The sequence below is a fragment of the Tursiops truncatus genome, chromosome 18, assembly GCF_011762595.2.
Source record: "Tursiops truncatus isolate mTurTru1 chromosome 18, mTurTru1.mat.Y, whole genome shotgun sequence".
NCBI lineage: Eukaryota > Metazoa > Chordata > Mammalia > Artiodactyla > Delphinidae > Tursiops > Tursiops truncatus.
In genome coordinates this window covers 14,878,185-15,020,822 of record NC_047051.1, presented here as the reverse complement: position 1 = coordinate 15,020,822, position 142,638 = coordinate 14,878,185, and the positions used below count along the sequence as shown (strand labels likewise).

At 46.0% G+C, this 142,638-nt stretch overlaps 1 long non-coding RNA gene across 1 annotated transcript; it reads left to right on the top strand.

The window, feature by feature from the left end:
* Positions 1 to 20,975: 20,975 nt before the first annotated feature.
* LOC141276980 (uncharacterized) lies at positions 20,976 to 84,926 on the top strand. The gene is made up of 3 exons (XR_012327470.1): positions 20,976 to 21,108; positions 49,153 to 49,249; positions 84,868 to 84,926. It is a non-coding gene; the product is annotated as an uncharacterized lncRNA (long non-coding RNA).
* Positions 84,927 to 142,638: the final 57,712 nt, after the last annotated feature.

Below are 142,638 nucleotides of genomic sequence, written 5' to 3'. Positions count from 1 at the left end.
TGCCTCGAGGTTACAAAATCAAAACACTAAGGACCGCCCATCACAAACAGCCAATCAGGCTTTATGCTGTAGCCAATCAGATAATTCCCTTGCTTTGCTTCCACTTTTTCTCTGTAAAAGTCTCTCCCCAGCTCCCAACCACTTCCGGTCTGGCCCTGCCCACTTCAAGTAGATTTGCCCAAATAAACTCTTAAGATTTTTTTTTTTTTTTTTTGCGGTACGCGGGCCTTTCACTGTTGTGGCCTCTCCCGTTGCGGAGCAGAGGCTCCGGACGCGCAGGCTCAGCAGCCATGGCTCACGGGCCCAGCCGCTCCGCGGCATGTGGGATCTTCCCGGACCGGGGCACGAACCCGTGTCCCCTGCATCGGCAGGCGGACTCTCAACCACTGCGCCACCAGGGAAGCCCAACTCTTAAGATTTTTAATTTGCCTCAGTTTGTCTCTTAACACTACCCTAACCCAAGTTATCTTTACCTCCTGCCTGGTTTGTTTGATGGTCTCTTACTTGGTCACCCTTGTTCCCCAGAAGGAGCTTTTATTTTATTTTATTTATTTTATTCTGTGGCCATGTGCTGCGCGGCGTGTGGGATCCTAGTTCGCCAACCAGGGATGGAACCCACACCCCCTGCAGTGGAAGCGGGAAGTCTTAACCACTGGACCGCCAGGGGAGTCCCAAGAACGGGCTTTTAAATGTGTCAGATCATGTTAGCCCTGTTCACTTAAAACACACACGCACTCTGTCTCTCTGTCTCTCTGCCCCAGACCTCTCGCCTGAGCCTCAGAGCCCCGGCGACCTGGGCCATGCTGGCCTCCCTGTCTGAGCCCCCTTTCGTCCTCTTCCCGTTCCCTGTGCTCGGGCCCCTCTGGTCTTTCAGCTCCTCGAGGACCACGCTCTCCCTGGCTCTGGAGATCTGCCCTTGCTGTACCTCTCTCTGCCGCGCCTGGCCGCCAGGTCGGCTTCTGGTTTTTCAGCACAGAGATGGAAGCATTGGGCAGAGCCCACCCCGAGCCCTTTGAGGGGGCTGCAGACCACCCCTGCCTCCTGTCTCGTCTCCCAGTATCTTGGGTCTCGGGAGAAAAGCCGAAGGGAAGGCTCAGACGCATTCGATCTGCTCCTTCACCCTCCCAATTTCATCTGCCTCTTCAGACCCACGATTTTTTGTCTGGTTCTGAATTGGCTTGGGAGAATCAGTCTGTCTCACAAAGACGTCCAAGTGTAATATTTTTGGTGAAGCGTAAGTGTTCTCTTCAGGGAAGCTGCCTTTAGGCTTTGCGCTGTTGGTGCTGGGATTACTGGGCTGGTGGGGTCTTTATGAGCTGCACGTGGCCTTGTGATCAACCCTCCCTCCCTCCGAGGTGAGCAGGCTACTGATTTAGTTCCATTTGGAAAACCGATTCAAAATCCTCATTATGAATGCGAGGCTGGCCTCTGACTCAGAGTAGACTTCTCACAGTCTCTTTTCTGGGTTTCAGAAAGATATGGAAAAGCTCCTGAACCCTGGAAGGGGCCCTTGATGACACCTAGCCTAGTGCCTATAATTTCTTCTATAAGTATGTAAAAAAAAGGGGCTTCCTGCTTGACAGGTATGAGGCCCAGTGAGGTGGGTCGACCTGCCCAAGGTCATCAGCTTTCCTTGGGCTTCGGCCAAGTAGCGTCTTCACCTACTGTTAGAACTCAGCTCTCCGGAAGGATGAGGGTCCAGCCTGTCCAGGAGCCATGGGCCCTGCATCAGGGCCGGATCCCCCAGGGCAGGGCAGCCAGAAGCACTACCCGGGAGAGAGGGAGAAAGAGGACGGGAGAGGACCAGAGCAGGGAGAGAGGGGAGAGGGATGCTAGCAGGAAGGGCGTGGAGGTAGAGGTGGGAGAGAGCCGGGGAGAGGGGCTCAGGAACGTGAATTTCCCATCTGCAGGCACAGTCTGCCTTTGAATGGCAAACACTTTGGCAGGAGTCTGTCTGCTGAAGATCCAAGATAGTAGCTGCCCGCCTCTTAGCATTTTAGAGCAAGTTCCTTCACTCTCTTATCTTCTTAATTTCACAGCAAACAATGGGCTATTGACTGAGCTTTCAGAGCTGTGGGTGTTCTCAGAGGGAGGCCGGCCAGAACACTGACATCTCCAGCTTTTGCTCCAACTCCCAAATCGGGCTCCATCTATCAGAAATATGAAACCCCGGAGCCTCCCTCCTCCTTACTTCTTTACCTTAAGGCACAGGCAGCTGGGGAAGAGAACCTTGGGCGCAGGGTGTGTGCGCGTGTGTGTGCGCACATGCATGCCTGTGTGCACGTGCGTGCCTGTCGGTGTGAGTGGCTGTGTGTGCGTGAGTTTGTGTGTGTTTGCAGTGAGGGTGTGTGAATGGAGGACAAGGTGCGTCTACCTGGTCAGTGATGTCAGCGCTTCCCACACACACCTTTCCTAGGGCAGGACTGCGCCGAGGTGAAGCGGTGTGGGCTGCAAAATGAGAAAGCTTATCAAGTCTTTTCTTGGAGGGGCAAGATGAAGCTCCAGGGTCCTTTTCTTCCCACGTCAGGAGAGCCAAGAAATGGGCTCCCAAAGCTTTTGCGCCCGTGTGCACATGGACCCTTGGCAAGGACACCGACCTCAGCAGTCTGGGATGTCTGCCCTCCAGGTGCGCGCAGGAGTTAGCATAGTGCCCGGCTCTTTGATAGGAGCCAGCTGAGAAAGGGTGTCCTGGGACCGCTTCAGAGAAGGATCTTCAACCTTGGCTGGACAGCTCAGCTTTTGCTTCTGACAGGGTTCAGGACACACTCCCCCCGAGTATGGCACCTTGGCACATGGAACGCTACCAGCTGAAGGAACATGAGAAATGGCATGTGCACGAAGACCTTCCCCCGAAGCAGGTCGTCAAACCCTCATGTGACAGGTGCCGTCCCAGTACCTGGAGGAAAGGCACATCCTTATCTTCAAAGAAGACCACGCGGGGACACAGAGGAATTTGAACGAACACGTCTTGCGCGGTTTCCTCCTTGCGCAGTTTATCCGTTTTGCTCTTATCTTTCCAGGACTCGCCACTCTTCAGCAAGCAGGCACAAAAACACCCAGGTTGAACCATTTCCTTGGGTCTTCATTTCCGTATGAAAGCTCCCGTGTCACATAGAACTTGTACTGAATACACTTGTATGCTTTTCTCTTGTAATCTGTCTTTTGTTACAGGGGTTCCAGTTAAGAACTAAAAGGGTAGAGGACTGCCTCCCCAGCTCCAATTTCCCTCCTGGGTGAGTCCCTCTCCTTGGAGATAAGACTGTTGGCAATAATCTCAACTTGCAGTAGAATATCCTACGTGGGCCCCAAAGATCGAACAGTTTAACTGTTAAGCTTCCTTGCCCCTGTTCCCCTGACATTGGCTATCCTGAGGTGAAATATGGGAGTCCACTGAAGGCTTTTATTCCTGCATGGTTATGGGAGGACAGAAGTGTTTGTTTCGCTGGGTTTTCAATTCGGACACAAAAAGGCAAGCTAGATCGCTGAGTCACTGCCACCATTTCTGGCTCCTGGTGATGGAAATTCCTTGGGAATGTTTTGGAGGCTAGTGTGCGCTCACCGGCCTTCCCATCCAGGCCACAAAGCAGGGTCCGCCTCTGCAGGTTTCTCCTAGAAGCATGGCTTGGCATGGGTAGCACCACATCAGAACACACCAGGACAGGTTTCTGCTTCCTGCCGAGATGGAGATACAGAGACTGGATTTACTCCCTCATCTAGAGCTGCTACGACGTTGGATAAAATATATGGACCAGACACTGGACGACAGGCAGGCAGTGAAAACCTGCAATCCCTGTGAGATGAGAAACAATTGAGGTGAGCCCTGTGATTGCCCAGCTTGCTGTCTCGAGAGAGTTCCGGACCACAGGGCAGGAAAGGGCAACCCAGGCTGGACTCCCGGAGTTGAAGACGTGCAACTGAGTGTCCAGGGAGCACAAGTCCGCAGGGCTGGAGGTCACAGCCCAGAGAAGGAGAGGAGAGAGCTGCAAAGAGAGAGCACTTTAGGGACCCGCAGAGGCTCCCTGCGTGTACTTAGCAGAGTAGGGATCTACACAAGGCCACGGCAGGAGTCTCCTGAGAGGACTGGAGCGAACAGTGCCGACACCCACACAGGGCAGGTGGTGATGCCTGCTCCCACCAGACAGACTGGAAAGTCTCATGGTACTTGGAGCACTGGGGAGAGTTCTTGGGAAGGTCTTGCCTTGGACTTCACCAAAATTAATAGCTTTTCCTCTATGAAAGACTGTTGAGAGAAGGAAAAGCCAGACCGCAGAGTGGGAGAGAGTATTTGTAAAGCATATATTTAATAAAGGACTTGTATCTAGAATATATAAAGAACTCTCAAACCCAACATTTAAAAAATGAACAACCCCATTAAAAAATGGGCAAACAATTTTAACAGACACTTCACTAAAGAGGTCGCTCACCATCATTAGTCATGCGGGCAATGCAAATAAAACCACACCGGGGTACGACTCTACTCCTGTTAGAGGGGCTACAATTATAATGACTGTTCATTCCAAGGGCTGACAAAGATGTGGACACATTGGAACTCTCCTACCCTGCTGGTGGGAATGCAGAAAGACGCAACCACTTGGGAAAACAGTTTATCAGTTTCTTAAACAGTTAAGGAGACATTTACCATCTGATCCAGCTTTTCCACTCCTGGGAATTTACTCAAGAGAAATGAAAGCATGTGTCCATCTGTATTAGTTTCCTAGGGCGGCCATGACAAAGAACTACAAACTGGGTGGCTTAAAAACATCAGAAACATATTATCATGTATTTCTGGAGGCTAGAATCTGAGATCAAGGTGTTGGAAGGACCAGCCTCCCTCTGAAAGCTGGAGGGGAAGCCTTCCTTGCCTCTTCTTAGCGTCCAGTGATTTTCTGGGACTCAGGCATTCCTAGGGTTGCAGCTGCATAACACCAGTCTGTGCTTTCGTTGTCACATGGTGTCCTCCCCGTGTCTCTGTCTTCTCATGGCCATCTTCATGTAAGGGCACCAGTCACATTGGATCAGGGACCCGCCTACTCCCAGGTGACCTCATCTTTATTTATTTATTTAATTGGAGTATAGTCGCTTTACGATGTTGTGTTAGTTTCCGCTGTACAGCAAAGTGAATCAGTGATACGTATACATATATCCCCTCTTTTTTAGATTTCCTTCCCATTTAGGTCACCACAGATCATTGAGTAGAGTTCCCTGTGCTATACAGTAGGTTCTCATTAGTTATCTATTTTATACATAGACCTCATCTTTAATTACATCTGCAATGACCCTTCTAAATAAGGTCATTCTGAAGTTCTGGGGGTTAAGACTTCAGCATATCCTTTATTGGGGCACATGATTCAACCCATCACACCATCCAAAGATTTGAACAAAACTATTAGTAGCAATTTTATTTATAATACTCGAAAATGGAAATAATGCAAATGGCCACCAATTTGATGGATTAAATTAGGTTAATGGATAAACAAGTGGTGGTGTATTTATACATTAGACTGCGACTCGGCAAGAAAAGGAGTAAGCTATTAATATAGGCAAAAACATGGACGAATATTAACAAAATTGTACTGAATGAAAAGAGGTCAATCAAAAAAGAGGACATACGATATGATTCCATGTAAATGAAATTCTACAGAATGTAAACTAATCTATAGTGACTGGGAGCAGATAAATGGTTGCCTGGGGACAGCATCAATGGTTTCCTGGATATATACCGTATGAGTTTCCTATTGCTGCTGTAACAAATTACCACAAACCTAGTGGCTTAAGTGTATTCTCTTATAGTTGTGGAGGTCAGGAGTGTGAAATGAGCCTTATGGGACTAAAATCAAGGTGTTGGCAGGACCGTTTCTTGTGGAGGCTCTAAAAGAGAACCTCCTCCAGCATCTGGAGGCTGCCCTCGTTCCTTGGCTTGTGGCTGCATCACCTCATCTTCTCCTAACTTAGGTCTTCCTGCCTTCCTCATGTGGAGGCCCTTGTGACTACATTCGTCCCATGTGGATAATCCAGGATTCTCTCTCCATCCCAAGATCCTTAAGTTAACTGCACCTGCAAACTCCCTTCTACCGTGCCGGGTAACATATTCACAGGTTCTGGGGATTAGGATGTGGGCATATACCTTTGTCCAAACTTTCAGTTGTATACTTTAATATGTGCAGTTTATTGTATATCAATTATATATCAATAAAGCTGTTAAAAAAACAAAGCCAAAACTAAGCCTAATAAATTACTTTGATTAAAAAAACCCCCACAGTAGTCTTCTGCGTTCCATCAGCTTGCCAGGGCTCTTTGCTCTCCTCCTATAGTCATTGCTGAGCTGAGCAAGGATTGGTCCCGAAGGTCAGGGCTCCTCCAGGGAAACGTGCTTCCGCTTCTGGCAAATGACTCTTCAAGCCTGGCTTAGTTGGCGTCACCAGGGCACCCCAGAGGGGCACAGCTGGGGGCGTGCTCTGCAGAGCGCCTGCTGTATTTTTATGCTGATGAATCAAGGTAAAGCGAGGGATAATAATCAGAGAAGGGCAGCCAGTGTGTTCTGTGCCTGGCAAACTGGTCCATTCATATTTGCTCCAATTGACTTTTCCAGCCTTACTCCCTGTTTCCCTACATGACACTGGATTCAAAGGGGTTAAAGAAATTGCTCCTGATTGTGTAATTAGGAAGACAAGAACAGGGACTCAGTACCTCGGTCTCCAAACCTTGTGATTATCTCACAGGCACATCCACGGGGAGGGTGTTAGGAGCTGAGGGTGTGATGGAGAGCCTGGGGTCCTCTGCTGTGCTGACAGGGAGAAGTTGTCTTTCTCTAGTGAGGGCTGCTGTCAGCCTGGACCTCAGAGACTTCTCTGCCTGTCACTGCCTATACAGCTAACTTTATTCCTGGACGAGAGAATGATTCTTCTACCAGCGAGCTCAAGTCCACATGGGGCAGAGATTTAAAAATTGCTACCTCAATTTCTTTTTCTTCCTTCCTTCCTTCCTTCCTTCCTTCCTTCCTTCCTCTTTTTTTGGTATACACTTGACATATAACATTATATTAGATTCAGGTGTACAACATAATGATTTGATATTTGTATACATTGTGAAATGATCACTACAATAAGTTTAGCTGACATCCGTCGCCTCACATAGTTACAGAATTCTTTTTTCTTGTGATGAGAACCTTTAAGATCTACTCTCTTAGCAACTGTCAAATGTGCAATGTGGTATTATTAACTATAATCACTATGAATGATTTATTTTATAACTGGAATTTCATACCTTTTGACCCCCTTCACCCATTCACCCGCTTTGAGGCAGGGCAGGGTGGGAAGGACATGCCTTTCCTGGTTGAGGGAAGAGGCGCTTTCAGCTGCCTCTCCTCAGGACCATCCTGGCTGCAGCCGTAACTCTGCTCTCGGCTGCCCTGCAGTTGGGAATAGCTTTCTTGCTCTCTACTGGGCACACGGAAGAGTAGTGTGTGTGTGTGTGTGTGTGTGTGTGTGTGTGTGTGTGTGTGTGTGTGTGTGTAGGCTGGAAAGCTAAAAGTGAGAAGTGGATTGACAAGATCCCCAAAGTCAAAGGCTGCACAGCTCCACAGTGGTTACCCCCATCCTTGACCTGCCCGGGCTGGTAGACACTGGTAGGCACGAGGGGACTGGCTGTGTATGTCCTGTGTCCTCTAGGCTGAAGTCCCAGTGAAGAGGGAGGTCCATGAATATTCTTCTCCCTCCGTACCCCGCATGGGGGCAGAGAGACCCTGTGCTGGGTTATGCTTGAGGCATGTACACTATATATGTATGTGTGTATGGAAGGAAGGAATCTTGGCTTGAAAACACTTTTTTATTGGCAAAGATAGCACTTCTCCTAAAGGAGACGGCAGAATTTGCCTAACTAAGCCTCCAGAGGAAAATATAACAGAGAGTGTGAAAGAAATCCATGTTCAAACATTGGCAAGTGTGAAACATTCAAGAATTCTTGTGTGAACATCATATTGTCAGAGCAAAATTAAATTAAGCTGGTCTCTGGCAAGTGTTGGGAAGGAACACAGAATCGGAGCAAGCTGATGGAGACTGCTCTGACATTTCTGCAAGAAGGCAGACAGAGTGCAATCGGGCGAGAACCAGGAAAGCTGAGGGCTGGGTTCTTCAGTTAATTAATGCCCAGAAACTTGACTGCTTTGTGTCCCAGGCGTCCCAAGGAGCTGCCAAAAGAAGAACTGGAATTTTCTTCCCCTCCACGACTCAATCGCGGGCAGAGTAGGAATTAAGTTCATTTCAAAAATATTTATCGAGCGTCCCTATAATAGATGTTGGACAAACTATTGTTCTAGGCATTTCAGGAGACGGTCCCACCTCCTTCATACAGTCTACAGTCTACAGATGTGAATGCAACTTACTAGAATCAAAGGCAACGTGAAACAAATGCTCCGTGGGAGGTGTAAGCAAAGTGCCAGGGAATGCGGGGTTCAGAGTGATAGGTTCTGATAGAGTCGCCTTTGGGGGGTCGGGATGGAGTTGGGGAACACTTCGCAGAAAAGAAGCAGGCATTTGAGCTGACCCTTGAGGCATGTAGAATTTGTAGAGAAGAAGGCAAAGAGGGATGGTTTTATAGCCAGAATTGACCCCGGAGGTCCCAGGAATACTAGGATTCAAGCAATGAGCCAGAGATCCCATACACCCCGCTCCATTTTTGGATACCCTTCTATGGCTGGGGTGGGGGGGAGAGTGTGGTCTTTGCTGATGTGCCAGAGGTGCCTGAACACCGCTAGGAGGGCTGCAGCCCAGCCACGGTCTCCTGTGCGGCCGGCCCCCATCCTGCCCCACTGACGACTCAGCCACGCTCTGCTCTCCTCCGCGCCTTGGCACTTGTGTTGGCCTTGTGGGTGACGGCAGATCGGCAGATCCGGGGGCCCCGTGGCTCGGTATTCTCTCCTGGGACTCGTCAGCCCATGGTTGTTGTGTTATGTCACGGCAGGGCTGGGAACACGTGGAGAGTCATTCCCTCCATCCCTCTTCCTTCTCTGAAGGCACGGAAGCTCACCATCATGGTGGCCACTTAGTCAAATTTTTTTTTTTTTTTTTGCGGTACGCGGGCCTCTCACTGTTGTGGCCTCTCCCGCTGCGGAGCACAGGCTCCGGACGCGCAGGCTCAGCGGCCATGGCTCACGGGCCCAGCCGCTCCGCGGCATGTGGGATCTTCCCAGACCAGGGCACGATCCTGTGTCCCCTGCATCAGCAGGCGGACTCTCAACCACTGCGCCACCAGGGAAGCCCCACTTAGTCAAATTTGAGAAGCAAGGCTGGACTCCCGTTCTCCCTATCCTGTGCCACACTTGGCATTTTGCATCGCAGCTTCTCTCTCTTAGACCTTTGTCAGCATCCTCCTCCAGCTCAGGGCTCTCTTCTCCCCACCACTGCTCGTGTCCGCAGGGGGCACCTCCCCCAGGAGCCTCAGGCTGTGGCTCTTTGGCTCGCAGTTTGCTCTCCAGTGGGGACGGTTCTGGCTGGGCTGTGATGTTGAGGACCAGCGGAGGACAACACCGCTCCCCACAATTGTTCCCCACTGACATCAGCTCTTCTCATTACTGGTGGCACCCCTGAGCACCTGCCCACACCTCCGGGTCCCAGCCAGGCGCTCCAGGAGCCTCTGCACACTGTTCTCATTGCCAGTGTCGGTAATTGCTGTTTGTCCAAAGTTAGGAGCTCAGTAGATGTTGCCTGATGAGACTGAAGTTCTTCGGGGCACTTGCCTGACTCGTTCACAGTGGATTACCTTCCTTGGTATCTTAAATTATCCAAAGCAGCTTATCTGAGAATGTAAAATTACTTACTGGATGCTAGAATTTTTGTTGGAAATGCTTTGAACCTGTGGATCTCTTTGGGAAGAACTGACATCTTTACAACATTTATGTGGTTATTTGTTTTCTCTTTATGTCCTTCTATAAATCATTCTATTTTTTATAGGGCTATACTTACATATTTTGTGCATTGCTGTTATTGTGAATTAGATAATTTTTTCATTACGTTTTCCAATTCTGTTTGTATGTATATATATCTGTTTATGATAATATATAAAAAACATAAAAGCTGTTGAACTTTTATTTTGCTTTTCTGTTTTCGTGTGTATGTGCATGTGCGCTTTGTTTTATTTTTATATAGATAGTTATACATTGGAAAGAAATTTTATTTCTTTCTACTTAACGATGCATCTGCTTTGTCTCACGTCTTCTAGTACTGGCTAGAAAATATAAATATATACACGCACATACATGTATACACACACATATATGGATTTTAAATGTGGAGAAAAGAATTGTCTTTGTGTATCCGTTATTTATTTGTCTGTTGATTTTTATAAGAGTGCCCAGAGCATTTCATTTTTAGTTAAAATATTCACTATTGATCTAAGAAATTTTATTATTTGGAATGTTAAGGTAGTATCTTCTTTTTTTTAACATCTTTATTGGGGTATAATTGCTTTACAATGGTGTGTTAGTTTCTGCTTTATAACAAAGTGAGTCAGCTATACATATACATATATCCCCATATCCCCTCCCTCTTGTGTCTCCCTCCCGCCCTCCCTATCCCACCCCTCTAGGTGGTCACAAAGCAGTGAGCTGATCTCCCTGTGCTATGCGGCTGCTTCCCACTAGCTATCTATTTTACATTTGGTAGTATTTATAAGTCCATGCCACTCTCTCACTTCGTCCCAGCTTACCCTTCCCCCTCCCTGTGTCCTCAAGTCCATTCTCTACGTCTGCATCTTTATTCCTGTCCTGCCCCTAGGTTCTTCAGACCATTTTTTTTTTAGATTCCATATATATGTGTTAGCATATGGTATTTGTTTTTCTCCTTCTGATTACTTCACTCTGTATGACAGACTCTAGGTCCATCCACCTCACTACAAATAACTCAATCTTGTTTCTTTTTAAGGCTAATATTCCATTGTATATATGTGCCACATCTTCTTTATCCATTCATCTGTCAATGGACACTTAGGTTGCTTCCATGTCCTGGCTATTGTATATAGAGCTGCAATGAGCATTGTGGTACATGACTCTTTTTGAATTATGGTTTTCTCAGGGTATATGCCCAATAGTGGGATTGCTGGGTCGTATGGTAGTTCTATTTTTAGTTTTTTAAGGAACCTCCATACTGTTCTCCCTAGTGGCTGTACCAATTCACATTCCCACCAACAGTGCAAGAGGGTTCCTTTTTCTCCACTTAAGGTAGTATCTTATTCTTAGTTTGCTAAGTACTTCTTTTTCAGGAATGGTTCTTAAATGTTTGGTATCTATTGAAAAAATTATCTTATTTTTCTCCCATGTCCTTGAAGTGATGTGTTATATAAATTGATTTACGAATATTTAACCACCTGCACATGCACAAATAAGCCATATTGGGTCATTCTGCTGTGGTTGCTGTGTAGCTGCACTAGATTTATTATTTTGTTTAGATTTTTTATATCCATATTATAAGTGGGTTTGATCTGCAGATTTCTATTTTGTGTTTTCTTTGTTAGGCTATAGAATCTGGGTTATGATAGAGTCATAAAATGAATGGAGAAGTTTATCAGAATTTTCTGTGGGACTGAATATAGCACAAGTAGTATTTATTTGAAAAAAAAAAAGTATATAATTTGCCTGTAACACTAACTGATCAATCACAGCTTTTGGGGAAGGCAGTTCTCTGATGACAGTGTCCATTTCTTTCATGCTTATCTGTCTCTTAAAATGTCCCACTTCTTAATTCAATGTATCATCTCAGTAAACCATCCATTTCAGAGTTATTAGCAGAGTTACCATAGTTTTCATGTAATAAAATAACTTCTTCAAAGCTCTCTTGCCAGCCATTCCTAATTTTGCATATCTGTACTAACTTTTTGTTTTCAGTTAGACTTCTGAGAAATCTATGCACTTTATTGTTTTAGATACCATGTGGCCGGTTTTTAAAATTTTACTATGTATATGACACGTTAGTTACATTGCCCTATGACAAAACTTGTGGAATTGAATTAATATCAATTAATTGCCCCTGGAACTTAATGTCAATTAATTCATATCAATTTCTCTAGCAGGAGGCAATTTTCAGTCAGTAGTTAGAATCGGAATAAGGAGAACATAAATAGTTCTCCTTGGCGAGGCAGTAGGAGTTATCAGCAGCAGGTAGAGCTATAGAAGGAATAGTGAGAAGAGAGTGCACATCCAGGTAAAGTACAAAGTAGTGGACACTGATACGGGTTTTAGGCTGAACAGGGTAGTTGAGTTCACGTAGGTGGTGTGTCTTTTACTTCCCCTTTCTTCACTCCTCACTCTAACACTTTTCAAGTCTCCTTAAGTCTGGAATCTGACCTTGGTTCTTCCCCTGTATCCTTCACTCCATCTTTAGGCTTGAACTTTGTCTCCAGACCAGGTTTTCGATAGTCATAGCTAATCTTTGCTTCAAAACAGGAAGGTAGCTTGCCTCAGTTTGCTAAATTTGTTCCATTTTTGCATTCACGTTATTCCACAGAAAAATGGATTTTTCTATAAAAATGAGAATTGGCAACTTACCCCAAGTTTTTGAACTTCACTGGAAAACAATTTTTGAAAAATATTTAAATGATGGTGGGAGACACTTAGCAAGGCAAGACTTTCTCCTTTTCCTCTCATTGATTAGTTTTAGGATACGTAAATGGTAACTAATTTGAATGATGAAGAAATCAGACATGAGAGCAGGACTCAAGTGTTATTCATATCTTTTAAAACTGAACATGCTTGTTGAACAAGTCTGGGGTTTCTGATAAAATGGGTCTTTACATTATATCCTTTGAGAGAGTTAAACCCTCTCAAGTTGCTAAGCTTTCAACCAAGGCATTGGTTACTTAATGAAAACCATAGAACCGCTGGCAAATTTCTAAGGGAATTCCTGATCTTCAGTTTGCTTCTTTTATGAGAAAAAGAAGAAAATCAAATATTAGAAATGTTAATTCTCTATTTCACCTACCATTTTTCTCAGGGGGAGATGCCAGGCATGGTATTCTATAATGTCATCAAGGAAAAACTGTGTATCTAGATCCCTGTTTTCTGTGAAAAGTGACCAGAGAAAACTGAGCGTTATTTCTATCTTTGTGACAAAGATTAGGTAGTTGTCAGTTTTCACAACTTTCTCTCTGGATCTTGAAAATGGTATTGCTGAGACTGGCATTGGAAGAGTTAAACCACACACAGGTTCACTTTCTACATCAGTCTGGTTGAGTGAGTTCTCTGACATGTTACACACTGTTGTGAGGGGGTGACAGAGGGGTAAAGAATATGTCATCCTTTGCCAGAATAATTGGGTGTTTAAAACATCTTCCAGGACGTTCTCCGCTCTGTTTTATATGCCTGGTTAAGAACTCCGCTCCAAGAGAAACAAATTTGAAGATGATCCATGAAGTGAAATTCTACCCCATGCCTCTCCTCCTACTTTAATGAGAAAAATTCTGCATTCAGATGATATCTAAACATTTCATATGTATATGTCTTTGCCCTCACCGCCCACGATGAAGAGAAAGCTCTCTTTTTTTGGCCAGTGGTTCTCAAACTTGAGCCTGCTTCTGAATCAAAGAAGACCTTGTGAAAACACAGACTGTTGAGTTCCACGCTCAGAGTTTCTGATTTAGTAGGTCTGGGGTGGGGCCTGAGGATCTGTATTTCTAACAAGTTCCCAGGAGATGCGGGTGCTCCCTGGCATCCTTTGAGAACCTCTGCAAACGTGTGAGTTAAGTGAAAATGCTTATAAAATTTCTTATAAAATTTCTTCACTATCTAAGGTTTTTCGTAGCACAGTTTCACAGGTATTTGAAAATTTGATCTGAAGTATGTGATTGGAAAAGGAAACCCAGAATAACATAGGTTGATGGAGCAGTTATGGAGAAGGCCCAGATTAAGCAGGATGATCAACTTTACAGAACACACACCTGAATGATTCTCCTGAGTACACGGGTGGAGGTACCTCAGCTGTGAGGTAAGGTGTGTCATAAATGAGACCTAATGTGACCTAGTGGGACGTCTCGCCTTCCAAATACGGGCTTCGTTGGGGCACCTCCGGGGGATCCCATGGTCATGCCTCTAGGCACCTATGCAAGGGATCAACTAGCAATGCTGAACCACCTCTAGCATGGCTGTGGAGCATGCCTGACAGGGACCTGGGAGCTGTCCCTCCAATGACCAAATCACAGAAACACACGTGCTTTCAAAGTGGCCGTTTTCTTTGAGTTGCCTCCCCATGCCACCTCCCACGGGACTGGAAGAAATGGCTTTGCCTCTAGCTATACAGGCTCTTCACGGATAGAAGCTCATGTTCTTTGCCAGGGTTAAGCCTGGCCAGACTGGAGAAGACCATTGTCCCCAGCCTGTGTCCAGGAAGACTTGTCGGCCTCTGCCAGAGAAAGCTGGGGATCAAGCTGGTTCATCAGGGAACCCAAGGCCAAGGGCAGAATTTCTGCTGCCCTCTCTTCAGTTGGAGGGGTCATATCACAGGGAACAGGGCTCACCTTCCTCCTTCACATTGCGTCCTGAACCACAGGGCCGTCAAGCCTCAGGATCTACACGGGGAGGAAATGAAAATTTGTGCAAAATCAGGCAGTTGCCTGATTCTTCCTGTGGCTGAGGAGCCGCAGTGAGGTCAGTCCCCAGCAGCTGTCCCCTGGGACAGCTCAGTGAAGTCCTGGGCCACCAGGAACTGCCGCCTTCCCATCTGAATACTGGAACCAAAGTCAAGCTGGTTTGTCTTTGACAGAATGGCCTTTGAATTCTTAAAATATGTTCTGACTGGTGTCTAGCCAGTGGGAGATGTGATTACAGTAATTGATGGGCCTACGATAGAGACTACTTTCTGAAAATGCAGTGTCGGGTATTTTGAAAGTGATTCCCTGAGCGCTTATTTATACATGACTCCGGTTTTCTGTATGTGAAAGGCTTGTGGCTAATGTGTCAGATGAGGACAACCAAACCACCAAGGTCTTTTCCCTGGAAGATCACAGTAGAAGAATTTAAGGCTAAGGAAATGCAAGCATTTGAGACAATACCGTCATTGTTGTAAGATAAGCTCCTTTACATTTTCTTAAAAAAATTTTTTTTTTTAGTTGGGGTTAGAGGGAGAAAGGCAGACGTTTACCCTAAATTCAGAATCTATGGTCACATCTACCCATATCCTACTTTTCTGGAACATCCAACTTTATTTAGCAGGTTAAAGCTGCAGTTTCAGAATTGAGTATCTTTCTTAGCACTCTGAGAAACAGCGACTTTAAACGTTTATGAAAGAAAAGAACAGCAAGTCGAACTATACCTAGTACTTCGTTAAAATAACTATCTTTGTTCAAGGTTTTTTGGTATTGTTGTTTCTTCCATTTCATTATTTAGAGATTGTTCTTGTATCCTTGATTTAATGGGTTTATTGTCTAAGTTTCTATTATTTTAATTCCTGTCATAGACTCAGGAAGGAATAGTAAACAAACCCAAGGCAATAGAGATGATGTTTTCAACTGTTCAGTTTTATCTGTAATCTGCCTTCAGTGGTGATAATGTAGTTTATTCCAGCTGTGTGGGTACCAAAATGCTTTTATGCCCAATTTTCTTGCTTGTGAGGAACCACATGGTATAAACCTAGGGAGAAAATTCACCCCCAAATAAAAGTCTCTTTCAACTTGGAATGTTGGTGCTTATTTGTAAGGTTAATTTTTTTTTAAATAAATTTGTTTATTTTATTTATTTATTTTTGGCTGCGTTGGGTCTTTGTTGCTGCGCGTGTGCTTTCTCTAGTTGCGGCGAGCTGGAGCTACTCTTCGTTGCGGTGCGCAGGCTTCTCATTGCGGTGGCTTCTCTTGTTGCAGAGCACGGGCTCTAGGCACGCGGGCTTCAGTAGTTGTGGCTCGCGGGCTCTAGAGCGGAGGCTCAGTAGTTGTGGCGCACGGGCTTAGTTGCTCCACGGCATGAGAGATCTTCCCAGACCAGGGCTCGAACCTGTGTCCCTTGCATTGGCAGGCGGATTCTCAACCACTGTGCCACCAGGGAAGCCCTGTAAGGTTAATTTTATTTCCATATTTCAACTATTTTCAGAAAAAGACAATGGGAAGAATTTAATTATTCTGTTGTTACTTATTTGTCAATTTCATGAATGTGTGGTGGCAGTGACAATCACAAAGTGCTGTAGTATTCCATAGTCTGGAGAGAATTAGAATGTTGTTATCACCTTCTCTAGTTGTTCTAGAATGAGGTTGGAAGAGATCATTATCCTATTTGAAAATTAGAAACAGATATAGGTGTGAAGAGACCTGGCAATGGCCATTTAGCAAATGAAAGGTCCAACCAAAGATGGGTCTGATTTCTCATGCCTCAGGTACTTACTTGTTATCCTGGGCAAGATCACGAGGACCACCAAGACAGTCAGAAGAGTCACTTGATCTTTCCTGGATATTCCAATTTTGGAGCCCATAAACATATGTCATTCGCTTCACATGCTTACTAAAAAGTGGTTGGTGACATTGTTCTTACCTGATCTGCGTGGGTGCCAGTTGCAAGTGGGCAAGTTGAGCCAGAGACGTGGCGATGATTATGTCAGAACAGGCAATCTCTGCCTTGCAGTTTTGTTAATCAGGATTGTGTAGTTCATACCAGCAGCTTCCAACTGTGCTTCTCCACCCAGTGACGGCGCCTCGTCACTGCAACAGGTAAAGGCGGCACCACAGAAGGACAATTGTGACATCTTTGGAAGTAGGTTATATGACTTTTTCATATAAGAAAATCCTCATAAATACTTTATGATCTCATTTTCATGGATATGGATATATATGTGTGTGTGTGTGTGTGTGTGTGTGTGTATATATATATATATTTTTTTTTTAATTTATACCTTAGTGGTGAATAATCATCTAGCTGACTGAACTGAAATGTCAGAGCCTGGTGGGTCCTCTTCCACATCAGTGATGGAATCTCCAGGCTCCCAAATAGGAACCTTCTACCATCTCCGAAAGGCTAGATCGATTGTCTCCTCTCTCCTTTGACTGTGTCCATTTCCCACTGTCGACAACATCCCACCCAACAAGCCAATAGTTTCCACTAAGAAACTATTGTAGTGCAATGTGAGGAATCTGGGCTCACAAACTCCATATATATGGGAAATTTGTGGGTGTGCTGGCAGAGATCATGCTCTTGTGACCCGTGGGCCACGCGGCAGTGTTTCAAAGGCAATGTCGCAGGCAGGTAACGTGCAAGAACTTTACACCTGCATCCCTACTCTAACCTCTGCTTCACCCTTTTGTATTGTCTTCCTGGTTCCTATAGTTTCCTTGGGATCCTTGTTAGATTCATGGGGTCCTAGGCCAGCTTCTTTAAAAATTATGTTTCTCTTCATAGTTTCATCTTGTTTCTGCCATAGTTGAATCAAAGCTCTATCTAACTCTTTATGGTCTTTGAGGAACAGTGTTCCTTTCGTTTTCGGGTACAGCAATTGAATCGAGGCCACACTATCTTGTCAACAACACCAAGCCCCTGGGCTGCACTGCTGTTCTGCAGACTGTGGCCCAGTGTTATCCCAGAACTACGCTTCCTTATGGGGTGGTTTCTCGGTCTTTTCTTGGGCTCCTCATCACCCCTCCCCGTCTAGGCCTGGGTTATTTGCCTTTTATCTTCTGTCCAACTTCCTCCTAGATAATCTGTGGCCCATTAAAATTAATGGTGCAAAACCTCTTCATTGACATATGCTATATATAAGATGATTCTTGATCATAACTATGAAGAATGCACACTCCTTACATACAACTGAAAAAGTTCAGATTCAATTGATATTTATTAAGTATTTACTATAAAAAAGGCATTTTACTGGTGCTTTCACATATATTTCTCCTTATGGCATTGGTGTGAGGTAGGGATCATCATTGCCCAATGTGGAAATAGACTCAGACTCTTTAGAGAACTTGTGTGGGTTCACACAGCTGGTGAGTGATGAGCAGTGGTCAGGATTCACAAGCCAAAGCATTTTCTTAGCACAGGATCAAAGGTTAGGGTGGGGGAGACACAGGCAACACCTCTTCATTCAGCTCCAACCGGAGGCAGCCCTGTAGGGTACCTGTGCCTGGGCAGGTCCTGTGGAAGGAGGGATAGGTGTGGGCAGCAGTGCCATTTAGCAGGCTGTCAACTTCAAGGGGCATCAAACATTAGCCACTTTTCAGAGGCTGATTTAAGTGGAGGAACAGCATGAGGCAGCATCACAGATGTTCATTCTGCTCTCAGATCAGTCTGTCCCTGGTAGCCATGTTTCACTGGGACGTGGGAGGAGAAAGACACAGGTGGGGACCATGGGGAGCTGAAGCTGCTGAGACTTCCCAGAGGCTCAGGGTTGTAAGTTTGGGGGAGGAAGGGGCAGTTAGGGAGTTTATCCTTCAGGGAGAATCTAGGCACCTTTTGGCTTCATTGTCCCCTTTCACGGGACTCTTGCTGTGCACACAGAAAAGTGAAGGAAGGAAGAAGGTAAGAGTGAAGTGGTGATAATGCTGAAATCGATTTCAGATGCTATGGGATGTAACCTAACTTTCCTAGTTACCAGGTATCGCATGGGACTCTTTTGGGAAGTTTTCTGCATTTATCAATGGCTAAGACTTCAGGTTCACTTGAATTTCTTCAGAGTCTTGTAGAATTCTAGACATTCATATACTCTTAATAAATGTTCACTGAAGAAACTGAACGAAGGAATGAACACATGAGATGTTCCCTTCCTGATTTCTTAATTCCTTTCATTTTGTGCTCCTACTCAACAAATATATATTCAGCTCCCATTAAGATGCATGGCTGTGATCAAGACAGACAAAAGTCTTCCTTTCCCAAGCTTACATTGTGGAGGTGCAGAGAAAGAGGATAAACCTATAAAATAAAAACTGGCAAAGCGAGTGACAAGTGCTATCAAGGAAATCACTCAGATACTGAGCTGGAGTGATGGGGTGGGGATGACGTACTTTAGCGGGAGTGGTCAGGAAGGATCTGAAGAGGTATGGTGTGAGCTAAGGTCTGCATGGGAAGAAGGAGTCAGCCGTGCGTGGATCTGGGGAAACCTCAGCTGTGAAGGCCCTCACTGAGGTGAAGCTGTGTGCACTGAATGTACTGGTATCACTCATATTCATTTGCCAGGGCTGCTGTAACAAAGTACCCCAAACCGAGGGGCTTAAACAACAGAAATTTATCGTCTCAGTTCTGGAGGCCAGAAATCTGAGATCAGGCTGTCAGCAGGGTTGGTTCCTCCTGAGGGCTGGGAGGGACAATCTGTTCCAGGCTTTTCTCCCAGCTTCTGGTGCTTCCTGGCAGTCTTTGGTGTTCCTTGGCTTGCAGTCCTCTACCTTCATCTTTATATGATGTTCCTCCTGTGTGTCTGTCTCCAAATTTCCCCTTTTTATAAGAACATCAGTCATATTGAATTAGGGCCCACCCTAATGACTTCATATTACCTTGATCACCTCTGTCAAAATCCTGTCTCTAAATAGGGGCCCGTTCTGGGGTCCTGGGACTTAGGACCCAACATATCCTGTTTTTTGGAGACACAATTCAATCCATGACATCACAACTCACGAATGTGATGAAATGTCTCTGTCGCAGGTGCTCACAGAAGTTTGTCTGGGTTTTCTCCTCTCCTGGATTACGTAGCACGCCGTGTACGGGGTGCACGTGACTCACTGTTCCTTTTGTACCCTTCCAGCCCCTCGTATAGAGTTAGCTCCCGGCTGATAGAGGAGCTTGGGGAAAGCTAACAACAGACTCAGTGCTTAAGGAGATCACCTCCACTGCGGGAAAGTGTTCTTCACGCCAGTTTCCAGTGGGTTTTAGGAAGAGACGCAGTGAAGTCCAAGTATTTGAGAGGGGGCTGGGCAAATGGACTTGCCTTTTTTTTTTTTTTTTCTTTAATAATAAATCTAGGCTTCGTTTCCTCTTTGGACACCCTGATCAAAACAAACGGATTAGGCCCAGCACATGGTCACAATAACAGGTGGTTGGGAGGTCCCCTGTGGCTTGTTGCCCGCCGAGCCTGGCCTCCTTCGGGCCTGGGAGGAAAGCAGCCTGCGGTCGGGCCCCTGGAGGAGGTGACCGCACACAGGGGAGCCAGCGGTGCGTGTCTGCAGCTGGCCCCGGCCAGCTCTTGACTCATGGGGAAGTGCAGACAATGCAGAGAACAATGTAGGGCCGACAACTGTTAATGAAAGGAAGCGAGATTTGTCAGGGCCTTTTCCCCTGGCTGCTCTCACCGTTGTGCTTTGTGAAGCGTGCCTCTCGCCTCTGGGTCTGAATGGAACCACGCACGCAACGATGGCGGAACCACGCACGCAATGATGGCGGATTCACCAGCCATAGTGAAGAGCCTGCGGGTCTTCTAAATAACGTCCCCTCTGTAAAAAGCACACCTGACGGGGTGCAGGTGACCTGCGTTCAGGTCCCAAGGCCACTCTCAGTGTGGCTCCGTGACCCTGGGCAAGTCGGCCAGGCACGGGGAGTCACAGGGTTTCCCCGCTTTCCCCCAGTGGTTAGGAATTCAAATCAACAGCGTAGAGGAAGGTAATGCTCGGAGTATAAGGGGATCTGTACACCATTACCAATGCTACTTTTGCGATTTCCAGATGTGTGTGTTTCATCAAAGTTAGTGAGATAAAAGGAAAACATTGCATCAGAAAACAGATAGAGGCTGAGGAAGGGGAGCAGAGGACTCAGAAGGATGAAGGTAGATTTGTCCTAAGCAGGGTCTCAACCTTTTTTTTTTTTGCGGTACGCCGGCCTCTCACTGTTGTGGCCTCTCCCGTTGCGGAGCATAGGCTCCGGACGCGCAGGCTCAGCGGCCATGGCTCACGGGCCCAGCCGCCCCACGGCATGTGGGATCTTCCCGGACCGGGGCGCGAACCCGTGTCCCCTGCATCGGCAGGCGGACTCTCAACCACTGAGCCACCAGGGAAGCCCCAAGGGTCTCAACTTTTGTTTCCTCCGAGCAGGCCCAGAAACTGCCCCACGCGAGCAGTTGCTGCAGTGTATTCAAATGGCTGAGAGAGGGCTTTGAACCAGCGATTATGTGGCTCACTTGGGAGTGTACGTCACGTTACCCAGGAGCAGTTTTCTTACAAGGCTCTGGGAAGGTAGGTTGGCTTTAGGGTTGACTAAACCCTCTAGGTCTGCTCCCTTTGTCTGGGATTCTCTTGGCTTTGCTCCCTGTCTGTGGCTGGCACCCTCCTGGGGGTCAGAGGTACCATGTCTACAGCAGTTCATAGCATCCCTGTGACCACCAGCTGCACCAGAGGGGGACGCTTCTTTCCCAGGCCCGCCCGCAAACCTCTCCACATTCCTTACTATTTCTAACTTAGTTACCTACGATTCTGAGGCAAGGGGACAGCATTACCTGCAGGAACTAGTGGGTGAGGGCACAGGAGCTGAACAAGATCCATGTCCTATGAAGTCAGAGGAAGGGGGACTGAGGCCAGGTGGGAACTGGCTATGATGACCCCGTAGCAGAGCCAGGTCTGGAATTGGGTTCCCAGTTTCCTGCAATACTCTCTTCCTCCCTGGCAGGCCCATAAGTCATTCAGCTAAAGGGGGTAGAGACAGCTGTGCAATGTCTGAGCTAGCAATCTGAGCATGATCTTCACATGTTTTATTCTGGACGGATGGGGGTTGTGAGTGGGGGGATAATGTAAGGAGAATCGATGAGGGGCTTGCAGATGAGGACATAGAAATGCTTTGGGTTGTGTCAGAATTGAGGAGCCACTTCAGTGGGTACAGATTAAGGGCTCAAGTTTCCCTATGACTCCATATTAGCTGAATATCAGGGAAAACTTTGTATTAAGTAGAATGCCCCAGGCAGGGCCCTGCACTTGGTTTAATGCTCTGTTGTCACATTGAAATTCTTAATAATTTTGAACGTTGCATTGGGCCTCCCAAATTAGGTAGCTGGTCCTGGCGTGGTGAAATAAGAAACACAGGTATTACCAACAGGCCCATTTTATAGATGAGGAGATTGAGGGTTAGATTAAATGGCTTCCCTAAAGTTACCCTGCTAGTAAGCAGCTCACGTCAGCCCCTATACCTTGCACCTCCCAGACCAGTTTTTGGGCTGATTTATCAATGCAGCGTGTACAGTTTTGACAATGGCTCTCCATGACTTCCCCACACCTTCTATGATGAGGCCCTCAGCCCTGTTTACACCATAGAGACTCCCCCTGGTCAGAGTTGGTACCTGAGCTGGGCCCAGCTGGGCCCAAGTGGGGAGACTGGTCATCTTCCCTGGCGTGGTTTAAGCAGAAGAGTCAAGGTCATGCCCGGGCTCACCATGATGGGACAATATGCTGAGACGTGGCTTCTGGACTTCAAGTTCTCAAGGTCTCTGCCACTTGACCTTCTACAGCGTCAAGTCTTTATTTTCGTATGCTGCTGGACTAAAAGCAAGAGACACTTGAGTTTTGTTGAGTTTAGAATCCTACTTGGTCTGAATGAACAGATTTGCCCTTACTTTGAACAGCAAATACATCTAGGATTTTCTTTTTGAAATGGGGCCTTGTCCGAGGCTTCAATTTTGATGTAATAAAGTTGAAGTACTCATGTAAAGTCCACAGTTTCAGCAGGCCCCTTCACCGTGGTCAGAACTGATGTGGGTGTTTTTCAAGTCTATTTTCTGTACTGATCAAGCTTCCACATGTTGACCTTTGAGACAGATATTGCCATTTTGGTAACATGATATACACATTACTGAATAATTACATAAACTCTGGGCAGCCGCATTTCCTAACACGTGGGCCTCATCTCAGGGGGCCAGGACAGTACTTTCAGTGCAACAATTCCAAGAAGTTTTATACAAATAGCGCTCTCTTTGAAGCATCTTTCCTGTTTAATGGGAGCTAGGGGATATCATTAACTTGAACACTTGATTTGGAATAAGACATTAGAGATTTTAGAAATTGAGGGCTTTGGAATATCAAACTACCTCCTAGGATTTAGACCCAAACAAGAAAAAGCTTCAAAATAAAACAACATAAAAATTACTCAATTATTACCAACCAAATTTAGAAACATGTAATGAATATTCATTTTTTTTATCTGGAGGCTGTGCAATCCCACGTGGGGATTTTTCCTTGAATATGAGAGAATAGAAAAACAAGTGCCAAGGAATGAAGGGTACTTGTGACCTTTCCCCCAGGCTCCCAGAGTGATGTTTGGGGACACCTATCTAATCGAGAAGAGCTATTCACGTTGAGGACAGCATGAGAATGTCGCACAAAACTATGGGGCAGGGGAGAGAGGAGAGAAAAGAGATCCTTTTTACTGTCAGCTTCAGTCTTTAGAGAACTGCTCTGATTTTTGAATTGTTAACATTATCACTGGCTAGCAAGTTAAAGTTTATAAGCAAAAGACATTTTTTCAGATGGTACCTTCGCATCTCAAAACAGTGTCATAAAACACATGTAGAGTCAGGCCTGGGAAGTTTGGAGCCAGTGTCTAGGTTTCATCACTAGATTTTTTTATCTGCATTTCTCACAGTGGTTCCAGACCTCAACTAAAAAGGGGTTGTTTTCTAGTGCTCTCTTTGAGGATGCTGAAGGCAAACCTTTCAGGAGTTTCTAAAGGCATTTTAGAACGTGAGCACTGTGCTACACCAGAGACTCAGTTTGAAGTCCCTCCTTTCTAAATGACGCCATTCACACGGCTCAAAGTGTGGTCCATTGTTGTCTACACCTGTGGGCTCCAAAGTCTTCATTAGTCAACGAGGGCCGTACTGCCTTCCATAAAACATCCCCTTGCTCACCAGGCACCTGCGGGAAGCTCACTGGAAGTTACGGTGTCTCATGATCAGAGGTGCATCTTAGGACCAACTTCTCACCTAGACGCACAGTGCAAGGCCCCTTGCTTTGCCTAACCTTTCAGTCAGGAAGAGGCGAGTCTCCTTTTCGGCTTATGTTTTTTTTTTTCTTTCCTTCATGAAATTGATCTTAAATTGTGGACCATGCACTCACTGGGATTGAACTTCATGGTTCTCGGTAGAAGTGGCAACAGCACTGGGCTTTGTTCAAGTGAACTAGTTCTGTGATGGGTGCTGTGAACTTGGTTCATCCTCTGAGAATCAGGAAAGTGGCCACCCAGTTCAAGTGTCTCTTAATGACAAGATCTGTAGCGCATTCTAAGATCTATAGAGTGCTCTAAGATCTACAGGGCTTCTAAGATTTTAAAGCCTGGGGTTCTAGAAATGTAAGAAAGCAATTGGTTGAGAATGTATAAATATACACCACGCAATGACTTTTAAATAGTTTACCAAAATGTGTGTGCATACATCAAACTAAAACATAAAGTAAATACTGGTATATCTAGAGTGCAAGCCAGGTGCCAAGCCCAGGACTCCTCACCGGGGCACTGGGGATCCTGAAACTCTTTTTTGGACATGATGGGAAATGAGCAGGTACACACACACACACACACACACACACACACACAAACACTACTCTCAGGCACACACGTTAGTTGAGGTGCTGGAGAACGTGTCCTCCTTTTGGCTTTTCAGGTGTACCTTCACCCCGCTCTGTCCTCCACTGACCCAGGGTCACTTATGCCTAATTACAGTTAATCTCTGTATATTAGAGCTGACGTGTTACTTGCTTCTCACCTCTGCCTGGGGTTATTCAGAATCTTCATCATTGTTTCATCAAATGATGGCTCACCTTCATCATTTTCTGTAGCTCTAGCCATTTCTGTTCCCATTTACAACCACACTAGTTGGTACAAAACTAAACCAGAAGTCAGAAGATCCAGTTTAGTGTATCTGCACTCTGTGAAGTATCCGCGCGATGCCCCTGACGGCCGTAATGAGAGGGAATCTCCAGACCTCCTTGTTTCAGGCTGCAGGGAGAGCCATGCCCTGCCCTGAAGATGACGGGCAAGTGTTTGACAGTTACTCATAAACCCTTTCTGCTATGAGCTTCTCGTCTTTATCCTGCTCTCTTTTCTGTGGTCCTTTTCTCTTTCCCACTGTTAACTGGTCTTCTGGCTGCAGCAGCTGGAGTCATAAACTGCCCCTTTTGTAACCAAACGCCTCTCAACGGGGGCTTTGCTGTTTGAGGATTTCATTCTTACCATGATGTGAGTTACACCAACAGATTCTCACTCCTGGGGTTCATGACAGCACCAGCACCTGGCACACATCCTTCTTTAACTCATTTATAACACATCCTTATTTCACTCGTCTGTCCTTATCAGAGTTGGCGTGATCCTGCATTGCCGCCCATCAGCAAGTGGCCAGGCCTGCTCCTGTTACGCTCAGGAAGTGGCTGTGCTGAGTGATGGGGCACCTGGCAGGTCTCAGTGACCTGTCTTGCCCAGCCACCCAGTTCAGGACACCTTTTCAGCCTGGCCAGTTGCTCCAGGGTGATGACAGTTCAGATACAATTCTTGTTCACAGATTCTTTAAATCAGCTGAAGTCAATTCCAGACTTACTGCCAGAAGTGAGAGTGTATTAGAAATCTCATCAACCCCCAGAAGATCCTGAACACATGGCGGGGAGTCAGGAATCCCTCAGTTGTACTTGCGATGCATCTGCACCTGTCCTTAAGTAGAGTCTTCTTTGAGATCAACTTAGGGTCTTGCTAATACGTTTATTTGAAAATTTGCTTTAGCATCTATTTCACAGAAGTGATGGGAAGTTTATTTTTTGCAAGCAAGCATTAATCATGTTGGATAATTTTTTTTCTTTATCGGAAGGCATCAAATAAAGGCAAGATTTAGAAGACTTTGTGCCCATGTTTGCATATACACGGCAGGGTCACATCTGTCTAAAAGATCACGTTGATGTGATTCTCCATAGCCAGCCTCTACTGCCTTTTTTGTTTGTTTGTTTTGTGGTACGCGGGCCTCTCACTGCTGTGGCCTCTCTCATTGCGGAGCACAGGCTCCGGACGCGCAGGCTCAGCGGCCATGGCTCACGGGCCCAGCCGCTCCGCGGCATGTGGGATCCTCCTGGACCGGGGAACGAACCCGTGTCCCCTGCATCAGCAGGTGGACTCTCAACCACTGCGCCACCAGGGAAGCCCTCTATTCCTTTTATTCAGTTTGAATCTGGAAACTCCTATATCGAACTGACGGAATGGTCAGTCGTTTCAAAAGGCATCTGCATGTGAGCAGTGATGACCATTTTTTTTTTCCTGGTGTAAACCCCTTAGTAAGTAAAGAAGTCAGGATAACATGCTGATTTTGAAAAAGCATTTCGTTTGGGTTAAAGCCATTAGCTGCAATGGAGAAAACATGGCGGAGTGGATTTAACGGTTAGGACTCTTTGTCGGTGAAGGATACTTAATCTAGGTCTGGGGTCAGGAAACTCAAAAGGGGAAGCTCCAATTCCCACACTGAATTGCTTGCCTACCCTTTGGTAAGCCTTGGCAGGGTTCCACCTCTGTCCTGCCCCAGTCTGACCCCTGGAGCCTGTGAGCGCCGGCACCCTCTGAGTACTAGATGGCAGGAATGGCCAGTGGCCAGCGCCATCTGAGACTTCAGTCAACTCAATACCGAAGGTTAATCTCTTTCAAGCGAATCACTGAATTTGTAATTGGCTGCTGGTACTTTCTAGCAGAAACCCCTTTTTCCTATAATACCTATTGGTTCATATTTTTAGGTATGGCTCACAGACCTCTTTAATTTCTGAACTCTCTGTTTCGCACAGTAAATTTTTTTTCTCTTTTCTTATAGATCTTGTCATTCCTCAGGCTCGGACAGATTGCATTCATGGAGTTCTCTAGTGTGAGATGTTAACGTATTCCATTTTTCTTTCTTTTTCTTTTTAAAAAAAAATTATTTTAATTTTTATACAATTTTTAAAGATTACTTTGCCTTTACAGTTATTACAAAATATTGGCTATATCCCCCGTGTTGTGCAATACATTCTTGAGCCTAGCTTACACCCAATAGCTTATACCTCCCCCACCCCCTCCCCTGTGTGCCCCTCCCACCCCCACCGGTAATCACTAGTTTGTTCTCTTTATCTGTGAGTCAGCTTCCTTTTTGTTATATTCACTTTGTTGTATTTTTTCAGAGTATGCCATTTTTCTTGTTTTTTTTTGGCTACGCCATGTGACATGCAGGATCTTAGTTCCCCGACCAGGGATTGAACCCGCGCCCCCTGCAGTGGAGGCGCAGAGTCTTAACCACTGGATGGCCAGGGAAGTCCCCTAGAGTATTCCATTTTTCTCCACTGTCACATCCAGGTTTGGAAATGTTTACATGAGAGACAGGAATGCTATTTAGACTTTCATTCCCTCTGAGCAAAGGGAAATGCGATAGAGATAGAATCTCATAAATAGCTCGTGATTTTCCAGATACCTCAGGAGGAGGCCGTTGGGGTTTTTATTAATGGAACCTGTCTTGCTCCAACCCATCCAAGATGATCAAAACGCTCCTTCAGGGAAACAGAAGGTCAGCTTGGGCGATTCCCCACTTCAGTAAAATAAGCACGTTTTCTTCTCTCCCTTTCTCTGTTTACAGCCTTCTCCTTCCCTTGGAGTTTGCGTCTGATCTGTGTCTGACAATTTTGTGGCTTTTAGGCCATTCTAGGAGCTAATGTGAGAGGGGAAATGGCAGCAAACTGTGGTGGTCAACTGCCTCCTTTACGTTTCTCCACAGAAAATTGGAGACTCCAATAAGAAGGAACTATGAGGGCCAGTGACTTTTATCTGAAGTGTCACCCCATGTTACTGTTACCCTGCCATGCCCTGCAGATTGGTGCTTTCCAGAATGTGCTAGAAAGATGCCCCTACACATCTGTGCAGAGCTTGCTAGCCTGAGCCTTAGGGTAGGCGGCCCTGGGTCTGAATCTCATGTCCACCTGTTACTCGTCACCAAGTGTCCCAGGGCAAGTGTCTGAGCCTCTTTGAGCTTTAAGGTTGTGTCTTTAAAATGTGAATGGTGGTTCTCCTCTCACAGGCGGCTGTGAGGATTCAATGAAATGATTGCAGGTAGTACTGTGCTCAGCACAGGGCAAACCTAGGAAATGCTAATCAGTGCTCAGCGTTAGCAGGATCATAGTATTGTTTCCACGAAGACGGAGCCAAGTTAAAATAAACATTAAAGGAAAAACGTGAAGGAGGATAAGAGAGGCGGAGTGCATGCAGATGTGTGTGTGTGTGCGCGCGTGTGTGCTTGTGTAAGTGGGTTTCAGCTATGTCTCTTTGACGGCGATGATTCATTAAAATGCTGCCACACCACTAGAAGTGTCCAAAACCCTCTCGGGTGTAAACGCAGGGTCAGTTGTTTAGAGGTGAATGAAGGGACAGGAGTGAGCTTACACACGGATCTGGTCAGTTTTGGGGTCTGGAAGCCAACAGCCAACCACGTTTGTTCCAAATTTGTGCTACTGTGGCATGTATGGGGGCCCAGTGCAGGCGAATTTGCGGAATTGGCTGTGTCTGAGGGACTTAGCCCCTGTGAGCTGCTGTAGCTGTGTCCCTCCAGTTACCGGCCAGCTGGTGTGTGGCCTCTTGCCTTATTTCCTGCGCCCTAGGGATGGCTTGGACCCTTAGCAAGGGAGAACTAGGTTTCTAAGGAGGACATCAGGGCTGGAAGGAGCTCTGGATCTAGCTGAGTGGCTTTTTCTTCACTAACGCACAGCAGAGGGAGCTCAGGGTGGGCAAGGGGGAGTGGCAGTAGGAGAGGGAGGACACGGAGGGAGAAAGCAAGCATTCAGATTCCTTATGAGTGCGCTCTAGGCCCCAGGTTACCCACTTCATGAGCTGCAGCCAGCAAGCACAAAGGCTTCTGAGTTAAAACCTGCCTTTTAGCTGAATGTGAGGCTAGTTACTTCCCATGTCTCGTTTTCCTCCTTTTTAAAGCAGGGATAGTAATGGTAATGATAACGATGATAATAATAATATTACCTTGCTCATTGGGCCGCTGAGAGGAGCTAATCCCTCCAGATGGTTTCTCACTGTGCCTGGCACCGAGTATGTCTCTTATAAATGTTAGCCGTTAACATTTTTACAGGAATGGGCCTGAGATTCTTGTACCTTTGTGTATTTCTATTGTTCTGACCACAGGAACATTTCTTCTCTCAATCTCTTTCATTTGCCGCACTCTTTCAGTTCAAGAATCTTCCAGATCCTTATCAAGGGCGTCTGTTAAGCACTGAATTGTGTGTAGCTCTCTGCTTGATGCTGTATAATTGTCTGGGTTCTCTTCTGAAAGAGAAAGTGGTTTTCTTTTTCTTTTTTTTTAACATCTTTATTGGGGTATAATTGCTTTACAATGGTGTGTTAGTTTCTGCTTTATAACAAAGTGAATCAGTTATACATATACATATGTTCCCATATCTCTTCCCTCTTGCCTCTCCCTCCCTCCCAGCCTCCCTATCCCACCCCTCTAGGTGGTCACAAAGCACGAGCTGATCTCCCTGTGCTATGCGGCTGCTTCCCACTAGCTATCTACCTTACGTTTGTTAGTGTATATATGTCCATGCCTCTCTCTCGCCCTGTCACAGCTCACCCTTCCCCTTCCCCATATCCTCAAGTCCGTTCTCCAGTAGGTCTGTGTCTTTATTCCTGTCTTACCCCTAGGTTCTTCATGACATTTTTTTTTTCTGAAATTCCATATATATGTGTTAGCATACGGTATTTGTCTTTCTCTTTCTGACTTACTTCACTCTGTATGACAGACTCTAGGTCTATCCACCTCATTACAAATAGCTCAATTTCGTTTCTTTTTATGGCTGAGTAATATTCCATTGTATATATGTGCCACATGTTCTTTATCCATTCATCTGATGATGGGCACTTAGGTTGTTTCCATCTCCGGGCTATTGTAAATAGAGCTGCAATGAACATTTTGGTACATGACTCTTTTTGAATTTTGGTTTTCTCAGGGAAAGTGGTTTTCTAAGCCTGATTTGGAAGATATTGGGTACACTGTTTTGGGACCAGTAGGTGCTGAACAGGAATATGAGGTTTTTCTGTTGGCTGTAAGTTATTAGTAGTGGGAGTTGGGGAGTTTTCATCAACTGACCAAAGAGAGCTTTGGGGCATGGATAATTCTAGTCCAACTCAATGCTTAATAGAATGACAAATGAATGATTAAAATGTGGAATTAACTGCAACCAAATTTTAAAAATGGTAACTCTATTCCAGGATAGTCATCTCTAGACATGTTTAATAAAATTGCTCAGCTGTGGGTTCTGCAAAAATAGAATATATAGGAAGATCTTAGGCTTATCATTTCGTAGAAATAAGTGCGATTCAAATAGGATTTCTTTTAGAAGATAATTCATGTTCGTGCTCACAAATTTGTTGATTTCAGCAAACAAATGTTAAGAAAACAGACTTCAATAAACTTCCATAAAGTCAAAGAAAATCTATGGAGCCTCTTTGCATAAGGAGCAAAGGAGTTCTGAATAACTGGATTTATTTTTAAGGAGAAAAAAATAGAAGGACACAAGAAAATACTCTTTTTGGTTCCAATGAAACTGAGACAGGAGGAAGAAAACAAGCTCATGTAAGAAAAAGATGAAATAAAAATGTGAATACAGCAAAAAAAGGAAACGGGGTCAGACTCTCAAGCAACGTCACTGCGGTGACAGCCTTGGAAGAATAAGGTCACACTAGCCAAAGCAGCTCACGAGACACCACTTATAGAAGACATAAAAGAGCAAGAAAGGCTAAAAGAAAATGTCACCTCTCTTCTTTATTATGCAGGGATGAAGAGCCAATAACAAGCCGTCAAAAGAACAGAGATGTTGGATGCTCCTTCAGAAAACCTCCATAGTTTAAAAACAAAAAAAAGACAGGAAATAGGAACAGAAGACACATAAATTTGGAGGGTGGAGGACATAGGCGTGGTGGCTGATGTTTTAAATGGGTTGAGGGTATTAAAGTCAGGATGCTTGGTGTACTTGCATTTCAGGGCCTGAAAATGAAGTCGCCAAAGTCATTTCAAGAATGATTTTGTGCAATCAGGGAGGTATCCCCAAATTGTAAAGAGCTGTCATGCCCATACACACCCATACACATTGGCAGACACACACACACACACACACACACACACACACACACACACACACACGAAGATTTAGGCAAGGACCCTTAAAGAAGAGTCTCCAAATAAATCAACAAGCATATTGAAGAAAATACCGCACGGGGTAAAATCTTTCATACTTAAAATGGGCATCTCCATCTGGCCAAGGCAGTTTCTTGCTCTGCAGAGGGACTGGCCTAGTGATCAAGAGGACTTACTGGGTATGATATCTTTGGCTTCAGAGAGACCGTGTGACCATCAAAAATGATCAGTAAACTAAGCAAGCTGACCAGCCCAGCTACCATATGTGTTTGTTCAGAGCTGAACCATTTTCATAAATCCTGGGCTCTCTGTGTCTGATTTTCCCATTTTTTTTCTAGTTTAATTTTATGGAAGAATGTATTTGGAGAGATTTCATGCGTTGGATGATGATTTACCTCTATTACAAAAGGTATCGGAATCTTTGGTGAAATTTGAAATGAATTTCGATTAGACTATATATATATATATATATATATATATATATATATATTTGCGGTACGCGGGCCTCTCACTGTTGGGGCCTCTCCCGTTGTGGAGCACAGGCTCCGGACGCGCAGGCTCAGCGGCCATGGCTCACGGGCCTAGCCGCTCCGCGGCATGTGGGATCTTCCCCGACCGGGGCACGAACCCGTGTCCCCTGCATCGGCAGGCGGACTCTCAACCACTGCGCCACCAGGGATGCCCTAGACAATATTTTTAAATTAATTAATTAATTTTTGGCTGCGTTGGGTCTTTTCTGCGCACAGGCTTTTTCTATTTGCGGCGAGAGGGGGCCACTCTTCGTTGCGGTGCCTGGGCTTCTCCTTACGGTGGCTTCTCTTGTTGCGGAGCACGGGATGTAGGCGCGCAGGCTTCAGTAGTTGTGGCGCACGGGCTCAGTTGCTCCGCGGCATGTGGGATCTTCCCGAACCAGGGTTCGAACCCGTGTCCCCTGCATTGGCGGGCGGATTCTTAACCACTGCGCCACCAGGGAAGTCCCTCGACTATACTTTTATCGACTCTCAATAGTAACCTAAAAACCAGCCCACAGTTTTCATAGGCTTGAAATAAAGTAGTACACTTTAGAACTCAATTGTGTGTATAAGTATTTATTCTTTAAAAAGACAAAGTAGCACCAAACATTTAAGAATATTTAATAATGTATCCTGGGATTTTTGTTTTTTTGTGCTTTTGCAGATCGTATTATCAAATTCCTTACGGAGAAATTATGTTAATATTGTTCTCATCCACCCTTATCAGTGAAAATCGTGCCATCTTTCCAATGGGGGGATCAGGGCCAGCAAAATTGATACTGTCTTCATTTTTAGAAAAGGCTGGGGGCCTTTCCTTGACCTACAGCATGACCACAGGGTCTATCATTCATTCAGTTATGCATCAAAGAGTTTCTCAGTTTCTACTAAATGCAAGATAATATGCACCTTTGTTTTCTCGGAAAGAGTGGGTCCTCCTTTACTGTGGAGCCGTATAGTAAACCTAATGCCGCGTATTGTGACTTGCGTATGATGGTGCTTAGTACATGCTGGGGACTTGAAATGAGCGCTTAGCATCTGCCTGACTCTATGTTAAGCTCTGGCTCCCACCCTTCTGATTTTCTGCAGAAGCCCAAGAAGAAAGCTTAAATAGGGGTGGGGACAGAGGAAGGGCTGCTAACAGAGTAGAAGAGACATTCACTTGAACCACATCTAACAAACCAGAAAAATAAAGGCAATGTTTTCCTGCTTCAAGCACCTCACTTTTATCTGCCCAAAGTTTATCTGAGAACATAGACATTTAGTTTATTGTTCACGTTGCTCAGATCTTCAGTTTCCAAATGCTGCCACATGCACCTGGACATTCGGCACAGTCGATGAACAGGCCTGAAGGGAATGCAGTTTCATCTTCCTTGGTCCCTGTCCAGCTAAGGGACCTAAGCGCTTAGGTCATTGTCACTGTCTTCATTAGACCTTCTTTTTTCTCTTGCTGCTGAAAATGGTCTGTGGGGAGAAGTCGTCACTGGCCAAAGTGATGTGGGCAGGTGTAAATGGAGTCTCAGATGGTTATGCTCTAAGGATGGTCGGGGCTTACTAGGAGAGTTGTGTACTTTGCTGCCAATATCACTAAAGAACCAGAGTTTACCTGCCTCACAGAGCACTTGGCTTTGTGGGGTCATGGATACACGTCTCTTCTACTAAAACGACAGGGGCTATCTAAGTGGGAAGGTACTTTTCAGGGCCAGGCCTAGTTTTTATAGATGGTGTAATATTGAGGGGAGCCTGACTCTTTCATATTATTGATTCTGTCTTTAGTAGTTGTTTTTAGAGGTTTTAGTCGTTGTATTTACTAAATATCATGAAACAAATCTACTAATAGGAAGATTGTGAATTCATCGTATCTCTCTTTGAATACTTAAAATGTTTATAGATCCGAGGGCCTGGCTTAATAGTTTATTCAAATCTTAATTTTGGTTGACGCACATGAACACATGCTGTCTTTTAAAAACAAATAGCTTATACCACAAACTTTTGTTGAGGTGTGTGCCGTTTACTTCTGAAATACCGAATTGTTTAGCTTTTTAAAAAGGTGTGCACCACACCAGTTTCCTCTTTTTCTTGGGTAGACAGCTAGACTACATTTTTCAAAAGGGGCCATGTGACTGACTTCTAGACAAAAGGATGTGGGCAGGGATGATGTGTGCCCCTTCCAGGCCTGCCCCACAGATGATCCCCCATGCTCTTCCCCTTCTACTTTCTTAAGACGAGCATGACCACCGTGGAAGCCGGACCTTGCAAGGGCAGAGCCACAAGGTGGGAGGAGCCACCAGGTGTATCGCTTCTTGGAGGAGAGCTATGCCCTAGTAGGAATAGTCACTTGGGACTTGGTGAGTGCAAGAAATTTCTAATCTGTTTGAGACATTATATAGTTTTGGGCTTGTTTGTTATAGCAGTGAATGTTACCCTAACTAATATTAAAGCTGAGAATCCTTAAGAAAAATGTCAAGCAGTGCTATACAATGGAAAGTTCATGCACTTTGGAGTGCAGCAGAACTGGGCTGGAGTCGTGGCCCTGGATCTTCATTGCCGCGTGGCCTCTGACGTTTACCTAACTTTTCTGAATCTCCACTGGGACAGTGTCAGTGCAGTCAAGCAGTAAGGCCTGAGCTCCTTGGTTTGTATACATTTCGGGCTTGTGTGAGAATACCCCCCTCAATGGACTCATAATCTGGGGAAGCTGGTATGGGCCGGATAGGAAAGGATTAGGAAACTTCTTCTTCCCTCCCTGCCCCATCATGGCTGACGTTCAATACTTAGCTAAAAGTTCCAGTTTGCTAAGGGGCCCAGGGAAGATGAGAGTGAAAGGCATTCCTATGAGATGCCAAGAATAGCTGAATCTGGCCTCACATCCGTGTTCCTCAGAGCTAAACCTGCCAGAAATTATATTTGCAATTACCATTGAATGAAGGCATCACTTGGTCCTGCTCTGGAAAAAGAGGTGAAATATATATTTTTAGCAGAGAAAGGAGGGCTTCACCAGCCTCAGTTGGCACGTGAACAGATTTGCTAGCAGCTGGGAGCTGTGATCTGAATATTACTGACCTAGACCAAAGGAAGTAAAATTCCTAGCCACAGAGACAGCCTTTCCTCCCTAGGGGGTACCTGATTAAGAGCCATTTTTGGCTTCTTCCTTTACTGACGCTCAGGGGTGAGTGGGTCTCCCTGGGCCCGCAGGTGTGAAACACATTCTCTTTTCAAGTCCTTGGGCGTTTTCTCCTTTGGGGAGTTACTCGGGTTGTGATGTATCTGGAGGGCTCAATTAAGTGGCTCAGCTGGGGAGTCCACTTTTTCCGTTGAGAAGAACTCAGGCAGCTCAGCGCACTGACACTTTCAAATTTTTAACTCTACATTGAGTAGAAATATCTACTTTTGGAGACTGGTTAAATTGCTAAATGTCTTGAAAAGCCTCCACTAATGGACAGATTGCAAATTACTTTGTATCTCTTTTTGAATATTTAAATTATTTCCTGCTTGTAGGGCCTGTCCTGATGCTAGACTCAAATGGAGTTAACTTCATGGTGTCAGGACTGGATTTTCGGACAGTATTTTCAGTGTTGACATTGTTTTGCCCATGCAGGCAGGCACAATCAGAACTCTCCTTACTTTGGTTTTCATGTGCCTTTTACTTTGTACAAGCAGATGCTGGAACAGTTCATCCAGGCTACTTGTATAAACTTATAACCATGAGTGAAGGATGAAAATTTAAATCCTTATTTTAATGATGCTCGAGAAAACTTAGAACACTCTTATTTGAAGACAACTATCTGTTTGGGTAGCGTGAATGTGTTTTTGTATTATTTGATACAGTTCATCTGGAATTTTCCAAGAACTCAGGTTATCTACGTCAATGGCAAATTGCATAGCTTGGCAGAATGCTGCTGGGTAAGATTCTGTCTTACTCCTTTTGTATGTAAATTGATTGTTTACCCAAGAAAGGGGTCGTGGTCAACTCTGCTTTTTCCCTCTAGCCTTCTTGGTTCCTCAGACAGTAGGGGTAAAACTGACTTAGCAGTTCAAGAATCTAGGACTAAGAGAAGTAAATGATATGGGGTTTCTGACCAATGAGACGCCTTTTCAACACCCAAAGGCCCACAGGAGTAGACATCGTTGCCATGGTGCGCTAATGATGTCATTCGTCATATAAAGGAATGCAAGCCTGCTGAGCGTGTACAAGGTCAGCATTAAATGGAAGAGAATGGATGGAGGTGGCCAGGAATTCTCACGCTCGGCTCACTTCCATCCTAGGTTTCGCTGTCCTCCCAGAAACCAGAAGAATTACAGTGAATCTTTTTCTTACCCAGTTTCTGTGTGAGCGCATGTGCATTCACACATGTGCACGTGTGCATGTGTGTAACAGCGTGATGGCCAGTCTTAGACATTCAGGGAGTGGTGTGAATGACAAATCCAAGTTCAGCGGTTTGGGGCTTGATCGCTTCAGCCAACCTTGCCGTCATTAGCTGTGTTGATGTCAGGTCTGTGTCTCTGTCCCCATCTCTGTCTCTCTGTCTCACACACGTGTGCACACGTACCTGGAGAAGCACAGCAGCGCACTAAGGAGGAAGTGAAGCATCCCAGCCTGATGCCACACACACTCACCTGTGCAGTGAGTGGGTCTGACTGACTCTACTTTTTCGCTGGGGACAGCACGCAACATACAATAGTGGAGCATTTCAGCGGACCCCAAGAATTCTATAATAAACCACGGGCTTTCATCTCTGAGTGCCTATGTGGCTCTGCAGAGCCCTGGCCCGAGCTTCCTACGCAGGTGTTTCTGGTCTGATGCTCAGAGAGCCTGGCGCCCGCAGCAGCTCTAAGACGGGCCTGGATGGGTGTCCTGACCCTTATCTCGCTCCTTCTCCTGTCTGCACAGGCTGGAGAACAGAAAAGGGCCTCTGGCCACCTGGTTTCCTTAAGGCTGAGGGCTTATGGGCAAGGTCCTTTCCAAGCTTGTGTAACCACGCGGAAATCCCTGGGGAGCCTCTAAACACAAACTCCTGCCACGCGGGGAGGGCACCTGCCATACCACAGATTCCTCATCTGCAGCCAGGTTGCCATTTCCCACCACGAACGGTATGTTCTGCAGCCTCACGCCACACCTAATTTGTGTCGCATTTTGAATATTCTTGGAAATGCCCGTATAATGAGAGGAAAACAATATGTGTCTAAGCAGAGCCTTGTCTCCATGTGCAACTTTTCCGCTGGCAGAAGTCACATTGATGCTCATGAAATCTGAATGCTGACGTCCTGTCCTGCAGTGGAAGATGGTCTCCTCTGTGCTGAGACACAGTTCCTTCTCGTTAGCCCCACCATCTTTATCAAGATTAACAGGAATAATGAGAATTAGAGAGGCTGGCTTCTGGCAGAATGCAGAATTAATGGGGAGGGTGGGAGGAAGATGAATGGTTGAGAAGTTAGGATTCACTGGGATAGTGAATGGACCGCATCCTTCTGGGACCCTCGAGAGGTATTTTGTTCTAAATGAGGTATATGGTGAGTCACCGCCACCCTGCAATTTTAACTCTAATGGGGAACGTCTCACAGCTGAAGCCCTAGTTTGTGACAGACTCTATCTTGTGATGGTTTTGCAGCTGGTGTGTGTGTGTGTGTGTCTGTGTGTGTGTGTGTGTGTCTGTGTGTGTCTGTGTGTGTGTGTGTGTGCGGTTAACACTTGGATCTAGAGTCAACAGCCAGCTTAGTCAGGATTTATTCACCACGAGAAGGTCTGCTGCAATGGTCCATCGTTAAATGCATCTCCATAAGCATTTCATAATTTTAATGTGTTCACAATGGTCTCACCCACCATATGAAATGTTTTAAAGGGAAATGCAGTGAGGGAGGTGGGGGCAGAGTCAGGGAAACGTTCTTTCATCGCAGAAGAGAAATTTTCATGCTGAGGGAAAGTCAGTTAAAAGTGGTAGACGATGTATCTCCTACTGATTTCATTCCCCTTGGAAGTTTCTCTGATTTTTGCTGCTTATTCAAGCATTGGATGTCACTATGTCAAATCCCCCTACTGTTCCCAGGGCTGTTTGTGACTCTGAGAGGGGCTGAGACACCTGTCCCGAGGCAGGCAAACTTCAAGGGCAATATGGGAGTGGGGCAGCCAGGGGGCCTGCACAGTTTCTCGAGAATTGCTGGTTTTCTATTCCCCCAAGAGGTTGCTGTGCCATGGGGATTATGTCTGGTAGCAGGAGTGACTCGGATGTGGTCCAAGCAGCTGGAGGCCGTGTTGCTTGTACTTAGAGGGTGTCTAACCAGCAAGCATTAGGGCAAAGGGAAGGAGTGCACTCGGGTTTGTGTCTTCTTCCGGAGCTGTGCACCAGCCTCAATGTGCTCACACCTCCCTTTCCCATTAGGACGGGGCCATGAGGACCTCAGCACTGTGTGGTGCGGGGGAAAGTGCCCCAGCTTACAAGCTGGAAGACCCAGGCTTGGGTCCACATGCTGACAACATAGTTGCAGCATCAGTGGTGTGACACGGCTGGCAGAGAACTTAGTGTGCCCTTAGGCGTGTGAACAGAGGATGCACCTAGCACGGAGGGGGCAATGGATCCGCTGGGAGGGCCATGTCTGGAGAACGGAATCGGGTTCTGCATGCCGCACTTCTGGAGCAATAGAAACAAGGCAAAACACACTCGGAGGATGGTGTGTGGAGCTGGGAGAGGATGCGAAACCACATCACATCAGGAACTCATGGAGGACTGAGGCCCCTGGCCTGAAGAAGTGATTTGGGGGAAGGTGTGATGATCTGAAGAGCTGTCACGAGGAAGAGGAATTAGATTCTTTTGATGAAGGCCTTTTTGGTGAGGTCTGGGACCCTGGCAGAAGCCATGGAGAAATACATCTTAGTTTCCCATAAGGAAGATCTTTCTAATAGATGGGAATGTCTAAAGTACTTTAGATTGTTGTTATTGGGGATAATCAGACCAAATTCTGCAATTTTGACGTGGTTGTCTGGTTGCTGTGGAAATTTTGATGCAGTTGTGGTGAATTGTCACCATGGACATTTTGATATGCCTTTTAAGATAGAATCAACCCTTTTTGGCAACAGCAGAACATAACAAGTGGCTTTATGCCTACTATTAAACTTTCTTCTCTTCTGAACTGAGTGTGAAATAGATGCCTTTGGCCCATTCCACTACCCCGCCCCCATCCCTGCCCCCCCCCCCGGCTCACAGCTCTTCCCTGACCCAGGCCCCATTCCTGATACATCTGTGGGCCTCCCCCACTCCCTGTCACTTGTCCCTTTTGATTTGCCTGAAGATGGGGATATGGTGACATTGAAGATCAATGACGGGTCTCTGGGGTGGAGTGGAGTTGGGGTTAGGTTGAAAATACTGAAAGGACTCACATCTTTATTTGTATTTTAGAGTAGCTGAGTTTTTTCTACTGTTACCCCAAAGCCTCAATTATAATTTTATACTGTACATGTCAAGATGTCCACATGTCAAAATGGCCTCATCAAAATGTTGTTCTTACAACTAGCTGTACGCACACTAGTCAAGTATATTACACAGGGAACTTAAGCATTGTAGGGGTGGTTGAACACGGTTGTTTGAAAGATATTTTGTAATTCTAAAATTGTGTGCTCTAACTCAAGAGTTGCCAGTTGCAGGTCCATGGGCCGTGCTGGTCTAGGGCAAAGTTTTCACCATCTGCATTAAAATGCAGGAGAATAAGAACAATGGGTTTAGTTTTCTCTAAGGCTAAATTTATTCAATTTTAAGGACTTTCTTCTAAGATAAGGGTCTTTTTTCCTTCTGTTGTTGTAGTTAAAGTATTCTTCTTTTGTTTTTAGACACTGGGCATAGGAGGTGGTATTTAAAAATGTCAGTGGACAAGATAATTATGCCTGTCTCATTATTACGTATTTTCTTTTACTGGTATGTAAAATCTCAAAGTCTGGGGGTCCTGATTTAAGTCACCCAGTCTTTGGAACCTCGTTTATTCAACTGTGAAATGGGCGCAGACGCCTCGGTTCCCCATCAGCATAGCTGTAAAGTCTCACACTGGCTACTGTTCTTTCCAGACACAAGTGCCGTATGCCTTGTATGATATAAATGCCCTGATCATCGAGTGGACAGCAGTGTCAATACTGGTAAAGTGAGTTGTTGCATGAAAGGCTGGTGGAACAGAAGTAATCTCTCTCCTCTTGCCCTAGTTTTTCCTTGACTAGTATTTCCTTCTCAGCTTCCAGTAGCGCAACTGAACGCAGCCAGGGAGTTTGCTGTGTTCTTTCAGACTCATGACAAAATTTCTGCCAGGGCAGCCAGAGGAAGACTAGAGTGCCCGGGGCAGCCAAAGTGGGCTCTTCTGTGGAACATGGTATGGGGGGATGGGGGTGGGGGGAGAGTTCCAAGAAGCGGGGAGAGGGGTGGTCTTGCCTGTCCCAAGGTAGGTGTGAACTTGCGGCATGTTTATCAGGGCAGTGCTTCCAGGCAGGTGTGAGGGACCCGATGGTGCCACTGAGACCACGCCCCGGACCAATTAAATCATGCATCTCTGGTGATGCTAAAGCAGTCCAGGTGGTTCTCATCTACAGGCTAGAGAACTACCCTTTCAGCTCTGAGGGAGAAACTTTGAAAAGATTAACCAGGAGGTAGCTCCTTCGTGCCAATGGCTATCAAATAGAGCAAATTCCTCCTTCAGTTTTCAAGGAATCATTGCAGGTGGGAGGGGTTTTTGTTAGTGCTTGCTCTAGGGCACCAGCTGGTTATACTTGATCTCCATCTTTTGTCTTAATATTTCACTAGGGAATTAATAACATATTGAGGTTAAAGGTTCAGCTTCTGAAGAAATTTTCGCCTTGTGTAATGATGTTCAGAGCAGCAGTGTTTCTGGTGGAAGGTAGAAACAACTTAGTGTCTATCAATGGGGCCTCAGACACATCAGCGGTGGCATGAGATGGAATCCTGCAAACAAATCAGATCTGTAGGGCTTCCCTGGTGGCGCAGTGGTTGAGAGTCCGCCTGCCAATGCTGGGGACACGGGTTCGTGCCCTGGTCCAGGAAGATCCCACATGCCGCGGAGCAGCTAGGCCTGTGAGCCATGGCCGCTGAGCCTGTGTGTCTGGAGCCTGTGCTCCGCAACGGGAGAGGCCACAACAGTGAGAGGCCCGCGTACTGCAAAAAAAAAAAAAATCAGATCTGTAAGTATCATCATATCACATGCAAAATATAATGTGGCCTGAAAAAAAGCAAGTTACAGAGCAACACATAGGGAATGAGACAGTTTATTTGGCTATTTAGAACACACAATATGACTTGTTACTTACTGTTGCAGCTATCTCACTGTCTCTGGATACCTATACATGTGGCCCAATGAAAGCTGAAGGACTAAAGCGGACACAGCAGAGCCACCATAAAGGTGATCTTTGGGGAAGGAAAGGAATGGAATTGGAGAGAAGTCCAAAGAGGACATTTCTGTAGATGTTTTGGTGCCTTTATAAAAAATAACTGAAGCAAATATGAAAATGATTAAATGAGTTCCAGGTTATGGGTACAGGGATATTCATACATTCTTTGTTCTTTATTGAAGTTATATATTTTTTCTAAATTCAACAATATAACGACTAGAAAAAAATTAGCCTCTGGATTAAGATCCTTTCACCTTCAGGTCTTGGTCTTCCACTTGCTGTGCGTGTGACCTCTAGCTGTTTCACCTTTCGGGGCCTCATCTGTAAAATGAGGACAGCGCAGTGCCTAGGGTATGGTAAGCACACCGTGCAGGTTAGCTATTTTTATCAGCGTCCTCCAGCTGAGATGACAGAGGCTGATTCTTCCTCTTCAGGCTTTGGAATCCAGCTCAGGTGTCATCTCCTTCAGGAACTGTTTCCCAGCCATCCCAGCCAGGTGCTTCTATAATACTTTGCTCTACCCTGCGTGGTACCCTACGTGCCATCGTCTTCTAATGATGATGATTCACATTTATGGAGTATTTACTATGTGCCGGGCTCTCTTCTAAGCATCTTGCCTGCTTGCATATTATCTCAGTTCTCACAGCATCTTGTTTCATATCATCATTAATTCCCATTTTACATCCTCTTTTTTTTAAAATTTTTATTGGAGTATAGTTGATTTACACTGTTGTATTAGTTTCAGGTGTACAGCAAAGTAAATCAGTTATACATGTACACATATCCACTCCTTTTAAGATTCTTTTCTCATATAGGCCATTACAGTGTACTGAGTAGAGTTCCCTGTGCTATACAGTAGGTCCTTATTAATTATCTATTTTGTATATATAGTAGTGTGTATATGTCAATCCCAATTTCCCAATTTATCTCTCTTCCCCACCTTATCCCCTGGTAACCATAAGTTTGTTTTCTACATCTGTGACTCTATTTCTGTTTTGTAAATAAGTTCATTTGTACCCTTTTTTTAGATTCCACATGTAGGTGATATCATATATTTGTCTTTCTCTGCATGACAATCTCTAGGTCCATCCATGTTGCTGCAAATGGCATTATTTCATTCTTTTTTATGGCTGAGTAATATTCCATTATATGTATGTACCACATCTTCTTTATCCATTCCTCTGTTGATGGATATTTAGGTTGCTTCCACGTCCTGGCTATTGTAAATAGTGCTGCAGTGAACATTGGGGTGCATGTATCTTTTCAAATTATGTTTTTCTCTGGGTATCTGCCCAGGAGTGGGATTGCTGGGGCATGTGGTAGTTTTATTTGTAGTTTTTTAAGGAACCTCCATACTGTTCTCCATACACATTCTAGTTTAGAATGACCTGTTAGTGTGTCTCCCCTAAAGGATGGTGAGTTTCTGGAGCCTAGGCATTATGATCGATGAAACCCTGTACCCTCCATGCTTGGCACAGTGACTGAGAAAAAGAGGTCATTCAAGAAATTGCCGAGTGGATAATGAATGCATAAAGTTAGCCAAGCAAACCCAGCCCCTTGGTCACCACGTGGCGAGAATGTGAGATGGTTTGAGGATCTTTTATGGGTTCTTTGGCTCTGCTTTGCCGTCCTGAGTGCCATGTCTCTGAGGGACCATAGCAGAGAAGTGGGGAACGTCTCCTCTCAGGGACAAAGCTTACTGACTGTTTTATAGGTAAAAGTGTGTGACGTGCGATCTTTGCCTAGCTCACTCTTACTGTCCTTCAGACATCAGCTCATCCTCTCCTTCCCCAGGATGGCGTTTCTGATCCCTAGGGCAGAAGCAAGTCCCATCACATACCTTCACCCAGTCCTGTGTGTTTCCTGGCTCGCGTCAACAGTCGCTCTCAGATGGCTGTCTCTGGAATGACTGCTTACTGCCCGTCTCCCCGTGAGCCACACCTGCCGGGAGGGAAGGGTTGTGTCCCCCATGTCTCTGCTGTGTCCCCAGGGCCTCTGCAGTATTGGGCCTGGCATGTTGCAGGTGCTCAGTACATCCTTGATGAATGAATGGAGTCAGGAGAGGCTGAGAGTGGGAAGAGTGGGTTATTGAAATTCAACTCAATATTCCAATTCACAGCTGCTACTGATAAAGACCATGGCTCATGTCTTCAGGCCAATATTCTGGGGGCTTGTGAGCCTCTCTGTACCTTGGAGCTTGGCACGGCTGATAAGTGACTCTTCTAGAAGGAATCTTGCTCAATGGGCAGAATCTTCTGTGGCTGGCATCATTCCAGACCCTCTTCCCTATTAGAGTGGTTCACAACTTACACTCTTGAGTCAGGACCACCTGGGGGCATTAAAAATACAGACGTTACCCGCTCCCTGGCCTTTACATCTATGTATACACCCACGCATACCCTGAATCAGAATTTCTGGGGTAAAGCCCAGGAGGGCATGTGTATGACATGGTACATCATGGGATGATAACCACTGTTGACCTCTTTCAGGCCACTCAGTCGATTTCCAATGTCCTTAGTTTATAGGTAGGGAGTTCCTGACATACCTCACCTTTTAGGTGGAGAAAATGGATCAGGTATTGAAGGGCAAAGAGATGGATTGTTTTTTCCTAGTACAAAACCACAGACTTTCTCTGTCTCCCTTTTATTCTCATCCATCTCTGTTCTCTTTCTTGTTGTCTTTGTTGAATCATTCTTACCTGAATCTTAAGAGATGGATGGAAATAGCCTGAAACAGACAAAGGTGAACTCAGGACTCAGTTGTGACCAGAGGCTGCCGGGTGACTTGTGGCCTCCCAGCCCTGGGCACGCAAACAGGAGATTTGTGGCGTGCTGGGAACCCCTGGCGAGGGCTTATCATACAGCGGGGTCTCCCAGAAGCTAATTTACTGGATTATGGCCACATTTCCTTCCGCTCCCCTTTTTAAGCTTAAAAAAAGGACTCCGTCAAAACAACAGGAGGCGTCACAGATGTAAACCTTCAAGGCTTTCTGAGCATGCGAACCATTCCTTGGCTCTCAAGATGATTGAAAATGAGACTTTCCTTCACATCTTCCCATAAACATCAGCTCCTTCTTCCCCCTTGGTGCTCCCAGGGAGGGGAGCCGGCCCGGGGAGGGACTCTGTCCCCGCCCCTCCCTGAGTGGATGGACACACGGTCAAACATCTTCATCCACACTCAGGGTACAAGTTGCTTGCTCACGTAACTCTTAGTTCTACCATTGTAAGAACACTGGGGGTAGTGTTCTTTTATTTACGGGAACACTTATGAGGTCTGAAAGAGTCAGTGATTTGCAGGCCGGGAGCAGATGCAGGCCCCATGTCCGGGTCTGTATGTCAGGGCCCCCGTCACCACTTTCTCTCTCCCCACTGGCCTGGGTGGGAACACACCCGTAGCTCCAACACGGGTGCAGGGCGGCACCCGCCAGGTGTCTGGTTTGGCCTTTCCTTTGGCCTCTGGGCGCTCTTGATGAATATCCCTGTCCTACCCTTGAGACAGGGGCCTGAAGCTGAGCCTGAATTAAACCTGAGTGGAGGCGCTTGGAATGAGAATGTGGTCTGAGATATTTGTTAAGGTCTATGAGGGAGGAATGGAACTTAACCTATTAGCCTTTCTTAGTTTATTCTCCTCATTTCTATTCCACTTGATGTTCTGAAATTGCCGTTTATTAACTGTTCCCTGAACACGCACGTCTTTGCGGAGCGCTTGCTGCGTGCCGCGCGCTGGCGTGGGGCTGGGGGCGCGGCAGCGTGGACTTTCAGGGTGGGAGCAGTGGGGACGCCGAGAGGGCAGGGGGACAGGTGTGGCGCTCTCGAGACAGGAGGAAGGCCCAGAGAAAGCTTCGGGATGTACTGGGGGCCGCTGGCTCCAAAGCCCTGGGGCGGGCGCCGGCTTGGAGGAGGGAAGCGGGGCAGCGAGGAGGGCGGCGTGGCTGGAGCAGACCAGAGCCGAGCACGAAGGCCGGGGCTGGACTTTGGATTTAATTCTGAGTGTGATTGAAAGCCTCCGGGGGTTCTGGAGCTCTGACTTGGGTTTTTTTGTTTTTGTTTTTAATAATTAAAAAAAAATTTTTTTTTTTTTTGTCTGCGTTGGGTCTTCGTTGCCGTGCGTGGGCTTTTCTCTAGTTGCGGTGAACTGGCGCTACTCTACATTGCGGTGAACGGGCTTCTCATTGCGGTGGCTTCTCTTATTGCGGAGCGCGGGCTTGAGGCGCGCGGGCTTCCGTAGTCGTGGCACGCATGCTCAGTACTTGCGGCTCGTGGGCTCTAGAGCGCGGGCTTGGAGGTTGTGGCGTATGGGCATAGTTGCTCAGCGGCATGTGGCACCTTCCCGGTCCAGGGATTGAACCCGTGTTCCCTGCACTGGCAGGCAGATTCTTAACCACTGCGCCACCAGGTAAGTCCCCTGACTTGGGTTCTTGAAGCATCAGCCTCGGGAGACTGGCAGCTCGGATTCAGGTGGGAGGGCAGGAACTGGGGAGGAGTGGTCGGGTTCACCGTTTGTTCTGAAAGCAGAGCCAGTGGCATTTGCTGATGCGTTGAGTGTGGGGTAGAGAAGGAATGAGTTGTTCGGATGGGTAATGGCGTGTCTAGATGTGCACACCTGAGAAGCTTCTGTGAGCATTGGCACTTGGAGAGATTCAAATCCAGGAGGCTCCTGGCAGGAGATGGGCCATCGGAATAAGGACTTTCTCTGGAGCTGCTGCAGCAGCTTCCTGGCTCGTCTCGACTCTGATTCCGGGGTTGTGTTTCTAAACGAGGGTTGGCTACTTTCCACTTCCCCCAGATCAGCAGTACGTCTCATTGGCCTTTAGACCAAGTCCCAGGCCAGCCCAGTGGCACTCAAGGCCTCATCCTAGCGTCCCACCCCATCTCCAGCTATTGTCTTGCCTGCATTTACCGATGTTCCGGACACATCAAACTCCCCGCCCCCCGGCTCCCCCGCCCATGTTGTCACAATCACACCCACTGCCTTACTTTATGCTCCTCATATGCCTCAACCTTTCAAGAGTCTTTGGAAGCATATTCAAAATTCTGCCTTTTCCAAGTTCACATCCCATATTCTTCATGATGGAATTATTTCTCTAATAAAACTTGATTTGTACATTTAGTCTAGTCGCCATTTAATCTTCCTCTATATTACAGTTGTATATCTTTAAATGTATGTTATATATATTTATATTATATTTTTGTATATATTGTATATTTTGTGTTATAGTCATATAGCCCTATAATATTGCTTTTATTAACATAAGGTTTCTATTACTAGATTATGTACTTCTCACGGGTGAAACTGGGTCTTACTCTGTATTCCAGTCTAACCTAGATGTTTAGAACCTCAGTCAGTGATCTGAATCATATTCATTCAGTAAAGGTAGACAGGGGCTAAGAGAACAGTTCTGAAGCATCAGATGCCCTCTGATTACAGCTCTTAATGGTACATGAGGGTGATAGTAAAGGACTTGTAAAAACCTGGAAATTGGGTAGTTTTCTGTTTCAGATGCAGCTAGCACTCTCCAAATAATCCAGTGGTCCACCACGTTTCCCAGCTTCCTTTGCAGTTGTATTGGCCACGTGACTAGCTCTGCTCAGTGAAGTGTGAACGGGAAGTCAGGGGTCACTTTGGCTGAGGCTCTTAGGAGCCCGTGCTCTCCTCCATCTTTGTCTCCCTCTGCTGCAGTCAGCCTATAGCCATGCATTAGTATGCAGAGCACAGAGTGGATGGAACCTGGATCCAGACTCAACAGATGGAGAAGGGCCCTGCCATCTCACGTTAGACCTCGCAATGATAGGAAGTAAATGTGCTAAATCAGTGAGATTTTGATTTGCTTGTTACCTCAGCATAGCCTATCTTATCCTGACTACTGTATCTTTTCATAGTAGAGCTAGTAAATTCTGCATATGATGGCCTTGATTAGCCATCTGAGAAAGCAAAGTCAGAAATGGTCTGTCTGTAATTTGCAAGGCATCAGACATCGCATTCAGGATGATTCAGAGAATGAGCTCATGGAGGCAGAAATAGAATATGATTGTAAACAAACATACAAACAAACAGCAGAAATCTAATCTGTTGTGATGTACTGTGTTTCAGAAGGGGGGTGTAGAAAGGGAGATGAAGAACCAGAAGTTGGACATGTGCTTGAGAGAGGGTGTCTTGTGGAGGAACTGCATCTGGCCATTTGGAAGGTGTAACTATACTGTGGCGATGGGCGCACCAAGTTGTTTGGGCCAGATGTCATTTCACATTCAGATTCTGTAACTTCCTGCTCCTGACGTGAAGCCATGCTTGTGGTATAACCTGCAGATAATACTGAACTTGCCATTAGTTTGTACAAAAGGAGAGAAGACCCTCATGTGCTATCATACATTCTAGCTGGTTTCATCGACAGGCCATTCTCTAGCCAGTTAATTCTCTAGCAGGCTATTTGTTTGTATCAGCCTCCGTAAGGCAGTAAGTTCATTCATGAGAGATGGAAATCAGACTCCATCTGTTGAGTCTGTGGAAATCAGACCCAATCCGCTGGCAAGCCACCTTGTGAGGTCTTTAGGCAGCCAGGTGGGCAGCCAGCCAGCCAGGTCTCAGACCCTCCCCAGGCTCCACCACTCAGCATTGCCCTGGGGGGTTGTACTTGGTACAGCGCGTGTTCTTGACCTGCACCCTTCAGAGGCTCCCAGGAACAGAGCTGACTGGGAAACAGTCAGCTTTGTCTGTATGATCTCATGAGCCTTTACATTAACATTGGAGGCCCCAAAACACCCCATTAGAGAAGCTTCTCCTTGAAAGTAAGGTTGATTGTTGCACTGAAAAATGTATAGACCCAGCCATAAACAGAACTGATTTTTGTTTACTTAGATGAATTTTAGGGAGAGGAGTCATGCAAACATACTCTCATTCTGCCATTTCCCCCAGAAATCTCAAAGACAGTTCTGGATCATCAACAATATGTATATCTGCAGCTGTGTGTTTGAAAGCTACCAGCAAATCCATTCTCAAATAAATAGTTGTCTCTCATATGAGCATCATGTTTTGGAGATTTTCAGTTCCCTTTGTTCTCCTTTCCGATTCCAGACTTGACACATTGGTTATGTTCTCATATCCCAAATACCAAGCCCCAAACTAAAAATAGAACACAAATCTTTGTTAATGTTTTTTAATAGTAAAAATATTCATATAAATAAGAATTTCTAAAAGTGTAGAAGTAATAAAAAAAAATAGAAAGTAGGACCCTTCCTAGTTCCACCCTGTAGAAAAAGGCACTGTGAAAGTTCGGTGAATATCATTCCAGATCTTCTCCCTACACATATACAACTGTATGTTTTATTATTTACAAAAATGGGATAATTTTATGCGTGCTGTCTTACAGTGTGCTTTTTTTCTCTCGGCGACATATCTTGGGCATATTTTTCATGTCAACGCACATTTGTATGTTTTAGTGGCTGCGGAATATTCCATTTTATATGTGTACTATAATTTATTTAGCCAATCCCCATTGCATTGCTCTCAATTTTTCACGTTTATAAACAATCCTGAAATGAATGTCCTTGATTACAGATCTTTGAGTACTACATGGTCTTAATATAGTTAAGTTTCTAGATGAGAAAGAAAGAATTCTGTATTTTAAATTTTAGGTCAAAAGAATTCTGTATTTTAAATTTTAATAGCTTCCGCCCAAAGATCTGTACAGTTTACACATTCACCACTGCCATGCTGGCATCTTGGTTGGATTTGCATTTTGATAATCTTAGATAAAAGAAATCTCAGGGCTAGAATCTGCTGTGCAAGGTAGAGGTGTAATTTTTGAATTACAAAAATGCAAAAATTACCCCATATAATGCCATTTTGGTCGTAGTTTCATAAGCACAAAATGGTAACCATGACTCCTGAGTGAAAGCAGAAGTGCAGCCCATTCTGACATTCTCTGTCGAGTTCCCACCTCTCAGCTCCCAATCCCGACAAAGACAGCCATACACATGTGAGGAGGTTTGCTGGGCCGGCTGGAGTAGGAAGTGCTTTGCTTTAAATCTGCCTTTTACGGAGGAGTCAGTGGGCTGAAATGGAAAGGTCCTTAACTCCCACACTTGCTGGCTCTGCACCCTTGGTGCGCCACTAATTCTCTCTGAACTGATTTCTTTATCTGCCTAATGGCATTTTGTGAGAACTAACTGAGAAATTAAACGTTAAGTCCCTAACCAATGCCTGACATGTAGCATTTGCTTGTTTTCTCCATCAGCTGAGCATCCTTCCTCTGTGGAGAGTAGAGCTGCTGTTCTAGGACCAAACTTCACTGTGACAGACGACTCCAGTTTTAAACCATCTCCTAGAGAAGGGTAAGTATTACTTGTAGGGATTCTCTATTCCTCTTGACTTGTTTTCAATATATTGGACATTAAGGTACGTTATTGAACAGGACACTTTTTTTGTTTGTTTTTTTCAGAGCAATTTTCTCTAAGAGTCTTAACCATGTCCACTTGGTTTTGCCAAGCGCATTGTGAAATAAGTCATATTACTGTTTGGCCACATTATGTAGATATAGCTCATTATGTTTAAATCTGCCTATTGTTTCAAAGGTAGCTCTGTTGACGCTGGTTCCAATGGGGGTGACTGTCACCAAATGAGACCAGAGTTGGGTCTGTGAGGCTTTTCACTCCGTGCACGTGTGAAATTGTTTCCTGGGTGAGCTGTTCTACCTGAGATTTGAAGAATCTGTCACTCGTGGTAATTTCCTTCTACCTGACGGTTTAGACAGACTCTTGCTATGCTTGTGCCCATTCAAACTACTCCAGGGTGTTCTCAGCCACATGGCTGCCCATCTGGAGTATCCAGAAGGATCTTGGTGGATACGTGGGAAGCAGCTGCAGGTGGAGACTATTCCTGGAGAAATGCAAAGAGCCCAGTAGGCAGGTGGGGAAACAAGCCCTGGACAGGAGGGAGGCAGCACAACCTAATTCATTATCTTGCTTTTATTTAACCACCATCAAAGGTGGGGAGTGTAGTGAATAGTGTCCTTAGTCTTCAGATGAAGAAATGGGAATTCACAGGTTCAATGACTAAGTCTAATGAGATTTGTAAAGCTCGAGCTTGGGCTCAAGACTTGTGGTCCAGGGCCGTCTCCACTGGGGAAGACTGCGATGGTGTAGCACCCCAAAACTGTTCCTGGGCTGCAGATGCAGGAGGCCCAGATTCAGCGTGCACAGCAAAGTGTCAGGGTTCAGCCACATACATGAAGCTCAGCGGGAACACCACCTAGTGGGAAACTAGAGGGAAACTGAGGCAGACACCCTGTTCTATGGAGTGTGTTGCTGAAGCCAGAGATGGAGGGACCAAGGATGTCAAGGTGTTCAGGGCTCACCTCAGATACCAGTTGCTTCACCCAGTCCAAGATCCACCTGGGAGAGGTTGGAGGCTGTTAACTTACCCTAGTTCAGCAGGGTTCGTTAGGTACGAAGCATGGCAGAGCTCAGGAGAAATGAAGCCTCGTGACTTCAGGTCAGAGGGGCTGCAAACAGCAGAGACTGTATGTAGGTTTCACAGTTTAGCCCACAGAATTGCCCTGTTCCAGAAGCTTCTTCTACCTTCCTTGCTTCACCTCTGCATTGTCGATTGAGTGCAGCAAGCAATGCCAATGATGCCAGACTGTGATGGGCTCCGTGAAAGTGCTCTGAGCCCACTTAACCAGGTTCTCTCCTTTCCTGTTGGAATGAGTCAGCCCGTCATTGAAACGTGTGCTGTTCGTGTGGCAGACTTCCGTGGCTGATAAAGCTCTGAGTGAAGTTTAGGCAGCCGCGTGACCTCGGTCCCCTTCAGATTTATACCTGTTCATAGTTCTGTTTAGTCTGCAAAGTCACTTGTAGATAATAACAGCCTTTTTTTCTGTTATATTCTCCAAGAATCCAGTTACACTAAGCCTCTTGATACAGGTTCATGAGCTCAGATCATGCTCATGACCAATTGATTGGGAGTTTTTCTACTCCCCTCCCTTCCCCCCTCCCAACCCTTCAGCCGCAGATTAATATCTAACATCTTTCTAGAAGGCTGATAACAAAGTATCTTTGTAAAGAGCAAAGGCTTTTTTTTTTTTTTAAAGCTGAGTTCTGGTTAACCAAGTTTATTTTCTGTTGAAGCAGAGAATAACTATAGAAGGCACAGACCTGGCTGCTCAAATTCTTTCTTTTAAAATGAATGTTTTCATTGCTCTAAATTAGAAGATGCTGAGGATGATGGAGTGAGAAAGTCCAGGCAGGGCTTTCTGTTTAGCTACGATGTCCAGTTCTTGCAGTGATATGGAGAAAAGCAAAGAAAGTGATGTGTTGAAAGGCAATAGTGCCATTTTCAGTCTTATTTATCTCCTGCTCCTTGTTTTTATTTTTAAGGAATTAAAGGTAAATAATTTGTACTGAAATACATAAGGATAAATATTGGGTGGGGTGTTTCTAGCCACTTTTCTGTCTGAAACTTTTTGATACTTTTGGGTAGGAAAATCAAATGTGTTTCCTTTGTTATATAAACTCCAAGGGATTGAAAGCTAGGAGAGAAAATATAATCAGTAAAGCTTTGGCTTAATCAAGCTTCCAGACCCAGTGACCAATTTATAGGAAAATAAGACACAGGAGCATGTTAAGATACATCATGGGATGCAATTAGCAAAACTCAGATATAGGAAGTTCTAAAGAACAGATAATCTAATTTCTTCTTTTTCTTCTTCTTCTTCAACATCAACAAGACATGGGAAAAATAAATGGGGGAACCCATAATTTAAAAGAGATTTAAGATATATAACTGGGCTTCCCTGGTGGCACAGTGGTTGAGAGTCCGCCTGCCGATGCAGGGGACACGGGTTCATGCCCCGGTCCGGGAAGATCCCACATGCCGCGGAGCGGCTGGGCCCGTGAGCCATGGCCGCTGAGCCTGCGCGTGCGGGAAAAAAAAAAAAAAGATATATAACTAATAGTAGTGTATGGACCTTACTTGGATCCCAGTTCAAATCCCTACCTAAAAGATTTATAATCTTGGGGTAGTTGGGGGACAGCCCAGTAGCAATGAGAACTGCTAACATTAGACTGTGGGCTCTAATATCACTTTCCCCTAAAAGAAACCAGGCTTCCTTAAAGAAGTGGCCACTTCCATGCATAATATACAGCGTGAATTTAGAAAGTCTTGTCATATCAGTTAGCAAGGAAAATGGCAAAGACTTCTAACATCATCTTAGAACTCAAGAGCTACCTTGGTCAAAGATGGGAAATATGGGCGTCAGTAAGAACAATTACTGCAGTGGATAGAAATAGTTCAAATATGCTTAAATTCATGAGTTCATAATGCTACTTGAAAAAGCGCAAATGAAGTGGTCAGTATTGGAGGATGCCAAGGAACCAACTCATTATTTGAAACCTGATAGACAAGAGGGAAAAATCAAGCATTTATTCTTCCTTTTAAATATGAACTGTGCCATGAGATAGTCAAAAGAAGACGGGAAGTTTCTCACTCTAGAAGTAATCCAACTAATAATTGAAGAAGAAATATTACCATTTCGTAACCATTAATTAATGGATGAATCTAGGCATTGAGCATGAATGGATACTAATATCACAACACTACAAACAGATATTGTGCACCCCTGCAATGGAAGAACATAGTACCCCTATGACACAGTCTTGACAAAAAGTACTTGAACGTGCTTAAGCCTCTAGATCCAACTACCAATTTATAGGAAATACACATGACAGGGAAACATGTTAAACTGCACCACGGGGCTACAATCACCAAAATCCAGATTGTGGGAACTTTCACAGGACAAACAATCCAGTTTCTTCAACAAATGTATTGCAAGGAAAAGAAATAAGGGTTGGAAAAGGAACCTCTATGCGCGAAGGCAATTCAAAGGATGTAAATCAATTATAATATGTGGATCTTCTTTAGATCCTATTTTTAAAAAGTGTCCAGATTCTAACTAACTGTAGTAACGTTAATGACATTCACGAGATCAGGATATTTGAACACTGTCTAAGGAATTATTATTTTGTTACATGTGATACTGGTATTGTGATCATGTTAGACTCTTTATCTTTTATAGGTATATATTGAAATATTTACAGAAATGATATGAGGCCTGGGAGTTACTTCAAAAGCATAAGGTTAAGGGGAGTCATCTCCTGGGGTGGAGATGAGCCAGACAGACCATGGGTTGATGGCTGTTGGAGCTAGGTAATGCTCATAGAGGAGGTATTATTTTGCCTTTTTGGTGTATGTTCAAACTTCGGCATAATAAAAAAAAGATTATTTTAAAGGATAGGTAAATGTGAACACTGACTTGGTGTTTAATTATGTTGAGGAGTTAATGTTATTTTTAAAGTTTGTGGTAATTTGGATTTACACCTTTGAAAAGATAAAATAGTTCCTGGGATTTGCTTCAGATCATTGGTGCTTGTAGGGATAAAAATGAAATAAAAGTGTCCACTATTGTATAAGTTTGAACATTTCCTAAATTATAGGTAACATACAAAAGCTAGGCTAGGCTGTAATTAAAGAAAAAAAAGGGCTACAGCATAGAACAGTTAATGTAAAAATGCCTTGTGTCTTTGACTAAAGTGAATGAAAGCCAAATGTTCATTTTTATTTTTCATGCTAAGCTTTTGGGTTAGCAAAAACAAAACCTAAACACAAATGCATTTAAGGCAAAGTGAATAGAAGTATATAAACCTGTTGACAGTAAAGAATTCTTCTTTGTAGCAATCGTATAATAAAACAAGGAATTTTTCAGCCCCATTTCCTCCCCCTGTATCATCTGAAGGTCAGTAATGCTATTGTGTGTAGGATTTCTAGTGTCATTTGTATAAACTGCCTACTAAATTAAGTTCCTAAGTTAAACTTGAAATTTATCAGAGTTAGACCTTGAAATTCATACATACGAGAAAAATAGGTAAAGTCGCACATTACAGAAGAGAAAAGATAAGTACCCATTTGTTTGAGCTTTAAAATGTACTGAAACGAGATAAGAAGGATGTTTTTATCAAAATGGTAAGAGCTACAAAAAAAAAAAGACGATTATATAAGGTCTTAGATTCTAGATGCTGAAGAGTAGATGGAGAGGGTGGCGGGAAGGAGACATTTGGCAAAGTCAGAGTCAGAATCTGTGGAGTTCCAAAGTCTCTGAAGCACAGGGGGCTGTGGATTGCTTGCTCAACCTCCATTCCACTCTGCTTCTAGTTGGAGATGTTGGGACTCTAAAACTGATGCGTGGCAGATTCCCTTGCAGCAGGGATTCTGAATGAGAATTAGGTCTTGCTGATTATACATGCCTATGTTTGGATTTGGAAGACAGACGTGAGGTGGAGGCTGTCTCACTTTCATTTCTGGGGAGGCTGTCCTGCAGCAGCACTGCAGTTTGCTTTCTCCAGGCTCCTGGGTACTGAGAAGCAGTTGCAGAAGCAGAGCAGCTGTGGGGACTTCCAGACTCTGGCTTCCTTGTCCCTGGTTTACAGCTATGGGAGCGGGTCTGGAACGCATAGCTTCAGTGTGAACCTCAGGCTGGTAGCTGGTCTGGTGGCCCCATCTGCATTGTTGTGGGGTCCCTGCTATAGGCCATCCCAGAACTTGTCTGTCAGCCCTTCCAAAGACTTTGTAAGCACCCAACTCCCTGGAATAAATTTCTTTCTGTTTAATGCACCTAGCGTGATATTGTTCACAATATTGCCGATGGAAACAAGCAGCATTTAAAAGCGTTCACGCTTTCACAAATGAATGTTAGGCCTGCCAAAATTCACCTTCTCTTCCCCACACACAGTTACCAAGGCCTCACACATCCAGCCCCATCATCCCCAAGTCCCAGTTCTCTTGGTTCCTTCGCTGTTTCTTGCCAGTGGTCTCAACATTCAAGGTATCTGCAGTCAGCGAAGGACCTAGGCTTCAGAGTGGCTGGCAGGGTGTCCCACACTCAGCTTCAGTTGCAGATTCAGCTGTCTTTGAACTGTGCCAACTTCTCCTCCCCCCACACCTATTGTCACAATAATTCTAATATGTAGAGTTTTTAAAAAATTTTTATTTATTCTTGGCTGTGTTGAATCTTCGTCGCTGCATGCGGGCTTTCTCTAGTTGTGGCGAGCGAGGGCTACTCTTTGTTGCGGTGCGTGAGCTTCTCATTGCGGTGGCTTCTCTTGTTGCGGAGCATGGGCTATACGTGCGTGGGCTTCAGTAGTTGCAGCATGTGGGCTCAGTAGTTGTGGCCCGCGGGCCCTAGAGCACGCGGGTTTCCGTAGTTGTGGCTCGTGGGCTCTAGAGTGCAGGCTCAGTAGTTGTGGTGCACGGGCTTAGTTGCTCCACAGCATGTGGGATCTTCCTGGACCGGGGGTCGAACCCATGTCCCCTGCGTTGGCAGGCGGATTCTTAACCACTGCACCACCAGGGAAGTCCCACATGTAGAGATTTTATCCCTATTCAAAGACAAGGTGCCTGAAGCTTAGAGACATTAAATAACATGTCCAATATCCATGTTTAAGGGCAGATTTAGGATTTGATCTCAGTTTTGTCTATTGAATGAGCTTTTGAAAATACACTATGTAGGTATATAGTAAGCATCATAGTTTAGTCCTGCAGTCCTGCCGAGGACTGAGTGGAGGCTACACAAGAAACAATTTCTTTTCTTCTGTGCTGGCTTCCTGCCTTTCAGTTAGTTCATAGGAGACAGCCGAGGAAGAAGGCGTGGGAAAGAAGCCATAAAATATGAGTGAACAAAAGGAGCCAAAGGGTAGTGGAGACGAGCTGGTGGTAGTGGTGCTGTCGGTGGTAAAGACGGGTGGCATTGGCACGCTCGTGATGCTAGCTGGGGCAGTGGCAGCCCTGGTGGGCTTCGAGGTCTGGTCCGTCTGCTGCTAGCGCTCAGTAGGGGAGCAGATTGAAAGCTGCCTAAACATTTGTAGTGTTACTTCACCCTAGCTTCCGCTCCCTCCTTTCATTCTGTTGATAGAACGAACCTCTCTCTGCCGTAAAGGAGGGGTCTTCTTTCTGGCCTAGCAAACCCCGCGCAGCTCAGCCAGCCTGCAAGGCTTGGTTGAGGCCTGGACCCCTGTCTTTTCCCTGTGAGTAACTTGACCTCCAGCTACAGACTTGGACCTCCTATATTCTGTTCTGTAACTGTGCTGTCTCTAAAACGCCAGCATGTGGCTCCATGGGTGCTGTGCCCTGCCCCTGCAGTGGGCCTGGGAGCTAAGATACATGGCTCAGGATTCCAGTTCTGCAACTTTCTGTCTGTGTGATTCTGGCCCAGTTCCTTAACCTCTTTGAGCCTCTGTTTCCTCATCTCTGAAATAGGGGGAAATAACACTACTTCACAGGGTTAGAATGTGGATAAGGAAGTGAGTTAATTGTCTAGAACATGGCAGGTGCTTTATACATGGTGTCCCTTATATTAATTATACACGCTCTGAATGGAGTCAATGCGTCTCTCCACTGGGGTAAGCTGATGAGAAAACGGGGGGGTATCAAAGTGTATTTCTTCACTGACCAGAATAGATTTTCCATTAAGAAACTTACTTTCAAACGCATGCAGAACAGTCCAGTTCCTTGCAAATGAAGTGTTATTTTTTTGACTTGGCAAGGGCATGGTGTGCTCTGAGCCACTTACTGTCTTGTGTCATCAACAAAACACAACAGTAAACAATTGGTGTTTGGCCTTCGTGACTCTGATCTCAGGTATCTGCCCATAGCCTGGTCAAGCTCTGGAGGCACACTTCAAATAACCCTTAGATAAATATTATTTCCTCTTAAGAGGAACCCGTCAACCTAATGAATCATATTAAAATAATTCCTGACTGTACATTTGCCTAGTGTTAAATGTTCATAAACTTTATTCTGAACAACTCAGGTGCCATTAGACTTAGAGCTGTTACAGGAATTTTATCGTCTCTCCTTTTTCATAAATGTTTGTGTTTATTTAAAAATAATTTGCACAGAGTTGAGAGCTTAAATTTTATATTTTCTAAAAGGAAGAAGGGAATAATTAATTGTGTATCTCCCCATTTCTATCTATAGACCATCTCACTAAATATCTAGATCTGAAACTCTGAGATTGATAAATATGCAAAAATCTGTGCTATCGGAAGTTGAAACGAACATGTTTAAATGAGATGTTTTTTATAAAGTGCTCGCACAGTTCTTGACTCAAAGTTAACAGTTTATAAAATCAGCTCCTTTTGAATATTTACTAGTGCCTTCGTTTGATGATTCTAACTCATACCGTGTCCAGAAATTGTGTTTTCTTCACTTTGAAAGTGATTCATTTTTTTCTTGCAATCCACTGGATATTGAGATCATGTCATGATGTGACTTAAACGTGATGTAACCTGGTGGGGGAAGGAATTATGTGACGTTGAGAAGGTCAGGTTGAATGAAGTGTTCCTAGTACCCTAAGGAAAGGAGATATTACCCTCTATTGGTTTACAAGTCATGTTTCAAATGTTTTCTTTGAGGTTAGGACTCAGATCATCCCTTTGCTATATACACTTAGTAATTTGCTAATTCATTCCTCAGGCTTCTAAGTAGCATTCAGACAACCTTATTTGTCTCCAGTCCCCATCTATAAAGTGGATGGCACGCCTACCCTACAGGTGTGTCATGGCTAGCAAGGCATAAGTATTTACCGGGGGCTTATTTTAGCAAGAACTTAAGAAAGAAGTCATGGCCCTTAGCCTTCATAGAATTGACTGTTGAGCCTTAGAGACCAAAGTGAAAGAAAACATTGTGAAAAAATGTTTTCATTGTTCCCTGAGAATTGAATACAGATACCAGGCCATGCAGCCCCGGCTTCTGTCACTGCATTGAGTGCATATCCGGCTCCCTGGATAGTCTGGCCTTTCCCCCTCACAGCCCAGACCTCCTGAAGCTGCATGTTGGATTTGAGAAAACAACCTTTCCAGATAAAGCAAGATCATGCTTTGTTATCAGTAGACACATGGCCACCCCCCCCCGCACCCCCCGCACCCCCCCCCCCCCCCGCCAGAAATTTCAAATAGCACTCAAGGTCCATTAGTAGAAGAATGAGAAGTGAAATTGGATCGCCCATTGAGGGTTGAGCTTTGGGTCTTGAGTCGTATTTAGTGATTAGTTTCTGAAAAGCCTTCTGCTCTTCAAGCTGCAGCACACTTTGGTCTTCTCCTGGTCCCATTAGGGTCATGGTCCGCAGTGAGGAAACTCAGCTTCTGATAAGGAAGAAGCTTGAGGGTTTTTTTTTTTTCTTTTTGCAGGTAGTACAGGGGGGTCAGGAAGCAGGAGCAGAGGATGTCCCCTTGACCTATGAGATAAGAAAACAAACAAACCCATGTGAGGCAGGAGTGACATTTGTTCCGAGGCCTAATTTTAGAAGCAGAATGTGAGGAGATGAGTTGGAACACGCATGGGCAGCTCCAGTGAAAAGTTGAGATGGAATGTTCTTGCTCTTACTCTGAATGTGCTGTGGGACCAGCATGCACTGGGTTTTGCAAACAGATAATTGCTGATAGATTATAGTTTTCTACTGGAGGGTCTGAGATAATCTGGCTGGCTCTCTGTGAACAAGGAAATAGACTTGGTAGGAGCTGAAGGATGAAAAGTAACTTTCCTACATTAACCATCTAGGAAGCAAGTAGGAAGGGGAAGTAGAAACCCCCCAGAAGGATGACTCCCTTGATTGAATCTTCATGGTGCTTTGTAATTAGGGGCCCTAAAGGGGTGTCTGAACATTTAAAGGAAACTGGAAGACTGAAGGCTGTCTAGATGAGGGTGGCAGATACATGGCATAAATGCCACCCTCTTCTTTTCCAGGCCATGGCAGATACCGCCAATCAGTCACGGCACTTTTTCCTGCTAAGATCTTCAGTTCTTTTATGCTGAGATCTACAAAATTATGAAGACCACCTCTTCCTGTGTGAGTTCTCATTTTGTACTTCTGGTTGGAATAAATTAGAACTCACAAGACATCAAGAAACTGATATAAATCAAAAGGTTTCACTCTCCCTTTATTCCAGTTTATTGTGGTGGTCATGAAGTCTCTTAAAGTGAAGTTGATCTTGGTGATTTATTCTGGTCGAGGCACTTGTCTTATTGTTATTTTATTTTTTTTGCATAATGAGATTAATGTTAATTTTCAGAGACCAACTCATACTAACCAAGCTTTAGAAAACTAATGTTGTGGTATAATAAATATACATGGGCTTTGCTCCCAGTTCTTGGTACAGAGCTCCTAAAACTCGGCATTTCTTGAGTGACAGGACTGCCTTTTGTTATTCATAAGAAGATCCTTTTCAGCACATCTGAGTTTATGCTAACGAGGTGACTTAACGTGTCCCCTGGATAGTCTGGGATGGGGCAGATTATCAGCAAGACCAAGCGATTAGAGGGTAGGAACTTTCAGCCCCCATCCACAGCCTCTAGGAAGGGCAGCGGGAGGAAGGCTGGAGATGAACACTCTACAAAAACTCTTGAACAATGGTAGGTGATGAGCTTCCAGGTTGGTGAACACATAGAAGTGCTGGGAGGGTGGTGTGTCTGGAGGGAGCATGGCAGCTCCATGACTCTCCCCCCTTGCCCTAAGTATCTCTTCCAGCTGGCTCTTCCTGAGTTGTATTCTTTTATAATAAATCAGTAAATGTAAGTAAATGTTTCCCTGAGTTCTGTTAGCTATTCTAGCAAATTATTGAGCAAGAGTTGTGGGGGTCAGGGGAACCTGATTTATAGCTGGTTGGTCAGAAGTGCAGGTGACAGCATGGACTTGCAATTGGCCTCTGAAGTGGGGGTGGGAGGTAGAGGAAGGGTGGGTGTGGTGAGACTGAGCCCTTAACCTGTGGGATCTGCTGCAATCTCTAGGTAGATAGTGTCAGGATTGAATTTGTAGGGTACCAGTTTGTGTCTGCCCGAGATTGGGGAGTTGCTTGGAGAAGGAAAAACCCACACATACTTTTAGCTTGCCCTGGGCCTTGTCTACCTGAGAAGTAAAATTATCATGAGAAAGTTTCTTGAGAATTATGGAACCAGAACTAACAGAATCAGTTGCCTGAATTCCTTTATTCATTTATTTTTTTGATCATTGTACATTGAAGACAAAGAGTCTGCTCTCTTAGGGCCTACATGGCAAGGAAGGGGGCAGATGATCAACAAGGAAACAATGAGTGAACAAAGTTATTTCCAATAGTGTTACATGGTATAAAGGGTATAAGACAGGATATTGTGGTCGTGAATCAAACATTTGATTCACGCTTTATCAGCAGACTGGCCTTTCTACAATTGGTAAATTCCTGACACCAGAAGCGGAATGACTCAGGCCTCGGGCAGGGACACGCCTTCTCCCTTGGACGGTGCTCTAACGGGGACTGCAAAACATGCCTCAGTGTGTCCTGCTCATAGACCCCTTCACATCGATCAGCAGTCCTTATGCTGGGGAGCGGAGTAGCACAGAGTTGTGGTTAAGAGCAGGAGCCCTGCAGCTGGGACAGACCTGGAGACATACCCTGATTGTGCTACTTTTAGTCATTCAACAAACGTCCATTGAGTATATATTATGTACCAGGTGCTGTACTGGTGCTAAAGACAGGCAGTGAACAAATACATATGAAATATGACATTTATCTTTGGACACCTATGTTCACAGCAGCATTATTCACAATAGCCAAAAAGGTGGAAACAACCCAAGTGTCCACTGATGGATGAACGGATAAACCAAAGGTGGCATAAACACACAATGGAATATTATTCAGCCTTAAAAAGGAAGGTAATTCTGACCCATGCTACAGCGTGGATGAACCTTGAGGACACTATGCTGAGTGAGATAAGCGGTCACAAAAGGACAAATACTGTGTGATTTCACTTATGTGAGGCACCTAGAGTACCTCACATCAGGTCCACATAAATTCATAGAGACAGAAAGTAGAAGGCTGCTTGCTGGAATCGGGGAGAGATGGGAGTTGGTGTTTAATGGGTACAGAATTTCAGTTTTGCAAGACGAAAAGAGTTCTGTGGCTGGGTGGTGGTGATGGTCGCACAACAATATGCTTAAAAATGGTTAAGATGGTACATTTTATATCATGTGTATTTTACTACTATAAAAACAACATAAATCTAACAGGGCTGTTAAACACTGAGAAGAATACAGCAGGTACAGGGGATAGAGAGTGGCCTGGGTAGTTGCTGTTTTGGGAAGGGTGGTGTAGGCATAGCCTCTCTTAGGACATGACAGAAGAGACCCAAAGGAAATGAGGGTACAGGCCATGAGGACGTTAGAGAGAACATTCCAGACAGAGGGAAGAGCAAGTGGAGGGAGCCTGAGCTGGGAGCAGGCTTGGTGTGTTTGAGGATCAGCCAGGAGGTCCTGGACTGGACTGGAGGGGTTGGGGGTGAGCAGACAGGAAACGAGGTTTGAGAGGGAGACCGAGGCCAGATCAGGTCGCATCCTGCCACCACGGTAAGGACCTCAGGTCGTTCTCCAGGTCAGCTGGGAAGTCACTGGAGGGTTTTGATGGAGGGGCGACATGGTCTCAGTTATATTTTCAAAGGAATCATCCTGACTCCCTGGCAAAGAATAGACTTCAGGGGACCAAGAGTGGAGGCAAGATGACCAGTAAGGAAGCTGATGCAGCTAGAAAGCAAGTCAGGGTGAGGGACGAAGGTGGCGTGGACCAGGGCGGGTATTGGTGGAAGCAGCAAGAGGCGGTCTGATTCGCGTGTTAAATGTTGAAGGTAGCGGACCAGTGTGATGGTAGTTAACAAGATAACTTTTACGCAACAGGGTGATGGCCGGCTTTTCCGGTCCCCTCTGAGGCCCCTTCACTCCCACGCGAGGTCTGTGCCCACCCAGCTGCCTCTGCCCACCTCTGCTTCTCATCACCGAGGCCCAAGGAACACTCGGTCCTTGATCAACCGTGGAGGCCCCGGGTGCTGCCTCCAAACGTCCCTCTACCTGCCTCCCCACCCCCACTCGGCACCACTGCTCCCGCTCCAGGGGGCAAAGGCCAACTGCCATGAAGGTCCCCAGAAGCCAGCGCATATCTAACCTGATGCATCTCAAGCCCCGCCCCTTAGCCCCGCCCCTTTGCGAGAGGCGGGCCTCTGGGGTGTGGGCTTCACAGCCTCTGGCCCCGGATTTCTACCTCTTCATCTTCCTTCTCTCGTTCATCCGGCAAGAAGCATCAGGGCTTCCCTTCTTCCTGGAGGGGACCTCCGTCAGGTGGGACTCCCTGAGCTGGTTTGCCGGCCTTGCTGCTTGAAATGTTAAAGGGGAGATAACGGGATTTTGAAAACCCTTTTCTCTCTTGACAAAGCCTTTGCATGGATTTGATAACCCTTTTATAGATGGTAGATGTTGAACTTGAATCTGTCTTTTTCTTGGCTTCCTTACTGGAACATTCTAATGTTCTTCCCTGCAACACTCCTCCCCCACCCCCCGAGCTAGGACGAAGGTCATTTGCAGAGAAATGCCAAAAAGAAAAGCACAGTGATAGATTCCAAGATACTACACCTCTCACATAAGTGGACTTTAATAATGTGAAGCAGTTTCCATAAGTTTCCTAAGGCAAAGTTGCCTGTGCCCACAAGCTGTCTCCAGCGCCGCAGGGAATGGCGGTGACTTGGTCTCCTCTGCCTGGTGCTGCATGGACCAGGCTCATCCCTTGCCCCGATTGTTTGGCTGGGGACATTTTTGGAAACTCTCCAGAGAAAAATGTTAAAACCAACCTGAAACAGGTTGTCACTGGCATGGAGCAAAGCAGGAGGTGTGGAAACGGGCAGCCGTTTGGAGGTTTGCAGTCGGATGCAGTCGGATGGAGGTTTCTTGAAAGTTCAAGGGAGCCATGGATACAAACACAGGGTGTAAGGTCAGGACCTTGGGCGCAGGGTGGGGACACTGGACAGGAAGAGAAAGACCCCAGACTCCCGTTGGAACCAAGTCAGTCGCCGTTTTCAGCACTGGACTGGCATGTGGTCCAGCGGTCTGGAAGTAAGTTCAGAGGGTGGTGAGTTGCAGAAGCTGTGGGCTGTGGTCCAGGCACTGCCCCTCATGAGTTGTGTGGTTAATTTCCAAGACTCAGTTTCTTTATCAGTAAAATAGGAACAATAGTGTGATCACCTCTGTCCAACCCATTTCACAGGTTTCCTGGCCACCTGGTATATAAAAGGGCTGCGTAAATTCCTAGGTTGGGACACATGAGGGCTGGGAGGCAACAGTTGTCCCCAAGGCAGAGATGTCATGATTCGCAGTCTTCGAGACCCCTGCCTGGGAGCCTGGACCACTCGCCTGGGTCCGAGGGGTCAGTGGGCTTCTCATCCCTTACCAGGAGTGGGGATATTTGGAGGCAACTAGAAAGCTCTGTGTGATGCCCCCAATGGGGTCGTCCGGGGCTGCTGACTGCGTTTACTTAGCAACAGGCGTTTCAAATGCACAACACGAGACTGTAGCCCCTAGGAATGCAGCATTTTTGAGCAGCGATGTACAGCATGCCGGCTGTAAAACATTGCCGTGTTCACACTAGTGCTCAAGACATGTGAAGAGAAGCGAATATATTACTGCTGGAATATTTCTGTATTGAGGAGAACCTTGCCATTACCCTACAGAGCCTTCTGGAAGAAATTAGGATCAGTTTTAAGAGGCCTGCTTGAACGCAGTGGAGCATTCATTCCTTTTATTTTATTCCTTACACATTTACAATTGGAAAATGTCATTATTCTGGAATTATTAAGTAGTTGGGGGAAGGATTACTTATTTTTAAATTTATTTTTGAGAGCTCCTTTCCTTATTTCTTTTCATGTTAAAAAATGTATTCTCTCAGAAGCCGATTTCTTTTTCTTTTTTCTTTTTCTGGCGTGTGTGTGTATGTGTGTGTGTTGAAAAAACCTTGGCCTGAGCTTGAGAGGCTGACCTTTAACTTCAGAGGAGGAAGTGCGGTGTCGGGCAGCTGGGGAGGGCGAGAGGGAGGGCAGAGTGAGTCAGAGGCTTTGCAGTGCCCTCCTCCCTCCTCCCAGACAGGAGCCAAGCGCGTCCATCCAGTGCTACATGGGAAAAAGGAGTCCTGTAGAAGTGACCGCTGTGGTGACGACAGCGTAAGTGGTTCCTCTTTTGAAGTCCTAATGCTCCCAGAGCTGTGGGAACCGCAGTCGGCGTTCACCGTCCTCCCTCCACCACTGGCGAGCCATAAGGAACCGGGCGTTTTCCCTCCAAGATGGAGGAGAGGGGCTGTGACTGTGAAGAACCGTTGACCTTAGGAGCCGAGCTGGAGGCTGATGAATGGGCAGCATTTCAGGGTGGGCCCTGGGTTCACAGTGACCTTGAACCATGACTTCAGTGTTTTGGCAGCTGCCTCTCCAGAAGAAGGGGGGCCCACTGCATTTATTATCTGAGAACTGTGGTGTCCTGTATCTGAGTAGACCGGCCACGTCCATGGGGCAGCCCGCGGTGAGCTCTCTGTGCCGATGGAAGGGGCTCTTGTCTGCCTGCCGCCTCTTCTGTGGAACTTTACCTGTGCAACTGAAACCGAGGCGTGAGCCTCCCACTCCCACACTTCTGAAATCTCAAGTCACGTACCCACCATCTTTCTTTTTTTTAAAATCACTTTTTTTTTTTGGCCGCACAGCATGCGGGATCTTAGTTCCCCGACCAGGGATTGAACCTGCAGAGTCTTAACGGTTGGACCACCACGGAAGTCCCCAGCATCTTTTTTCTTTTGACTCCATAACAGTGATTTTGGGAATGGTCTCAGCGTCCTCAGCAATGGCAAGCCAGCAAATGAGCAGTTACTCTGTATAAGCTTGGTCCTAGGAACAACAGATGGAGAGAGAAGGAGGGAGAGAGAGAGAGAATCTTCTTTAGGGTCTTACAAAGAATCTGAGGATAAGGACATGGATTCTTCCCTCAGCATGCCACTAAAACTCTTCTCACCCGGGTCATACATGACCTCCTAACCATCAGTTCCAGCAAACATTTCCCATCGCCTTCCCTGCCGTGGGAGAAACAACCTCCTATTTGGACATCCTCTCTTGAACTCCCAAGACAGCACTCAGCCTTGGTTCCCCTGCCCCCTTTCACACTATGTCTTGAGGTCAGTTGTTCTCTACATCTGTCCCATGGATGTAGCTGCTGTTTCTCAGACTTCCACTTTTGGTCTTCTTCTCACTCCTCCATTTTTTTTTTCCCTCAGCAATTTCATCTTATCCCAGAGCATTTGATTCCACATTTTTAACAGGCTTCCCAGGTGTGCTGATTCCCAAGCAGTTTTGAGAATCTCTGGACTTCTTAATCCCTCTGGTCTTAGCTTCCCCACCTATAACATGGGGATAATACTGGTACTTGCCTCACTGGACTGTTGTCAGGATGAAGTGTGTTCATGTATGTCAAGCACTTAGAGCAGTGCCTTGCTCATAGTCAGATTTACATACGTGTCTGTTGTTGTTAAGTTTAGGCAGAGGCCTGATGGGAAACAGGTCTTCAAAGGAGCATTGAGGCCTTTTGCAGAGACACAGTTGTTCCCCCAAATCTAGTCTCCCCTTCCGGAATCCCCACGTGGCCACGCAGAATCTCTTGCAGCTAGGTGTGCCTGTGTAACTAGGTTCTGGGAAACAAGGGCTAACTGGAAATGTCCTGTGGCAGTTTCTGGGAACTTCCCTACAAGCCAGCTTTGTCCTCTCTTCTTTCTGCCATTCTGCTGCCCAGAACTTGAGGTGGTGGCTGCCATCTTGAAACATGAGCGTGAGGACCATTTATGAAGCTCGTCAGGATGCTGAGCTGAAAGTGCCTGAGCGCTCAGGAGTTCATGTAGCACATCTCCTTACGCCCTGGATTGCTCACCTCTTGAGTTTTACACGAGAGGGGAATAAACTTCTGTCTTTTTTTTTTTTTTTAATAAATTTATTTATTTATTTATTTTTGGCTGCATTGGGTCTTTGTTGCTGTGCGCGGGCTTTCTCTAGTTGCGGCCAGCGGGGGCTACTCTTCACTGTGGTGCACGGGCTTATTGCGGTGGCTTCTCTTGTTGCGGCACACTGGCTCTAGGCACGCAGGCTTCAGTAGTTGTGGCACGCGGGCTCAATAGTTGTGGCTCGTGGGCTCTAGAGTGCAGGCTCAGTAGTTGTGGCACGCGGGCTTAGTTGCTCCGCAGCATGTGGGATCTCTGTGAACCTGTGTCCCCTGCACTGTCAGGTGGACCCTTAACCACTGTGCCACCAGGGAAGTCCCTAAACTTATGTCTTTTTAAAGCCACTATGTTTTTGGGTCTACAAATTGAATTGTAGCCGACCTAATCTTAAGTGATACAGAATGTTGATACAGGCAGTACATATTGAATTAGGCATCGAATGCCAAATTATCTTTTATTTGGTAGTTAGTAGGAGAACCATTGAAGGTTTGGGGTCACACAATGGGGAATTCACTTTAGGAAGGTTAATCTTCCAGTCATCTCCAGCCATGTGAAGGTGGTGAGAGAGCTTAGAGGTGGGGAGAATAATGAGGAGACTGATACGGAGTGGGCAGGACAGGAGGCAATGACGGTCTCAGGCAGGAAACGGTGGTGGAAATGGAAAGGAGAGGCTGGGTGGCAGAATCTGTGTTAAAAGAGACCCAAGAGTACTTTGCAGCTGATAGGATGTCTTGGTGAAGACACGGGAGAGGGAAAAGGTGACTTTGAGGCTTTGGGGAGAAATTTGGAGGATGAGTCAGTGGTTTCCTGGAACTGTCATGTACTGGTCTCTAACCAGACTCTGCAGTCAGTGACTTCATGTTGGTAGCTTGAAAGTGGCCACGGTGGGAATATGGAAACACTGTGGAAATCAAGAGATGCTACACATCAGGGCTCCTCCGTCTCCCCACAGAGAGTCAGTTTATCAGCGCACCACTGAATTCAAATGCCCCAAACGTGAAAGTCAGGAGGAAGAGCTGGTCTGGGAGATACAATGAGCTTCACTTTACCCATGAAAATTTGAGGTGTTGGCCAGCCACAGTGTGGGTGAAAGCTGGTTTGGAGGCAAGCACACAGCAATAGAAGTGCTGACGCTGTAGGTGTCATAAATCATCAAGGGGAGATCGTGGACCAAAAAGAAAAGGGCAGAAAACAAAACCCTCAGGAGTATGTCCTTTTAGGACTCAGAAGGAGGAAAAGAAACCAATGGAAACAGAAGAAACAATCGGAGAGACAGCAGGGAAATATAGGAAAGTTCTGTACTGTGGAAAAGAGGAGAGAGAGAGAGAGAAGGGCCAGGAGCTGTAGAGGAGCTGCAACAAGTGAGGTCTCAGAAAAGGCTGCTGAATTTGGGGATTAAGCCATTGGAGGGCAATGTCTATAAAGGGATGGTTGCAGAAGCCAGATTCCTTCTTCAAAGCCGGGGCCCAAGAATATATGAAGCTAATTTGTACAGCACCCAGCAAAACTTCTAGTGCATCACAGGCTATACATAAATGCACTTTGATGCCTTCTGTAAATGCAAAGTACTTTGGAGATTACTTGACTGTGTCTAAAGAAATTGGGTCATTTACTGATCTTTAAGACTACATGGAGCCTGGGGCTACCTAATCACAAAAGGAAGAGTGATCTTGGGAGTGGTGGAGGTTTGATGTGGGGCGAGCGTCTTGGCCCACGTGATTAAGCTGTCATCCAGTGACTAAGGAGATAAGCCTGTCTCTACGAGGGGGCTGTGGAGCTGACCGCATTGTATGTGCCTCAAGCTGCGCTTCGATTTGCAGCTGATGCTGCGACATTTTACTGTCCTTTGCTCCATGTCTCAGTCCTAGCCCTTGTCTGCAGGAATTGCTTTGTCTTTGGTATTCTATCAATATGTTGGCCTCTATATGCTATAACTGTGGTGATGTTTTTCTGTAGTGCAATATCCTCAGAGGTATGCATGAAAGTTCCTCAAAATATTTCTCTATTTCATAGTTACCTGCCTCTTTTGGGAAAGCAGAGGGATGGGAGACTGGAGGGATGAAGGAGAAATCACACTTACAGAATGCCCACTGTTTTAAAAATTCATTTAGCAACTATTTATTAGACACCTCTAGTTTCCAGGCCTTTTGCATCTCATATCATTCTTCCAAGAACCTTTCTGGGAGGTTATCATCCTACCCATTTTACAGATGAGCACTTCTGTGCTCACTCATTCCCCTGCAGGTATTGGAAGGCAGATTGATTTCTAGAACTTTACGATGAGTAGGGATTTTGTTTGTTGGTTGGTTTTTTAGCATCATATATATTTGATTCAGAGTTGACCTTCAAGACTCTGGATGTGACATCTTCAGCAAGTCCTGGAGTTCTGCCTACCCGTGGGAGTGGGACCTCATCTAGAGTCTAACACTTAATCATGCTCATCTCCTTGTGGATTCGGCTTCCAGTCACAGGCTCCAATTATTTCTTGATGTAGAAATATAGGACTTGGAAGACTGGCTCAGGCTGTCATCCATTTTACATTCATTCATTCAACACAAATGTGATGAACTCTTACTCTGCTGAACACTGGGATTGTAGAATTAAATAATCCTTTGTCTCTGTTCTCAAGGAGCTTGTACATTGCATAGCAAGCCCGAGATCAGAAAGTAGGTCCTTCTCAGCCAAGTCAAAATCAATGATCAAGTACCTAGTACTACTTTGTTGTGTAACCTGTGGTTTCTGTGCAGTTTTGTTCTGTGGTTATCCTTACGATATTTCCTCCATTTATTTCATATGACATCAGCTCCCATGAGGAGTAAGTGCCTTGAGATCTGGCACTCTGTCTCATGTGACTTTGTACCTGCACCAAATGGCACAATGTCTGGCACATAATCTGTGTTCATCGGATGTTCGTTGAATTAATAGATGAGTTACAAGGACTGTCTGTTAATTAATAGTAGTATTCTTATATATCAAATATGAGGCCCAAAGACTGACTTAGTAAATTCAGAACATGCTAGAATTCAGATTTCTGATATCTAAATGTTAGTGTTTTATACACTAATTTATTTATTTTATTTTTGATTGTAGTGCACAGAGTTGAATTCAATATATTTTTTAAGTCATGATTCACCAAAATCATCATTCTGTACAGAGCCCTCTCTTTGTTATGTTTTGTTTTTTTCCCCCTTACTTTTCTCATTTCCTGCTGCCTGCTGCCTGACACCCACTCTAGTTTGTTGTTTGAGTCCTTAGATATGCATGTATTTTTGAAGAATAAATAGTGTTTGGATTATGTATGTGTGGTACTTAATTCCCAAGCAATTAGAGACTTTCTGGTTACCTTTCTGTTATTGATTAAAGAACATACACTGTATCCTTTACTGAGGTTTGCTTTTTGGACTAGGATAGCATCTATTTTGGTAAATATTCCATGCATATTTCAGAAGAGGATGTATTCTGCCGTTGTTGGGTGCAGCGTTTAATATTTCTTGATTAGGTCAAGTTTATTGATCACATGGTTCATATTTTTTATATTTTTATTGATTTTGTCTGCTTGGAGAAATGTACAATCTGTTACAATGATTATGAATTTCTTTATTTTTTTTTTTTTTAGTTTTTTTCTTTTGCTTTATATATTTTGAGACTATGATGTTAGGTGCTTAGAAATTTAGAATTGCTGTTTCTTCCTGGTAGACAGAAGCTTTTATGATCGCGAAGTGTCTTTCTCTAAGTGTTTCTTGCCTTAAAGTTTATATTTTCTCACGTTAATGTAGCTACATTAACTTTCTTGGGGTTAGTGTTTGCATAGTACGTCTTTTTTATCATTTTACTCTTAGCACTTCCATTTCTATATATTTAAAGTGAGTCTTTTGTAAGCAGCATATAATTGGGTTTTGTTTTGATTTCTCAGTATTTCAGCTGAAGTGTTTAGTCAGCTTGCAGTTAATGTAATTACGATATACTTGAGATAAGAAATTTCATCTTCCTATTTGCTTTCAGTGTGTTTTACCTTTTCTGTGTTTCTTTTCTGCCCTTGTTTGCCTTCTCTTTCATGTAAGTTCTTTTCTAAAAAAACAGTCCTTTCTTTCCTCTGTTAGTTTATAGTTCTTTTCCTATTGTTAGTGCTTACTCTAGAGATAACCACATGCATCCTTGACAATGTCACATCTAACCTAAATTTGTACTGTTACCATTCCCTAGACACAATGAACCTTAGAACATTTTAACTCCCATTAACCCCACTTTCAACTTACTTACTATCGTTTGTCCTGTATTTTAATTTTATATGTATTTTAAACCCCACAAGACCATTATGTGGTATTGTCAGTGTTTATGTTTGTTGTGATTTATGTAAATTATGTTTATTCAGATTTGTCATTAGTGCTACTCTTTATTCTTTCCCGCATTTAAAAAAAAGTATTTATTTATTTTTGGCTGTGTTGGGTCTTCATTGCTGTGCGCTGGCTTTCTCTAGTTGCGGCGAGCGGGGGCTACTCTTCGTGGAGGTGCGCGGGCTTCTCGTCGCGGTGGCTTCTCTTGTTGCGGAGCACAGGCTCTAGGTGTGCGGGCTTCAGTCGTTGTAGCTCGCGGGCTCAGTAGTTGTGGCTTGTGGGCTCTAGAGTGCAGGCTCAGTAGCCGTGGTGCACAGGCTTAGTTGCTCGGAGGCATGTGGGATCTTCCTGGACCAGGGATTGAACCCATGTTCCCTGCATTGGCAGGCAGATTCTTAACCACTGTGCCACCAGGGAAGTCCTTTCCTGCATTTCTGAACTTATGTCTAGGATCATTTTCCTTTGGTCTAAAGAAAATCTTGTAGTATTCCCATTAGATTTTGATGTGCTGCTAATACTCTCAGTTTTTGTTTGAAAATATATTTACTTAAGCTTAATTTTTGAGGGATTCGTTTTTTCTGAGTATAATATTCTAGATTGGCAGTTATGTTCTTTTAATACTTTCAAGATATTATTTCAAAGTCTTCTGGATTCCATTGTTGCTACTGAGAAGTATGGTGTCAACGAATCTGTCCTTTTCCTCTGACTGCTTTTAATATATGTCTTTGGTCTTTAAGTAGTTTTTCAGTGTTTCTCACTATGTGCAAAGATATAATTTTCTTTAGTATTTGTTTTTGCTGTTTGTAGTACTTCCCGAGAGTGTAGCTGATGTCTCTTGTCATTTTGGGGGAATTCTCAGCTATTCCCATCTTTCCTGGGATTCCCCCTACATTAGGCCATTTTCTTGTATTATACGTTTCCTGCACATCTAAACTTTTTTACATTCTTCTGTATTTTCTTCCTTTTGTCTTTCCTTGCTTCAGTTTGGATATTTTCTTCTAATATCATCTAGTCCACAAATGCTCTTTTGAGATAACTTCAGTAATTGCACTTTTTCACTTCTAGAATTCTCCTTTAATTCTTTGAAAAATATGTGTTCCAAGTTTTCGGCTCAGCTCTTGGCCAAGATTCTCTCTCTCTTTTTCAATTCTGAAAACATATTAAGCGTAGTTATTCTAAAGTCAGTGCTTGATAACTCCACTCTCTGGAGTTCCTCTCGGCCAGTTTCTGTTTAGTTTAGCTCATTGGCAAGGTCTTGGTATAGGTGGTGCTGGCCCAAGTCAGGCTGTTTCTGTGTAGATGGGAATTCTGCCGTGTTCTTCATATGCACACAATGTTCTGGTCCAGATCAGACAGGGGTTGGTGAGCTGCTGAGAGGAACCCCAACTCTGTCACATTTAACAGCGTGTAAGAAGAAATGGGAGGAGAAATTCAAGAATTCTAATTGAATGCTGTAGTTGGTGAGCACAGCTGCAAGTTAGCATAGAGTTGACAGAGAAATGGTCTCAAGAAAGTATTTCAGGTCTCTAACAATAACAATAGCAATAATAATAACAACTAATATTTATAAGAACTGGGTTTGTACCAGACAATGTGTCTGGTAAGTGTTTGTCTGGATTATCCCTTCAAGGCACACAAAAACCATGAGCTAGTTGTAGTTATTAATCCCATTAGACAGATGCCACATCCGAGAATTAGAGAGACTGACTTGTCCTGGGTCACACAGAAGTGGCTGAGCTGGTCCGACTGACCCAGGACTCCTGTGCTGAATGACGAGCCATGCTGCGGCTCGGAGCTCGGGCCCTTTTGTTTGAAGAATGGGCTTTTAGTGTTCTCCACGAGAAGACTTGCTCTTGTACCTTTCCTGAGTTGCTTATTTAGTAGCGTGAGCATCTGGTTCTAGAGGATTTAGTGTTTAAAAAGCAGCAAAGGTAATGTAGAGGCAGAGACATTTAACAGGCTTCCTTTCTTCTGCTGCCGCTCTTGGCATTTTGCTCCTGGGCTTGTTTCATTTTCCCTTGGCAATGAGCTAGAATACATCAGCAGGGACAGACACCACCAAAGTGCAGCTGCCCCGGTCAGTGGGTAAGATGGCCAGACCTTGGCGGCTGAGGGGGACAAACGAAGCCACAGGTGACCTTCAGAAATTCAGCTGCACGTATAGCTTCTCTGAGCCCCCCAGTGTGAGCGGAGATGCAGGTTTCACTTAGATTTTCTTCTACCCTTTTGGTATTTGGTATTTTCCTCATCTGGGTCTGATGATCCTGGTGTTTTTCATCTGTTTTACTGATTCATGCTCTTTCTTTCTGAAGTGGACAGAGTGCCGTGTTTCCAGCCAGGCACCTTTCCCATTTCTCTTAAGCCAGGTACGTTTATAGAGAGGTGGCATCATGTGCTTCTTGTTCCTGTTAGATTTACCCACGTAGACTCCCCTGGATATCTTGAGGGAGCCAGCAGAGCCATTCCATGCATTTTCTCTTTGAACCAAGAAGTTGCATTTAGTCCAGATGAGATGGAACAGTTGCTGGAGGCTGAGTGAGGCCGAAGGAGTGAATGGGGATTTTGTGAGATCTATTCTGTAAAGCTGGCCCTGAGCCTAAAGCAACCCCTCCTGGCTCCTGGCACTTACTTGGGAACGTTTGAAGGACACTCCTTTCAGGGCCTGAACCCAGGCATAAGGAACAGAGGAAAAGGCAGAGTAAATCCAGCTTTATCGCCTAAGACCTGGAACTCAGAAGAACTCTGACTGCAGTTTGGGATGAAGTCGGAATGGATTCTTTTGCTCGCTTCATCCTGAAAAATATCTGCACAACCTCCTCCGTTAAAGAAGATAGGGGAATAGGTTCATTTGTATCATTTTTTTTTAGATTCCGCATATAAGCGCTATCATATCTTGTCTTTCTCTGACTTACTTCACTTAGTATGATAATGTCCAGGTCCATCCATGTTGCTACATATGGTGGTTACCGGGGGGGGGAAGAGTCAGGGGGAAGGGTAGATTGGAAGTTTGGGATTGACATATACACGCTGCTATATGTAAAATAGATAACCAACAAGGACCAATGTATAGCACACGGAACTCTGCTCAGTACTCTGTGATAACATAAATGGGAAAAGAATTTGAAAAAGAATAGATACATGTATATATATAATTGAATCACTTTGCTGTACACCAGAAACTAGCACAATGTTACTAATCAACTATACTCCAATATAAAATTTAAAGGAAAAATGAAAAAAAAAAGAAGATAGGGGAAAAAAGGGCCTCAGTGATGTGATGTCATCTTGATTCCCTTTGCAACAAAAAATCTCGATCTTTTTTCATGAACCAGGTGCCAACCTATCAAAACTCTGGAAATGACACAGTGACATCTCCCCCTGGTTACAGGTAGGTGTGAAGTTAGGGGAGATGTCTGTTCATAACTTTTTTCCTGATAGATTTTCAAGTCATGCATACCAGTAGGGGTAATAAAGATAGCGCGTGAGGTCTGCCAGGCAGTTTTCTCGAAGTTGTTGGTTTTCAGGTTGTGCAGGCCGAGCTTCCCTGCAGGCCAAGGCCGGTTGATTGTCTTGCCGGCTCACAAAAGAGAAAGTAGGTGTCTCAGTGGGAGCGGAGTACAACCGTCATCTCCATGGGGCTGTGTGTGCAGGGGACGCGAATAGAAGTGAATTTCTGTGGAAACCTTATGATTGAGCTTTTTGCTTTTATTATTTGGTTTCCATGGTAAGTCCTTTCAAAAGACTAAGATAGCAGTGTCTTTACATACCCAGGAGAGGAGTGCAAACGAGGCATCAGCAGAGGCTTGAGGGTTTACAAAGCAAGCTCGTGGGCAGTGCCTCACTGGGTCCTCACAAAAGCCCCGCGATACAGGTGAGGGTTGTTACTCCCATTCTGCGGAGGAGGAAATTGAGGTCCAAGGAGGGTAACACAGCGGGAATGTAGCTGCATCAGGGGTTGTCAGGCAACCGCACGGAAGCTTTCACAGGGTGTTCTGCATCGCCCAGGTTCAGGGCCATCACCTCAGGACCAACAGCAGCTCCCCGCCCTGCAGGCCTCATGGTGCAACCACAATGAGATGAATTCTCAAGCGGGATTGGTGCCTGCAGAGGGCATTTGGGAAGGTGTGGGAGCTTTTTAGTTTCAATCACTTGGGGTGGAGAAAGCCGTTGATATCTAGAGATGGGGGCCAGGAACGTTAAATATCCTACGCAGGACCATGCTACAAAATGAAGACTTCTGCCCACATTTTCAATAGCATCCCTGTCAAGAAACACAGATGAGCATCTTTTTTCTTCTATTTAAAAAATACACATGGGGTTTATACATGTGATTATATTTGAGGTGAAAAAGTTTCCCCTGCCGAAAGGAACCTTTGAAGCTGACTGGGCTGGCTGTCTTTTGGGGCACCTCCAGCTCAAAACACCCACTACTCTTGGCATCCTTGTTTCTGGAATTCCCCAGAGTACCACAGAGAGGAGCGCTGGCCTGCTGTTGCTGGTCCAAAGTTCCCGGGTGGAACCATTTCAGCCTTTCCAGCTGAATATCGTAAAGTGGGTGGGTGGCTTGAGCCCCGTGCACAGGGACTGGCCCTCACCGATCGGAACCACTCAGGTCGAGACCCTTAGGTCCTCCCCGCCCACGAAAAGGGATCTTGCTGCAAATTCTGAGACTCAGCCGACTGCCAGGTTAAAGGCAAGGCTGCCAGCTCTCCTCACTACCCTGCCGAGGAGACCTGGATCCCAGGGCCCTCCATCTACTTGAGAGAAGCTCTTCCCATGCAGCGTCAGATTTTCCCACTGAAAGTGTCAAGGTTGGGGGTGGCAGGGAAGAGGGTGTCGCAGGAACCCATCTGTCACAGCCATGAGCTGGTGAGAGCTGAGCTGTGACAGTTTATTCACAAACCCTGAGAGCGCTGCTGGCAGCATCTCAACCCTTCCCTGATCGTCCTGGCCACAGGGTTTCCTCACATCTGCTGCCATCTGCCTCCCCACAGGAACTGGGGGCCGCTGGAGAAGCCTGGCATTCTCTTAGTAACTCTTATTTGCACTCAGTGACAGAAAGAGGCTTCAGTGTGGATGAGGGTAGAAAGAGAAAGCTCTTCGGGGCTGCCATAAGAATCGAAACAGACACCACACGCCTTGCAGTAATGCTGGGCCCCTCACAAGAACCCTGAGGGGTGGGTATGGTTATGTCCACTTTACAGATGGGGAAACTGAGGCTTAGGATGAGGACATAAACCATCCGAGACCCCATAGCTTCTAGGCAGTACGACCAGATTCCTACCCACATCAGCCTGCGTTAAACAGCATCTTTGAGGTCACTGCCTACCCGGCCTCTGGGAGCCTGGGGTTGCCATATACTTCTGAGGTCCAGTTTCTTGCATGAGGACTGCTGGGGTTCTGAGGGGCTAGTGGCCCAGACTCTTGGGTCTTTGCTCATTGTCATATCCTCTTGGCCAGTCTGATACCCGGCGTATAGGGAGTACTTAGCAGCTCCTGTTGAATGAATGCGTTTGAAGTCTAGGCTTCCTTCGCATATGTGTGCAGTAATCACGTTTTCTTATAAATTCAGCCGCCCAGCTGCCTCGCAGATGAAGTAACTTCTAGATCCGGGTGAGGGGTTTTAGGAAAGAGGACGGGGGTCCTGGCGTGTACCATGCCTGGAGTTCAGAGTATGGCTATATACAGGGGACAGCTCCTAGGAGTCACAGAAGCAGTTGTGGTCTGTGTGAAGTGTTCCTTCACAGATACAGGGGCCAGAAAGTCTCCAGCTGGCCTTGCTCCTGTCTGACACAGGGAGGGGACTGTGACGCGGCAAGCGAGGCATTTGCTCCAGTCACAGAGGTTAAGAGGGAACAAGATCTCGGTCATCAAGATGAATGAAGTTTTGATGAACTATTAACAGAATCCAAATCAATGCACGATAATGCATGATGAACAGGTCATCAGCAGGTTAAACAAAGGGAGGGTCAGTAGCCCCAGTGCCTGGACTGCGCTGTACTAGAGCCTGCAGCGAGAGGGACAGTCACTCCCACTGACCCTGTCTTTTTTATTTTTATTTTTTTTGCGGTACGTGGGCCTCTCACTTTTGTGGCCTCTCCCGTTGCAGAGCACAGGCTCCGGACGCGCAGGCTCAGCGGCCATGGCTCACGGGCCCAGCCGCTCTGCGGCATGTGGGATCCTCCCGGACCGGGGCACGAACCCGCGTCCCCTGCATCGGCAGGCGGACTCTCAACCACTGCGCCACCAGGGAAGCCCCCACTGACCCTGTCTTTATTTAACATGTTTATATTTTGTTTGTCGTGAATTTTTTTGCATTAGTTTAGATTTTTAAAAACTACTACATTAAAATGCAATTCTTCCTGTATTTTATTTGTGGTGCCCCTTACCTTTGCACCCGAGGCGAGAGCCTCCCTGCCCTCACCCTGGTCCGGCCCTGCCCTGCCCTTGAGGCCTGCCACCTCCCCTCTTGCTTCTCCAGCCAGACTGTCCATCGTGCTCAGAACACCGCAGGTACCTTCAAGCTCCAGGGCCTTTGCTCAGGCCACTCTCTTTTCCTGGCCCTCCCTTTCCCCACAATTCTGGTTGTCTGTCTCCAGCCTCCTGTAGGTCTTTGCTCCTTTATATGCTGATTATTCTTTGCTTTCTTCCTGTCTACTCTAGTGCCCCAGGAGGTCAGGTGTTTTCATCTGTCATGGCCAGGTGTGTGGTTAGGTGCTCAATAAATATTTGACACACGAAAGAATAAACGAAGATGATGAACAGGTCTCACTGTTGAGGAGCCTAAAAGCCACAATGAGGAGTTTTAGTCTAAGCGACAATAGCCACTGTTGGTTTCTGGAAAAAGAAATAACTACCTAGCTACGGTGCATATGTTGCAAGCCCTGTTGCATACTTTTTATAGGTATATTTAACTCCTTGAATCCTCCCGACCACCCTCGTCCCCATGTTTTACAAATGAAGAAAGTGAGACCTGGAGAAGTTAAGGATCATGTCCAAGTGCAAGGGCCTTGGATTCACACATAGATCAGTCTGAGCTTCTGAGGACTCTGGATGTTTGTAGGATGTGTTGGTTAAGGAAGTTAGAGACTAGAAGTCGGTGGAAAAGCAGAGAAGGGATGTGTGAGATGAGGGAGGAAAAGGGGATGCTGCAGAGCAATCTGACTCCACCCACTGTCACCCCTCCACCCTGTCACCCCGTATCCCTACGCTCAGGACGCACATCCAGGGAGGACCAGATGGGCTTATTGCCAGTCAGTCGGAAGGAGGTTGGGACTAGGTTAGGAGTGGCTGGCGGACGAGTCACTCACTCAACTAGACTGAACTCTGTAGAAAAAAAAATGCGTTCAGGACTTGTTTTCAAATGAGATTCTAATTGGATTAGCAGTGTCATCTTTTGTAGAGTCACAAACGAGCCTGTGCTTCCTTATGGCCCCAGCTTATTCACGAGGTCCTTGCTGGCAGCTCTCAGATCTGCGGGGGCCGTCTGGCCAATCTCTGGGAGCTCTTCAAGGGACAAGGGCACTGCTGAATAGAAAGAGAGACCTGTTACGAACCCAGGGAAGCCTGGGCTGGCATCCTGGTTCTGCAGACTTCACCCTTCTGAGCCCATTTCTTCAGGGATATGGTGATAATAATCCCCTTCTCACAGGGTGCTGTAAGGGTTAAATGAGATAATTTATACAAAGCACCTAGCGTCTTACCTGGCACATAGGAGGTACACCATGGATGTTCATGTCCTTGACTCTTTTTGTCCTTTTTTTTTTTTTTTTTTTTGAGTTCTTTGTAGGCTGGTCAGTGGGAAAGTAGGAACAGGTAGAGGACAAGAGCTGGAAGTGGATGACCATCTAGGAAACACTGACAAATAGGGCTATAGATGACCCTCAATATTGCCACATTACATAAGCACACACTGAAAAGTGATATATGATGATAAAACAGAATTTACAGAACACTATTTCTCTAAGGAATTCAAAGCACGTTTACACACATGATCTTATCAACCCTGGCAGAATCCCTCAGCAGGTGCTGTTGTCTCCATTTTCAAGAGGGGACAGGGACCCTGGAATGACCAAAGACCGGTCTGGTCCCCATACTTTCTCTGCTCTCTGCTCAGCCCTGTCTGGTGAGCCACCCAGCCAGCAAGGGTGGAAAGTCAGTGACACCTTCAGAGTGCCCTGCATCCCCAAATCCCCGTAATCTTAAGCACCTTAATAAAGCAGTTCTTTCTTATGGGGAAAGTAGAGCTTTCCAGGAAAGTTTTCTGGAGATGAATTACTGGAACAGCAACTTCATCTTATTAGAATTAGCGTGCTCCGGTAAAGCCCTCGAGGGGATTTGCTTCATTCCAGGTTCTGAGGGGGCAAGTTGAGACATGACTGGTCAGTGTTAATGGTTTTGTGATTAATCCACGGAATCAAAATTATCCTGAGCCATTGCTTTTCTCTCCTCCTCCTTTTTTTTCTTTCTTTCTTTTTTTTGGGGGTAAACTGTTGATCCAGGGCCATTATAAAGGGACAACTCTTGGGAATGAGTTTGTTTAAGAAGAGGAACTGCAGACACAAAGTTAGAGCACAGACTTTCTGCAAACTGCAGCTGAAGAGGTAGACTTTACTGTCTCCATGACGAAGAGACGGCGGCTTGCTGTTCGTTTTAACACTGACCCTAATCTCAGACAACAGCCATCAGGCGGCCTCAGTGTACCTTCTCCTCAAGCCGTTGGTTAGGCACAGGTGACCTTCATTCAGGAGGGTGCTGGGGAGGCAGGACCAATGCTGTGTGCCGAGATGGGTTTGGCTTGACCACATCAGCCTATTGTCCTAAAAACCGGAAGCAACAACCGTAATGAGGCGGATACTGATATGTGATCTCCATTGCACTGGATGGGCCACACTTCCTGCAGCCACTCAGAAGTCCTTCAATTTTAACTGAAACATTCAGCAAGCAGTTAAACAACCACCATGTCATGGAGTTTTACATTCATTCACTCAAAAAGCCTTCCTGCACCAGGCAGGAAGAGATGTAAGATGTAAGAGATGCAAGTGATATAAGGATGAGTGCAGCACAGAGCATGTTCACAGACTTTTCTCTGACTTAATCCTCGCAGCAATCTTAGGAGGATGAGCATACATGGCTCCCACTTTGCAGGCGAGGTGACGAAAGCTCAGGGAGATGACTAACATTTACTCAAAAATCTCATGTACAGGCAATACACAGGAACCAAACTCATGTCTTCTGAAAACAAATCATTATAATAACTAATGCTATTGAACATTTACTGTGTGCAAAGGCACATAGTTGTTTTATATGTACAGGATTGCATCTAATTCTTAAAATAATCCTAGGAAGTAGGTACTATTTTTGTGGTGCCCAATTCACAGAAAAAAATTCTGTTTGCTCAAATAGAGGCACAGAAAGTTAAGTGACTTATCAGGGGAAGGACGAGATGGAGCAGGGATCACACCCAGCCAGCTTGGCTGGGCCCTTGCTCACGTGCCACTGTGCTGCCAGCTACAGAGGGGATCTTGCTGCCCTCTGTGCGTGGGGCATGCGGTAGAGTGTCCTCCCTCTGTGCGTGGGGCATGCGGTAGAGTTTCCTCTTAGGAGGAACGTATCAGCTGTTATCCATTAGAAGTCTCCTTTCCAGCATTTAACGAGAACCCACCACGTTCCGGGCACACTTTGTGCCTGTCCGCAGAAGGGGTCCTTTTCGGGCTGTGATCAGTGCCCAGCCTGTGGGAGCGGGCTAACACTGAAGGGGAGGGGTGCAGTGTGGAGTATCGCTCTGCGGGCTGTGGCTTTCTCATGAATATTCAGTCCCTGCGGCTCTCCCACGGGGCTGCCCGCTCTGCCTGGAGCCCCTGCCTGCTCCTGATGACCTTGGGCGGAGGCTGATCAGGGGTTTGGAGAAGCCCTTTCTGGAAGAACAACAGTTTGGGGGGTTTCTCTTGTGTCTTCCGAATGATCCTGCCAGGGAGACCCCTGTGCTGCCCGGGAGGATGAGAGAGGGCAGGGGAACATGTAGAAGAGGGATGCCTGTGTCTGTCTCCAGGTGAGGAACTCGGTTTACTTATGACACCATAATTAGACCATTTTTCTGTTTTTTTTTTTTTTTTTTTTTTTTTTTTTTTTTTTGCGGTACGTGGGCCTCTCACTGCTGCGGCCTCTCGTGTTGCGGAGCACAGGCTCCGGACGCGCAGGCTCAGTGGCCATGGCTCACGGGCCCAGCTGCACCGCGGCATGTAGGATCTTCCCAGACCGGGGCACGAACCCGTGTCCTCTGCATCGGCAGGCGGACTCTCAACCACTGCGCCACCGGGGAAGCACAATTTTTCTGGTTTTATTCACTCAAAGATAGATATTATTCGGGGGCTTGGGGGAAAAGGCAGGAAGAGATGCAGAAGACTCATATATCTGAAGCTAGAAGAGCAAGCTTAATGTTTTGAATTTATTAGACCTTAGGCTGTAGGGTTGATGGGTCACCCTGAGTGGTCTGTACATCTGTTAGTTTACCTGGTCCGGAATAATCGAGCACTGAAGACTGGGGGGCTTAATAAACAGCAGAACTTTATTTTCTCCTAGTTCTGGAGGCTCAGAGTCCGAGGTGAAGCTGTTGACAGGGTTGATTTCTCCTGAGGCCTCTCTCCTTGGTGCTCAGACGGTCTTCTCCCAGCATCTTTACGTGGTCTTCCCTCTGTGTGAGTTCGTGTCCAAATTTTCTCTTCTTATAAGGACACAAGTATTATTGGATTAGGCCTTGCCCCAAAGACCTCATTTTACCTATATTTCTACTTTTTAGGCCTGAAGAAAACCCCGAAATGACATCTTATTGTGCTATGGTGTTGGTGTTTTGGGTACAGTTTCCCCTCTGTACTCCAAATTTTCTGTAATGTAGTTATATCTTTAAAAAACTTTTTTCCCCTAATTACTTCTATCCCCCAAAACAGTCACACTGTGAGGTGCTGGGGGTTAGGACTTCAACATGTGAATTTGGGGGGGATGGAATTCAGCCCAGAGCAATAGCGGAGCAGCAGTGTTCTTGGCCAGGAGGCAGTTTTGTTTTCTCTGAGTCCTAATGAAATGAGGTGGGAGAGAACGACAGGCAGTGGGTGTGGCTGACTGACAGGTGGGGAGGTCTGGCCAAACCCCTTCCCAGCTCTGGCCCACCTGGAGACATGCTGCCCAGCTGAGGCTTCAGAACTGACGGCCGGATCCTAATCGTCCTTGGCCCCTCCACCGTGTGCTGCTCGGTGCTACCTGCTTTCATCCTCCTGCAGGGCCGAGTGGGACAGGAGGGGACGGGGCTAGCCTTGGGGGCTCGTGCTGAGTCAGTGGAGCTGCCCCACTCCTGTCTCTACTCAGTGGCCGGTTCAAGGCTGGGCCATTGCAGCCTTTGTCTGGGGCCCAAGGGGATTGTTGGTTTCGTGGGCAAAGATGGGGCAGCAACAGAGAAAGTTCCCTTTCTTCATTTGATGGGGCAAGAACTGGCAGAACACACTCTCCCTGGGGAGGGAGTGGAGGGATCCGGGGCAGAGGTGTTTAGAGGTGCCAAGTCAGTGGGAGGGGAGCTTGAGCTAGAGGACAGGGGAGAGGGGGAGAGGCAGAGGAGCCATTCCAGCCCTGGCCACCAACCATCAAGATGGGGAAGGCCTTCAAGGGGCCTTTTCTAAACTTTGTTCTGTAAAGTACTAGGAAACTTGTCTCATGGGGCACATCACTGGGGCATATGATACAACTTAGGAAACACCAGGGAAGTTCAACAGGTTTGGTTTCCAAAATGGCGACAGTCTTGCTTTTGAACAATGGGTTTAGGACTCACCCATGAACTTGAAGCTCCAGGCTGGACTTTTCTTATTAGCTCATCCTTTACCGATTTCCAAGTTATTTGAAACATACATATAGATAATGATAGTATTAAATAGATACTTGGATTGTTTATTTCTGATTATAAAAAAATACATATTGTAGAAAATGTGAAATGTATAGATATTCACAGTCACTGAGGAGAAAATGTAAAATCACTCATGAATTCAGGTATAATAACTTTAAGAGTTCTGGCATTTAGCTCTCTAGTGTTATCCTTTTGCAGTTGTATGAATACATATAAATAAATATATAATATATATAAATATAAACTATATATAAACTATTTTTACAAAAGGGATCATTCAATACATACTTTTCAGTTGATATATTTTGAACATTGCTGACGTTTCTATATCATGATTTTAATTAATTAATTTATTTATTTATTTATTGTGGTACACGGGCCTCTCACTGTCGTGGCCTCTCCCGTTGCGGAGCACAGGCTCTGGACGCGCAGGCTCAGCGGCCATGGCTCACGGGCCCAGCCGCTCCGCGGCATGTGGGATCTTCCCGGACCAGGGCATGAGCCCGTGTCCCCTGCATCGGCAGGCGGACTCTCAACCACTGTGCCACCAGGGAAGCCCTATATCATGACTTTTAAATAGTTTTTTAGTAGTCCATTGGATGGATTTACCACAATTTCTTCAGTTCTCTATTGTGGAGCATTTTTTTTTCTATTATAAACAAGGCTTAACTGAACATCTCTGTAGAAACCTTTCCATGTCCTGTTTTATAACAGGTACAAACGTCAGTCTTGGACTCCTTTGATTTTCTGACTCATATCTGTGAGGGAATGTGAATTTGGGGGCTTAGCTGGCCGATGGGAATCAGGATGGGATCCTGGAGCCCACAGGTTGTTGTGGCTATGTCCCAGATTAATCCAGTTTTAATCAGGATGAATAGAAACAATGTCCAAAGCAAAAAGCATCCAGCCATATCTGGGGAACTGTGCAAAAGTCTGATGTTCTGTGTAATAGGGGAAATGGCAAATGGGAGTTTGTTCAGAGAAGACCTCAGAGTGTGGGGTTCTTTAACACAGCGGTCCCCAACCCTATTGGCACCAGGAACTGGTTTCATAGAAGACAGTTTTTCTATGGGGGGTGGGGGAAGGTTTAGGTGGTAATGTGAGCGATGGGGAGGGATGGCGAGCGGCAGATGAAGCTTCAATAGCTCACCAGCCACTCACCTCCTGCTGTGCGGCCTGGGGGGTGGCAGGGGTGGATGGCGTTGGGGACCCTGCTTTAACAGATCCCTCAAAGCAGTTACAGGTTTATAGAATGAGGGCTGCTCTTTTGGTCATAGAATGTGTGGATTTGAGTTTTTTCGGTCTTAATGGGCCAAAACATGGGAGAAGGAATGCCATGGGGCTTAAGTCCAGTGACTTTCTGTAAAAGAAGCCCAGATGGCAGGCACGGTGGCTCCACCTTCATTAGATGCCTAGATTCTGTCTTGTCCATCATCCTTAGTGTCTGGTTTCCATCTTGAAGATTACATCATGGTCCTGAATGACAATTGGAGAGCCAACCTTTCATCTTTATTTCAGGCAGTGCTGATATTTACTCAGAAGGCATAGGTATGACCAATTCATTGTTAAAATATCAATGTACTTCTGAATGAGTGGGAAAGTAGCCACTGCCTCTTGGTATCTGTGGATCGTCCAGCAACTAAAGAGTTAACACAGCTGCAGCAGAATCCTGCAGGACTCTGCTCAGCAGTAAGCCTGATGTCCATTGGATTGGTTGAACATGTTCAAAATGACCCCCAATTCCAGGTAGGAAGAAGGGAGGGCCAAGCAAAAGGGTTCACTTCCCAGGTAAGCTGGCCTCCTTTACAGAATGTTTTTCACAAGCCCCACCCATCAACTTCCACTTACAGCTCATTGGCCGCCTCTTCCTGCAATGCAGACTGGGAACTGTAGTTCTATAGCCATCAAGATGTCATCCTTCCAACAATATAAAGTTCTCTTTCTAAGGAAGCAGGAGTGTTAGTTAGGCAACCCTACTGAAAAAACAAACTCTTTGGTGGCCACAGTGAAGGAGGCTCAGTCTTTTTACACCTTAGTGTGAATAATGTTCCAAATCAAGTCAGCAACCTTTTGGAGGGAGATAATTCTTCTCTTCTATTATTGTTGCTTACCCTGTGTGTGTGTGTGTGTGTGTGTGTGTGTGTGTGTGTGTGTGTGTGTGTGTGTGATGTGGGGAGGACAGGGATGAAAGGTAAGAGGAGGGGGCCTTATCTAGCTGGGATGTTGGATCTCCAGAAAAAAAAAAGGAACAGCATTTGTAACTGTTTCTATTTGTCAGGAAAAAACATGATACTTCCCTCTGCCTAGACCAACTGCCTAAGAAAACCCCTCCTACAGTTTTTGAAAACAAAAACAAATAAATAAAACAAAAACAAACCTCCCCCCAAAGCTGGTAGGGGTGTAAATTAGACGGCAGTTTGGCAGTATTTAGCAAAACAAAAAATTCACACACCATTTGACCCAGCGAATCCACTTCCTGGAATCTCATCTAAGAACTATTCATCTGCTTGTGTGTAGATGTCTGCACAAAGATGCTGATTGTGATGCGGCCTTCAAAGGGGGAAGATTGGAAACTGCATGCACATCTATCAATAGGGGACTTGTTAAACCACATTAGGGTATATCTATTCTGAAGGATTAAAATAAGAAGTAAACTTATTGTATCATCAGAGAAAAATCTCCATAGTATATTTGGAGAGGAATAAGTAAATTGCATAACAATTTGCATGCAAGTCTAGCATGATAATACTTCTGGAAAAAAAATTGTGTAATACATGTCTGTATAAAATGGAACTGCCCACACTGCTGACAGGGGAAGTGGGGTGGGGGGTGACAGGGGTGTCTATGTTTTGTTCTATCTACAGGCAAACCTCAGAAGTACTTCGGGTTTGGTTCCAGACCACCACAATAAAGCTAATCTCACAATAAAGATAAAACGAGTCCCACAAATTTTTTGGTTTCCCAGTGCATATAAAAGATATATTCACACTACAGTGTAGTCTATTAAGTGTGCAATAGCATTATGTCTCAAGAAACAATGTACATACCTTAACTAAAAATATACTTTATTGCTAAAAAATACTAGCCATCATCTGAGCCTTCAGGGAGTTGTAATCCTTTTGCAGTAGTAACACCAAAGATCACTGATCAGAGATCACCATAACAAATATAGTAATAGTGGAAATGTTTGAAATACTGAGAGAATTACTAAAATGTGACACAGAGACATAAAATGAGCAAATGTTGTTGGAAAAATGGTGCAGATAGACTTGCTTGATGCAGTGTGGCTGAAACAGAGTTGTAGAGAGAGTTGGCTGGCTGCTTCCCTAACCCACAGCCTGAGAGAAGGGCACAGTGAGCTGGGAAGAAGGAAACCAGGAGTGAACTCCTGCTGCCATGCCTCTGCTCCTGCCCCTGCAGCCACACTGGCCCTGGGCCTTTTTCTAAAACATCAACCTCATCCTTTGGCTTGTTGTTTCCTCTAACTAAACGTCTTTCCCTCAGCTCCCTTAGGTCTTTACTCCACTGTTCCAGAGAGGCCTTCTGTGCCACCCTCTAAAAATCACACCCAGTCCCTGTGCCCCTTAGCACTTGCCATTGGCCACCATAGGATATGCTTTACTTCTTCCTCTGGGTTCTGGAGCACTGGAGCACAAGCACTGGATGATGCACTGGAGCATGAGCACTGGGTGATGCACTGGAGCATGAGCACTGGAGCACGAGCACTGGATGTTGCACTGGAGCATGAGCACTGGATGATGCACTGGAGCACGAGCACTGGATGATGCACTGGAGCATGAGCACTGGATGATGTACTGGAGCATGAGCACTGGGTGATGCACTGGAGCATGAGCACTGGGCGATGCACTGGAGCATGAGCACTGGGCGATGCACTGGAGCATGAGCACTGGGGCATGAGCACTGGATGATGCACTGGAGCATGAGCACTGGGTGATGCACTGGAGCACGAGCACTGGATGATGCACTGGAGCATGAGCACTGGATGATGCACTGGAGCATGAGCACTGGGTGATGCACTGGAGCATGAGCACTGGAGCATGAGCACTGGGTGATGCACTGGAGCATGAGCACTGGAGCATGAGCACTGGAGCAAGAGCACTGGAACATGCACTGGGGCACAAGCACTGGGGCCAAGGCAGCGCATGTTCACTGCTCTGTCCCTGGCACCACACGACTCTGCCACATGGCTGGAGGACTAAGTGAGAGGGCAGGTGGGCAGGGCGGCCTGGGAGGGGTGAGGAGGAGGACAGCCTCACGGTGGAGGCGCTAGAGGCAGGGCTGAAGGGAGTGGGAGGAATGCCTCCACACAGATGTGTTGTAAATATGTTTCTATTGAAGGCCTGTGGCCCCTGGCCCTTGCCCCTGATCCTGCCCGCTGACGGGCGAGCAGCCTTGCCGGCCTCTGTGGAGAGTGGCCGGGTGTTCGGGTGGCCCAGGGTTCCCTCTCTGTGGGAAAGGGCCGGGCAGCCGGTGGGAGCCACGGAGCCCCAGAGCCGGGAGCGGGCACCAGGCCAGCTCCCCACGGTCTGGCCCCGGGGCTCAGGGAAGGCTGGGCACACAGCGAGCTCTCTGTCGCTCGGCATGTGGGCTGCGGTTGTCCCCTCTGACTGGAGAGGGTGATTGGCATTTCCTGCTCCCATGCCGCCCTTGGCTCTCTGGGGTCCTGCGCCGCTCTCTGACCCCCGAGACAGGAACATCCTGTCCCATCGGGGCCCCAGAGACCCTATAGCTTCAGGTCACCACATGTTCCCTTGCCTTCTTTCACTGCTCATCGTCTCCCCTTCCTGGCCCCAGGGTGTCCGGCCCCTTAGAAAATCACCCAGAGCTGCCCTTTGTCGCATAACTCAGCGAGGCCCTGCGCCCACTACCTCTGCCAACCCTCAGACTCCCTTGTGAGGCTGCTACTGTTGTTGCCCCCATTTTCCAGATTGATACGAATGATTTGCATCAGTTATTGAGAGTTTTCTGAGTGCCGGGCAATGCCCCAAGCACTTCACCTTTGGGACGGACTCTGCTCTCGTTCCCGAGTGCTTGCTGCCCCTCCCCGTGGGACAGTCAGGTCCCCACCCTGAGGGTGACACACTGGACTAGTTTGGCCAATGGAAGTGACAGGCTTCAGCACCGAAGCTGTGAGAGCCATTGTGGGTTCTGCCTTTCCTCCCTCCACACCAGCCCTGCCAGACCCAGAAAGGGGTGGATCCCGACCGTCTGGTTCCCAGAATAAAGACATGTGGCCAAACCGCAAAGAACATGTAACAGGAGCAAGAAATAAACCTTTGTTGTCATAAGCCGCTGAGATTTGGGGTTGTTTGCAGCGTAATCTAGCGAAAGCTGGTGGATACAATGTGCATGACCACATTTAACCCTAAGAATAGCCCTCGGGGGGTATTCATAGACCCATTTTCATCATTAATACTATAACCCCACTAAATCCCGGAGAAGGAGTCTGTACGGCTCCGTCTCCACGTAGAGTCAACTTTAAAGAAACACGGGATGAGAGCCAAACTAATTAAAAGGGAATTTTATTTTTGTGTCTTTAGGAAAAAACTTAAAAGGGGGTCCACGTGAGACTCTTCATTGAATTCTTTCTCCTCTCCTACCCTCTTTCCTCGCCCTCCCCAGCTGCCTGTCACGTGTTTCCCAGATGCTCTCCCATCCCGAGCTCCCCGTCTTTCTTCTCCTCCGTTCTCCTCCCTCCCTTCCTCCCCACCAAAGCAGAGTAATTTTTTTTTTCCCCACTAAAAAAACATCTTGGAACCCCCTTGTGTGGGGAACTTGCCATCTTCTCTTTTTCAGGACGGACACTCTTTGCACACCCTGGAGATGATTGATCAAGGAGGCTTCCTTCCACACCCATTGGCCCAGTGCCATCACCCAGGAGACTGGGTGACTTGTTTAGCTCCAACTGCAGAGAATGAGCTTCCTTTCTTGCAAAAAGGAGAAAGAAGGGGCAAGACGGACAGAATTCTCTGTGATGGGCAGGGGGAGGGGCAAAAGCTGTGACCATCCGAAGTTAATAATATTTGCCCTGTTACATTCATAATAATAGTCATAACAGCAGCCCATATTTATGAAGCATTTACTACATCCCAAACACTGTGCTAAGAGTTTTATATACACTCATTCATTCCTTTCTGCAACCCTGTAAGATAATGAAAGCCTCATTTTATGGAAGAGAACTGAAAGCCCAGAGCCGTCGAGAAAGTTGCCCAAGGACGTAAGCTAAAAAGTGATAGAACGGAGGTTCAGAACCAGTTCCGAATCCACAGCCTGCTGTGTGACCCTGTGCCATGCCGTGCTGATGAGGTTGGCTCACTGCTTCCAGACCTGGGGACTTCCGGGCCCTTGGACATGAGCCCAGCCCTGCGCATGCCCAGGAGGTCCTGCACCCCTGTCCCTGCTTCCTTCTCCAGCTTCGTCCCCCGTCATCTTCCTTGTCTTGGCCCTCGTTGCGTCTTTCCGGTTTCACTGCGTCCCCGGGGCACAGCCCAGGCCTGAGATGGAGTGTGTGCTTAGTAAATATTTGTTTAATGAATAGATGATTGATGTTTATTTATCCAATATACATGAAGCGGATGGTTTGCTTGCTCTTACTGTTTGGTGAAGGTTCCAGGCCACATCTGGATTTGATATCTGTCGTCCTGTGGCCTGAAAGCCCTCAATGAGCAACATCTTCCTTCCTGCCTGGGACTCGAGTTTTTCATATTTGCCACATGACATGTTTCACCTTTGCCACTTCCAGAGCAGACCAATTTTTTTTTTCCCATTAAAAAAAAAAAAAATCTTGGAGATCCTTTGTCTGGAAGACTCAGTCACTTATTTTTGTTTTCAGGATGGACCCTTTCCACACACTCTGAGATGATTGGTCAAGGAGCTGTCCATTCACAGCCCGGGACCCAAGGTCCGGACCCCCATCATCTCCTAGGAGTAACGGGAAGAGTCCACAGGGCAGAGATTGGTTGACTCGCATCACAGATTTGTCACGTAACATTTTTCCGGACCTCAGGCCTCCACGACAGCAACAGGGATATCGTTCTCATCAAGGGATAAGAGAAAATTCTTTCACAACTTTTGCAGCCGAAGAAAACCAGCCAACTTACCAACAAAGAGTGGCCAGCCTCAGAGGCCTCGCCTGAGGACCTTTCAGGCTTACAGCACAAGGAAGAAAAAAGCAGGCAGGCATAGAGCTTCCCACGGCACCTTGGAATCTTCACATTTGCTGCGTGAGAGGTGCAGGAGGTATTACTCTGCGTGTCTCTCCAGGGCCAGGAGACTCTCCAGGGTCTCACACTCGGCATAGAGAGTGATTGGGGGGCTTGGGGGGGGGAGTGAGCAGGGTCTGGACGACTCGTTTAGGTCACTTTCATTCACACCACTATACACGTACTCATAATTCAGACCTGCCTGCGCCTCCACTGATGTGTACCAAGTACAAACTGACCAGGGGGCGTGCACAGTTCCACGCCTGAAAGTGCAGACTCTCCCTGGGCCCCAGCAACACGCTTGGTTGATATATTGATATTAGGCTTCAAATCAATAATCTCTCAGAAATTCAGAGTCAAGGGTAAATTAACATTTATTGTGTGCCAAGCACTGTGGTAGAGGCCTTAAATTGGTGATTCTCAAATGGCATCAGAATCACCAGGGGGGCTTGTGAAAACACAGAGTGTGAGACCCCATCCCTAGAGTTTCTGATTCAGTCATTCTGGAGTAGAGGCCAAGAATGTGCATTTCCCACAGGTTCCCAGGCGAGACTGCCGCTGTTGATCCAGAGACCACACGCGGAGAACCTCTGCCTAAGTGTGCATTTTATTTATTTATTTATTTATTTATTTATTTATTTATGGCTGTGTTGGGTCTTCTGTGTGAGGGCTTTCTCTAGTTGTGGCAAGCGGGGGCCACTCTTCATCGCGGTACGCGGGCCTCTCACTATCGTGGCCTCTCTTGTTGCGGAGCACAGGCTCCAGATGCGCAGGCTCAGTAGTTGTGGTTCACGGGCCCAGTTGCTCCTCGGCATGTGGGGTCTTCCCAGACCAGGGCTCGAACCCGTGTCCCCTGCATTGGCAGGCAGATTCTCAACCACTGCGCCACCAGGGAAGCCCTAAGTGTGCATTCTTATTCTATCCTCCCAAGACTTGAAGCACGTGAAGGTGAAGAATCTAATTCAAGGTGACATCGCCAATAACCTGCAGAGTGGGGATTCTAGCCCATCCCCAGCTCTTTGCAGAGCCTGTTCTCTTTTCCATGCCCCTTCCATCTTTCCATCACACTCATTTGCCCTGGGAACTTTGCACTAAGACAAACGAACAAACCACAAAAGAAAATCCCAAACACTTAAAGAGAGCATTCCTCGTGTAGCTTGCTGCTGTTTTATTTCCGTGATAGTGACAAGCTTATGAGATTTAGACGTACGGCAAGCAGGTAACAATCCATGACCACAAATCAAATGCATGATGGAGTCTGGGCTTGAGAATCTGATTTCTTCTGGTGGGGAAGTCCCAAGGCCACAGCATATTTTAATCGATGTGCAGAATGATCAGGGATGTAGTTTTGAAACAGTCTTGGGTTGGGGGGTGGGGGCAGCCTTTTGTATTGTTTCAACGCTCCAGTATCCATCTCTCAGAATGGCAGGGAATAGACGCACAGCCCTTGCTCTGGAGTGACCTTGAGAATGGCCTTATAGGAAGCTCTGGCATCCTGGAACCTTGCTTAAAGTCTGCTGAAATTGTAAACAAGCAGAATGACAGCTGCCAGACAGCTAGGAAGCTCCAGCTCCAACCCAATGGGCCAGCAGTGAGAGACGTGGAGGGTGGACTTTTCTTTCGTAACTTCGCAAGGCCGAGAGAATAGCATGCAACGTTTGGCCTTGCAAATGTTTTCTACACAATACAGACATCATACCGAGAAAAGTCTGTGGACACACATCTATCTTTTGGAGTCACCGTGGAACCCGTGGGCACACACTCCATCAGTCACATCATCTTCCGTTTCTGGAGCAAGGGTTGTTACATCAGTCCTGTGCTTGCTGCCTGTGGCACAGCATCCAGCGTGAGGACAGGGGATGAGTACACTCTCTCCTCAGTGCTTTGAGCAGCTTTATTTACAAAAGAAGATAAAATTATTCCTAAAGCACAAGAGGTCTCCTTACCTAGAGACAACGAGAACAACAAATTATCAGAGGGGTTCGGTTCACTTTTTTAAGTGATCAAGAGAGTTTTATGATGTTTCTTGATTTCCCTTGCAAAGATTTTCTTCTCAAAAAATGACAGTAAGAGTAAGAATGATAATAACCCAAAAGACAAGCTAAACTCAATGAAGGAACAAAACTACCATCTTGGTCGGACATTAAAAATGAAAAATAATCATGAAACGTTCTCAAATCTTTGAAAGATCGTAGACTGCATAAAAGCTTGAAGAACTCTTGGGAGAAACTCCTCCAAACAGGTTTAAGAGCTCTGCTGAGTTGAGTGACAGGAGGGCACGCATATATATATATGTTTTTTCGTTGGGAGGAGAAAAACATGCCACTGTTCTGGGTTCCAGCAGAAGCCCTTTTCCTTTGCTGGCACCTTCCCCTTTCCCTGGACCTCCCAAGACCTCCTTTTCCCTGAGGCTTCTCTGGGGTGAGCCCTGACAATTCAGAAATACTGGCTTTTGCTTTTATAAAGCCAATAATGAATTACAGGCAGAAGGACAAAATTACATACGTGTAGATTCAGCAGATCTCCTTCATGAGGCCCCTGGAGGGGACCAAGAGTTCTATCACCATCAGCTTAGATAATCAGGAGTTCACAACACGCCCCACTACAGTCGTTCCAGACAAGCATTGTCAAATTGCTAGTTTCTTTCTTTAAGTACAGAAACGTTTTCTCTCATTCCTATTGGATGGAAAACTTTCTAAGAGACCACACTGCTATCTGCCCTTCTGCTCTGTTCCTTGTGAGCGGAAATTGTTTATAGTTCAAAGATACCTTCCAGGGTTACCCTAAAAAGCCCTGGCCTGTTGGTCAATCTTCGTTGGTTGGTTTGATTTTTGCCTACTTTACTGCTGTGAATTTTTCCTAAAGGGAGGAACACCTTACCTGTCTTCCCCGTTGGCTGTGAGGAGGATGTATGGGTGTGGAGGTGATATGGTCATTTCAGGGCTAGAGTTGATTTGCCAGCTCATTTGATGATTAGTCATCCGTCACAACGTGAGTCAGGCAAGTCATAACCACTCTTGAAGAAATAACTCAAAAGACTCCTTGTTTTTGAGGGCTAGCACTTCTAAAAATAATTTTGTTTAGGAATTTGAGGGGGAGAAAAAGCCCCTTTTTGTTTTCCGTCCTGAAACGTGTTTGGTCCGTCAGATGGTCACAGAAGAAGGAGGTGTCAGGAGTGGAGCACGGGACGACTTTCAGAGCTGAGTGTCAGCGCTCGCTTTTCATCCACCTGGAGTCGGGGCCCCTAGAGGTGGTCTCAGAGGCAGCTGGCCTTAGTTTCTGAACTGAGAATGAGGGGTAGGTGTTGGTGGACCCGCCCTGGGCCCCGTGAGTTGAGGAGGCGGCCATCACGCCCCTCCGTGTCTTCCTGGTCCACTCCTTTCCCTACACTTCCTCAGAAGCCACGGTTTCCTGACCCTCCCTCCAGTTGTTCGCCAACTCAGGCTTTTCAGCCTTCAGTGGCTCAAACCGGAGTTTTCCCAACAGCTCTCTGAGGTGCTTCTTCCCCAGTGTTATTCTTCCTTCCTTGACAGCGATGGTCATTTAAAGCCATTCTCTGGAAGGAGACGCAAGAGGGAGGGGATATGGAGATCTATGTGTACGTATAGCTGATTCACTTTGTTATACAGCAGAAACTAACACACCATTGCAAAGCAATTATACTCCAATAAAGATGTTAAAAAAAAAATAAAGCCATTTTCTAAATTCATACATGTTCCTAGTAGCCTCTTGTGCTGCCTGACAGGTAACTTCCAAGTGGTCTCTAAAGATCACATGAGTTCGGCTTCAGAATGGAGCATTGGAGGTGTGTGTGGTTTATTCATACAGCAGGCTTCCAGGGACGGGGCTGGGGGGGGCGGGGGGACGGACATTTTCGCCAAGTATTACAGTCAGTGGAAGATGAGCGATCTGAATTCAAATGACTCGGCTGAGAAACACAGAATTTCAGACCATAAAAAGCCTGCAGAAAACCTTTGTTTTACAGATAAGGGCACAGAGGTCCGGAGAGAGAAACTGATTTGCCTGGTGCCACACGGCCTGTGGGTGGCCAGGGTTAGGGATGTAAGCTGGCTCTTCTGATCCCAAGTTTACTGCTCTCCCTGCTACCTCCCTATCTAACTTCCCTTTGATCCCTGGGGTACTTTTTCCAGTGGAATAATTTCTTAACTGCTGTGGCCTACCAATTTGGGAGGAATGAAAAACATACCAGCATGAACATCAATGGCAGACGCGTTTTAAAAAATATAAAACATAATGAAAGGTCCTGAAATATTCTTGATTTTTCACTTCCCATCCCACTGCTATGCAGAGCTTATTAAAGACTTGAAAATTTTAAAAGAACTACTTAACTTTTCACCATGGAAACCGTTTGGCAGTGCCAAACTGTGATTTTTTTTAAAACTTCAGAGTATTATAAATCAAGGAAAAAGCATTTTACCTGTTCTCAAGTTAGAGGGAATAAAAAGAATGAAAGAAAATGCGTGTTGGGGGTTGGTTATCCTACACTGAGCAGCAGGAAGTTCAGGGTCAGTGTTTCTTCATTGTGAAAGAGCAAGTTTGAACCTTGAGCCCAGATTACTGGATGAACCTTGGCCCCTGATCTTAATAGCTAATTTTCCTGAGTTAACTTTTCCTCCATTTATTCCTCTTGTACTTTTCAACGTACAGATTATGGCAGGGATTTCTCCAGGCATATGGGGACATTCTAACTCCTTAGCATTCAGAGAAAAGCTCAGGTTAAATTTGATCCCTGTGATTGGTCTGGTTCCATTCATTTCCCGTAGCACTCACAATTTTATTAATTCACCTGACTAGTGATGAGTTTATTTCTGATCAGTTTTTCTTTTCCTAACATAAAGCTTACTAAGGATATTAAATTAAAACAGTCATGCTTTGTAGTTAAGGTTGTCAAATAATGCATGGGATATATTTATACTTAAAAATTATTTCTTGGGGCTTCCCTGGTGGCGCAGTGGTTGAGAGTCCGCCTGCTGATGCAGGGGACACGGGTTCGTGCCCCGGTCCGGGAAGATCCCACATGCCGCGGAGCGACTGGGCCCGTGAGCCATGGCCGCTGAGCCTGCGCGTCCGGACGGAGCCTGTTGCTCCGCAACGGGAGAGGCCACAGCGGTGAGAGGCCCGCGTACCACAAAAAAAAAAATTATTTCTTGTTGATCTGAAATTCAGACTTAACTGAGTATCCTGTATTTTAATTTGCTAAATCTGGTAATCCTATTTGAACTAGGTAATAGATACCCTCCTGAAATCTTGCATTTGGATAGTTTTTTTTTTTAAATAAAATCATACATTTAAATATTTTAGGGAGCTAAATGTCTATCTTTTGGATTTTTATGTATCTGGATTTTTATGTATCTGGCTTGCTTTCGGTGTGATATACCCATATGTGTTTTATAAACTCAGTTTTTAAAAATGTTTATTTTGTATATCAACCACCGCTCACCTTCCCTCCCCCGGGCACACGTTACACTCTCAAAATTTGCAGACTCTAAGGCACAGTTTAGAAGTATATCATTTTCCTCTTGTTTAGGTGTCTACATTTCATGGTTTTTGAGATCTGTTTCAGGAAACAGATTAGCCTGTTGTGAATTTTGTGAGATTTTTTTTTTGAGCTCTGAGCCATTAACCCAAAAGAGTTCCACCAAGGACTTTGGTATCCACAGTAACAACATTTATTAACTGTCTGCTGTATGCCAGGCCATATGTGTGCTTTTTGTATGCAGTGTTTCATCCAATTTGAATGACCCTGTGAGCTAGGTGCTATAAGTATCTCCATTTTACAAATGCGGAAACAAAAAAGTCCCAGTCGTTTGCCTCAGGTTTCACAACCAGTAAGCTAACGTGTCAGGACTCAAACCCAGGTCTGATTCAAACATGCTTTGAACTCTTACCTAAAACAGAATGTTTCCCACTGGAAACGTTGTTGTGGGTCTTGTGAAATATGGGACGTGCAGAGACTTGCTGAGAAAAGGGAGGATCTAGGAAGGTTTACTGCAGTCAACTGGCAAAGTCCGGCTCGGTAGCAGCCGACAAAGAGTGGAGATGGTTGTCTCTGCTCTCTTGAGAGATTGGTTTGCAATCCAAAGCCCAGAATTTGAAGCCTTATCAGAAGGAAAATCACAGTTTACAAATGCTTTGAAATTAGGGTGTCTGTCGCATTCATGTGTGTAAGAATCACCAGGAGAACTTGTATAAAGGTTCCTGAGCCCGCTCTCAGAGATTCTGATTAAGTTCTAACATGGTGGCTCTGCATAGAACCCGAAACCTCAAGTTGCTGCCTAATGTTTTGCAGCAGCCTTCCAGGAACCAGGTGTTCCAAGTGGGTGCCAATGGGTATGCACTTTGAGAAACGCTGCTTGAGCTTGTGAGTTCCTGGAGGGCAGGAATATGTCTCACCTACCTTTGTATCCTCAAACCTAGAACAGAGCCGGATGCAAATCCGATACACGTTAGGAAGGTATTACAGGGAATGCTGAAAGGGAAGGGTGTCCATTGACATTTTGGGCTGCTGAAAAGAACCAATTTTAATTCTAATCACGGTGAAAGAGTTTTATTCCAGCTTTTATAAGTGCAAAGTGTTAACTTTGATCTCCAGGGTCTGTATTTCAAGGGGATTGGTGGGGGGGGGGAATGGTGGTGATGAGCGTATATTTAGGTACAGCAAAATCCTTATGATGCTTTATCAGTGAAGCTGGAGCACACGCTTCTTTGTATGTGAATATGCGTCTGTGTCTTCCTCCCTTCCACAGCTGACACTGGAGATTAGACTCAGTCTTTAAGCTTGTAAAAAGCCTTTGAGGGAAACCCTTAATGAGGAACTGATCCTCTTAAACTCAAGTCTAATTACTTTTACAGCAACATTTCTATTTTGGACGCTTCCCATGAATACAGTCTCTCTGATGCTGTTGATGGCAGGCTAGCCCCTCGACTGCATCAGAAAGAACGCCCAGCACACGGCCTGACAGACAGACCCCCGTGAGAAAGCCAGTGACTCTTTTCTGCTTGAGCAGCTCGCTGGATTTCAAAGGCCACCAGGAGAGAAAATCTTGGCTCCCATGTTTACAAGCCCTCGAGACTGTTTCTATCTTTTCTCTGCTATTCAGCCATTTGCTTCCTCTACTCGTGGCGAGTGACAGGCATCCCGAGGTCATGAGCCTTTTGGCATGGTCTCCTTGGGGCCAAAGAAGACTGGAGGGGTTATTGTGGTCATTGTAGTCACACGGACGCTTGCCTTTTCAGTGTCCAGTATTTGATGGAAGCCATACGGGGCACCCTGGCAGTTGCACTTTTACAAATTGGATTTGGGCTCGTCACTCTCAGGACATCCTTGGCAGATGGTCCCCTCACCATAGTGTGAAAAGACTGGTCTAGGAGAAATTAGGTCTGAATTGGTCTCTACTAAGACCCCCCAACCTGACAACACAGTTTAATTTAATTTTTTCCTGCAGACAGCTCATTTTTGACTAGAGATATAGCAAGAGTACTATACTCTTATAGTATATAAGTATATATATAGTATATATAGGAAGAGTACTTATAGTGTATAAGTATATATATAGTATATATAGGAAGAGTACTAGGTTAGGAATTAGGAGGCTTTCACTAATTCACCAAGCTCCCCTGAGCTTCGTACTGAAAACACCTCCATGACCTACAAAACCTTTTATGAATGTAAGGTGTTAAACTCATGGCGTCCACCCACCAAATAAGTGTGAATGAAAGAATGTAAGGCTGAGGTTATGGGTGGGTAGATGTGGCAGGAATGAATTCCTATATCCTGGGAAGAGTGTGCCCCCTGCACTCTCACCAGGCCCCTGGGGTAGATGAGGAGTGTTGCCCTTGACCACCCTTTGTATTGGGCTCTGGAGAAAATGTGGCCAGAACCCTCTGGCTAATCAGCTGAGCATGGGGGAGGAACACAGGCCTGAGCAAAGAAGGGGCCCCAATAAAACAGACACCAGATCTGCCACGTGTGAGTGTGTGACTGTGGGCAAGTCAGTGAATCTTTCTGAAATCCCATTTCCTCATCTGCAGGGCACCTGGTGTTAGGAAGCACCTTTTATGTTGTAGGTGCCTGTCACATCAGAGCTGTGGTTCTTTGGGTTTGGGCTTTGGCTTTTGGGGTTCTAGCTGCCACAGTCTTTGTCCGGTAAGTCCATCAATTGTTTAGTTACATTAAGTCAAGCCCTTTTTAATGCCCTTCCCTTAGCTCTTCCGCGCTGTGAACATGGTCTATTTGGAAACTAAGATCTTTCTCCCATCATTAGCCTCAGGACGGTTCTCATCAGTGTTGGTGAACAGTTACTAAGGTGGTTGAAGAGAATGGGAGAAAGGCCAATAAGAGCATTAAAACCTTAAAAGTTAAGGAACTAGTAGCTCTGGTGCCAGACTGCCCAAATGTTGGTACCATCAGTTACTTGCTAGGTGACCCTTTAAGATGTACTCATTCATGGGACTTCCCTGGCGGTCCAGTGGTTAAGACTTTGCCTTCCAATGCAGGGTTAGATCCCTGGTTGGGGAGCTAAGATGCCACATGCCTCGCGGCCAAAAAACCAAAACAGAAAACAGAAGCAATATTGTAACGAATTCAATGAAGAGTTTAAAAATGGTCCACATTAAAAAAAAAAAAAAACCTTTAAAAAATGTACTCATTCATAAAATGGACATAATAATGTTTGCAGAGTATAGGAGATACTCATAGAGTGATTATAAGAATTAAATGAAAACATCTGTACAAAGTGCTTATTAGCATACTGCTTGGAATACGGCTATCCTTTGATAAATGTGAGCCTCTATGAGAAACGTGTAAAAAAAGCTGGAGATAAAAGCTTAAAAGTAGCTCAGACTATCTTCAAGTATGGGGCTGGCCAAAAAGTTCATTTGGGTTTTTCCGTAACATGTTATAAAAACCTGAACGAACTTTTTGGCCAACCCAATATATTATACAGCATGTAGAGTGCGCTAGAAAATGAGACAAAATTGTAGCAAGAAATATTTAGATCATCATTAGGAATAACGTGACTCTAAGGGTGATTAAACATTTGGATAGAATTTTATCCTCCTTCCGATTTCTTAAGACTTCTCTCCTTCTGGTTCTTACCTCTCCTGGAGCTTGCATATTAATAGAATAGCAACCAAAACAAAGGATTTAAAAATATAGTTAGAGACATTTGCTCCAAATACCACTCATAGCAAATAAAACTATAGTCAATAGTACTGTAATCCCAGAATTTAAAAGTGCTCCTACAGCTCAGACTAGCTACTGAAGATTTCACGGGGAATGGCTGGATTTAGGATCAGGATTTAGCATCCTTTAGCATCAGCAGTTGACATCAAAGACAAAGCACACCTGCTCTGTATGTACAGAGATACAAGTCAAGAAGAACAATCCAGCTGGGGAGGGGATATCGAGTAGGCAGGGAAGACGGGAACACTGGTTATTTGTAATAACCAGTGATTTGCAGAGCGTGTACTGGGCTCATTATATTTGCTGTTCGTTTATTCTTCATAATAACTTTATTATCCACAGGAAACTGAACTTCAGAGACTAAGTTAAATCACTTACCCCACTTCCAGAGTTCAGTGGCGGTAGAGGCAGTGTTCACCTTCAGGTCCCTCTGGTGCCGCGGGTTTTTCCTGACGCCATGTGGCCATGTACATACGGTGTATATATATATTGCTACATGAGGTGCAAGATTATACGTGGTACCCAAACGAGGGATGGAGGAACTCTGTGAGCCATCCGAGAGGGGCTTCATGGAGGAGCTGGGAGCTGAGTAGGGTTCTGATACTGGGACGCCCATCAGGCTCTTTGGGGGCAAGAGAAACCTACTTGGGCCTCCTTAATTCATTAATCGGAAAGATACTAGTGGCTCATGAAACTGAAGAAAAAGCTGAGGAGACAGAGGGCTAAGGCAGAGATTCTTAGTGGGAAATGAGGGAGTTAGGGAATAGAAGGTGACCACCCTCCCTGTCAGCCATATTAGCAGTTCCATAGTTTTAGTTCTCAAATGTCCTGATTAAAAAGTCCTGATAACAGAATCATTCCAACATTTCTCTCATGTTGTGTTAGGCCAGCCTTATAACTCTTTTTCCAGTCAAACCTGAGGTCTCCTGAGTTACCTACTGGCTAATTTTAAACATGGACTGCAAGTTTCTCCTGACTGGAGTGTAAGGTGAAGCGGCAGGCGGTGAGGTTGGGGGCAAAGGTGGGGTTGGGCTGGTAAGTGAGAGGAAGAAGAGGCCCTTAGGGGTTCAGGTTTGAGGCAAGAAGAAATGTGGGGCTGCGGACAATTGAGTTCATTGGATTTGGGGTGAAGAGGTCATCCTCAGTCTTGATAAGGAGCATTTCCTGTGGAGGGATGCGGGTGCTGGGGATGTATCCTTTGAGCTCTGGCCTCTCTCCTGCTTCCTGCTGGTTTAGGAGAATTGTAGCACATGCATCTGGTCCACCAGGCTCATGGGGCTGTGAGGACACAGCTTCAGCTGGGAGAGTGGGTGACCAGTGTGGTTACTGACAGCACCTTTGATGCATCTGTTCCACTCAGTGCTGAATGAGAATAAGCCAGGTGCAAGTAGGAGGCGCTTCCCCAGTCTCAGGATGATTGGGGTGGTGCTGGGAGTGCGATGGGGGAGTAGATAACATACCTTGCGTTTGGGCAATAGCAAGAGCAGCTGGGTTGGGCTCTCAGGACCCCGTGTGCGGTTGTGCTGCCGTCTTCTAGGCTAGAGCAGCAGGGAGAGGTGCTAGCGAGGCTGTGTTGGGGGCAAGGATGCTTCTAGGTGAGGAGACCTGGTGACCCCCTTTCATGATGGGTGGGCGTGCGTGTGAGGGCAGCTGGCAGTGTGCCTCTTGAGGTTACAGTCGTTGATCTGCTGCCATATTGCTGGAACTGCCACCATGGTTTATGTTTGGAGGAAATTCATGTGTTAACATCTCAACCAGTGGTTCTCAGACTTGAGCCTGCAGCAGAATCACCTGGAGGGCTTGTTAAAACACAGATTCCTGGGCCCCATCCCCAGGCTTTCTGATTTAGTGGGTCTAGGGTCGGGCCTGAGAATCTGTATTTCTAACTAGATCCCAGATGATGTAGACGCTGCTGACCCATTGACCACATTTTGAGGATGACTGTTCTAGACCTGGGTTTCTCAGGTGCCTAGGGAGCATTCTGGGGTGTTCTTGGGTCAAGGAGACATTGAACCTGATGAGAAAGCCAGAAGACAAATCCTATTAAAGGTCCCAAAGTAAATTCACTGAGGGATGCCAGGGAAATGGGGGACAGGGTAAGATTTTAGGCTTGCGACTTGCCTGGGGCAGAATATATAACATGTGTTAGTCTTATTAAAGCTGCCTGCCCTCTTGTACAGTGTGACAAGGTGATTTCTTTGCTGTCTGTCATGTAGCGAGATTGTCCCTGGCTTCTGGGAGAGACCTGGCACTAAGAAAAGAAGCTATGGCGGCAAAGCAATCTGTGCCTTTCATACCCGCCCCACCTACTACTTTGAGACAATACAAGTATTTTTAGAAAAGGAGGGGATATTTGTAGAGCATCTGCTAGGTGCTGGGCATTGTGGTAGGTACTTTACACACAGCACCTCCTGCGTTTGAAAAAAATCTGCAAGGTCTGTATGACTTTTCACTTTATAAACGAGGAAACTGAGGCTCAGTAGCCTTAAAACGTACCCAAATCACCAAGTTAGCGATGGGCAGAGCAGGACTTGAAAATATGTATCATTCTTATTCCAACTCTGTGTTCTTTTGATTTATCATTGGAAATGCAGAGATCTTTATAAAAAATGTGCAGTTTTTAAAATGAAATGTTACTTCTTAATTTAAAAACAAGATTATATATTCAGGATGAAAAAGATACAGACATGAAGGAGTGGGGATTATAGATAAAGGGATAAAGAACATAAAACATGTGAAATCAGGAGCCCTGGAGATATTGACATTGATCCAAGAGGTTATTTTAAAGCTTCTTCCCTCCTCTGCCCACTTCGTGGCTCTCCTTGGGTAAGTAAGAGTTCAGAAAAGCTGAAATAAGATGCAGACGGCAGATCTGGTGCATCTTGTATGCAGAGTGTTCAGAGCAGTGCCTGGCCCGCGGGCAACACTCAGAAAATGTTAGCTGTTCTCCTCTTCTTCCCCTGCACCATTATCACCTGCCTGCAGGTGTGCAGGTGTGCCCGCCTGCAGGGAGAGTGAGGGTGGGAGTTAGGTGGGCACCAGCAGCAGTGGGTGGAATCCAAGAAGAAGATACCCTGCAAAGAACAGATTGCTTTCGTTATGCCAGCCTCCTGAAAATTCTGGGTTCTGATTTAGAAGGCAAATATGATTTTGCTGAAGAAGGGAACTGGAGGAATTAGGGTCGGGGGAGAAGGTAAGGAGAGGATATCTGAGAGAAGAAAGTGAATCAGTCAGTGAGAATCACTGTCAGGAAGGTAATTTGAAATTTGGGTTCATCTTGCTGAGATATAAACTACCTGATTAGAAAACTCACCCTCTATTCATCAGAAATCCTGGTGGTGTGTGCGCGTTGGGTACTTAGGTCGTTGTTGGGAAGGCAGGCTTGGCAGGAAACCTAGATGAAGACGAAGCTGCTAGGTGAGCAAGAAGCTAGGTGATTGCACCTGGCCATAAACTGGGGAGATGAACACACCTGTGGGCTTTTCAAAGAATGAGTTCAGAAGGTAAAGGAGACCGCAGGACCTTTGTGCAAAGAAGGGGAGCCAGGAGGGGCCCCTGGGAGATAAAGGCAGAGAAGAGGTGGCAGGCTGGGTAAATGGAAAGAGTTGGGACAGAAACAGATGTGGCTGCCCATGTGGGGACACCCAGGAGAGGAGCAGAGCGGGCGGCAGGAGGGGGCCCTTTCAGCAGCCCAGGCCAGGCTGTTTCAAATTGATTTCCATATGGCATAAGGGAGAAATGCCGGGTGGCAGGCTGGACTCCTCTCTGTAGGAGGCTAGAGGATGCCGAGGACAGAGAGCTGCCAATTGGGAAGCAGCCGGGGAGGTAAACAACTGGCCAGATGTTTCAGGGACAACCCGTGTGGCCGCCGGAACATATGCCAGTTATCAAGGCCGATGAATAAGCAGGAGCTAGCGGGGCATCACGCTGCTGTTTATGAACTCGTGGGCCCTCTGCGCCACGCGTGCCAACGTGTGGGACATGAGATACGCCAGCGATGCACCCGAAAGTGATTCTCGTTTCCGTAGAGCTAATTAGGAGCCTGTAACAAAACAGGAGCCTGGCAGAGAGGTGAGAGAGGGAGTTTGCAGGAGCCAGTCAGAGCCCGAAGCTCGCTGTTCCGCGCTGCGCTGGATGCATTGTGGCTCGGGGGGGTAGCCATCTGAGAACGGCCTGTTCCTGTCGGCTCTGAAAGCAGAAGGCATTAACAGCCTGGTGATGTGGCCCCGGCTTAACTCTTTTGTAAGACTGGCCTCTGCAGCCTGTTTAAGCATTCTGTGACCGTGGGGCGTGGAGTTCCTGGCACGGTCCACAGAGGTCCTCCTTGCTAACAGCCTCTCCTTGTCTACGACTCCAAGGGAGTTCTCCACGGCAGCTTTTCAGCCTTCAGATCTGCCTGTCTCCGAGGGTAATTGCTGGGAAAGAACCTAGCTGCAGCCAGGAGCCTGGTGCCCACGGCAGGCTGGAGATTAAGTGCCTTCTGTCCAGCAGTGGCAGGTTCGAGGCCCCCTTTGGCCATCCTTATGGCTCTACCCGACCTCCACTGAGTAAACTCTTCTAATGTGAATAAACACGGGAGGGAAGTGAAAAAGAGCTAGCAAGTTAACAAACAGAAATTCAGCTAACGAAACTCAAGACTAGCAGACACTCGGGGGGTGCGAGACGCCCCAGATCACTCGCCCTTACAGCTGTCACCGAGCGTGTTTCTAGAACAGGCGTTAGTAACGGGAGAAGAGGGAATGAGAGAGGGAGAAGGAAAAGCCAGCAGAGTGGAGGGCTGCCGAAGTGGAAAGGGAGAGTCAGGATGCACGAGGCGAGGAGGAGAGGGCTCCTGACCCCAGCAAGCTCAGGGACCGCCCGGTGACAAAGCAGGCCAGCGCCCCAGGGCCGGGCTCGGCGGGGCAGTGAGACCTGGAGGCCGAGCAGAGGCCGGCTGCAGGTTAGGGCACAGGGATGCTGTGTGGATGTGGATTACTAGCGGGGACCCAGAGCATTTGCTGGGGAGTTGGGGGAGAGCTGCCCTTTCCTTGGGGATGAGGAAAGAGGCAGGGGACAGAGGACTTGGCAGAGCTGCTGGGACATTTAAGAGGACTGCAGAGACCTTGCTGAACTAAAACTCTGAGGTCGCCATCTAAACTTTCTTGCAGAATGATTAGAAAATGTAGCTTGGGAGGCCTTTGCCTTGAGAGAAACTGCCTTGGCAATTTCTCTCTCTCTCCCTCTTTTTCTTTTTCCCCCTCATTTTGTTTTCTCAGCTGAGAAATTGCTTTGCCAGCCAGTCTGGTACAGTCCGGATCCTTCAGCTCCGTATAACGTTCCCTTATGAGTAACTGTGAGCATCTAGTGAACACGCTGCATGACTGGGAATCAGAGGTGTCCTGCTGCCCTTCCTCCCTGAGGCACTCAGCAACTACCCCTCTTGTCTGTATTGGGTGCATCTCCTGAATCTTTGAGTAGCATGGAGACTGGGGGCCATTTGCAATGACTTTGGGTCAGTGTTTATCAGTTTTAGCCAAAGGTTCTGGGTCAGCCATCCTGGTGGGTTGGAGGAGAAGCAAAGGATGGGGGTCTTGTAGACTCATTCGATGAATTCATTTTATGCTCCTTTTATCTTCCTCCCAACTACATGCTTGTTCCACAGATATACCCTGAGCATCAGTTCTGTGCTCTCGGAGCTACAGAGGTGAAAGCAGCCTTGGAAGCTTCGTTCTTCTTTCCCTCTGCAGTAGGGTTTCCAGGAAGCATTCAGGGAGCTTAACATGTAGTACTGGACAATAAGGCATTTTCCTGAATAATCATAGCGTAAAATAGAATGTGATGAGTACACTAAGAGGTGTCTAGATTTAAATACTTCAGGAGTTCAAAGGAGGAGAGATTTACTACGCATGTTGGAATCGTACGCAAGTACAGGTTGTACCGGGAGAAGATAAATAACCTATTCACATCATAGTAATATAATAAATAAAATATTATTGACATGGCTGGGAAGACACCTGATACCATTCGGGCGTTGCGAAAAAGTCTGATGTATGAATAACCATGGGTTCATAGAACCACAGAGTCTAGAATGTGAGCACACTGCAAGTGAGCTTGGAAGACATCCAGTTCAACCTCCTCATTCTGCAAATTTACAGATAGAGGTCCAGATAGGTTCAGTCAATTGCCCGAGATGGTTTGTGGCGAGGCAGGGGCCACTTACTCACTGTTTGCAGTGGAGTGGTGACAGCCACCCTCCTGCCTCTGCTGAGCAGCTGGGGGATTTATGTTCCTATCCCAGTTTTCCTACCAGAATACCAGCATACCATTTTTTGTCTCCTTAGAGCATGAAGTGTGGGGTGACCGTTCTTTACAAAGAACTCACATGGCCTGGGAACAGCACAGAACAAGGAAAACAAAGATGGTGGGCTGGAGTATGTATTGATTTTATAATTATATAAAACAAAATGTTGAGCAGTTTGCCTTGGCCCCCTCTCCCAACGTCTGGTCTCTCCTCTGCAGTGTGCCCAGCTCGTACCCCACCTTCTCGGGGATCCGCTCCCCAACCCAGCAGCCGTGTGTCCACCACAGCATGTGACCCAAGAAGGGAAAGTCAGCCAATCGGATCTGTTCTGTCTCTGTCAGTCCCTCTGTCTCTGTTGGCCAGTCTGTCCATTACTCCCTCTCTAGCTGCTGGTCAGGCTCTCCTTCCATCTGTCTTCCTGCCTATCCTTCTCTCTCGCCCTTAAGGACCGCACAGTTTCTCTCCCATCACATTTTTCCTTCTCTACTAGCTTAATTTCCAGTGTTAACTCTCTCCTAATAGAAGTCAGCCATGGCCCCAACGCTGCATCCTGACTTCCTTTCAGTCTGTCTCCAAGCTTCTGGCTCAGTCTTTCCGAAGACCCCTACTCCCGTTACCCAGCCCCTACCCCGCCACTGCATCCAATCCTTCTCTTCTACCCCCTGCTGGACAGTGGGTTGTTGCCTTGGTCAAGTGTCTCCTCGGAATCAGTTGTCAGTGGCCATTCTCAGTTGTCCTTGAAATCTGAGTTAGGAGGGCTGAGCATGGGTTGGCGTCTCCGGCATCCACTCAGTCACTGAGTCGGAACCCTGTCTAGTACATTGTTCCCTCTCCCCTGATACCAGCCGTGAGTGGCGGCCCCCTGAGCCCATCGGCTGTGGAGTTCCTGTGGCACTTCTGCAACTGTGCCTTGGGCCATGGAGGGGCCTCTGCCACCCCCTTTCCGGCACTAGAATGGAAGCTACAGAAGGAGAGGAGCCCTAGCGGGGGCATTTTCATCACACTTAGCACACTGTCTTGCCTGGGGACACTACTCAGAATAGGAGAGAGGTTCTGAAGTGGCTTCCACTGGACTCATCTGACACACTTGCAAGGGCTCCTTAGGGAGGAAAAATCTCCTCGGGGGAAGAGGGCGTGGATACATGAAAAAGACATCTTCATGAAATTATATAGTAGCAAAGTGACACCACTAGCATCGCCCTCATTTATAGAGCCTTTGCGCCAGGCGTGTCCTAAAAGCACTTGGTGTACTTTCCCTCATTTATTCCTAACAGCAGCCAGGCGACTATAGGTACTATTATCTCCTTTTTACAGATAAGGAAACTGAGCCTCAGGGAGATTTAGAAACTCACCCAAGGTCACAGAGCTAGGAAGTGAAAGCGCTTTCCAGCCCAAGCCTCTCTAACGCCAAATCTAGTGTAGCTTGTGGCACACATTGGAAGAATGATGGGCTGATCTTCCAAACGTCTTATTTAGTCAACATATAAGAGCTCAGGGTTTCTCTTGCAGCCATTTTGTTTCTAAATACATGTGACCCCCACCCCTCCCCTTGGTCCGCTCGACGGTGTTACCACACAGCTGGTAGTACTCGTGTTTTTTTCCTTCTTCCAGATTTGCCTCCAAAACAGATTTATTAATTGCCCTGCTTCTAGAGCTTATGTCATACTCTTTGATTCCTGGCATCTAAATTGTCATTAAAACGTCTCTTGGAAGTGTTCCCTGTGACATTACAGACCGGGTTCCTGCAGCATAATTCCACTGGCTGATTTTTTTTTCCCTTGTATTGCATTCAGATGATGAATGGTCCCCCGGTGCTCCTCCAATCTGCCTTCCTGCCCTCGGAGACCGATAGCATGGGTCCTCTTTTCCTTTCTAATGGCCCTGCTCGCCTTCTGGCATTGTCGGGGCTCAAAAGTACTTGCACGCGATGCACCTTTGGGCATTCCAGTTTGCCTCCACCTCATTGTTCTTTCTTCTTCTTCTTATTACTATTACTATTATTATTTTCGGCCGTGCAGTATGCGGGCTCTTAGTTCCCCAACCAGGGACTGAACCCGTGCCCCCTGCAGTGGAAGCGCAGAGTCTTAACCACTGGACCGCCAGGGGAGGTCCCTCACTGCTCTTTCTTTGTTTCCTTTTTCTCCACTCCGGCGCCTCCAGTCTTCACTCTGGCTTTTTTGTGCTCCCTCCAAGCTCCACCTGTGCAGAACTGTCCCCATCCTTCAGCATATCCTTGGGACTGGCGACACAGCCCTCAGTCTCTCTTCCTTTCTTTTGAGGCTTCCTCTGAAGTTTCCATTACTTGACCCCTCTCCTCGCCTCTTGTTATGGCGAGGTCCTTCCTCACGTCTGTTCCTCAGTCCCATGAGAAAGCAGCTGTCCTGCCTGTCATGCTTTCCTTCAACATGCATTTGTGTAGCCTCTTCTATATGCCAAGCCGTGTGGTTACAGAGATGGATAACATAGTCTTAGGAATTTAAAAAATTTAAATAAACGTTTTTTTAGAGCAATTTTAGGCTCACAGCAAAATTGAGCGCAAAGTACAGAAATTTCCAATAAGCCCCCCGTCCCCACACGTGCACAGCCTCTCCACTGTCAGCATCCCCTATCAGAGTGGTACCTTTGTTACAGCCGCTGAGCCTGCAGTGGACACATCATGGTCACCCAAAGTCCATGGTTTCCATTCGGGTTCACTCTTGGTGGTGTACGTTCTGCGGGTTTGGACAAACGTATAATGACATGTATCCACCATCGGACTGTCATACAGAATAATTTCACTGCCTTAAAAACCCTCTGTCTCTCAGGAATTTTTAAAGCCTAGTAAAAGAGGCTGGAACATAAATAATCACCATACAATTGAAACCATGTTGAAGTAGAGTTAAGAACAAAAGAACGCAAAAGAGAGATACTCCTTAGTGGGAAGGCATGGAAGTTTGGGGGTTCAGGTAAAATATTTGAATTCTGTATATTTGCAAAGGATAAGGGTGTCGGGACCAGCCTGAGCAGGGCCACACAGGCATGAGTACCCAGGCATGTTTGAGGGAACGCAGAATGTGTGTCAATGGTGATCAAGGGCGAGACTTCTGCAATCTCATGGGTGGGAATTGGAATCTGACCTCTGCGTCATACTTGCTGTGTGATCTCAGCCCATGACTGAATCTCTGTAAGCCTCAGTCTCCTCATACGGAAATCGGGGATGAGGATAACACTTGCTTGCAGAGACGCTCTGAGGGTTAAAGGGATGCACTCCTCTCTGCTTGGCCTCTGGTGAGGATTGTATCTTATTTCCTGTGCCCGGCCGGCCCTGTCCCAGTTCCTGTGGCTGCAAGAAACTGTCTCCACCTCTTCTATGAGGGCCTCCATGCCTTTTGATAGGCAGGGCTATTTTTCTGATCTTCCCAGCTGGATTGTCACCAGGTTTACAAAGAAAACCCTCTCCCTTCCTCAGCTCTTCATCTTTTTTTTTTTTTAAATTTTTAATTGAAGTATAGCTGTATTACAGTGTCGTGATAATTACTGCCATACAGCAAAGTGACTCAGTTATACATATATATGCATTCTTTTCCGTGATGGTTTATCCCAGGGTATTGAATATAGTTCCCCTCCTTCTCTCTTCTGAAAGAGAATCCTGAGGGTTAATTGAGGTCCATAGGCCCCTGGTCACAGAGAGCTGTTGGTAAATCCTGCGTTAGGAGTCCCTGCTCCGATTTCCAGTTTATTCTTAAATCCCCTGAACCAGCCAGGCCTTCCTCATTCTTAAATACAAAGCTTTGAGTGCTTGAGTAAGAAGGACCTCTCCTTTTGACTTTTTGGCTTTTTGTGGCTGAGATATTTGAGAGCAAATTTGTCCATTTGGCTGGTATTCCCTCTCCCCCCTCCCTGCAAGCGCCTTTCAGCGGGAGTGAAACCCCACGTTAAGTGGGCATCACGGAGCCCAGAAAGGACTAGCTGCATTGGCCCCAGGTCCCAAACAGAGCTTGTAAATGAAGTGCTGGAGCAACTGGGTAAGGCCACGGCCTCAGAGAGCCCTTGACACTGAGCCTGGGGCTGACATAGGCCCTTGTTGGGGCCAGTCACCGTGGCCAGCCTTTAAGCTTTCTGGATGTTCAAGGCTTCAGAGAAATGACACATTGAGTTTCCCAATGCCACTGGGGCAACAAAGGCATAGGCCCAGCTGTTTGTGCAGCTTTCCAGAGGGATCTGGGACAGCAGGGGGCCTGGAGGGCTGTGGAATCGTCTCCTCTCTGTTAACTTTGACAGCGGCTGGACCCTCCCAGGAGCCCTGGGACCCTCCCATACTTCACTGCCTGCCGCCACTGCTTTCTAGGTCTTAGGCTGACATTAACTAAAAGCAACCTGGTGCTTTATGTACATTATCTCAAATCATGACCAGCTGGGGAGCTGGCCCCATCCGCATTTTACATACAAAGGCTAAATGATTGACACAGGGCAACTGCACAGCTGGGGTTCACCCCCAGGATGGCACGAGTCCCACCCTGGTGATCCTTCACCCAGGGTCCCACGTTGTGTTGCCTGCCCTGGAATGAGTCAGATCATTATCCGGGGTGACAGGGAGGTTGCTTAGTAACCGAAACCAATCGAAAAGCATGAACTGTGGCTTGACAGATTACTCAGGATAAATTGGTCCCAGTGGTCACGTGTAGCTCTGGACATTCCCAGAACTCAGGGAATTACTTGGAAAGGAGGCGGTAAGAGGGAGTTAGAGCCAAAAGAGAGATAAAGTGCTGGAACTATATGTTGACAAGAGTTTGTCTGCTTAAATATGTAGGTTTTAAGTTACACTTGCCTCGTGATTTCCACTTCTTCTGTGGCTGCGGCCTGAGGTTTCAGCCCCAGCAGTCCAGCTTCCCCAGCTGTTCACATGCCAGGAGGGGCAGTGCTCAGGGTGGGAGGACGCTCCCCAGGGGCCAGGGCACCTGGGATTAGAACGAGTTTACTTTCCATGGTCTAGCAAGTGGGATTTATATTCACCATTATTATTATTATAGGTTAAGTGGTTTTGATTTGTATTTTTTGTTGTTGTTTTGTTTTTGTTTTTACAATGTGACCTTTATTAAACACTTGGACAGTCTTAAATACATTCAAGGCATTTAAAATATTAAATTTTCCATGCTTAGTATGGTTCCTAAAAAACAAATTAACTAAGATTCCGATATTTCTTCAGAACAAAAATGTTGCAGATTTCTCCCACCGTATCTGGCTTTGTCCCACTAAATCTCTACGGCATGGAGGATGAATCTAGAAAGCCCAGTGTTGACTTCCAACGAAACATAAGCCAGATACTCGACCTCTTAACCCACAAAAGAATGTAATTTACTGCATAAATTTCCAGTACTCCTCTTGGGCCCTGGGTAGACCATTATTGGCTCACAGCCCTTTTAGCCACCAGGTAAGGCATCCCCTATACTTCTTAAGCCTTGGAAATCTAGCACCATGATTTGACTTGTATTTTGATGGGCGACTTCAGTTGCGATTCCAGGAGCTCACCAGTGGTGCATCTCCCTCAGGTCTTAAAGTACGCACTCCACGCCATCCACACTTGCGTGTGATGAAGCAGTGGACGCTGATGAGATCTGCTGTCTTCAGACCTGAAGTGCAGCAATCACTGAGAGCACAAACCAACCCCAAACCAGCAATGAGAAGAGTCTAAAGTACTTACCAAGCCTGGAGATGGATCTGGTAGAGAAATTTTATTTTGAAAACCACCCAGGTAATAATTCTGCAAACCTACAGGCAGGTTTGCGAAATCTTGAATGAACTGTCTTGGGCAAACAAAGAAATTCTAGTTTTTGATTTGCCAACTTTTGAAAGTTCCCCAGTTTTGAAACAAAAAGGTTGTATTAACCAGTTTCCTAGGGTCAAGATGGTAGCAAAGCAGCATCACGTTCTGGTTGGAACCTTGGGGAGAACAAGTGAGGTGTTTGCATAATCCCGATATCGTGTGGACCGGAAGTAGGAGGTCTCAGTGATGATAATAGATAGCACTGGGAACATGGGTGAATCACCTCACTTTTTGGTACTCCACTCTCCCCGTCCGCAAAATGAAGGACTTGTTCTATGTGATTTCTGAGTTCCCTGATGGGTCTGAAATTCTGTGATGGGAATCTCAGCTCTCTGGAATATCCTTTCATGCCGAGTGATTTAAATCATATTATCAAATATTTATTGAACCCTTGCTATGTGTCCAGGAAGTGATATTCTTTGAAAAATTGGTTCTGGGATTTTAAAAAAAAGTCGTGGGGGGCGGGTGGTGAGCGGGAGGGGACAGATGCTAGTGAAGAGAGAAAGATGGAGCTCAGTGACTAAGAATTTCTGAGCCCTAATAGTGCCTCTACTTTCTTGTTTTGAGCCATTTTGTGTGTGGTTAAAGTGCAGGTTACAGTGAGACAATTGACCGAGAGCAGCAAACAAATATAACCTGCTAGATGGGAACTGAGCTACTCAGCCCTTTGGATGACAAATATTGCTAGGCGATAAAAAGCACTAATGCATCAGGGGCTAATCTGGTGCTAAAATGCTGCTTCAGGAAAAATGTATTCCCAGAAAGGAAATGCTGGTGATTTGACTGATGGGAACAGCTGGAGGCCCCCATATTCGTCCAGATGGGAAGCAGGAAAAAATAAAAAAGAAGGCGTATGGAAGAAGCTGGTGAGCTATGTCTCTCGAATGTTCTTGTTGCCCAAGGTGTGGGAAGGTATTGATTATATGACCTCTCGGTGGCCTGCAGGGCTCCCAGTCTGGGTGCTGATGCTGCCGAAGGCCTTAGTCCACCCAGGGGCCCCCAGTGTCATGCTTTCTGTCGAGGAGGTAATGGTCCAGGGTCAGGGCTTTCAAATAGCTCTTAGAGTTTCGCAGAAGTGCTGAAGGTAGAGGGGCTGGGAGGGTGAAAGGAGGAGTGTGGTATCACCGGCAGCATCTCCTTAAATCAGAACAGTTCTGCTCCTACCTGCAGTATATATTGGAGCCCTACCTGGGACGTTGGGACAAGTAGCCTGTTGGCAGCCTCACAAGCTACTTTGGTGGCATTAGTCACCCATCTGGCAAAGCCAAGCTGGGTGCTCAGTCCGCCTCGTTTGGCTGGGGCAAGTGACTAACAGTGTTTGGGTTGAGTCTGTGGGGTAATGTGACCAGATTTCCTGGAACAGAGAACTGGGCAGATGGTACATTTGTTACTGCACACCTTCTCCCGCGTCCCGCCACTGTCCTGACCTCTGGGGGTGGTGTGGTGTGAGGAGTGAGGGTGGGGTCCACGTAGGGCAAATACTTAATCTTCACAACAGCCCTCTGGGCTAGCTCCTATTATTTCAACTTTTAGAGGAGGGAATTGAGAGTCCCCAAGTTCTAGGATCTTGTCTGAGGCCATGGAGCAAAGGAAAAGTGCTGGGGAGACATCGAGGGGTATGGTCATCAGTCGTCTCTTGGATCCGACTCCAAACACACCCCAGAGTAGCCTAGTGCTGGAAGCAACCAGAACCTTCTCTGGGTACCATGAAAACCAGGAGTCCGGAAGGCCGAGCTGGCCAGGGACTCTGAGGAGACAGGGGTGGGAGTTGGCCTCCGGGCTCAGGAAGACTGTGACGTAATCCATAATCCTTCACTCGCTTCAGCTCACAAGCCCTAAGGCTCGTCAGCCCTGAGACTGATCTGGGGATCAGTCTAAGAAGGGAGGTCGAGAAAGGACTCTTCTGATCTCAGGTCGGCCACAACTTCCCGCAAGAGCTGAGAAAAACCCCTCTAACAAATGAACCAGGGTCAGAAATACTGAGCCGTACCATAGGCAATACGAAGTAATAAACAGTTGAATTTTCCCCAAATTTATAAAAGGTGATGCAAAGAACTCATTATTTTTCCTTAATACATGTTGATTCAAGATCCTTCAGAATTTAGGGACCACGATTTTACTTTCCGAGGTGAAGAAAATATATGATGTAGAATAGGCACGTCATAAACATCCCTGGAATGAAGAGATAGAAAAGGAAAAAGACAGCGTTATGTAAAGCATTCCTTCTGTCCCGTGATAAATGCAGGAGACTCTGCCCCTTGGAAGGGAGCTTTACTGTGAACCCAAAACATGTTCTTTACTTCTGTAAAGGTGCTGAAAACTTGAGTGATTTTTTTTTATGTTTAATACTATTTATGTGTTACATGTCGAAGGTCTTATAAAGTTGACAGACTACAAAGAAAGGGGCTGGGGTGATATTAGTGGAAGGAGAGTAAGATCTTCCTTCTTCCTTGTTTTCATGGCAGACCTCTCAGATGGAGTTTCCCTCTGGTCTCTCTCGGGATGCAGACCCCAATAAGAGTGTGGCCTGACACACCCGTGGCCTCACCACAGACACATGTTTAGAATTCCTCGGTCCCCTGGGAGGCGGGCAAAGAAAGCCCCAAGCAAGAAAGGCAGACACTGGGCACTTTTGAACTCATGCTGGGTATTAAAGGAGCATTAAATGGGAAAGGATATGTGAAAACAGCAACCAGCGGTTTTAGCTGACTCAGGAGATAGCTGTCCAGGAGACAGCGGCTGCACAGCCGGATCTGCAGTCCATACATTGAGTACGTACATTTACGATATTTTCTAGACCAACTGTCTAGACCCACTTGTGTGCCTGGTGTCACCATAGGTAGAGTAAAGCCATCTACAAAAGGAGGTGGATCAGAGCCACATCGGTGCCTTCTTCCAGGTAGAGAGATTCATGGCAGTTTGGATTTTTCTGCCCAGGGCTGGCGTGTAGCCTGCATACCTAGCGGTGGGTAGCCTGATTGCCTACGGCCGGTGCCCACGCTGACTGGCCGATGCCCATGTTCTACCTGCTGCTAAATACTTTGACTATCGCCTCTTGTCATATCCTCTGTAATGCTGGCTAGTGGAAGGTCTCTAGACTCCACAGATCCACAGACCTCCATCCTTGTTCCTGTCCTCAGGAACGGCTTTAAAGAAATGGCAGAAAGTACCATTTAGAGGTGAAACAAGCTTGATAAATTGGTCTCGATCTCACGCTCCACTTGGATAATGATCGGGTCTTGGCTTAAATGCGACTCCTCTAGAGAGGCACTCCGTGACCCCTAATCTAGACTACGCCCCTCCTATATGTGCCCAGAGCTCGCGGTACTCCCCGTGTTATGACATTCCGTGTACTCCATTGTTCTCCCTTGTTTTTAGGGAACTTCTGTCCTCTGTGAAGTGTGTAAAGGCACGACCTTGTGGATCACTCCCTGGGCCGGAGCCTAGCATCAGATAGGTTCAGTCAATATTCGTTGAACAAATGCAATGAATTGGTGTTGAGTATTTTTTAGGTGGCAGATATAATAGCGTCCTCAACGGAGTCGTTCTGTAGAGGAGATAAAGCCATCACCTGGGCACAAATGCCCCACATACGGGGTGTTACAGGAAAGGCAGTGAAAGGAGAAATTTGCTCACTGTCCTGGGCTGGTGGGCGCGGGGGTGAGGGGTGGTGTCATTGGTAGGATTTGGGGAAGACTTCATCATGAAGGCAAGTCTGAAAGTGGGAACTAAGAATTTGCCAAGTGGGGAAAAGCGTTCCAGAAAGAGGGAGCTGCAGGTAGAAGCTCAGGGGGTATTGGCCAGATGTGGCATATCTGGAAAGGACACTCATTCAAATTGAAAAGAGTTAGAGCATCAGGGAAGAAATAATGAAACAACAGGCCAGAGAGGTAAAGCAGGGTTTTCTAAGGCATGCTACAGAGGCTGGGCCTCTGTACAGTGGGGAACGTTTATAGGATGTTAACAAGGGCAGTTACATGTTTCAAAAACATAATGTTAGTGCTAAGTATGGAGAATGGGTTGAAAATTGGAAGATCCTGGAAGTAGAGCTATTTTCTAGAGGGCAGGTCCTCTCTTCTTGTAGCATTCAAGGTGAAAGGGAGAGGAAATGGTTAAAGATGCCACGATGTTTCCCCAGAGGGGGAGGGTGTCTATATCTTGACGGGCTGACATGCAGTGATTTGCGATTTCAGACTATCCTGTGACCTCTTTGTAACTCAGTAACTGCATCTGTAAAATGTAGGGAGTGGCCTCAAAGATCTGCATGTCTCTGAGCATGAACATTCTATAACTCTACGGAATCATAAGCTAATAAGATGAAATAATGTAGGAACTAGTAGTATGTTACTATTAGTAATAGTGTTGTGGGAACACAAATTATAAAGAAATCCACACAAATACTGGCTTAGTAGCAGTTCTTGTGAAAAGACCCAGGACTCTTATTTGACTGCAAGTCGGCATGACCAGCAACGTGAGAGGGGGGCTGGCCGAGAGGAAGAGGATGGAGAAACAGAGGTCCCAGTCTCTGTGTGCCCGCCAGGGCATCCCTTAACTTGGAGATTGTCCTGGGCCTCCTTTTAGAGGGACATGAACATCCAAGAAAGACGAAGTGGCCAGGGTGGTGAGAAGTCTGGTGTCTGGATTGTAGGAAAACTGAATGAAAGAGCTGGGAATATGTAGCCTGGAAAATAGAAAACTTAAGGAAAATGTATTAGCTGCACTTGAAAGACTTCTGTATAGAAAAGGAATTTGATTTTATTGGACTTCAGTGGCCAGATTTAGGACTAATGATGGGACATTTCTGAAGGCATGGTTTGGCGAAAAATATGTAAAAAAAAATCTATCCAGCAAGTAGGTTTTTCAAAAACGAAAGAGACTTTTGTAAGTTTGGTTCATTTGCCGTACGATTTTTATGAGGGAGGGAGGGAGGAGTTCTGTTTTGTTCAGTGTTATATCCATGGTACCTGTATAGAGCCTGGCACACAGCACTTGATCAGCAAATTATTTATGAAGAAGGTGGCATTGAACTTATCATCCCTGATATTGAAATTAATTGAAATTAATATCCCTGATATTGAAATTAATGTCTCCATCCCCAGCTCTTTTGTTTACACAGCCCTCACCATGTTAGATTCTAATTTGTTCTTTCAGTATCTCCTTTCTGGCTAGACTATGAGCTTGACAAAGCCAGGGACTGTGTTTAATTGTGTCCTCAGTGTTCAGTCCAATTCCTGGCATATAGCACGTGCTCAGTGAGGAGGGAGTCATATAATCTCTTTTGCAAACCAGGACTCTTTACGAGGAAGGGGGTTGCTGAGCAGATGGGAGCTGAGACCACAGCATCCACTGGCACTGTACTGGGCAAACCAGGGTGTATGGTTCCCCTCATCAGCCAGTGCTTGTTGAATGGATACAAAGTGACTGAGCTTCTGGAGCCAGAAGAGGCAGGCTGCATGAATGCCTTCCTTCTACTGAGAGTAAAAACTGCTCCCTAGGAGTTCCACCCACTGGGCTCAGTTCTGTTTGACTAGACACACAGAATGCATCTAGACTTTCATGTGGCATTTAAATATTTGAATTCGTCTCCTGCTTCCCCCTTGGGCTGAGTTTTCTCCTTTCTAGCCTAAACATTCTCAGTTTCTTTAACCATTTCCTGTTTTGCCTAGAGGATAGCCCTGCTGCACTTGGGGTTCTCTGTTCTGGATGGGCTTCCATTTGACGAGGTCATTTTCGGCATCATAGGCCTTGACCCTCAGTAAGCACACGTCTCCATCCTCCTGTGTCCGTCCACTCACACCTGTCTTGTCATCTGTTTTCCCTTCACAGCTCAGGTCCCTGGACTCCTACCCGTTCTCTGACCATGCAGCCTTGGCAGCGTCTCTAGAATGAGATTTGACCATGGACAGAAGGGGTTTAGAAAGTTCTGAGCCAACGTTCTGCAGGTCGTCCTCATACAAGCCTTGCCTCTGGTCCAGCCCTGAACTGGTGACATGATTCTCATCCATGTGCTCTGTCCTCCCTCCAAGATGCAAGTCCCTGGGACCCTAGTTCTGGTGGCCAGGCTTCTGTCCTGATTCCTTGGACTGAGTGCTTGTTGGTCACCCCCAGAGGGCTCATCATGTTCTTACTCTTCTGTCTCCCTCTTGGCCCAGGGGTGAGGTCTTAGCCCATGAGACCCAGCACGGAAGGTGTCCAGTCCCTGGAGCATTTGTTGTGTCAGATTCTGGCTCCCACTGGCTACCTGCAAGCCTGGAGCTTGCCTCCTTGCCATTGGGTCTGTACTGGGGATTCTGCCTGCTGACTTGGAGGACCTCCCTGTCTGCACCTGTAAATAACCCTGCTCTGCTAGAACATTCCCTGGATGCAGCACTGTTGCCTTTTCCCCCACCTCACTGATCGTCTTCTTTCTTTTTTCACTCTCATTGTTTTCCGATTTGCCCCCTTTTCACTTTTCTTTTTTCTCTAGATTTAATTAATTATCTCAAAGAATGCAGATAGCTCTTAGTTTTTCTGTGGCTGCTTGCTTTTATGGACAAAAAAGGGGAAGAAAAATCTCAAAGATTCTAAACCCTTTGCGGCGAGGAGCTGGGCTGTATCTTCTACTTCCTTTGTCTGCATCTTACTTCCCTCGTATTCCCCTGTGCTGGGAACTCGGGGATCTATCCGTCAGTTGACCCATCGTTTCAAAAAATAACTGAGAGATACTAAATTTTGATGCTCCCATCCCCTTAGTGGAAAATGTTCCATATAAATGTACAGCATTATTATAAAATTGCTAGAAGGCCCTGAAGAGGGAACTGACCTTTTTCGAGTTAAGTCCCATTATACCCTTGAGCTACATGTTCCATAAATTCTGGAATAAAAGTCAAGCCTTGGAAAGGTTAGTCATCTCAACTGGAGAGGGACTTCTTTTCAGGAAAGGATGATGATCTTTCTTATCTGTTCCTAATCTGTTCCAGGTTACAGGTCCAACTGCATTTTTAAGGGAGAAAAAAAAAGGAATGGAGTAAATAAAACAGCATACCACTTTCAACTCCAAAACATGACTCCTTGCTCTGACTTCTAGCCGTGGGATCCTGGGAAAGCCATTTCACCTCTCCAGGTCCTACGTCCTCATTTCTAAAACAAAGGTTGGGGCCAGGCATCCTCAGAAGCCCCCTGCAGCTCTAGCATTTTATGATCTAACACAAACATTAAGAACTAGCAGTTGGGGGCTTCCCTGGAGGCCCAGTGGTTAAGACTTTGCCTTCCAATGCAGGGGGTGCGGGTTCAATCCCCGGTTGGGGAGCTGAGATCCCACATGCCTCAGGACCAAAAAACCGAAACATAGAACAGAAGCAATATTGTAACAAATTCAGTAAAGACTTTACAAATGGTTCACTCAAAAAAACAAATTAAAAAAAAAAAGAGTAGCAGTTGTGTTGGGCTTGGAACGGAGGTAGATGCAATGTTCTCTAGGATTGTACGTGGTTTGCCCTGTATGGGAATGGAAAGCTCCAGCCCAAAGAGGGTCCCACTGGGATTCTGGAGTTCTGGAAGTTCACGGAGGCTCCTTGGCTGGAGAAGCAGCCGATATACTGCAGGGGTTCAGAGCTCAAGGGACCAAGTCGGAGATCCGGGTGCCGCTACTTCCTCAGTCTGTGACGTTGGACACATTACTTAGCCACTCTTAAAATCTCATGTGTTAGATGTGGATCATAAAGCTCCAACTCTGATGGGCCATTGGGGGATGAAAGGAGGCACTAACGTGGTTCTTGGGAGATGGCCTAAGGTCGATAAATTATGTTGTTATCACTGTTCCTCATCTGTGGTAGACGATCACGTAGAGGGTGGCATGGACCATCTCAAAGGTCCCATTCAGCTCCCCACGGCTATCACTTTTACGGCTTTGTGGAAAATGTATTGGCAGATGACCTCCAGGATGTTTAGTTAACTGGAGTTTGGGGAATGAGGCCAAAGTGCACGTGAGAGCTCCAAGCCTATGATAACCACAAATGCTAATTTTAGGTTACTGTGCTGGCATAACGGAACCTTTTGTATTCACCGTGTCTCTTGCAGGCATTCTTGTTCTGCAGTCGCACTTATATCTTTCGGGAAGGTGGGGAAAGGCAGGGGAGTATTTTGTGACATCCTCTGCTAGAGGCTAAAGAGACAGAGCTACTGATTTCTCAGAAACGCACTGCCCGAGAAAAATGGTTCCTTTAGTGAATCTGAGGTGATCACAAAGGAAATAAGGTCGGATCTGGGCACGGATGGGAAGGAAGTGCTGGCTCAGGGCTGTGTCTGGCCGGGATCACAACCCGGTCCAAAGTCCACAAGCCTGAGGCTCTTTGCTGGATCGCTTGCAGAAGACTGTCTTGGCCTTGTGCTCATGGCTGTTCTTCTGGGCACCCTGGCTCGGACTCTGACAGTCCTGAAGTGTCCCTGGAGACCTCTGTGGCTTTCACTCCGGTCTGTGATGTGCGTCTGACTGTGACTTGGCCTCACGTGGCAGGGCTGGGGCAGGACAGTGAAGGTAGCTTGAGTGTGTGGATGGCGTGGCTGAGCTTGGGAGGCCTCCTGGCAGAAGAAGCAGATGACTTCGATGACACATTCTGAAACTCAACGCACAGTAACTGTCTGTTAAGGGGCTTTTTGCATTTCCATGAGATCATTGGCCTTCAATCTGTTGTGTCAAAAGTCTGTAGGGTAAAATTAAAACTGGAAATTAAAATAATTGTATGGGACTTCCCTGGTGGCGCAGTGGTTAAGACTCCACCTGCCAGTGCAGGGGACACGGGTTCGAGCCCTGGTCCGGGAAGATCCCACATGCCGTGGAGCAACTAAGCCCGTGCGCCACAGCTACTGAGCCTCCTCTCTAGAGCCCGCAAGCCACAACTACTGAGCCCACGTGCCACAACTACTGAAGCCCGCGCGCCTAGAGCCCGTGCTCCGCAACAAGAGAAGCCACCACGATGAGAAGCCCACACACCGCAACGAAGAGTAGCCCCTGCTCACCGCAACTAGAGAAAGCCCGTGCACAGCAATGAAGACCCAGTGCAGCCAAAAATAAATAAATAAAATAAATAAATTTATTTTTTTAAAAAGTTAAACTAATTAAAAAAAATCAATGTAAGGCATAGTAAATTGTTGAGAGAAGAAGTCCATTCAAAGGTCGCCTGTATTTAATGGTAAATAACAGGATCTGTAAACCAGATTGAGTGACCTGTTAACTGCACATAAAAGGAAACTGAAGTCAATGCAAATGTAAACTAAGCACTGCACCTGCTGTGTTTAATTTGGGACATTGCGTTTTCAAAGTCCCCTCCACCATGTCCCACCCGTCCCTTGCATTTCTGTCTTGACCGGCAATGCAGAAGAATGACAAAGAGCAATTTCTTTCGCATATGTAGGGCCTTCTGTTGGCTCTGGACTTATCACAGTATCTGTAAGGCAACATCGTCAGGCACAGTGTTGAGACGGCTGATTAGTAAGATCAAGGATATGATTAAAGGTATGTAGATGAGTAATATTAAAAAAATTCAGTTATTCTTTTTGAGACCATTTAATCAAGGTACAATTAAAACAGAGTTGAGATCTGAAATTAAAGGACCCAAAATGAATCACATTTGACCCACAACTCCTACCAGTGACTTTTATGTGTCAGTCTCCAAGAGCAACCGAATGTCACCGCCCTAGAGTGGCCTGCTTAGATCAATCCCACACCCTCCAATTCCTGCCTCATCTGGGCCCCCGGGACGTGTTCAGTGGTTAAGCAGGGCATCTTCCTTCTTATCTCTGCCACCTCCAGTGTACCAGGGCTTGTGCCTGGCTCTGATTTTGTTCTGGTCGTGGTGATCTGCTCATCTCTCCAGTGTGGCTTCAAGGCTCCTCTCTCTGGCACAGCTACCCATCACAGGCAGCTCTGAGTCTCATCTGCTGCGTGGATTCCCTACCTGGGAGTTGAACCCCAACTTGTACTGGCCTCTGGCACACGTGATCCTTTCTAGCTTTGACTGTTCACCTGCCTGGCAAGGTCCCAACATGTTAGCGTCTGAGTACTCCTTGGGTTCAGCGAGTTCTGGTCCTGATTTGCCCAGACATTCCCACCCTGCCTTCTCACCTCCTCTCCTTTACGTGTTGCTGTCTGTGTGTGCCCGATGATGCATGCCCGATCCCTCTCGCCCCCGACTCTTCTCATAGGATGCTGCCCTAGAATCGCTGCTGGCCCTCTGAATTACTGGATGTGTCATGGAAAGACACCGGGCTGGAGCCAGAGCTCTAGTCCAGACTTTCTACTTCCTGATTGTGTCATCTTAAGTCATGTGATCTCTTTGAGTTTCGGTTTCCTCATCTGCAAAACTGAGATGATGATGATGATGAAGATGATACTTACTTGGCCTACCTTGAAAGGGATTACTAGGACAATGGTGTTGGGCATAGTTTGGGGTTTTTATTTCCTCTCCATATCTCTTCTCTGGTGAAGTGACTGTTCAAATCTTTCACCCACTTAAAAAAATGGATTGTTTGTTTTGTTTTATTGAGTTTTGAAAATTCTTGATATACTCTAGACACAAGTCTTTTACCAGGTATATGCTTTACAAAAATCTCTGCCAGACTGTGCTTGCCTTTTCATTCTCTTAATAGTGTCTTTAGAAGAGCAAAAGATTTTAATTTTGAAAAAGTTCAGTATCTTATTTTATAAATATTGTTTTTCCTCTTGTGCCCTATCTAAGAAATCTTTGCCTACCTAAGATTGCAAATATGTTTTGCAACTGTGTTTTTTCTAGAAGCTTCATATTTTTTGTGTGTGTATTTAAGTTTATAATTTATTGTGGAGGTATATATGTGTCTGCCTATCTAGGTAGATACCTCATGTGAGGTCAGGGTTGAAGTTCATCATTAATCATTAAGGAAGTAACCATGATGAGATAATACTACATACCTGTAAGAATAGATAAAATTTAAAAGACTGGCCATACCAATTGTTGAAGAGTTGGAGGAATTGGAAATTCATACCCTCCTGGTGGGAATATAAAATGGTACGACCACTTTAGTAAACAGTTTGATAGTTTCTTAAAAAGTTTAACATTCACTTACCATATGATACAGCTGTTCCACTGCTAGGTAGTTACTCCAAAGAACTGAAAGCACATATCCCTACAAGGACTTGCATGTGAATGTTTACTGCTGCTCTATTTGTATAGCCCCAAACTGGACACGACTATAGGGAAATGAATAAATAAATTATGCTGTATCCATAAAATGAAATACTAGTAAGCAACAACATGGACAAATCTCAAAATAATTACGGTGAATGAAGAGAGACAGACAGGTACTGTATACGTCCATGTAAAATTCTAGAAAATGCATACTAATCAGTAGTAACAGAAAGCAGATCCTCGGTTGCCTGGAGACGGGGGTGAGGTCGCCATGAGTGATTCTGAAGGGGCACGAGGAAGTTTCCTGAGGGCGATGTTTACGTTCATCACCTGATAGTGGTGACGGTTTCACAGAGTATACATATTCCAAAATGTACCAAGTAGTGTACTTGAACATGTTCAGTTTATTGTATATCAATAAACTACTAAGTGGGAAAATGTTGGAATAAATAGCCATCAGTTTAAAGAAAAGCGATTATAAGTCTGCAGTGAAGAAATGCCCAGGGAACTGCATTGATGGCTATAATCTGCTCTGGAAGTATGTGAGTCGTCATTATCTGTACCACAGAGGCTAGGAAATTTTCCTGTAAAAGAACTAGACCAGTTTCTGGGGCGGGGGGGTGGGGGGTGGCCTCATACTCTAGTTTTCCCAACTCCATCCAATGGAAAATGTCAAATTGAGGTTGTAACACCCATTATTGGACAAAGGCCTGATCGCATACTAGGACATTCGGACACTCAAAGGATCTCTTTTTGGGCTTGACCATATCCCAGTCCCCTCATCCCTGTCCCTTTCTCCCAATAAACAATAAAACAGTGGCTTCAAGTGCCCAGGCTTTCCTGTATGTAAAAGAGAAGTTCTCAGTCCTGCCGAACATTGGAATTTACTGAGAAGCCTGTGGGAAATGCTGACGCCTGGCCCTGTACTTGGAAAATTCTGATTCGCTTGATCTCTATTTTTAAACTCTCTAGGTGATTCTAAAGTACAACTCAGGTTGAGAAGCACCGAGGTGGAGCCTGGATCCTCTTTCATCACCTGCCCCACCCCTGTGGCCATGTCACTTCCGGTTCATTCTGTGCGCCTCTAACTTCCTGTTCAAATAGTGGCAGAAAGTAGTCAGGCAGGACTGATTATGATCATCATAATAATGGACATTTAAATAGTGTGGCCTTTTCTCAAAGTATTTCCATGTGTCTCATAGATAACCTGAGAAATAGGTAGGAGAAGGTGATATTATTTATAACTTTTATTATATTTTTCCTAATTAATTACAAGTGCAACAAATGATCATTTAAGAATATTTTAAATAACAAGTATGGGAAACGACAAAGAGGAATAAAAAATCATCTGTTATCCAGTCTCTCAGAGAAAACCAGGCTTAACTTTTGGGTTCTTTTCATGCAAATACGGTATATGCATTTAATTTTTTTTTTTAACCACACGAGGCACAAACTGTATCCATGTTTCGTAACCTGCTCTTTTCACTCAATACATTACAATTACCCATTGGGCAGACTGGGCTGTCTGCTCAGATACATTTCCCAGCCTGCCATGCAGTCAGGTGTGGGTGTAATTGCTTGATACCAGTGCCAGACCTTGCCTATACAAACCTGCTGCATTCACTCTTCCACCGATCTCTTCCTCTGTCTGCAAACTGCATGTAAGTATCAGGACAACTCGATGATGCAGATCAGGTATCAAAGATGGCAGAGTCTTCATCGGTCTTGCCCCTGAGAGACTGAGTGGCGCAGAGCCTCTCCTCCATGATCTTGAACTTTTCATGTTAGAAAAAATTATTATTGAGTCAAGCCACTCACATTTTGGGATTTGTCTCTTAGAGTAGCCAGTGTTACCTTAACAAATATATCTGACCTTCAAGCCGAGCTCAGATCCCCTCTTTTCTATCTTCCTTTATTGCTCCAGGCAAAAGTCATGCCTCCTTCCTTTTAGTTATTATAGCATAGAGTTCTTAATTTTATTTTGATTTCATAGTGCCTGTTCCAAGCTACCTTAGCTTCCTGCCCACCTGCCTCCTAATATCGTACCTGTACTCACGCTTAGTGTCTTCCAGGCTCTTCCACTGAGACTTAAGGAAAGGAAGTGCCTCTCCTCACGTCTTAGGCCAGTCCCCTCCCTCTGTAATACATCTCCCTCTTGCTGCCTCAGGGATCTTCTTCCCCTGTCTGTCCACCCCCTTGCCTGTGGTTTCAGATTTTCCCTGAACTGGCTCTGCAGCATTTGACAATGTGCATTGCTAGTTACTTCATGGAACTCTCTTCCCTTTGGCTTCTGTGGCTGCCTCAGTTACGATGGGCCAGGTCATGCGGCAGTAATACAATTATCAGTGATCCCCAAATTCAGTGGTTCACCGTGGCAGAGGCTTATTTCTCACTCGTGCTCTCTGACCATTGTAGGTTGGCTGCACATCCACTCTGCATCCTCGTCATTCTGGGACCTGGGCTGATGAAGGGAACTCTGTGAACAGGGGTCATTCTTGTGGCAAAGGGAAAAGAGGGATCACGGAGAAGCACATACAGGCTCTTAGAGCTTCCACCTGGAATTGACACAGGTCACTTCTGCTCACACTCCCTTGTCCAAAGCATGTGGCATGGCTCAGAACCTCCTCCTCCCAGAAGCCTTCCTTGACTGCTCTTTCCCTCAACCTTACGGGTGTAGGTGTCCTGTTTGATGCTTCAGAATCACCCAGTGTCTCCTCTACCATAGTTCTTAATACACGTAGTTGGAATCACTTTTAAACTTCTCTACTTCTCCAATTAGACGGTGTTATGGGCTGAACTGTGTCTTGCTCCCCAAATTCATATGTTGAAGTCCCAAACCCCAGTACCTCAGAAGTAACGTATAAGGTCTTCAAAGTGGTGATTAAGTTAAAACAAAGTTGTTAGGGTGGAGTCCTAATCCAGTCTGACTGGCGTCCTTGTAAGAAGAGGAAGAGACACCAGGGTGGGTCTTGGTGTGGGTGCACAGAGCAAAGACCACCTGAGGGCAGGGTAAGGAGATGGCCGTCTGCCAGTCGAGCAGCAAGGCCTCTGAAGAAATCAAACCTGCCAACGCCTTGATCTTGGACATCCAGCCTCCGGAACTGTGAAAAAATAAATTTCTGTTATTTAGGTCCCCCCAGTGTGTGGTATTTTATTATGGCAGCCCTAGCAAATGAGCATAGAGTGTAAGCAATTTGAGGACAAGTTCAAGTTTTGTTCCTCTTGGCGTCCTTGTCATATACTCCAAAGCCTGTCACACAGTAGAGGCAAAACAAGCGTTACGGAATCGATTGATAACTTGATTAATAAATGGATAAATAAGTTTGGTATTGAGAAATAAATTGGTTTTGAGAGTTATTTTGACATGGTAAATTTGAATTCAGCTGACTTGTAGCAAGGAGCCCTGTTATGAATGAATTTGCAATCACAGATGTGCAGGAAAAATTGGTTGGTTGGTGAATTATAGGGTCATATCATAACAGTGTTTTGTATTTATAGAAACTTCCCTCTCAAGAAACAAAAAAAGGCTTCGGCTTCCATTAATACATCCCCCTGGGATCGGCAGAGAGAAGTACTAGGAACTGGGATCTTTCAGGGGAGGAACCCAGGGGTGATGGTCAGGCGACCTGTCCAGAACGGACAGAGCCATGGGCCCGGCCAGCACGGAGGAGAGGACACCGTTTCCGCTGAGTGGCCGAGCGCCGAGCCCCGCAGCCAGTCCCCGGGCTGATCTGTGCAAAGCTCCAAGGAGGTGACTCAGCCACACTTGCTCTGAAATGACAGTCACACCTGGGATTCACCTTCTGGATGTCAGCGGAGAGAAAGAAATGGCAGATTTGAGGGGAAAAGAGAGACGACCCCGTCAGAGTTTTATATGACAGACAGCAAGTCCACTGGGCAAAAAGTGGACTCCGGGTCAAGCAGACACCCAGATGTCTTCTAACCACAAACATGACAATATCTGGAAACATCTGGATGATAAGTGGAAAGGCTTGTGTTTTTCCACCCGTGCGGCCCATTTGGGCAAACCCCAGCCAGGAACGGGCTGAGTCAGAAGGGAGCAGGTGAAGTCTGCCACCTCCCCACACACAGTTGCACTGGGTCGGAGGAAGCTGGATCTGGCTGGGCTTGTGGTTGAACAGGCGTGTGCGTGCACACACGCACGCGCGGTAGGAGACTGCCTGCACGGATCCGGAGCTCCAGCACACCGGGGCTTCCAGGGAGAAGGCTCCCCTGGGGACTGGGAATGCCAGGCGGCAGCCTGCCGGACCCGCGGCGCTCAGGGCATGGAGCCAGCCCCCACCTGTGCATGATTGGTGGCCAGTATCGGTCACTAGCGGCAGCAGCAGCCAGAGGATGCAGTAGGAGAACGTGCTCAGAGAAAGAACGAGAATAGGATCAGGCCAGCGGCAGAAGCCTTGGCGGTCGAGGTGGTTGGCGTAGATGGGACTCCGAAGACAGGGTTAAGTGTCAGTTCTTACGAGCAGATGAGCAGGTTAGAAGAACAAGGTCATGGTTAACAGTGCAAAAGGGGCTGACAAATCAAGTGAAATGGTAACCAGAAAAACCGCCTACTTAGCAACAAGGGGAAGGTTAGTGATCTTGGTGAGATCAGAAGCTTCCTGATAATTCAGGTGTGGGCAGTGAGTAGGAGGTGAGAAAATAATGTTGCACACATTTTGTAGAACTCTGGCCATGATGGCAAGAGAGAGTTTGGTCTGAACTTGGAGGGCTTTGGTTGGAAGTACTTTTAAAGATGGAAGAGTCAAGAGCACATTTGAACATTACCGAGTGCCTAGGAGAGCTGGAACACTGCGGCAGGGATGGGGTGGATTCCAGTGTGTAAGGGGTGGAAGGTGTGCCCGGTGTCAGGACAAGCCCAGAAGTGGTTTGGATATGAGACGGTAAGGAACTGGAGCTCTGGGGCCAGACCACAGGGATTTAGTCCTACGTCTTCTGTATCCTGTCCGTGTGACCTTCAGGAAGTCACTTAAGCTCTCTATGTCTCCATTTCTTCATCTACAAAAATACGACCTACCTCCTAAGGCTATTTGAAAACCAAACTCAGTGTTGTCCATAAAGGGCTTAGCACAGTGCCCGCTAAGTCCGCATCACTCCCTGGCTGTCAGCGTGCCTGCCCCGGAAGGATGGCCTCTTGTCAGAAACCTGTCCATCCAGGTGGTGGGAGCCTCCTCCAGTGCCCACCTCTGCCCTGGACGGGGTGAGGGCTCATTCTCTTTGCTCTGCTGGACTCTCTTTTCCCGGCACCAGAAGCCGAGCACACAGTCCTTGCCGATCTCCGTGATCTCCAGGTTGTGCTTACTGGCTGCAAGCAGGGAACAGCGGCTGGGGACACACCTACCAGAAGCAGCATTGCTGGACGGGTGACACCTCAGGGGGAAACCACAGCTTCGTGCCTCTTTGCTGGGAAGCTCAGCTGCCTCTTTTTCTGCAGGCAGAAATGTTGTTAAAGGGAATGTAGATTGAGGTCCTGGAACACCGTAAGGTACTTCTGAAATGGTTTCTTTGTTTTTGAACATCACGGCAAAGTGATGCAACAAGATGGGAGTGCCCGAGGGAGGCCAGGCTTCACCTTTAAACCACATTCTGTGCTTGCTTTCTCTTTTGCTACCTGTCCCCTATTTCCTCCTAGTAGAGACTGTCTGCTCTTTTTTGTCCCCTCCCATTTGGAGCCTGATAGGTTTATTCCCATTGGAATCAGATGGGGACCCAGGGATGGAGCTGGAGGCAGGTTAGATAATCTAGTGCCTGGAGAGGAAAATGAGGCTTGAGGTCACACAGTGAGTAACTGAGGGGCCAGGACAGGACTCCAAGCTCAGGACTCCCGGTTTCTGGTCCAGCGCTCTGTTCACAGCTTCTCCTCATAGATGATGAGGATTTAGTAATCCATGCATCTCCCTTCAGCCTCCCTGACTGTTGCTGATTTTTTCATCCAACGGGCATCACACACTTCCTCTCCAGGACTCCAGAAGACTCACGGCCAGTCCTTTCTAGGCACCGGGGACTTATCAGCAAAACAGAAATAATCCCTGCTCTTGTAGGGCTTACAGTCCAGTGAGAGGAGACAGATAAATAAATAAAATATAGGCGTACCTTGGAGATATTGTGGGTTCGGTTCCAGACCACCGCAGTAAAGCGAATATCACGTTAAAGCGAGTCACACAGTTGTTTTGGTTTCCCAGTGCATATAAAAGTTGTGTTTACGTTATACGATAGTCTGTTAAGTGTGCAATAGCATTATGTCTAAAAAACCAATGTGCACACCTTAATTTACAAAATAATGCTGTTGGAAGAGTGGCGCCAGAAAACTTGCTCAACACAGGGTTTCCGCAAAACTTCAATGTGTAAAAAATGCAGCATCTGTGGAGCGCAATAAAATGAGGGGTGCCTGTAAGCAAACCAGTGATAGTACCTCCTCCACAGTGTCTTTCCAGGGAGTATTTTCTCAATAGAATGCCTTTTGAATGATTAAAACCCAACTTCATAGCATGTCTGTATCTCTCAGTACGGCGGTTTTCAGTCAATGATTACATAGAAAAGCGTGTGTCTTTAGGACCCCCCAAGTGCCATGCAACATTTAAACAAAACAGTTTGCAGGAGTGGTCTTGCATTACCTTCTAAATACAATTCATAGACGGAATTGTTTTAAAGGCTATTGAATGGCGACTGGGGGCGAGTGCCTTGGTAGCTAAGCTGAGGGAGAAGACACAGGACATCGATCAAGCAACTCTTTGTTACAACGTATTAAATGTTTGGTGATCATGAAGCAATGTTCGAAGCATTCTACATCCTAACGTGATGTTTTATTGCTTAGGCGTGCGTACATAGGTGTTTTCTACCATATTAGTTACATTTTAGGAAATTGGTTGGAGCTTCGGGGTCTAAGGTTCCCGGTTAGCGTGGTTGGGTGGAAGGCTGATTTCAGGAGTCTCTCGCTGATGTATAGCACGTGGTGCTAAGCAGTGTTACACAGGCCCGCTGTGTGCTTCTTATAGCAGTGTCTGTCTGGCACCCCGGTCGCAGCCTCAGCATCCCCAGAGGTGACAGATCCCTTTCACGGGGGAACTAGCACAGGGGCTGGTCCTTGAATCAGAGCCATTTAGCTGGGTACCCTGGCTGTGAACATGACCTCCACTAGGAAGCTTGGCTCAGTGAGGACGACCATGGCTACTCGCGAAATAACTTCGACAGGAAGCGCAGAATGGTCCCCTTGTCAAGTTCCGTGCTGGTCTCTTGCCGGGAGAGGTGGCCCAATTTCATGACCTTTTTTTTCATTTTTTATTTTTTTGAATGGTAGCTCTGGAATGGTAGGAAGTCTCCCACAAAGGATTTCCTTTGGTCATTGTTGTTTTTCCCTTAGGAAAAAAAATGTGGTAGTGGGGAGAGCAAAGCATCCCTCTCCCTTTGTGACTTCTGTGATTCAGAGTTTAAAAGGCCGGTGACAGGATCTGGGTCACAGACTTGTGTGAGGCCTGTTGCTTTACAGACCTGTCCCTTTAAACACTGGGACTAGGGCCTGAGATTCTGTCCTGTTTTTATATTTGGTCACATGGGTGAAGAGTGTTTTCCTTGAAGTTGGAATCTGTAGTAAGGGAAGTACCATGTATTGGAATAACCACATCTTAAATTTTAGCTCTGTAAAGAGTTGAAAGGTCATGTAGTCCCCCTTCCTCAAAGCGGAACCCCCCTCACTCCCAGTGACAGCTGGTGGAGACTGCATGCGCTCTGAGCACATCCGATTTGGGTCATGTGATCACGGAGGCTGACAGGTCCAAAATCTGCAGGGTGGGCCAGTGCTCTGGTCCAGTGTGCTTGTCTGAATGTTTTGTCCCCCCGCAAAATGCATATGTTGAAATCCTCTCGCCCAACGGGATGGTATTAGCAGGCAGGGCCTTTGGGAGGTGACGAGGCCGTGAGGGCAGAGCCCTCATGGGTGAGATGAATGCCCTGTGAAGGAGGCTCTGGGTCCCTCCTTCGCCCCTTCTGCCTGTGAGGATACAGTGAGCAGTCTGCAGCCCAGAAGAGGGCCCTCACCTGACCGTGCCGGCGCTCCGATCTTGGACTGCCAGCCTCCGGAGCTGTGAGATATAAACTTCTGTTGTTTATGAGCCACCCAGCCTGCGATATTTTGTCATGGCAGTGTGAATGGACTGGGACACCCAGGAAGAGCTGATGCTGCGGTTCACGTCTGAAGGCCATCTGCTGGCAGAACTACCTCTTGCCCAGGGGAGGTCAGTCCTGTGTTCTATTCAGACCTTCAACCGATTGGATGAAGCCCACCCAAATTATGGAGGACCATCTGCTTTACCCAAAGATCACCAATTTAAATTTACATCTCATCCCAAAACACCCTCACAGAAACACCCAGGTTAATGTTTGATTAAACATCTGGACACTGTGGCCCAGCCAAGTCGACCCTTAAAATTAACCACCGCAGTGGGGTGCAGCATCTGGAATATTCTAGGTGCTTGTGAATGTCCAGCAATTAAACACACACACACGCGTGCGTGCGCGCACACACACACACACACACACAAATGAATTGACCTCCGCCTGTGTAGGAGGAGAGGAAGAAGCAGCCTTGGATGGAGAGAGTGTCTCTGTGTTCCTCTCTGCCTAGGAAAAGGGGTGCGCAGAGGATATGACACCTGGGCTTGGATGACTGATTAAGAGCGACCTTGGCTTCAGAGCTTTTAAAAGCTGATGTCAGCCAGCTGCAGAACTTCCTGCATCCCTGGATTTGTGTAGGAACTGAAAAAGGCAGTTGACTGATTGTACACACGTACACACATGTGACGCAGTGTAACAGAAAGGTTAGGAGGCGCATGGTCTGTGGGCCCTACTGCGGAGTTAGCATCCCAGCTCTGCCATTGACTTGCTGTGTAACTGCGGGCAAGGTGCTTAACACCTCTGTGCTTGGTTCTCCCATCTGCAAAATAGGGAAATAACAGAACCCATACTGCGTAGGTTGTGAGAATTAAATGAGGTGGGAGCTGTGAAGTGCCCGCAAGATTGCCTGGCACATGAGTCCTGGAAGTATCCACCCGTCTGTCATCTGCCATCATCGTATTCAGTGCATGTCACTTGTTCACACACGCATATCACATATGGTTATTTGTAAGCAAAGGCAACCTACACTACTGGCAAATAAACGGGAACCTTATTCCAAAACTCTACTAATGTACTATTGCAGAGCCCGTGCTGGATTCAGCGTCGTAAGAATATGTATGCTTTTGGTACTTCATTACTGAAACCCTATTGGATAGGATCCAGATCATATCTGCTTTAAATTAAATTTATTTTTTCAGTAAACAGTGTTACAGCAAGATGCTGCATGACAGCGGAGTAAATTCGGCATTTGAGGTTTTCAAGGACCACCTGCGGTGACGTGGCCTCTCTGCAGTGGAACGGGGGTGGGGGGGTGCGGGGCGGGGACCGGCAGTCTCTCTGCTGCCTGCGCGCTCAGCAAACACACGGGCCACCTGAGGCTCAGGTGTGCCTGAGGCTTCAGGAACGAGCGCTCAGATAATGACAGCTGGTGGGCTGCGGTGTGCTCCGGTTCCTTCTCACTGATAAATGGCTTCACAGATGATGCCGGCTTCATGCTCAATTAATCTCAGTTGAATTGATCATCCAGTTATAAAGAAAACCATTAGCAATAAAGCAAAACTTCCCAAAGAGCTTTTATGGGGAGGAGGAAAGGAAGTGAATTGGTTTTTTAAAGAAATTAAGATGATGAACTGTGTTTGAAAGGAACATATCACCAGCCTTCTCTCTACCCAGCTGACTCAGCCCTAAGGGGGTGGGATAATGACGTGATGTTTTCACCTATTCATCTCAGGCATCGTTAAAAGGAAATATTTTTAAATAAGCAAGTGCGTGTAAAGCTTATCACCTGCCAGACTTTGTTGGAAGCTGAGAAACTTTATACATGCTGTATTAACTCATTTAGCTCTCAAACAACACAGTGGGGTAGGGAGGAGTATTTTTCGCCCATTTTATAGATGAGGAAACTCAAAAGAGAGATTAAGTAGCTTGGGCGGCATCACAAGTGGTTGAGCTGGGATCCAGAGCCTCGCTCTTGGCCATTTGCCACATGTGTTCTATTCCTCTATTCCTATTAGAACTCAGAGTCCGACTGGGCTGGTCCCCTACCGCACCTTTCCTTCTGATGCCCATCGCCTTTTTTCTGAAACCTTACATTCATATTTTTAATACCACATGCACATCTTCAAGAAGATAACTCTTATTACACACGTAGTACATATTCATTTTAGAAACAAAGCAACAATGAAAAAATGCTGAGGAGCAAACAAGAAGAAAATAAAAGTTATTCATACTCCTCCACTTATTATAACCCTTGTTAACATTTTGGTATATATTCCTCTAGATTTTTTTTCTATGCACATCCTTTTGTTTTTAAGCAAAAGCTCCTACGTTGCGTGCTCTTTTGTAATTTGATTTTTTTCACCCAACAACAGAAAAAGTCTTTCCATTTAAATAAATACATTTCTATGACATTCTTTTTAATTCTTAAAAAGTTTTTCATCCTATGGATACATGACGACTTATTCAACTAATTCTTTTTGGACAATTAAATTGTTTCCAGATTTTGAGATTAGTAATAGGACGACTATGAACATCCTTATAGCTTAACCTACATGCAAAACAATTTAAATTAAATTAATACTATTAATTAGTATTCATATTATTAATAATTATTATAAATTCCTATTCATTCAAAAGGTTTATTTACAAACTACCACCATTTTTCATTTCAAGATACTTACCTGTTAAGGGAGGAATTAGTAGTAAGTTGGAATTAGTAGCAAGTTCTATACTTTTCATTAACATGGATCTTGATTTCATTAAAATTGTATGAATTCCACATTAAAACCGTTGTGAATTGTGTTTTAGTTTTTTAAAGGATGACTGATGACATATGAATAAAACATGTAGAGAGTGGCGTATTCTGTGACAAGCTCTCAGGAGACCTCCCTCTAACTGCTGGTTCCCAAGAGCCTAGGGGGGTAGGTGCCAGCACTGATGGGCCTTGGTCTTTGCATCCATGCGCACTGGCGATGTCTCTGCGGCTCCTTTGGTTCAGGTCCTCACTAGCCTCTTCCTGAGACCTTTCCTCAGCCTCCTACGTGTTTTCCCACCTCCTGGAAACTTCCCTTCTCCAAATCCATTTGCACAGTGTTAGCAAATATAGCTAACACGCCAGTCTGACATTGCTCAGATATCCAGAAATCTTCAGAATGGTTTCTCATTGAAGATTAAGAGGAAGAGATTAAAGCACAACAAAAGGTTTAGCCTGAGTGTCAAGGTGTTTCTTTCCCACTGCTCCAGACCGCCCGCTCTGTCCAGGGGCAAGCTAGCAGCCTGCCCCTCCGCTTTGATTATCAGTGGATTCTAAATGCTCCTGGATGCTACCGGGGGGCTCCCTGCTTCCCCATCCCCTTTCCAGAAGGTCTGGTCTGGGTCCGCAGGCAACCCAGTGGCCCCTGAGTGTTGCAGCTATTTTCCCACCTGGCCGTGAGGCGCCCACCCCTCCCGCTGTGTTCACCTCCCCCCTTTAGGCACCTGCTTGTCTGGACCTAAGGCTGAGAGTCTCCTCATTAAGAGTATTTTTCATCCATCCTTCTGCCTCTCCCCAGTCAGCGTTGAGGAGTCTGAGCCCAGATGTATATTTTCTGTGGCTCTGTAAGAATTGTGTTCTTCCTCTAAAAGTGTCTTTAATTGGGGAAGCAGAAGCAGCAGGAATTTACAGCCAGATCGAGGGACAGTGTGACACTTGTTTTCTCACAGAAAAGGTGCTTGTGAGGAATTTTCCCTTTATTAATGTGATGTCAGTAGGAACTGAGCTTGAAAACAGATTAATTGAGCTCCCAGGGTATCTCTTAAGGATGTTGGGCTCTTAGGAGAGTGGGTGGCTTATCGTAACTTTGCATATTTTAAATGGCTTTCGTCCAAAAAAGGAATCTTCCTTTTTCCTTCCCTCCTAAGGTCACATGTGCCCAGAAGTTACGGACAGCATCGGCATGCTCCCGTGGTCTGGTCCCAGGCACTGCACCTACTATGCGGGAGCAATTAAAGGGAAAGATGGAGACACTTTATTTATTATTAGTTTATTTGGCTGCGCCGGGTCTTAGTTGTGGCATGTGGGATCTTTTAGTTGCAGCATGTGGGATCTAGTTCCCTGACCCGGGATTGAACCTGGGCCCCCTGCATTGGGAGCGTGGAGTCTTAACCACTGGACCACCAGGGAAGTCCCTGGAGACACTTACTAAGCATCCAGTGTCTCATACAGTGTGACCGAAATGAGGAACAGCACCTGTGTTGTGGAGAGATAGGCCTAATGACCTCGTTCTTTAACTGGCGTCTCTTTATGTGTCTCTTTTTGCCTAGTGCTTAAGTGTTATTTCTGTAACCTCACTTTTACTCAGGGAAGTGGATTCATAGAAGTTAAGTGACTGCCTCAAAGTCACATTTCTTAACGTGATCAGGGTCAGACCCCATGACTTTGAATTGAGGTCCTGCCACTCAGATGCAAGTGTCTTTCGGTAAGCGATATTTCTGTGCTGTTTTTTCATTGCCTTTACGTGCGGTGTGGTTGCATTTTATGGAATGGCTTGCGGAAAGCATGAGTTTAAGTCTCCAGTGTGAGCACCCGAACCCCACCTTGTCCAATGCAAGTATCTGCGAGGAGGAATGCCTCATGGTCTTGGGCTTCACCGGGGGCATTGGTGGGGGGGAGGGGTGAGCTTCACAGGCCTGGGGGCACAAAGTACAAATGTTGGGGCTCGGCTTCCTCAACATCCCCCCAGACTGCACTTGTACGGCTGCTGGATGCTCTCTGAGGGATTCTACACCCCAAAGAGCTTGGGCTCAGTCTCAGTTCAGGAGGATTTGGGAGGGTCCAGAGGGGAGTAGATGACCTTTCCCACAATGCTCTACATTTCCCTCAATGCCCTTGACTGCTGTCACTGACTTTGGGAAGAGGCTGCACATGTGGAGTGGAGCTCAGCAATATATTCCCGACTCACCGGGTCCCCTGATGGTTCTTCCTTTTCACTCTTCTTCACTGGCTTTCATAAAACCTCATGTATCAAGGCAAATTCCCAGGGGAGAAAAGGGGCTGGCAGAACCCAACCGAGTCCAGTCTAGTGGACAGGAAGCCTCAAGGTGTTTAGACCAACTTGTCCTTTTAAACAGAGGTCTCTAACTCCGCGCGCCGTATCACACCTTCTTACTGTCTTTTCTTCCCTTTGCATGAGGCAAGGAGCTTAGATTTGATCTTAATGATAGTGGAGCGAAATAATTCCCTTCCCCCTCTCACCAATTGAGTTAGACCCTTTGGAGAAGAAATAAACTTGATGTACCTTGCTAAAAATTTGTCCCATGTTTGATGGATATGAATTTGAACCATAAATCTGCCTCGCTACCAGCTGACATCAGTCTTTTCCCTTTCTACTTTACGAGACTGTAAAAAGCTTCTGAAGTGTCACCTTTTAACCTATGATAATGCAGAGCAATGGGTGCTGCTGATAAAAACAACTCTGAAAGCTTGGGCTGTGGGCTTGGGGACTGCTTCAGAGCTACCATCCGCCAAACGGTGAGCCGGTCATCTCTGAGCATCTCTTACCTGCTCTTTATGAAGAGGTGAAGGTGATGATGAAGAGGGAGGTGAGGCCCTGAGTGAGAGCAAACATAGGTGATTGGGGCTGGGAGGATATCTTTAAACTGATACTGCTTTTGAAAATGCAAAAGCCCCCAAATTTAAAAATAGAGTGGCTTTTGAAGTGTTGATTATATTTACTTCTTTTTGATAAATAGATAACTGTGTATCATTATGCATTTATCAAGTACTTGACAAGGGCCAGATGCTGTATAGGGCACTAAAATCAACCCCTGGATTTTCTCTGATACTGGGGAGTAAGGAGGAACACCATCTGTTAATTTTCCACCTCTGTTAAATTGCTAGCAGAGTGGGTTGCTGCCAACTAACAGAATGGACACATTTGACTTCTGCATTTTTTTTTTCCTTCCCTGTCTTCTGGTGGCAATGGGTGTGACCAGTGACCACATACTGGCCAGGTGCCAGAAGGTTCTGGAGTACGGAAGTCTTGGGGCAGTGACCATGTATCATTAGAGCCTGGCTCTTCAGTCCCTTGAACAGTTAGGAGATTCTGACACTCTTAAAATTCAAATTAATTACACCTTGATTCTTTATTTTAAAAATTAAGAAAGCTTGCAGAAAAGAACATTACAATAAGGTTGAATGAAATAGAAATGATAATTAGAACCAAAGAAAATGAATCTAGGGATATGCTAATTGTAAGTAATTTGCCTTGATTGAGACTTTAATTTGGCTCCGGGCTGCATGGAAGCCCAGACAAAGGGAAACAGGACAAGTTGCATGTTCTTCGCAGCTCCTTGGAGGAGGTAAATCTGATCAAGCCCCAAATCCCAGAAAGGATTTTTGAGGGGCTGTGATGAGAAGATTTTTGTGTTTGAGGCTCATGTGGATTTCTCCCTGAAAGAATGACCTATGACAGTTTACTGACTCTTTGAGGTAGGGTCCAGTTTCCTCCTCATTCTTAAATGGGGTTTATAGTAACTACTCTTCACGCTTGTTGTGAGGATTAAATGACAGGCTTGGTAGAGTGTTTTCATGACTATTAGATGGAAGCAACCTAATTTTTATCAGTGGGAGAATGGTTAAAGTAGGATACATTCTTACCATAGCATACTACATCCTCAGGTAATGAACCCTCCCTGTAAACACACCCTTTGTCAATGACTGCAGTTTCTCAAGGAAGAGGCAGAGAATATTTCCCCACCCCACCAGTATTGAACTTGGCCATGTGAGCTTTGGCCAATGAAATGTGGACAGAAGTGACAAGGAATGGAGCCTAGACCTTCAGAGGCATTGTGTGTTTCCACTCACCCCTCTTGAGCTTCTGCCATCTGTGTTAGAAGAATATGATCCTCTAGTGATTTGGTCCAAGGTGGATAATAATAGACATGTAGAGCAGACTGGACCCAACCTGAAGTTCAGAGTCCAGATGAGCCTAGGTGACTGAGACACTCATTGTGAATGGAAAAAAAAAATATAGCTGTGGAAATTCATTAAATTTGGGGGTGATTTGTTATGCGTCATTACTGTGACAATAGCTGACTGATACAGTGACCTTCTATGGGCAAGCCTGGACTGCTATGTGTGATATATTATGAGAGAATAAACGGTTGAAAAGGAGAATCATATAAATTCTGATTTGTGGAATAATGTAAACATCTGATCTCATTTTGTTAAAAATAAGAATATGCTTATACATCTAAATAATAAAAAGTGTTGAAGGACGGCATTCACATCTTTAAAAGCATGAATTTGAAAGAACTGCTGGCTTTTTTTTGTTTTCTGTTTTTGCCTTTCTGTGTGGTATGTGTGTACAATTTGTGAATTAAAAAGAGCTTCAAGATCCCACACAGCAGCTTCAAAGCAGGCTGCCACTGCAGCACTGTGGTGGTCACCTTGTCTAGGGGTATCTGGGCAAACTTATGGTCTGTAGGAACGTTGTGTTCGGACCTGCCCTTCATCATTGCCTGAGTGACAGAGACTGTTGAAAACAAGCTTTCATTCTCTCAGCTGCTGTTGGAGTGAAGAAGTATTGCCCGGAGCCGCACAGCTAGGGAGGAGTGTAGTTAGAACTGCAAGCCAAGGTGGTTTGCCAGTTTGCTTCCTTGCTTTTTCCCTCCAGAAATATTTGTATTATAGGCATTACACTAGGTGCTTGGGAAACTGTAGTGGACAAGATATTCCCACAGAGCAACAGCAGCATCAAATCCTAGACTAGCACTTTATCCATTTTTCATATACACACGTACATACTTTAACTTAAGTGCAAAAGCACCATCTTATAATTTGCTTCTTTTTTTTCAGTGCTATCGTGGCGTGTTCAGGCAGCTGTAACAAAATACCACAGACTGGGTGGCTTACAAACAGCAGCCACCCAGTGGCTTATTTCTCACATTTCTGCAGGCTGGAAGTCTGAGCTCAGGGGGCCAGCATGATTGGTTGAGGGCAGTTCTTCCTGGTTCATAGAGGGCAGTCTTCTTGCTGTGTCCTCAAAGGGTGGAAGGGGGCTAGTCAACTCTCTGGGGTCTCTTTTATAAGGGCACTAATTCCGTTCATGAGGGCTCTGCCCTCATGACCTAATCACCTCCCCAAAGCCCCACCTCCTAATACCATCATTATTGGGGGTTAGGATTCAACATATGAATTTTGGGGCAACACAGGCATTCAGACCATAGCAAGCTCAGTCTTTAAAATTGTTTTTTCCCTTTGCTCTTCGGCTCTCCTCCTCCTTTTTCTGTCTCATTTTGCTATCCCCCTCCCCCACCCCACACATACCACAACACACTAGTTTGTATTTTTCCGTACTTTTCTTATGACCCTGTAACCGTGTACAGACATATTTATGGTGTGACGTAGAGAGACTAGTGTTTGTGTCTCTATAGAACCCTGTGGCCACTTTTTATTTTATAATCAGAGTAGAGGCACATGCAGTTTAATGTACTCAACGAGAAATCAAGGCCAGGTATCCAGATAATGCCATCAGGGTTCTTCTGCTCCAAAGTTCTTTGCCAACCATTCTGCTAATCCTCGTGTGGCAGCGAGGCCCTTCGTCCACAGACCGTGTGGCTCTCCTCATATAATACAGATGCAAGATTGTCCCACGTCACAGCGTCACATTCCCCTTGGCCTGTGGAGGTGGGGGAGGATGAGTTGGGGGGACAGGAGAGGTGCAGAAGAGCCATGGACACTCAGCGTGTCATTCACACTGAGTCTTTGTGGTTGGGATGGCCAGTTAATGTATCTTCCAAACCAAAGACTTTTGAGGGTGAAAGGAGTCTCTACTAATAATTCCACCAGGAAGACAGACATAAATTGACACTCTCCCAGGCAAACGGAGCCATGTGGCCACAGTCCTTTTGGTGTTACTGGGTAGAGTGGACCTGGCAGTGCTTGTAGCTTCCCTTTACTTTTTTAAAAAATATATCAGGAGTGCCCATCTCTCCCCTCCAACCAGATATAAGCAGTCCAGGCCTCTCAACCTCTGGGAATCCCTGGTATGTTTGTTTCTCTTCAGTGAGTCTATACCTTAATTTTTCCCAGGAAGATATGTTTAAACGCTATGGAATATCAATCAGTCAAACTTTATCAGGCACCTGGCAGGTGCCAGACATTCACTGAACAAATGGTAATCATTGTTCAGATGGTGGTTGGAAGGCTTAACTGAGACAATGCATGTTGAGCACTTAGTACGGAGTCTGGCACATGGTAAGCCTTCATTATTATTATTGCTTTTCTGTTGCTGTTTTCATTATCACTGTAATCATTACACAACCATAAATATAAATAAGACAGGGTTCTTGTTTTCAAAATCCTGGCAATGGTGATGGGGGCACAGAGAAACAAACATTTAAAGCACAGTGGTGATGTAAGTATCTACAAAGCTATAAAACAGAGAGCTCTAGAACATGATGGGTGTGACTCATCGTGCCTGTAGGTGGAAGCACAGGGTGGGTGTAGGAGGTGATCTCTGACGGCCTTCCACTGCTGCAAAAGGCATGGAAGCTTCCTAGGAGGAAACTCCTTTTGTTTGTATAGTTGGTCTCATTTTATGCAGAGAGAAATCTTTCGTGTGAAAGGAAATCCGTTACCTAGATATTTGTATCTTATAACAGTAAAAACCAGTAGTGATGATGATTACTTTAAAATTAATGTACAATAGCAGTTAAGAGCTTGCGTTCTGAGCTGGGAGCCTGGGTTTGAATTCTAGTTCCATCGTTACGGGCCATATGAGCTTAGGCAAGTGACTGAGCCTATCTGGATCACGGTTTCCACACCTGGGAAACAGAGATACTAGTAAGGTTTACCTGAAGGAGTGCACGTGAGGATTAAATGATTTAATCACTGGACAGTACCCAGAATAGAAAATGGCGTATGGTGAGAGCCCCACAAATGCCACCCCTAACCTGACACTTCAGTGTCCCCGGAGTTTGTTAAAGTGCTATTGCATGAGTTAAACTCCTTTAAGAAATAGCTAAGTGAATGTGAATTTAAAAGTTGGTTTTTACATGGAAGAAATGTGAACCCATTGACCAAATATAAGGGCTCAAAACCCATTCTTCTGATTCCATGGAGGTAGTTAGACTGCAGTGCCAAAGATTCCAGAACTTTCCACTGTTTTTATCTAAACTTAGTATTTATATGTAATGTTGGATTGAAAAGTACAGTTGACCCTTGAACAACACAGGTTTGAACTAATGGGTCCACTGCGGGCATTTTTTTCCAATAGTAAGCACTACAGTTCTGCACAATCCTCGGTTGGTTGAATCCACAGATACGGACCCACAGATACCAGGGGACTGGGGATATATGAAGGAACCACATATAGGAAGGTACAACTATGAGTTATCCTCAAATATTCGACTGTGTGGAGGGTTGGTGCCCTAACCCCTACGTTGTTCAAGGGTCAACTGTATTCTGTGTTCTTCTGAAATAGCAGTTTGTCCCATAAGGAGGTGACTTTTCAGTGTTTGCTAGAATGGGAGTGGAATATGGATCTCCTAAGGAAGGAACTAGCACGCAAAGCCAGAGCTCCCCTCACCGCCCCACCCAACCCCCAGCATAGAGCTGAAGAACTGCCGGCCTGGGCTGGATGCATGAGGATAAGAGGACCCACCAGCATAGTCCAGCAGGCCTCTTGGGTAAGGAGGAAAAAAACAGGCAGCAGATAAAATAGGTTAGCAGAGGTATTTAAATATTCTTTCATTCCATCCAGCAAATGTAAGGCACTGTGCCAGGCACCATGCCGGGTGCCTTTACACATGTGATGCAACCGTCTGTAACCGTTATCTTAAACCAGGATGTCACCCTGGGTGGAGAACTGGACGGGGAATTCCAGCCTGGCCCTGACCTGAGGGCTCCCCAGCCAGGGTTTGGTCATCTCTACAATGCAGCAGTCACCTAGGTCCTTCCCTCGTCGGTGCTCTCTGGTTGTAACTGCTTCCCCTTAAACATCCGAGAAGATTCGCAGGCGAGCGTTCCCTTTGACAGCTCTTGAATCTTTCATAATTAGCATCGGGCAATTAGCACAAATAACTGACCCCAAGTTCCTTGCTTGCCTGATTTAACGAACTGGCTCTTCTATTCGTTTTTTCCCTCCTGGAACTGTAAATGTTGTACCTTTGTAAAGTGAGAATAGTAATAGTACATATTGCATAAAATTATTGGGAGGATTAAGTTTTAATAGATAAAAGCCCTTACAACAGAGCTTGACCCCAAAACACTGTCACTATGTATTTATCATTATTATGACGGTTCAGCATCACCTACGTGCCAAGCACTAGGCTAAGTGCTCTCCATGTGTGGGCTCAGTTTATCACCAGAAAACATTTATTCCCTTACATTTATGTCTCAGTGATAGAATTCGGTGATCATTGATGTTTTTCTTTGCAACTTTTTTTTAATCTTGTGTTCTTGTATTCCTTTAACTGATATCAACGGCCCACCAACCACGTGACTGCAGTCTTTGATTCTTCTCTCTCTTACCCTTTTCTCTCTCGATCCACCTGCTCCCCGTCAGATTGGACAGATTTTAAATCTCTCCTGTATCTTTCCTCAGTTTTCTTTTCTCCCTGCCCTTTCCTGGCCCACTGGACACTGTCATAGCTTCCTAACGGGTTCCTGTGCCATCAGTTTTATATACTCCTCCCCAAAATATCCACCTATAACGTGGTTCTCAATAATGTGCCAATTCCGCCGCCTGGAGTTGAAGACCCTTTACTTTCTGGTCTTAATCTACCCTTTGGAACCATCTGGAACTAGTCCCTTTATGCCCTCTATTCTACTGCCAAACTGAGCCCTCTACTTTTCCACTTAAAATTCATGCTGCCCCACCTCCCTGGGAAGTTCTTGTAAATCATAGGAATACACTTCCCTTGTCAAATATTAAAGCATTATATAGAAGTCCTCTTTGACCAGACCGCTACCCACTCCTAGGCCCTTCTGCCTCTCCCCAGAGATCACCATGGCTCTAGATCAAAGGGCCCCCTTTTGGCTTTATTTCTATGCATTGACATTCATATATATGCACTTACAGAGAATATAGGGTGACGTTTGTTGTTTTGTGTGTGGGTGTGTCTGTGACATAAATAGTATCCAAATGTGCTTATCATTCTGCGACTCGCTTTTCTCCTCCAACAATATGTGCTGGCAATCTGTCATCAGGATGCATCTTAAATGCCACCAAGAATTCCCCAAAACTTCACAAGATTCCATCGTACTGAAAGCACTCTCTCTACTGATACTCCTTGGAATCTCTTGAGAAAATTTCTACTTTAGATATGTGTGTAGTAGGATTATGAGTGACTTTTTATATTTATACTTTTCTATAATTTCAAAAATCTCAACTATTCCCTCAATATCATATTTAATCAAATAGGTGTTAGGTTAGACACACACACACACACACACACACTCACTCACACACACAGACACCATCACACACATTTTCTTTCTTTTTTTGCTTTTAATTTTATGTTCCCCTGACACCTAACTATTCAAGTGACCTTGATACTGGGACTGCAGGTGCCTTGGAGAGGTAGGTGAACCTACAGGTCATCAGGAAAATGTGTCACTGTTACAGATTCTCCAATCATGCCCATCTCTTAGGCAACAACCTCACTGCCAGGATATGAGGAGAGCAAGTCTCAGATGAAATTCCACCAAATTGTGCTGTGCCCAGCCACACTGGGGAAGCAGGTGCTTCTGTATACCTTTATCAGAAGTTCCTGCTTATATGATTAATATTACATTATGCAATCATATATTACTACACTATACATCAGATAAATATACAGCCTATTAATTATGTTATAAATTATATGA